Source organism: Suncus etruscus, chromosome 9 (assembly GCF_024139225.1).
Source record: "Suncus etruscus isolate mSunEtr1 chromosome 9, mSunEtr1.pri.cur, whole genome shotgun sequence".
Lineage (NCBI taxonomy): Eukaryota > Metazoa > Chordata > Mammalia > Eulipotyphla > Soricidae > Suncus > Suncus etruscus.
Genome location: NC_064856.1, coordinates 85268531 through 85412709, shown reverse-complemented (window position 1 = coordinate 85412709; position 144179 = coordinate 85268531). Strand labels below are relative to the sequence as shown.

Genomic DNA, 144179 nt, shown 5'->3' with positions numbered 1-144179 from the left:
TTACCCCAGTTTATTACTTTTCTCCTCTTCAAACAAAACCACATAACTTGAACTACCTACTCCTGCCTCCCAATTAGAGGGGAAAATAAGGGAGGCATCAGGACCAAACAGGTGTAAGACTACGAAGTAATAGGACAGGTACAGAGGGGACCACATATTCTAGCAGCCCTGGGGGTGAGGGAAGAGGATATGGGAGGTAGGACAAAAACGGAGGAGTAGGGAAGACAAACCGGTGATGGGAATCCCCCCTGATTTTATGTAAATTTGTACCTAAAATATTATTGTCAACAATATGTAAGCCACTGTGATCAAAATAAAAATTATGTTAATATAAAAAATACAATAAAATAAAATAGTAATCCATCACTAAATTAAAAATATTTTATGGAGCCAGAGAGATGGCATAGAGGTGGGGTGTTTGCCTTGCATGCAGAAGGACGGTGGTTCAAATCTCGGCATCCCATATGGTCCCCCGAGCCTGCCAGGAGCAATTTCTGAGCATAGAGCCAGGAGGAACCCCTGAGCACTGCCGGGTGTGACCCAAAAGCAAAACAAAAAAAAAAAAAAAAAGAAAAGAAAAGAAAATATTTTATCTTTAAAATGCATGTACTAATTCTAACCTACAAGTACCTATATTCATTAAATGTACTCTGAACACTTACTTTAATCCAGAGTTGGATAAAATAATCTAACACAAACCTATTAGAAAATAAAGTGTTTAATGTCTAATTAATTTATTGAATGCTGTAATAAATAAAAAGTTATCTTTGGAGAATATGTTGCTTCTCCTCATGGTACAGTGGCTGATTGAGAGCCCCAACTATTCTATTATCTATAATTCCTTGTGGGTAACTACTGGAACCCCTAGAAATCCATCCCATGCTGTCTTTTAATTGAACACATTGATCCATTATTATTAGTGAGGAAGAAAAATAAGAGCATGTTAGGTAGGGAATTTGATTTAAAACCTGAAGTCCTCTTTACCCTAGCTGCCTTGCTATGGTCTTTGGGCAAATCTCGGGTGGTAGCTAGATAGGGCCCACTATGTCCAATCTCTTCTTTGAACAATAACACATTGAGCTCCTGAAACTCCATCAAACAACAGCAGCATGATGCTATGATGCAGTTATTTGACCTAGGAAGTTACAAGAAGTCCCAAGAAATACCTTAATCTGACCCAAAAAGTACTAGCTGCCCTTTGCTTTATGTACACTTTCACAATGTAGTATTGAAGAGTCATTAAGGGCATTCTCTGCGAAAAGATTAAACTAGTTGTGTAATTTTTATCAAAGGCATTGAAATCCTCTAGTCTAGACAGACTTTCTCCAGAGACAATGGCAAAAACAGGTAGGTTCTATATATCACAGAACCACAGATGACACAACAAAGTTTAGACACCATGAAGGATAGTTTCAGAAAGTGATCGTCCCACTGGTTACTTGTCTGCCCAGACAGAAAGTTATCTGATAGAGATGCCCACATATCTGACATACGCATCTCTGCGCAAGAATAGAATAATGTGGAGTCTTTACAAAAGTTAGATTCTTTTCATGATAGCTTTTACTTTTTTTTTTCAGCAGCACTCAGGGTTTACTCCTGGTTCTATGCTCAGAAATCACTCCTGGCAGGCTCATGGGACCATATGGGATGCCGGGATTCGAACCACCATCCTTCTGCATTCAAGGCAAATGCCTTACCTCCATGCTATCTCTCCAGCCCCTTCATGATAGTTTTTAAAGTCCAGTTAATTTATCCTCTTTCCCAGTGAGAAACTACATTTAATTCCATGCCAGGGCAAGAAAAAGGAGACACAGCATCAGTTTAAATTAAGATGATGACTGGGTTAGTGTTATTATTTTTTTAAAAGAGTATATATAAAAAATAGTATATCAACAGGTAAATGCTGTTTTCACTTTCAAATGTTAAAAAGCAGAAACTTTAGATGAATACATTTCAAAATGTACATAAAGCATTATTATGTATCCTTTGCTTAATGTCTGAATGAATATACACAGCTCTAAGATCAATTTTTTGTGTTATTTGAAATAATATGATATTAGTGATCCCCAAACTTGACCTAGTGTCTCCAGTTAAAGGGAAGGCATAAAACTGCAGTCATCAGAGTGATACTCTCTTGTTGAATGAACTGGATTTCCTGGAATACTTTAATGGCTTCTGTCATTTCTCTGATTTTTTCCAGGACTAGAATGAAATTCTGAATATAGAGAGAGGCCGTGAAATTTCCAAAGTTGATTTATCTGAATAAAACTTTTACTTAAAACCTAGTTTCATTGCTCTCTTTGCTTATACTCCTCTTTAAAAACTTTCCTTTCATCTTGATGAAGAGGACAAATCATTCCACTCTATAGGTTGAAAAGGAACCCAGGAATAAATGAGTAGAACCATGCCTTTTTGCAAATGAGGAAACTGACCTTAAATTCAGGTGAATTAGAAGTGTCAGTGGCAAACCAAGGTTAGATTCTTATTCTTCAATTTTCCTACTAATGAATAATTGGATTGTTTCTTTTCACACATGTGAATGGGTCTCTGATGCCTGTAATGAAGGGGAGTTGATGAGAGAACATGCATTAAGGTTTGGCACATGCTGAGTTTAATCACTGATAATTATTTTATTTCTTATTTTTATATATGTCCTCTTTCTCCTCCTTTTCCTCTATAAATTTTTCTCCTCCTTTCTTTTCCTCTTCCCTTTTCTTGGCGGGTCACACCCGGGGGTGCTCAGGAGTTACTTCCGGCTCAGAAATCGCTCCTGTCAGGCACTGAGGGAAGAGGGAAAACCTATGGGATGCCGGATTCGAACCATTGAACCACCTTTCTTTCTGGATCATCTGCATGCAAAGCAGAAGCCCTACTGCTGTGCTATCTCTCTTACCCTTTCTTCCCCCTTCTACTTCCTCATCTTCTCTTTCTTTTTCTCTTCTACTTCCTTCTCTCCCTCACTTCCCCTTCTTCCTCATTCTTCTTTCTTCTCCACATCCTTCACCCATTGTCATCATTGACATTATCATTCACAACTACACCGAAATAATATCTCCTCTTTTCCATTTTGACCTCTTCCAATCAAATCACATGAACAACAGCCAGTGACCTCAATCTTAACTGAATTCCCCAAATTCTGAGCTTTTTTTCTTTAGACAAATCGTGACCTCCCTTGACCCAGCCTGAGATAACCCCTCCTTTATTTCCAGACAACTCCTTGGACACCATGATATTCAAAATCCCATGGCACACTTACTGCCAAGAATGAAGCAGTGAGGGAAATCACTGGATTTCTTCAGGGAAGGGAAGTAAGTCTCAGCCTGGATAAAGAGACCTCTCCCTTATGTGAAAGACTGAGCTCACGCCTCCAGAAATGAAGTAATACTTTTCTTCTTTGGTAAAGTCCCCTAGGATGAATGTACTGGTAGAGAAAAATGTCATGAGAAATTTCAAATTTATGAAATGTACTCAACCAGTGAATCCTCTAAAACTTCTTAACTGGGTCTATTTACTTCTTAACTGGGTCTATTTCCCTTACAATTATCTTTTTCTTTTTTTTTAAATATAAATCTTTATTTAAGTACCATGATTACAAGCATATTCGTAGTTGGGTTTCAGTCATAAACAGAATACGACCCGCCCCTTCACCAGTGCTATCTTTTTCTGCCTATTTCTTTGTCCTCTTTCATAAATATTTGTTTTCCTCTTCAGCAATTTCAAGAATAAGGCTTGGTTTGGGGAACTCATTTATTTCATCATTAGAATCATTTCAAAGTGGAACCCTATGTTGTACTCAACAACTTTAGTCCACTTTTAGGAGTCTGTTATTTATTATTAATAGTAGCTCTTATTTTAGAAATGTCCTAGAACTAGAAACTGAGACAGGATCCAAGTTTATAAGATTTTTAAGAAAAATTAATTTTCAGAAAATCCCTTAAAGGATGAGAGGACAGAGGATGATGGGAGGCAGATGGGAGCAGCTAAGCAAGAAAATGCTATGATGAAAGGCAACCTTATTTTGAGGAGCCCCTTATTATCTATCAGATATTTATTAGAGGATCTCACATCTTCAGGGAACTACACTTTAGAGAATGTGATCAGATAAAAATAGTTAACAAGGCTAAGGGATATATGTACACCAAGCGGGAACAGAGATCTTGAAAGTATGAATAGAATCTACTAAAGCTTCTACTACACATGTGCTAATTATGTGTAGGCCTCTTGTAAATATTAGATTATTTAGTATTGTAACAACTCAATTCTATCACTACTATCCTATTTTACAGATAATAAAACAGATTCAGAGTGAATCACATGCACCTAAGAAGACTTGACATGGAGCTTTTTCTCATTTCACTGTTCTCACTGCATTGACTATTTTCCTAAATATCCCTGAGGATATTACTGTTTTATCAGTTTCTTAAGGTGTTTGCGCCACAGTGCTAAGTGTGATGCTCCGGGATGCCTAATTTTGGAGTCAATTTATACATGAGACTTGAAAGAACTGTAGATGACTATCATCCCATTAGATCCTACTTATTTATTTAGTTGTCTCCCAGAGCTATGAAATCTACCTTTGGTAAATGAGAAGATCTCAAAGAATTTCTAGATCCAGATCCAGATGTTTCTTGTCTCTAAAGCATGCATTGAGTTAATAGATCCGTGAGTGTCATCATGACAATTCTAATCAAATTGGAGTGAAGGAGATTCTCAAAAATTTTTTGTGTTCATCAAGAAAAACTTATAATTTTCAGTGATTGGACAAGAAGTGGAAGGGGGAGTGATTCATGTTGGTCTAAAATCAGTCAACCTTAATTGTGTCTGTCAGGATAAACTGTAGTGCTAAGAGCACCCAAATCAAAATGCTCAGCAAGACAAGTATATTAATGTTTCATACTGTAGTTCTACCAAATGTCTTGCTATGGAGTTATTCATGGTCCCAACATTATAAAAAAATTAGCCATCTTCAATAGTTTTGTTGTCCTAACAGAGGTAAAAGGAGGTCTAGAGGATCCAAAGGTAAATAACACCCCAGCTCACAAAAGGAACTAGCTACATGGTTCCACCTAGTTTCAAGGATGAATAAAATGCAAATCACACTACTTTCCTGTAGGAGGAAGCTACACAGTAGAAAAATCAGTTGTAGAAAACCCTCAAACCTTTAGAGAAGAGAAGGTTCAGATAGTAAACTAAAGGATTTTTAACACAGATTATCGGAATATAGATGCCACCCAGAGAACGGTCTGGGGTGAGAGCCCTGTATACAGTCTTCTATCTGTCACTTTACCCTGGAGTAAAACAACCTTTACAGATTAATCCTAAAACCTCCTCATTCCTCATATTCCTTTAGGAGATTGTAAACCCCCTTAGGTTTAGTTAGTATTGATTAAGAATCTGTTTATCTACCCTTCTTTTTATGATTGATTATTGCTGAACAATAAATATCCAATGGAGAGGACAGTAGAAGCAGTCTGTCCATGAAGCAGTCAGCACCCTGACACCAATGCTTTCTTTCTAATGTCTGTCTTGTTTTCTGAATCCTCACAGAAACCCTGCTTCAAGACCATTCACTCAGAGCTGGACTCAGACACTTTCCCAAAAAGGAGAGGATCCAGAAATATTTGTTGAACAGCAGCAATGAATTACTAGACTCCTTTTCTTGCCAACTAATGTTTAGTCTGTTTTCCAAATGCAAAATGCACTCATTTCCTTCTCAAGAAAGACCATTCCAAAGTCTTATTCAGCTCTCAAAGTTTTTAGAATCAGGGTGATAAGTGAAAGATCCAATATATGAGATAGAGAAGAGTTCCTCCTGCACTCCACCCCACAATATTTTCCAAAGGTAAGGTAGGGACAATTTAGTCACCATATATCTTTTCATATGGAAAGAGGGTAAGATGAATACTGACAAACATGGCATTTCAGCATTTCAGAAATCCTAGTGGTCCCTTTACATATAGAGAAGAGAAATTTTGGGCCCGGAGAGATAGCACAGCGGTGTTTACCTTGCAAGCAGCCGATCCAGGACCAAAGGTGGTTGGTTCGATTCCCGGTGTCCCATATGGTCCCTCATGCCTGCCAGGAGCTATTTCTGAGCAGACAGACAGGAGTAACCCCTGAGCACCGCTGGGTGTGGCGCAAAAACCAAAAAGAGAGAGAGAGAGAGAGAGAGAGAGAGAGAGAGAGAGAGAGAGAGAGAGAGAGAGAGAGAGAGAGAAAGAGAATTTTTTTATTAGATTTATACCTGGCTCCCTGTGAGAAACACCCTAGTCATCGGAACCCCACAATCCTTAATACTACAGAAAGCATTTCCTTTTTCAATATACTCATATAATGAGCATAGTTGGAAATCATCTCTTGTAGCAATGACCCCTGCTCTCTGCACATAGAAAGGTAGGTTTCAGGTTCATCAATTTTTTGGTTTGGGGCCATACTCAATGATAGTCTGGGTCTACTTTGTTTTTATTTGATTGTTTTTGTTTTGGGGTTGCACCCAGTAGTGCTCAGGGGTTACTCTCAGCTCTGCATTCCATTATTATTCCTGGCAGTGCTCCAGACCATATGCAGGACTTTATGGGAAGCTGGGAATTGAACCTGGGTTGCCTCACATAAGGAAAACACACTACCTCTGTAACCTTCAGCCCAGAGTTTATTTCTAATTTTGCATAAACCACAAGAAACCATATGGGATATTAGGGATCAAACCCAGGTCAACTATGTGCAAGACAACAGCCTTACCCATTATATTGTTTCTCTGGACCCCAGGATTTATTTTAAGTCTTGGTCCATGACAGAATTTCTAGATAATCATCATGGTCATTGTTTCTATGGCTTCAGAACTTTAAAAAAAATATATTTATTGAAGGATTTTTATTTACAGGCTATTAGTGGTAATTTCATGTGTACAACATATCAACAAATAGGGTACACCCACCAACCTAACAAATGCCCCTCCCAACAACTCCTTCCCCATAAACTAAGTTCTGTGGGCAAACTCTCCAAGTCTGTTACCTTTGACCATTTGTTTCTACTTTAAGGTGCCTTTAAGTCCTGAATATGAGAGAGATTATTTTATGTCTATCCCTTTCTTTCTGAATGAATTTTGTCATATGGAAACTATTACTATTCTTTGAAGAAATTTCCATATTGCTTTCTAAAGATGTTGAACCAGAGGCATTCACAATAGTAAATGATAGTTTCTTTCTCCTCACAATACCAACACTGTTTCTAGCTATGTTAATAGATGACATTCTTACTGGTATAAAAAGACATCTCATTGCTATTTTGATTTGCATTTTCCTAATCATTAGTAATGATGAGTAATTCTTTTTATATGCCTATTAGCCATCCACTTTCCTCAAGGGAAGTGTCTGTTCAGCTCTTTTCATTTTTAAATTTATTTAAATGTTGAATTTTTTGTTGGTAAGCTTTCAGCATCATCACTCTTAAAATATTTTTTGGCTTTAGCAACTTGACTCTAATCAACCTCATATGGTGATAGTCAAATTCATAGCCCTCTAGTCTCTTTCTCCTAAATTTGTGTCTTACTGACCTTGAGTTAATGAGACTTAATACAGGGGGAATCATCTGAACTTGCTTATTCCCTGAGCTACTTTTAATGCAATAATATAAGGTATGTCATATTAGTTTCTACAGAAGTTGGGGTCTTGGGGGTTAGCATTTCTGGGTGACACCAGGCAGTGAGTGCTCAGGGGTTAGTTACTCCTGGCTCTATGCTTAGAAATTATTCCTGGCAGGCTTGGGAGACCATATGGGATGCCTGGGATCAAACCTAAATCAGCAAATCCAAGGCTAATGCCCTACTTAGTGTTATCGCTCTTCCCCAACCATACAGAAGATTTGATTTTTAATGCACAAAGACTCGCTCTAGTTTAACTTCCATTGTTTGAAGTTGGGAAATCACTGCCTCTTCTAGATCTTTAAGTGCTCCTATATTAGAAAGTGTCTTTTTTCCTCTTTCAGGTAATAAAAGTATTTGCAATGCTGACTGTACCATTAGTCAGGGTTTCTGACTGGTTCAGATGACAGAAACTGTCTGGTACTATAATGGGTATACAGCATGAATGAGCAATAAGCCTTTGTTACCTGGGTCATAAAGAATTTGCAGTTGTTTGTACTATAATCAAGTTTCTGATATATTAGGCAAATTTATCTTCTGATCTAGGGTGTCAACTTAGACATTTCCTCTCTATTGCTATCTCCTTTGTAAACAAAATTAAGCACTTATGAGTCAGAAGTTAGGAAATAATGTCTGTGAAAATTATATAAATTTAATTCTAGTGAAAAATGGACTATTCAGTTGCTGAGGTTTATGAAGATGAGATGAAGAAAGAAGTTAAAGAGATAAGTCAGACTCAGCTAATGTACCTAGAGTTGTTTTCTAAGATAGACATTAGAAAGCTTCAGAATAACTTGCAAATTTTTTGACCATTTTTAAATTAGAAATATTAGAAATTAGAAATAGAAATATTTTAAAAGCATAATATAAAACTTTTGGGGCCAGAGTAGATAGTATGGAGGTAAGGTGTTTGCCTTTCATGCAGAAGGACAGTGGTTTGAATCCTGGCCTTTCATATGGTCCCCTGAGCCTGCCAGGAACGATTTCTGAGTGTAGAGCCAGGAGTAACCCCTGAGCACTGCGTGTAACCCCTGAGTAACCCCTGAGTGTGAACCAGAAACAAAAACAAAAAAACAAACAAGCAAAAAAAAAAACTAACTGGGAACTCCCACCTTTTACATAGAACCTTGGGACATGGGTTACTTTGTTTTAACTCATATTTCTTAATTTTTCCATAAAATTAAGAAGAAAAGAAAAAGAAAGAATGGGCCCAAGGACCAAGTAGTCTCAGGTAGAGAAAAAAAAGTATAGAACTAAATATCCAAGCCACACACAATAGAATCAAGAAACCTAAACTTTAACAATCTAAACTTAAATGGGCTTGTTATACTGGCAGGCCAGGGGGCAAAGGGTCCTGGTATAGGATGTACTCTGGGATCATTGGTGGAGGGAGGTCAACACTAGTGGTGGGAATGGCCCTGATTCATTGTATATCTGAAATTCAACTATAAAGGACTTTGTATATCACAATGTTTTCACTAAAATAAAATTGAGGAAAATCCAGTGGGGACCAGAGAAATAGTACAGGGGTGGGGTATGGTATGCTTGTCATGCAGCAGACCCTGGTTCAATCTGGCTCGAACCCCAGTCTCCCTTTTAGTCCCCAGAGCTGGTCAGGAGTGATTCCTAAGCATAAAGCAGAAATCATTCCTGAGTAGTGCCAGGTGAGACACCAAAACAAAACAAACACAAATACATCTGTATTATTGGGTGATTCTCAAGCACAGAGCCAGAAATCACCTCTTAGTAGTGCCACGTGTGACCCCAAAACAAACAAACAAAAATAAATTCTATGTCATTGGTTGCAAGAATGATGAATTGGTTTGGGAAGAAATGACTAAAAGCTAATACTAAAACTCTACTACTCACAATAGAATAGGTCTTGAGCTCTAAGGAGATGGCAGCTAAGAAACTGGTCTTTCCCCTTCCTCCAGCTGGATTATGGTCATGGGAAAATGTTTATGCTGTCTACAGACACTCAGACAGATAGTTCTATTGCCCAACACTTAATATTGAGTATGTGTGCTAGACAATGGTAAATACAGAACTTTTTCTGCATTCTTCCAGCAACTCTTGGAAGAAGTAACTGATTTTTAATAATACCTTTATTTAAACACCATGATTACAAACATGATTGTAGTTGGGTTTCCATCATAAAAAGAACATGCCCCTTCACCAAAGCAACCTTCCCATCATCAATGCCCCCAGCTTCCTCCTCCCCCACCACCCCTGCCTGTGTTAGAGGCAGGCTTTCTACATCCCTCACTCACTGACTTTATGATAGTTCTCAAAGTAGTTATTTCTCTAACTACATTCACCAATCTTTGTGGTGAGTTTCATATCTTGAGCCCATCCTTCCAGCCCTCATATCTGGGAATTATTTCAATGCCTTTTATTTTTCTTAAAAACCATTAGATGAGTGAGACTATTCTGTGTCTCTCTCTCCTGACTTACTTCACTCAGCATAATAGATTCAATGTACATCCATGTATAGGAAAATTTCATGACTTCATCTCTCCTGACAGCTGCATAATATTTCATTGTGTATATGTACCACAGTTTCCTTAGCCATTCATTTGCTGAAGGACATCCTGATTGTTTCCAGAGTCTGGCTATTATAAATAGCATTGCAATAAATATAGGTGTGAGAAAGGGATTTTTGTATTGCATTTTTGAGTTCCTAGGGTATATCCCTAGGAGTGATATAGCTGGATCAAATGGGAGCCCAATTTCCAGTTTTTTGAAGAATCTCCATATTGTTTTCCATAAGGGATGAACTAAATGGCATTTCCACCAGCAGTGAATGAGGGTTCCTTTCTCCCGACATTCCCACCAGCGCTGATTGTTCTTGTTCTTTGTGATATGTGCCAGTCTCATTGTAGTTTTGATTTGCATCTCCTTGATGTTAGTTATGTGGAACATTTTTTCATGTGCCTTTTGGCCATTTATATTTATTGATTATTATTTATATATATTGATTATATATATATTGATTATATTTATTGATTATTATTTATATATATTGATGTTAGTTATGTGGAACATTTTTTCATGTGCCTTTTGGCCATTTATATTTCTTCTTTGAGAAATTGTTCATTTCCAGAAGTGACTTATTAACCCCAGAAACTGAGGCCCACATTCTAAGAACTCCATGACTATAATGTCTACTTGGTAATTAATCATCTGGAGGAAAAGATGCCCTCTCCTCTGTTTTCCCCTTGAGTGTTTTTTAAGAGGATTGGATTCAGATTGTTTTGGTAAACCACAGACACTACAGTACAATTAGCAACTGTTTTTGAACACAGATACCAGAGCACTTGCAGTTGGAAAGATCATCACATCTCTCTGGATGAGATGTCACTTGCTCAATTTCAAAGTGCAGGTCAGGAGTCCTGTTTGCCAAGGTTGTGTAGTGCCAACTGAAGTTATACTTTGTGTTTATTACTCTTCACTGCTAGAGATTAGATGACAGTCACAGTTTGAAGGGCCCCCTTTTCAGAGAAGTTCCATTTACATATTTCACAGCAGTGCTTTCTACTCCAGAGAAATGAGAAATCTTCAATAGGTACTTTCAGAATGGAATACCCATTCTCAGGAACCGCTCTAATTTTCTCCAACTAACAACTTTACCTGCCTCCAATATGATCCTCACAATATATAACCAGTCTAGAAAATTCTTAAAATGTTATTGTTTTGCAAGCTGTCTGAATCCATTTTGGAATCTTGGTGACATTCTTCTAACTTTAGCAGTGGGGGTAAAATATCAATCCATACCCAGTGGAATTTTTGGTTATGACTTGGATTATAATATCCATTCACCCAACTGAAAACTTCCAAAACATAGCTCAGTTTTTTAAAAAAAAAAACAACAAAAACAATAGCACCCCACAGACACACAAAAACCACAGTGCTATACAAATTAGAGCTTGAAGGTCGCTAGGGACTTTTAGGTGCCTGAGAAGTTCTATAGTGCTGAGAGATCAAATGTAAGACCTTGCACGTGACATGTGCCTTACTATCAGCTATTTTCCAAGACTAATTTCTTCTGCTGTCACTGCTCTTTCATTGCTATTTCACTGGGGGATTTATCCAGCACATATAATCTAGTACCTATTCTGTGAAAGGACTTCATGAAATACAGAGGACATGCGGAATACCATAACATTGTGAAGGTTCTTAAAGTTAAATATCTATTATATAAAAGCCTTGTATAATTGTAAAAATGAGGGGTGAAAAAGAATAGGCATTGTGTACTTGATAGTATCCCTGAGCCATACAAGTTATTGGTGGTATGGTATATGTGTACATGCACATGTGTGTGTGTGTGTGTGTGTGTGTTTTGTTGGGCGGAACTACTAATCACTTCCTCCCATCAATTTACAGGCAATAAAACCATTCAATTGATTTCTAAAACCTGAGAATATAGCAATTCTTGGGCTCCATGTTTCCTAAGGCCATCCAAGGATGTTTGAGGGTCTCCAGAACCACATAAAATATTGTGATGTATGTTAGGTATGTGGTGCTGGAAAAACAGCCCCTGTTTTTTTATCTTATTTTTTGTTTGTTTGTTTGTTGGGCCACACACGTTTGACGCTCAGGGGTTACTCCTGGCTATGCTCTCAGAAATCGCCCCTGGCTTGGGGATACCATATGGGATGCCGGGGGATCAGACTGTGGTCCATCCTAGGCTAGCACTTGCAAGGCAGTCGCCTTACCTCGAGTGTCACCTCTCCGGCCCCTGTTTTTTGTTTTGTTTTATTTTGTTTTTTATCTTCTTGACACTTCCATATTTTATTTCAATTCTTCTCTCCGACTTTTCACCTCTCCACCATTAGCCACATCATCTCCAGCTGAAGAAGTCCATTCATTCACCCCTTTTTTCTCCTAATACCTACCAGTCTTCCTCACATACATAATCAAATCTCTGTCCATGTCAACTCTTTCTGCGTTCCTCAGCTTTCCCTGTTGAGTCCCAATTATTTTCCTCCTTCAAGTTACAATTGCTCTATAGATAACCATGGATCCTTTGACTTCTGGATTTCCCTGAGGTAAGCACTGTTGTGACTTGAGGTCTGAAGGGTGTGTAAAAAATTTGTTGACAGATTTGTACCAGAGATGTAGCTGGATTTTCTCTGATTACCTCAAATCAAACTTATCAACATTTTCTAGATTAATTTCTTCATAAATATCCTATCCTGATCTAAATAACAAACACCATTTTTCTATGCATCTTGACACTAGTAGATTGAGTTCCCTGAACTGACTTGGCTAAAAGAGGTCACCTACTCCCCTGCTTCTGTGATAATCTTTCTGTTATCTTCTGACAGTAATGATCTTGTCAAAATCACATTTCTCTACATCCTAGAGGCAGATTAAAAGTTCATTCAGTCACACTATTATTATTTGAAATGTTGTAACATCATTTGTGTCCATCGTTAATAAACTTAGAGGTGCTTTATAAAATAGAAAACACTTCAATTTCAAACTTCTGGAAATAAAAGACTTTCCAGAAAATAGATGTTTGTTGTCTGTTTCTCTTTCTAGAGAAATGGAATGAGTAAATCATTAATTTTGTAAATTTCCCTTCCCTTGGTTGTGTTGACTGGAAGTTGCACACATGCTTGGTTGTGGTTCTTGTGCACTCGACTATGGTGTTCACGTAGGGGTACATATATGCTTTCTATACTTGTATCCATATTCATTAGGAGCCACACTCAGTCACTGAGGTATTCGCACATACCTGACTATACTGGAAATATCACAGTCATTTGCCATATGGGGATTCCTGTACAGGAGAGCTGCATTCAGCACATATGGACTCACCAGAGACTGAACTTGAGGCCTCGTGATTGCAAGGTGATTTTTCTGCCACTGAATCAACTTTGGACCCTAATTTTGTACTTTTGGGGGGACTAAGTTTGGGACCCATATCTAACTGTGCTCATGGCTTACTTCTGAGCTCTGGGATCACTCTCAACAGGGATCAGGGGAAAATAAGTGATACCAGTGAGGTAATTTGGATCACTCACTTACAAAGCAAGTGAATCATACATTGTATTATCTCCTGGCCTCAAATTTTGTATATAAAAAGTAAAGCAGATTTATTCAGGAAATAAAGGGAGGACAGGATAGAAGTATATAAATATCAGTGATCAAGAGAGAACATCAGCTTTTTCAGAGTGGAATAAAGTCACTTCCCAAGCACAGATGTGTAAGGTCATTTTCTTGGAATGGGGAGATATTCCCTAAAGTAAGAAAGTTTACATTTAAGGCAGATCTGCATTAAAAGGGCAAAGGCAAAGATACAAACATACACATATAAGGAAGAAATTTGCACAAGTGCACCTAATTTTGCACTATTAATGTTAAATACCTTTTTAAAGAATGACGGAAGACAGGGGATAAATCTCTTCTTTGAGTAGCCTAGATTCTTTTAGTAAATTATTTTAGCCAAAAGAAAATCAAGAGCCAACATTTGGGACAGAATTGAAGCTTTCTCAAACTCTAAACAGTCAAGACATGTGTGCTACATTTAGAACTAATAGGCATGCACTGTTTTAGAATCCCAGATGACTGCGAAACTCATTTAATAGTCATCAATGCTGATGCCAACCCTCTCCAGGATCCATAATAGAAATAATTTTTGCTAAGAGGTTGGGTATGTCTAGGCAGAAGCTGTATGGCATAGTGTTGGGGGAAAAAAGGTCTTGACTCTGGTTTACTCATAGAGTCTGCCTAGCTCTGTCATTTACTGAGTGACTATATTCCCCAGGTATAAAATGGAAATAGTAAAGTGCTTTGTTATACCTGGGTGTTGTGTCTTCAGTTTTCTGACTTTAACTAGAATCAGGCACTGTTTTAAAATGTTCCAGATGTCAATTCGTTGACTTTTGATAATACTAGAAGCTATATTCTATTATCTATTTAATCACAGAGAGGTTAAATATTTTAACAAAATCAGGGGGCCAGAGAGATACCATGGAGGTAGGGTGTTTGCCTTGCATGCAGAAGGACGATGCTTGGAATCCCGGCATCCCATATGGTCCCCCGAGCCTGCCTGGAGCTATCTCTGAGCGTAGAGCCAGAAGTAACCCCTGAGCACTGCCGGGTATGACCCCCCCCCAAAAAAAACTCAGTACATACAGCATGCTGCAAACAGTGTCTCATAGAAAGTGAACACCTAATTGATGTCAGTCCTCACAGACAGACACCCTCCTGCAGGTCCCTCTTTCCCAGCAGGGGCTCTGCTGCAATTCTCTGAAGTTCTCAGACAAAAATGTGTGAACTGGTACAAAGAAAGGTGACAGTTACACAGAAGATACTCAGTGTTATAATTAAAAGGCAACAACTAATATCTTCTCCCTGTAAGTTTTGAATCCTTTTCAAAACACAGGATAATTGATTAAAAGAAAAATAGAAACCATCAACTGAAGTCTGGTCCTCTGTGTCACACAATACAAGAAGCCAGTTCTGCCCTTATCCCATACTAAGCCTTCTCTCCAACACACAAACCCTCACCCTCATCTTTCTAATTTAGTGAGAGGAATCCAGAGCTGGATAGGGTTATATGACTCAATTTCCATAAAGACTGGGGACATGGTCTAAAGTACCCACTAGGGGGCGCGTAATCAATAGGTCAGAAAAGGCATTAAGATGGTTGGAATGAAGGACGAATTTTCTAAGAGGTGGTGAACCTAGCTGAGAAAATTTCAGCATTGGCTTGCCAGATACACACATAGGCATTTTCATCAATTTGTCCTACCCTTTCTTAAAAACAATATAAACCGTTCTCAAAAACATCCCTAAGAATTGAACTTCCACTTCTTGACATGTTAGGGTTAATCACAGTCTAAATCTATAGAAAGAGTTCCCAGCCTGGTGCTGTCCAAAGACAGAGCCTTGTGTAGTCAGTGACTCAAGCTCACACCTTGAAGATGATGTTCCCCAGATGTTTAGTGAAAATAGCAGGAGAGGATAGAAAAGAGGTCAAGTGTGGTCGATTTACCCTGGCATGGGAGTGGGCCCTTATATCCTGCTGCTGATTATTATACGGAAGATGTCATTCTTATTGAGGCGCCAATCAAGGAACTACTTTTGAATTGCGATTTGCATATCAGTTATGCATCACTGTTCTTAAATAGATAGTTCTTATAAATGGCTTTATTTCCATTAGAACAATATTTCAAGATTGACCCTTCTTTGCAATCCTTAACATATTAATTTAATTTTTTTGGTTTTTGGGTCACACTCAGTGGTGCTCAGGGGTTACTGCTGGCTCTGCACTCAGAAATGGCTCCTGGCAGGATTGAGAAACCAAATATATGGGATACCGGGAATTGAACCACCATTGGTCTTGGGTCTGTCACGTGCAAGGCAAATGCCCTACCACTGTGCTATTATTGCTCCGGCCCCATAACATATTATTTTTAAAAAGTTACTTGTAAAGCTTTTGCTGCCATTTTTCTTTTCTCTCTCTTTTATTTTGTATTTCCTTTGTTTAATATTTTTATTTTATATTTTTTTAATTTTTATTTTGATCATAGTGGCTTACACATCTTTCACATTAGTATTTTAGGTACACATTGACATTGAATCAGGGGAATACCCACCACCAAATTTGTCCTCCCCCCTTCCCCGTTCCCTTTCTGCAATCCATAACCCCCACCATCACCCCCTGGGCTGCTAGAGTAGGTGGTCCCCTCTTTGTCTAGCTTACTATCAGTGATCATACATCTGTTTGGTCCTGGTGCCCTCCCTTGTTTCTCCCTCTATTTGAGAGGCTGAGCTAGATAAATTGAGTTATGTGGTTTTGTTTGAGGGAAAGAAAAACAATAGAATGGGGTAAAGATTAAGCAAAAAAATGTTTAAAAAAATAAAAATATCCTGAAAATATCCTTCTATTGGCTATCAGCCTCAGTTTGAGAGAGGACTTGAGAAAGGTAATTGAAACACCATAACAATACAAAAATAAATGTCAAATTAAATATCTAGTTAGCCCTACAGCAATAAAGAGAAGCACTACACAATAGTCTCGGTTCTGAATTCAAATCATGCCGGAGTGCAAAAAGAAAGAGAAAGATAAGATAAAATAATATAAAATAAAAAAAGGAGACATCAACTTCAATATCTACACCAAAATAAGGACGTCAAAAAAATCAATCTTTTCTCTCTTTTTTATATAAAATATTTTTTATATTTCCTCTTGGTTTGCAATTCTTTAGGATTCAGGAGTGCTGCTTCATGCCTTCTCTGTGCTTAAGCATCACTGTTCCAACATTGTATAGTGTTAGTGTTATTCCAGAAACAGAATGCTTCTCTTTCAATTTCTTCTACCTTTCTCCTTTCCTCTGCTAACACCATACTTTTCACAGACTAAAATTTCTCTTCTTTATTTTTCCAATGAAGAGAGGAGAAGGCAGAAAATAAGGCTCTTACTGAATGCCAGTGAGTAACCTTGCCTGAAGTTTGAATTGCCTTTAAGCTTTTAGTGCTGAGAACAAGTCCCTCCATTTTTGCAAGTGTGAGTTCCCAACATGTGGGTCTGGATGTCTGGAAGTAGGCCTCTGCAATTCCCATCTCTTCATTTCTTCTCTCTCTCTCTCTCTCTCTCTCTCTCTCTCTCTCTCTCTCTCTCTCTGTATGGAGTAGAGTTTTGATAATAATCCTGTATATTCTGCACTTCCAGGGAAAAATGGAGGGGCTTATTGGTGGTTATTTAGAAAAGTCAGGATAAAAGAATTAGAGGACCCCACTTCTTAAGAAGTGTTTGTCGGGAGCACATAAATTATTGGAATACCTCTGGCTCCCCTTCATAAAGGTTCATATTCTAAAACCTGCCATTATGGATTCATACAAGAAGGTTTATGGCTCAATGCTAAGTAGGTTTAATTCCTGGGGCAAAAAAGAATGGAGAGGGAAAGAGAAAAAAGGAAAAGAAAGAAAGAGAGGGGAAGGAAGGAGAAAAATGGAAAGAAGAAAGGAAGAACAAAGGATAGAATGAAGGAAGGATAGAAGGAAGGAAGATTATCAATAAGGAAGAAGGCAGGATGGAAGGATAGATGTAAGGAAGGAACATAAAATAGTGAAGAAAGGAGGAATGGAAAGAAGGCAGAGGGAAGGAAGGTAAAAGGAAGTGTAGAAGAAAGGAAGAAGAAAGGATAGAAGAAAAAGGAAAGATGGAATTACGGAAGAAGGAAGAAAGAATGAATGAGTGGTGGAAGGAAGGAAGGAAGAAAGGACGGAATGAAGGAAGAAAGAAAGAAAAAGAAGAAAAAAGAGAGATGAGAGAAGAGGAGGGAAAGGAAGAGGAGAGGAGGAAGAGACAGGAGAGAAGAACTGAAGAGAGGAGAGAAGGGGAAAAGGGGAGGGGAGAAGTGAGGAGCAAAAAGAGAAAAAAGAGGAGAGAGTGGAGCTGGAGAAATAGTACACAGAGCTTGGGGGTTGCCTTACTTGCTGCAGATGCCTGGCATCCCATATGATTTGAGCATGACCAGGAATAATTCCTGAGTACAGAGCCAGGAGTAATCCCTAAGCATTTTTGAGTTTGACATTAAACAAAACCCAAAACAAAATTTAAAACATTTAAAAAAGAGAAACAGGAGTAGAGAGGAAGAAGAGAAAAAAAAACAGGAAAAAAAGAGCAAAAAGAGAGAAAATAGAGAGGTAGAAGAGAGTAGGAAAGACGAAGGGGAATTATTTACATGGGGATTTACTCAATCCCCAAACATTTTTCTTTAGCAATTCCTATGCCAGAAATAAAGAACTTGAGGCATATTTTTATAATGACTTGGTAAGATCATACATGGACTAAGTAGCTGGAATGATTGGATCTGAACTCACAATTATTTTTAACGTTGGGGTGGTGTCTTCCGGACAATACTATGGGCATCCAAGGCCATGTGGCTGTTGGGACAAGGGTTAAACATATCCTGGGAATCACACATTTAGCATGTACTCTAGCCCTTTGAGGTCTCCCCTTATTTTAAAGAGTACCAACTTTTCACTAAGCTTGAACTGCCTTTCCTGAAGTCTTGATATTCCTCTTTGGGGCGCAGACTGAGGAAGTGGTTTGGATTAGACTTCTGGAAAACAGTAGTCATCACTAGATGAGGCAAGCTGTCTGGAAGCCGGAGGAGGCAGTAATGAGGAGGCAATTGGTGCTGAGTTCTAATGGACAACCCGTTGGCATGCAAGACCAATGTCAATGCTGACAAGGACTGGGGCCAAAATTGGGGTGCTGTGATTTTAAAAAAGTCTATATGGCTCAGCTGAACTTCCTGTTTCCCTGACCTATGCTCCTTCATCTTGGCAATAACCAAACAAACCTAGGAACTGAGGCTTGTGTTGGTTTCTTAAAGTAATCCCATCATCTTTACAACATAAATGGCAAATAAATGTTCATGTAATCACTCCCCAAATCTTCTGTGGTTGCAGGAGACTCCTTCTGTTCCACCAAGCCCAAAGAATACGGGCATGCTGATCTGGTTTGCAGCAGTTAGACATAGTTGCTTAACTTGAACAAATTTAAATTTATCAAGCATTTAACAACATTTTAAATAGAAGATTCTGGGACACATTGAAGTTTTATTCCTGGTCTTATAGCTTTCTACTAAGTAGAAAGTATAGCCTGGGGACCATTATGAACTTTTCTGTACCTCTAGGTGTGTTATCTATTATAAATGCAATACAAAATCTATTTTATGGCTGGAAAAATAGTACAGCGGGTAAAGTGCTTGCACTGGACACATCTGATCTGGGTTCAATCCCTGGCACTTCATCAAGAATAAACTTTGAGTAACGGAGTCAGGCGAAAGCCCTGAGCATTGCCAGGTATCACTCACACACACACACACACACACACACACACACACACACAAATTATTTTTTATAGATTGTAGAGAAGATTCAAAGAGAGTAGATCAACTCAGGCATCCCATAGTAATCAGTAGGTGGTAACCCTGGAGAGCTTCCTGAACTGGATCATATTATGAGCTAGATATATAAAGAGATAAATCCTACTCTAAAAAGTCTCACTGTGGAGTGAAAGAGAGACTCCATGGAACAAATACAGAAATGGCAGAGTAAGATTTATATGAGTGATATGAGGGCAAGCTGAGAGGGGAGGTTCATTGGTGGGCAGGAGCTCAGTCTGGGTAGAGGTATGGAAAGACATCTTGGAGGCTGTGACAAAAAGTCAGAAGAGGAATTTCAATTTTAGATAACCTTAAATGTAGCTTGAATGCTCAAGATTTCATAAGGGAACACCGGATAAACAGTTTCCTGCTCTTTAGCCTTACTTTGAAAGCACGGGACCTTTCAATAAAAATAAAAGCACTTATTTATAAGGAATCTTGGGTGCTGAAACAATATGGTTTAATAAAATTTCACATTAAAATTTGCTTAGACAAGATGCCCTGCAACAGATCAATGGCTAAAGAAACTGTGGTATATATATATATATATATATATATATATATATATATATATATATATATATATATATATATATACAATGGAATATTATGCAGGCATCAGGAGAGATGAAGTCATGAAATTTTCCTATACATGGATGTACATGGAATCTATTATGCTGAGTGAAATAAGTCAGAGGGAAAGAGGTAGACGCAGAATAGTCTCACTCATCTATGGGTTTTAAGAAAAATGAAAGACATTCTTGCAATAATTTTCAGAGACAAAAGAGAGAAGGACTGAAAATTCCAGCTTACTGCATGAAGCTCAACACAAAGAGTGATGAGAGCAGTTAGAGAAATAACTACATTGAGAACTATCATAACAATGTGAATGAGTGAGGGAAGTAGAAAACCTGTCTAGAGTACAGGCAAAGGTGGGGTGGGGAGGAGGGAGATTTGGGACACTGGTGATGGGAATGTTGCACTGGTGAAGGGGGGTTTTCTTTGTATGACTGAAACCCAATCACAATCATGTTTGTAATCAAGGGGTTTAAATAAAGATATTAATTAAAAATAAATTTTGGTTAGAGTGTGGGAAATGGGACAAGAAGATTAAATTAAATCATACTGTAATGGGTAGAGGAAAATAAATTAATATTTGAGTAGGAATCAATATTTTCAAGTTCCTAAAATATGCCAGACTTTAGCATGTATAATTATTTCATTTAATCCTACCATAGTGATCTAATGAAGGTTAGCATGTCCTTTTTATTACAGAAGAAAAATCTAAGCCTCAGAAGATATAAGTTGTATGAACAGATCTGTGTGACTAGTTGCAAAATCAGTCTAAGAAGCTAGACTCATCCAATTTCAAAGTTCATGCTGTCTTTCTACTCTGACTGGCATCTCCAACACATATATTTACATAGGCACCTGCTCCTTCCTTTTCCAAAAAAAAGCCTGGCATTTAAAAAGTGTTCTACATCCTTGCAATTGTACCAACATGGACAAACTGGTGCATGATGTGTCTGAAGCGTAAACATGAGAGGTGCCCTTGAACAGCAGAATCTTTCAACATCACTGTCATGGACCAATTGCATTAATGGTCCTGATCAATGGACAATAGCCTCTTTATAGCCATACCTTTTGCAATATGACTCTGAAGTTCCTCTTGTTACAAGATAGAATCTACTTCCCTCTTTCACAGTGGACCTGTACCTGTGACTGTGAAATGATGGAAGGCTAGTGTGGGACATCTGTAGTGTGAAAAACTGTCAAGCCTGGGCACATGTGAAAGGGACATCAGCCAGTCTGGCTTTCTTAGATAACGCTATTGCAGATTTTGGCTAACCTGATCATAAGCCATGGTCACTTACCTAAATCCAGTTTGTTTGTTTGTTTGTTTGTTTTGTTGTTGTTTTTGTTTTTGGGTCACACCCGGCAGCGCTCAGGGGTTACTCCTGGCTCTATACTCAGAAATCGCTCCTGGCAGGCTCGGGGGACCATATGGGTTGCCAGGATTCGAACCACCATCTTTCTGCTTTTAAGGCAAATTTCTTACCTCTGTGCTATCTCTCTGGCCCCTAAATCCAGTTATTATTACTTAGGTAAGTCCATTCAAACAATGGATGGACTCATGAGAAGGTGGGAAGTTTTATAGTTTTAAGCTGCTACAAGTTGGAATGACTTATAAGTCAGCAGTCATTTACTGATAGAACAAAAAAGCAAATTACTTTGTTATTAAAAGCCAGTGAAGCTGAGCGTTTTGTTATTTTATGTTAGTCAGTATTCAGTTTGGATTAATTTTTCCTGCGATCTAGTCACCATCTTGGGGTCTTCCTCTATTTTCATCTTAGGAATGCCCTCTGCTGTGTTTTCTGAACTTTATGACTTTCTTGATAAATGTCCTTGTTTTCTTTTTTTTTTTATTTCATTTGTTTGTTTTGGGTTTTTTTTTTTTTTGTAGCAGTGATATTACTTTAATGACTCATTAGTGAAAGTGCTTTTTACTTCATGACTAACATACGTAAGCCCCATTTGAAAATTTGTTTTTGCTTCTGTTCTTTAAATGTTTTTGTTTGTTTATTTTGGGGCCACACATGGTGGCACTCAGGGGTTACTCCTGGCTCTGTGCTCAGAAATCACTCCTGGTAGGCTCAGGGACCATATGAAATGCCTGGAATTGAACCTGGACCCATCCTGAATCAGCGTGTGCAAGGCAAATGCCTTACCGCCATGCTATCAATCCGGCCCCTGTTCTTTAAATTTTTTTAAATAACTTTATTTAATCACATTGTTTATAAAGTTATTCATATAGTTTTTCCACAGTAATAAGCTTCAGTCTTACAATGTACAAAACACTTTACCAGTACACATTTCCAACCACAAATGTCCCTAGTTTCCCTCCTGCCCTTCCCCTGACTGCATCTGTGGCAAACATTTTTCATCTCTCTCTCTCTTCTCTCACTCTCTCTTTCTCTCTCCATGTTTTTTTTTTCCTTTTAAACACTGTGGTTTGCAGTATTGGTATTGAAGGGTTATTATGCATATCATTTCCTTGTTTTGATTGGGAACATCTTTTAGGAGTTGCCTGAAAATGATTGACTAGATTTAGAGACAGCATGTACTTGGAATGTCATTATTCTACCTTACATTTAATTTTGGTTTAATTAGAGTTTTGACTTGGAAACATTTTCTCCAGAATTTGAAGGCCCTCTTTCATGGGCTTCTCTTCCTCTGTAGCTATTGATATATCTGATCCTATCTGAAGCTTGTTCCTGTATAAGATATCAGTTTTCCTTCTCTATATGCTTCTAGGTTTATCTTTTTTGCACCAATTGTAAAGGGTTTTTATATGATTTACTTTAATATAGATTTGTTTTTATCCACTATGCTAGACTCTCACTCAGTTCTTTTAACCAAGCTAAACTTCTTCACTTCAGAGAATTTTTCTTGATATTTTTTCTTGGGTGAATTTTTCCTTTTTATTATTTTCTTTAGCTCCACAACTTCAATTATTTGCATGCTTCATCTACTAATATTGTTCTCAACTTTTATTATTATAAGCTTCCATTAATTAAATTTGTGCATTTGTTTTTAAACTTGAAATAGTTTTTCTTCTTTTTTTTCAGGTGTTTTTGAATGCTTTTATTTTTAATATTGGCATGTTTTTCTTTCAAGATACATAATCTCTTATCACAAACTAGGTCCACAGGCTTTCTATTTTGTGAATTATCTGTTTTCCATGGTTAAGAGTCATAGGAAACTAAGAAGCCTGAATGCCAGGAGGGCTTGAGATTTGATCTTCACTGTAGAATATTTTTTTGGACACATCTTTGGGAGCAATAATTTTAGTATCTTTAGAATTTTCTCCTAGGTTTAGCAGAATCTCTAGGAAGACTGGGCCTATAAGCTATATTCTTAGCCTTCTGGAAGCTATGCTTGAGGAGAAGGCTAAGGATTTTCAACATTTCTCTTGTATAGTAGAAATTTTCAATATATTTCCAGTATCAAGGGTGAGCAGTCAAACTCTGTCTCTCCAAATAGTAAACTTCAACTCCTTTTTATTAAAATTGAGAAAGAATAGTTAATTAACAACATTGAAAAGGAAAGAGATTTGGAGTTCTAATGGCCTAATCTATAAACTTATCTTTCCATTTTAATCGCAACAAGGTCATCAATGCTCCAAATTTCTGAGTTTTTTAGAATTCTGCTACACAGACATCATTTATTCCCAACTCACTTCTGGTTTGGGTCTCAACTTTGCTCAATAGATTATCAATTAATTGTCTAGTTTCTGGTTTTTTGTAGCTGCTGACCCTTGCCATTGTCTTAGACCTTGTTGGTTTTTTTAATGTTTATTTTTAAAGAGATTTGTTTAGTCTCCTCTCTTTCACTGAAGGTCTGGACTAGTACTTTAAAAATCTCACTTTACAATACCACAGTTTGAAAACAGTGGACTACATAACTCCTGTGGAAAGTCTAAAAGACTCTGATGCAAAACATTAACCATCAGAAACCCCATGAACCAAATTAGAGACACAGGTTCATTTCCCTTAGCCTTTTAAAATTTTCCAATAACTGCTCTGAACTGGACAATAAAACTCATTCATGAATTTCTTATTATTACTTCAGTAACATGAAAAAGTCACTACATATACAAAAGTCAGAGGATATAATGTTAAAGTCAACATAGCAGTGGTCATTATACATGCATAAATGATGGATTATTATTGGAAAGCTCCAAATGTCATTTACAAAAGGCCAAAGCTCTGCACTTCGAGTGGTGCTCAGGGTTTAGTTACTCCTGGCTGTGCACTTAGGGATCATTCCTTGTGGGCTAGGGAGACCATATAGGACACCAGGGATTGAACCTGGATTGACTGCATGCAAAACAAGCACCTTACCTACTGTACTATTGCTAGGAACCCCGAACCATGATGTTCTTAAGTGTGTCTTACTTGTCTACAGAAGTTGAAGGTTTCCTTTCTATTACACCTGTTGTACCAATATTGAATGATTGGCTCTGAATTTTGTCCTTGAAACTATAATTTTAATATGTGATGACTCAGCTTTCAGTTTCACAGAAGAAAACAGAGTCATGGGAGAAAAATGCATTTTCGGCCAGGGATTGTTGAGCAGATTTTTGTATCTTACTGAATCAGCCAATCTTCTTTTCTGCTTCTTTTCTTTGCACTTTTATTAGCCAGAGTTTATCATAAATCACCAAAGGGTCAGTGTTGACAAATAATTAAGGGTACTTGTGCTACTTAACTCAATAAAGGTGAAAGAAAAAAATACGTGATTTTAAAGGTGTATTGACAACAATAATCTCAAGTAAAACTTTTTGAGATTTTTTTTGTGAGAAAATCTATTCTTTCAGAAAAAATTCTGTAAAATAGTGATAAGAGATGTCTTTTAGGGGGAGTGCTTTGCCCAGGGCCAACCTAGGTTCAATCCTCAGCATCCCCAATGGAATTCTGAGAAAACAAAATTTATCCTGAATATTAACTTCACTCGAAAAAAAGCAATTGGATCATTAAAGTATAAGCAAATAGAGCCATAAAATTATCTGATCGGGCTCTCTTTCCTACCCCCTCTCACCTCTGTCAACCTATGTGAATCAGTTGGTTATGACTTATGACCTCTTAAATTTTCCTTGACTTCCTTTATTAAAAGATGTTAATTAATAAGGGACTTGCAGATTGCTTCTGGGCATCACTGTTAAGGTGAGATTCTATGAAATGAAAACCCATAAATGGTAGATCAAGCAAACATAATAGAACTTTTCACAGATTTTGAAGGCAGAAAATAATGATTCAAAATATTAAAACAACAAAGCTTCTCCTTTCAAAATTTTGTTTCTATTACACCAAAGACTTTTGAATTTCAGAAATAAAGTAGTTCTGCCTGTTTTGCCTGATCATTGGTAAGATTTGGTTTAGTAGAGGTTTTGCAACCAGAGACTTTCTTTTCTTTTTTCTTTTTCTTTTTCTTTTTTATTTTGGGCCACAGTGGTGATGCTCAGGGGTCACTCCTGGCTATGTGCTCAGAAACCATTCCTGGCTTGGGGGATCATATGGGATGCCAGGGGATAGAACCATGTGTAGTCCATCCTGGGTCAGCCTCTTGCAAGACAAACACCCTACCGCTGCACCATCGTTCTGGCCCCCCAACCAGAGACTTTCAAGGATAAATATTCACACATCTTCCTGTTGATTTATCAGTCTGCAGCCATTGCTGATTAAGAAACTGAAGAATCACAGACAAAAAGGTTTATAATAGGAGAAATAAAAGTGTTTATTATGAAAGGGTTCAAATTCTTGTTTATCTGTGACAAGATAACAAGAAAAATCATAATGAACAAAATCTTTTATGGTTTTGTATTTCAAAAACACATAAATAGCTACATATAAATAAATTTATCCCCTGGGTATCTCCCAGAAGCAACTAAAAAAATTCTTGGTGGTCTTTAAAAGTGGATGTATAACCAGTACTTCCCAAATCCTAACCACTGGAAATCATGTCCAGCAATACAGATTTATTCAAACTTCTTCCCAGGGTCTAACTATTCTTAGTCCTGGGGAATGTCCTTAGCAAGTGGTTGATATCTGGAAGGTGAAATGGAGGTAAGGTTTGGAAGGAGAAAGGAGATATATCCACGTCTACAGTTAGAAGCCTTCCCACAGAACACTTCAGGGGGTGAGAAGCTTCTAAGTGGGAGCTGGAACAATTTTTGTCAATTATGAATTGGGCCTTCATTTCAGAAAGCAATGCCGTTTTTATAAAATGGACCTGCTTGCAAATATAAAAAACAAAGGGAATAGAAAATTTTATACTGAAAAAAGATTCCCCAAATAATCAGTAGTACATTGCATCTGTGAAGGTTCCAGCTCCCTGTGGTTATGTCTTTTTCATTTCTTTCTAAGGTAATGGTGAAGGCTACACCCCAATCTTGATATCCACATTCTGCAGGTTCCTTGTCTCATCAGCTGTCATAAACTGGTCTGGGGTCTCTGATGGTTCCTTGTTCACCAAGTGCACCATCTCCTGAGACTTGCTGGCTTCTCCATTGAGTCCACTTGGTTTTCTATCTTCCACTGCTCCATTACCATTGTTGATCACCAGCTTTTTCTTTTGCCCGCACCTGATAATTTAAAAAAAAAATCAAATAAGAAAGAAGCACAAGAATCCATCAATACTGGCTATCATCATCATTTTTCCTATGGTTTACGGTGGTCTTAGTTACATGTTATTGAATTTTAATAATGTGTCCTTCTCAGCATAAGGTTCTGGGACCATCAGTGAAAGCTACTACCTGTGATTGTTTATGAAATGAAAATTCTTAGCTTCTTCTTAACTATAATGAATTATTGAACTCTAGGAACAAGGGCCCAGGACCTATGCATTAATGAACCCCCAGGTTCATTAATTCATACTTGAATTTAATTATTGGTGTATCAAACTCTGGAAATTGAAATCAGTAGCATTATCCTTCACTATTTCAGATAAAGAAAACTTGTAACTCTGAAAATTTAATAAAATGCCCCAGATAATTTAGAAAAAAATGAAAGTTATATAACCAGGATCCCAAACTTTGATGTGCCTGAATCTCAAGTTCTAATTTTTCCTCCACATATTACCTAATGCAAAACATCTGCTTCCTTTAAACAGTCTGGGAATTTCTGCAGATTTGAATAAACCATCAACATGATGACTATAACTCTTTTTGATTTGTGTATTCAAGAATGTTCCATTACTTCCTCTCGCAGTCTATATTTTGTTGGTCCTAGCAAGATCATTAATATAGATACTGAGAATAATGAGACATTTTTCTAGAAGTGCAAAGCTATATTATTTTTGTTTTTGTTTTGTTTGTGTTTGTTTGTTTGTTTATGGGCACACACAGCTGTGCTCAGGGCTGACTACTGGCTCTGTGCTAAGGGATCATTTCTGGTAGACTCTGGTCAAGCATATGGAGTGCTGGGGATCAAATCTGGATGAGCCACATGCAAGGCAAGTATACTCCCAATGTATTATTTCTCTGGCACAAAGGATATATTGGCTTTATTTTCAACATTGGATAATTTCAATTTAATCCTGGATATAGAAAGTAGAATGAAGACAGATAATTCACTGCTTCTTTAAATTTTTTTTCAATAACTTAAGATTCAAATGTAAAAGGCTTAGAAGGGCCTTGCTGTTATCTAGTTCTTGGATCATAGCATTGTCATAACATTGTCTCCCTCCACCCAGCCTAATGCAATGCTCACTCAATTCTATAAAATGATCACTACTGATACACATCTAGAAGCTTAATTATTTTTATAGGAAGCCCAATTGCACAGACTTATACCTGCAAGCTCTTAGAGAAGAGAAAATATGGGCTAGCATTTATTCCTCAATGCTAGGCACTTTCCACACAATTTCACACAATTGCCACAATAACCCTGAAAAGCAGCTATTATTTCTTTTACACAGCAGTAGAAATTGAGATCCAGTGAGGTTTGAAAGCTTGCTTGAAGTTCTATAGCTAATAAGATGGTCAGAGCCAGTGTTCAAATCTGGGTCTTCATGACCAAAATCCTGATGTTGGCCCAACTCTATTAGTGTGGCAAGTCATCTGAGATTTGAAAACAGCTTGAAGTCAGAATTGTTCACTGTGCTGCTGGATATTTATACTTGTAGAGGCAAAACTTCGATTATTCCTGATCAAGGGCCATTTCCTCTATGTCTGCCAAAGCCATAAACTTTAGTCTCCTGTTTAGGGAGATAGAATTAATGCCATAGGTAGATGCTGCATCCTTTAATTTGATCTTTCCAAGAGTATGAGGACAGATGTTTAAATCATAGAACCAATCATTGACCTGAGAATATGGGTGCAATCCACATAGATTCTTACTATAATGTGAGCTGCAGCAATTCACTTAACCTCTCCTAGCTTAAGTTTCTCATTTGTAACAGTAGACTATTAAGAGTACCAATCACATAGGATTGTGAAAAGCTCTTAAAAGGGAACCTAGCACTGTTTTTTCAAGTTTGTTGTAATTTATTCCTCTTGCAATCAAAATCTGGAAAAGAGTAAATGCAACAGAAGTAGTGGTTATAACTATTCTAAAACCAGAGAAATGGGTTCTGTTTGTGTCTTCTGGCTGCCTCCTCTTACCATGTGCTACTTTTACAAAGATGACAATTTCAAAGGTAAGAGATGAAATGATATTGTATTATTTCAAATTTTCTAAATGATCCTTTAGATTTTCAAATTCTCTAGTGATGTTTTATTCTTTTTCAAAGAAATTTCTATTTTCCTAATAAAAGATTAGTTGAGAAATCAAAAGAAATATTAAAGAAGTGACTTACAACTTTAATAAAAGCACATGGGATGAGGTGGGGTTTTGTGTTGTCAATCTAAATGAATATGGTTTGTTTTTTGTTTTTTTTTTTTGTTTTGTTTTGTTTTTGGCTTTTGGGCCACACCCAGTGGCGCTCAAGGGTTACTCCTGGCTCTGCACTCAAAAATCACTCTTGGCAGGCTTGGGGGACCAGATGAGATGCTGGGAACCTAACTGGGGTCCACCCTGGGTTGGCCATATGTAAGGTAAATGCCCTACCACTGTGCTGTCACTCCAGTCCCAATGAAGCTGATTTTGAAAGTGAGTAGCATTCAACCTGAAGAATTTAGAAAAGTTCTGCTTGGGTTTTTGTCTTGTCCTATTCCCCTTTGTATCTTGTATCTACTTGCACTCTTACAGGAGAACAGGGTGATTCTCACAAATAATACAGTTTAACATTTGGTACTCTAGACATTTAATAAGGTATTTCAAAAGAGAAGTTCTAATTCTTTATGTTATCTAGAGGGATTTTAAAAAAGTATGAAAGAACTGAAAATGGATTTGAATTCAATTTTATCATTGTGTAACCTAAAGACTGACATGTTTTCCAAATCTATACCACTAGTTATTTTAACACCTACATTGTGTTTACATCTTTGATTTTCTACAGTCAAAAGTCAGAGTTCTCTACCTAACTATATCTTCTTTTCAATTATATTTCTTCTCTTAAATTCAAGGTATTAGCCATGCAGGGAGCACACCATGTGGGAGGGGCCAGACTTGCAACTCACTATGATAGAGTGGGCAAATTAGGTGAGATTTAGAAACCAGCTTTAACAATCTTAAGGATATATCCTAGGAACACAAAAATCCAATACAAAAATCCCTTCCTCACACCTATATTCATTGCAGCACTATTTACAATAGCCAGATTCTGGAAACAACCAAGATGCCCTTCAACAGATGAATGGCTAAAGAAACCGTGGTACATATACAAAATGAAATATTATGCAGCCGTCAGGAGAGGTGAAGTTATGAAATTTTCCCTATACATGGATGTACATGGAATCTATTATGCTGAGTGAAATTAGTCAGAGGGAGAAAGAGAGACACAGAATAGTCTCACTCATCTATGGGTTTTAAGAAAATTAAAAACATTGAAATAATTCTTAAAGATGAGGGCTGGAGGACAGACTCAAGTTATGAAGCTCACCACAGAGTGGTGAGAGCAGTTAAAGAAACAACTCCACTGAGAAGTATCATAATAATGTCAGTGAGTGAGGGATGTAGAAAGCCTGTCTCGAATACAGGTGGGGGGGGTGGGAAGATGAGGCATTGGTGATGGGAAGGTTGCACTGGTGAAAGGAGTGGTTCTTGTTAGGACTAAAACCCAATTACAATTAAGTTTGTAATCACGCTGTTTAAATAAATAAATTATTATAAAAAAAGAAAACAGGTTACACACATTTAGAGCATGGGGAAATTTATCTTGAAAAATTTATAGGCATAAGCTTAAAAACTGATTTATGTATCTCCTCCCATACATATTTAAAGATTGTTTTTTTTATTATGTCAAAACTGTCTTTTCAACATGGTAGTCACTACATACTTGAATTTTAACCTAATTTTAAAAATTGCATGAAATAAAGGTTAGATTTCGTTTTTTCTTTCTTTTTTTTTTTTTTTTTTGGCTTTTTAATTTGGGGAAGGGGCATAGTCAGTCCAAGATCTAAGTTCCAAAATCACACCTGGAAGGCTTGGGGGACTATATGGAATGCTGAAGATCAAACCCAGGTCAGCTACACGCAAGGCAAATAAATGCCCTACATGTTGTGCTATTACTCCAGCCCCCCAGTTTCATTTAAGTGAAGCAAACCAAGTACATTTTGAGTGCTTGGTCATCATATGTGGACAGTGATCACATATAAGGTTGTGTATGTGGAGGCATTTCCACTTGATGCCTGGATCTAGATGCAGAACAAAATTCACTAAGCACAAATTACTGCAATTTAGGGTGCAGCATATGAGAAGGAAGATATTTCTAAATCTTAGAGCTTACTGAAGAGGTGATATGGAGTAAAAAGTTTTGCATTGTCCAGTGGGGCTTTTGAAAAGTTCCACATGATAAATTCCATATATGTTCTTAAGAAGTGTGAACAAAAGTTCTATTTCCATTGGAAAGCTGCAAAACTCCAATTATATAAAAGGAATCAAGGAAAGGTGACGTGGGTTCTAACAGGAAAGAGAAAAGTTGAAGGGCTCCTGAATTCTCATCTTTAAGATGATTTGGCTTCCAGATCACTGTCAAGGGAAGAAAACTGAAAGCTAGCAAACCAATGCTGCCAGAAAACCCTGGGATACTTTTAGGAAAGAGGTGGTACCATTTTTTTTTTCTTTGTAATCTTTCAATTTCTTTCAAACCACATTTGCTGAATAAGTAACTGCCTTTTATAGGTTCCTACTTTCTTTTGTTTTTGTTTTTGTTTTTTGTTTTTGTTTTTTTAGGTCCCTACTTTCAACCAAGCTTTCTTTGATGAAAATAGGATTCTGAATGTTTCTAAAAAGTAATGCTCAAAACAGAAAGGACCTGGCCTCTTAAGAGGATTAGAAATGGGCTGGAGGCTTAGAAGACACAGTCCACAAGAAAGGACCTGTGCAGCCGGTAACCGCCCTTGAGCTGCATGGCAAATCTGTTTTCCATTATCAAATCAGGACAGAGTAATTTATGGCGTATAAGCAGCTACTTTCCCAGTGAGAGTCTGTTTGCCTGGTTGCTAGGGTGACCGATGGCTGTGGGAAGAGGAGGAGGGTGGCTGTGGGAAGAGGAGGAGGTTAGCAGTGAGGCCCCTTTTTGCTACTAATGTGATTAGGAATGACATGTGAGTCTAACCAGCCACACAGTATGGACTCCAGCTGCTCTGAGGGACAGACAGCTAAAACTTCCCCAAGATGTCCCTGCATCACCAATAGTATCTGGGTCAGCGTTTCTATAGTAACATATGCAGAGCTTATGGACTGTGTATATGAACAGAGGGGTGCATTCTAGGGCCTGACACAACAGTACTGATTTGAAACAATGGAATAATATTATTTAATTAAGCCAAGTAATCGAAGAGAAAAAGAAGGGCTAGAGAGCATTAAAAACTCTTTGTAGAAGTTTTCTGAAATGACATTGTTTAGATGAAAACAACTTTCTCCTCTTTCCCAAAACACTTCTCATTTCATCACTGTAGAGTCTTAGAAGGTTCTTCAAGGTTTTTTTCCCCTTAAATAATTTTCTATTGTGGCTCATCTTTTTTTCTTTCATATGCCATCAAAGATACAAATAATAGATAATATTACAGTATGCTCATTAATTTATAATGGTCTACACAGCATTTATTCATCTCTCAAACAGAGAAACTGTGCAGAGCAATACAATTAGATATATGTTGCTTTCCAAGAGCCAACAGGCAAGATTCTAGAAATGTCTCCGTGTCTCCTTTCAAATTTAGAGGCAATTTTTGGACTGTTAAAAGATCTGGTGATACAATAAAAGTAGCTCTGCTTGGAAATAAGATACCTGTGCATGTTAAGTAGGGGAAATTATAAAAAAAAATAATGCATGCTTACTGGGAATTTAACACTTATTCTTTTGGACTGTTCCTATTAAAGTTTTGTTGCTAAAATTACCAGTTTTTTTTTCACATTAAGTCACATTATTTCAGGAGCCTATCCATAGGTTTACCAGGTATATGTATCATATAAACAATTTCCCAAACAATTGACCTTAATTAAGAGAGGAGAGGGTTCTTTGGGGGAAAGAAAGAAATCAGTTCTAGGAAACTGACTATCTTTATTTAGACTTTAATCAGGGAAAGCTTTTTTATCATTGCTTGACTTCATCAGCAGTGTCAAAACACAAAACAAATAGCAAACATACAAACCCATAATAGCAAGATTTCTACAAGTTATAATCACAGACAAAACTAAGGGAGACAACTAATCCCTAATTCTTAATGGCATGTTTTTGCTCACGCATTATGAATGCACTTTAAAGAAATTTGTGCACAAATTTAAGCATTCAATAAATACACTTAATGAATATATATTTTATCCCTTCCTGATGAGATATATTTCTTAACTCTTATCATATTAATCTCTGTGAATTTAAACTGCCCTTCTCCCAAATTACAACCCACAAAAGGTTCAACCATTATTTAAATGAGATAGTCAAACCAATACTTAATAAAATAGTCCAAATAATCAGATTTTTTTTCTCCAAAGAGTATGTCAGAGTAGGGCTTCTTAAATACTACCATAGATATAAATCCCTGAGATCTTGTCTCAGAACCTACTTTGCAAGATATGGGGTGGAACTTGCAATTCTGCATTTCTATCAGGCTCCTACAGGTCTGTGTTCAGAGTACAAGTTATAAGAAGCTATACTATAAAGCTTATGTTCAAATCACATTTTTTCAAAGTCTTGGGCTCCAATAAAGCATACCCTTACCTTCTTCGACTGTTGACAGCAATGCAAACTGCGAGAATCAAAACCAGGCTCAAGAGTGATGTCAAGATTATCAGCCATTCTGGTATGAGTGAACCAAAAGACATATGTAAGATTGGGAAATGTTCTTTGCAAAAACAAAAATGCATTTATACATTGACCTAGACCAAACAAGAACTGGTCAGCACTATGTAAGGTTTCTACCAAAAGACTCTGACAAAAGGTAGTTGATATTGGAAGATTAATTTTAGGGATTTGCCCTACAGGCCTCATGTTTTAATCTCATGTTATCATCAGTCAGGATTTCCAAATCGTGCCAGGAGAAACATGTTTCATACAAGAAAAATATAATCTGTTAAATGTAATAGTTGTCTTTGGTTAAATATTAAATAGACTAAAGTAAATGATTTCTTTTTTTTAAAGAAGCATTCCTTTCTTTTCAATAGCATCCACTGTATGTTTTTATTAGAATACAAAGGTGGAGACCAGATCCTAATATGGGGAGGGGGACATTTCATTCTTGTGGAGGGTTAAATTTATGCACATTGGCAGGGAGAATCATTGGGCCAAACACACAAAAGTCTTCAAAAAGTACATACTTTTAATACAAAAATTATGCTTTCAGGAGGTTGTAGAATCTTAGAATTAGCTAAAAAAATATGTTTATTACTGACTTCTTTATAATGGTAAGACTTCTAAATTACCTAATGTGCAGCAGTCAAGAATTGCTCAACTAAATTATAGTGCATCCATTATTTAATGTAATGCAGTACGAGGGGAAAAACACTTCATAATATTAGAAAGTCTTAGGCGATCAGTTGAAAATAGTTGTTTATTAAACTGCATCTATGTTAATATTAAACTTTTGTTTATAGTTTTTATTTATAGGTTCATTAAAATTGGTAAGAAAGAATCAGGGGGATGTCTTATCAGGCTAAAGTATGTGATTTTCATGAGGATTTCCAAATTCTAGCACCACCAGGAGTTACCCCTGAATAAAACTATTCCTCTAATATCTCTGGATATGGATTGTCATAATAATTACAGGAAGGCCTATATAAAAATGATAATCAAATTATTTTTGGATGGGGAGATAAATTATATGATTTCTCCATCATTTTGTTTAGCTACATTTTCTAAAATATTCACTATAATTATTTATCACTTACAAACAAATAAAATATTATTTATAGCATTCAAAATCATAATTAAAAATACAAAAACTTGGGGAGAGGGAAAAAAGGGAAAAATACAAAAACTTGGGCCATAGACCTGGGAAATGAATTAAGAAAGATAAGAGGTCATTCCTTGTTTATTTTTCTTTGGGGAAGTCTTGGTTTTCCTTGAATTTTTGTTCAGTGATGTTTAGATTGACAAAGGGAACTACTTTGGCGCCAGCCCTAGTCATTAGCTCAGAGGTGCCCCATAGTCACACTTACTAGAACTGGAAAAATCCTACTGCCTGACTGGAAATTTATACTTCACTTTCCTTCCATTTCCTCCATGACAGCTCATTCCTCTGTGTGTGTGTTATACATTTAGTGGTATTCAGGCTCACATATGCTTCCTTTCCTCAATGGAGGCGAGTTTGGAACTAATCTTCTGAAGAGAGGCAAGTCAAAAGGATCATTTAAAACCTTAGAAAAACACTCTCTTGTTTTGTTTATTTAGCCATTTTGTAATCTCCCTTTTACAAGTGCTCAGTGTTGACCAGTCAAAATATAAGAATTTGCCTCAAGCCTATTCTTAGGTGAACCATTAAAGATGGCAACTGGAGTCATATTGGTTCTCCTGTATTTAAGTGAGCAAGCATTAGAAACTTACTAGAGACAACCTGACTCTCACTCCTCCTTGACCTTTGTCCTGTCTCCCACTCCAACAAAATATGCTGGCATTGTCTATTTAATGTCAACACAGGTTCAGTATGGACCGAATTGCAAATAGAAAAACTACCCTCTCCAGAAAACTTCCTGAATTTTTTTCCACATGATAATGTGAGACATTGGAGATGGTTTTTATGTGAGACCTTGCATGTTGTTTCTGAATCTTATCTCATACTTGTACCTGGTATCAGCACCCAGGAATTCATTCAACCTCTGACACCAGAGGACTCCCTTGTTCTTCTGATCCAATATCCCCATTTTTTCCTTCTAACATACTTTCCTGACTAGATCCAGCCCTAACCTGAGAGAACGATTCACCATTTTCTAAGATTGCTAGAATTTGATCAAATCTGATTTTTCCTTCAACATCAACCTTTATCACTGGAGCCCAGTATTTGAGTTTGGTCACATCTACACAGGATCATTATTAAATTTCTTTGACTATTTTAAATGAAAAATAATACTTTTACTCAAAATGCCTTAAATCTTGATGTCCAAAAAAAAAAAAAGCCAAACTCCCCAGTTTCTTTGTGGAACAATTCCTTTCCGAAATGTTTCTCCTGTCAGGATCAGTTAAGACCAGGAAAACATACTCACTCTACACAACACTGAAGGAAAGCTTTTGCATCTTTCTCCTTACTTGTTTGCAAAGTGAAATTGACTCATTTTACCCTACACCCAAAAAATAAAGGAGATCCATATAAGAAGAAAATGGGTATGATCTAATCTGGTATCTCCGTGGTGATCAATCATTTAGGAAGGTGTCTTTAGTAACCAAAATAGTATTTTGTTTGGTTGATTTTTTTCTTCTTTATAGCTGAACACTCACCTGGAAGTTGAGATTTCTTCTTAGGACGCAAGGTAGTGTTTAATCCACCTTCTTGACTTCCACTTACATGCCCTAAGAGAAAACATAATTTCCATAAATTAAAGTTTAGGACAAATAAGCATGTCTTCTTACAGCTTATACAGCTATCCTCTGTGTTTGCATCACTGAGAAATAAGATACATACACAAGTCACAGACATATATAGCAGATTATAATAGGAAAGGCATAACCACAGAAAAGCCCAGTTTGATTAAGGCTAAGATTTGGAAATACTGTGTTGAGAATTCTTAGCAGCCGTTTTGGTGCCATGTGGACAGCAGTGGACTCTAGCACCACCAGATATGGCCTAAAAACCAAATCTAATAAACCAAATAAACAAAAACTGAAAAAAAAAGAACCCTGAAAAAACTGTGTACTGTCCTACTTAATAAAGATGACTGGACTTTAATGAAAAGCCTACTCCCAGAGCTCTACTTTAGACTGCATGGATAACAGAAAAATTTTGGTAACTGAATATTTTGGACAGGTTATGTCATCTGATGTTTTAACTTAAACTGAAAATGGAGAGGCTGAAGAGATAGCGTATCGGTAAGGATGGACCGGGGTTTGATCCCCGGTGTCCCATATGGTCCACTAGCCAGGAGCGATTTCTGAAAGCATAGCATCACCGAGTGTAACCCAAAATCAAAAACAAACAAAACTGAAAATGGAGAAAAATAAGCAACTTTTTACCAGACATCAGGATGTTTCAACATACCTCCTTTTTTATTTTGACTGTGATCTTTTGCTTTGGAAAACTCAGAAGTCCAAGGGACTTTTCCCAATGGCTTCCTTGAGAGGTAGGTCTTTGGTGAATCTTTACCTACACACGTTTTGGCCTTGAAAACCATTTAAGAATCATAGCCACTCTCCTGGTTTTTCTCTGACTCATATAACTGCCTTTGATATATGAAAAGAAGGCAATTAATGAATCTCTTTATTTTGCTTTCCATAACAAGCACTCCTAGCAAGGAAAGATCTGGGTGTGTGCAGAGAAAGATGAAACCTCCCCCACTTGAACAATAGACACCTGCACCGGAGTCAAACAAAAGAGATCACTCACACCCATCTGATTCTCACTTTAGGCAAAAACCAAAGATGGACTAGAAGAGAAACAGCAGAGGTCCTGTCTTGCATCTTAAGAGTTCTGCAAATTCAGCCAGGACTGAGCTGAATTAGAACATTTCTCAAAGGTAGCTTGACACAGTAACTGGGAAGTGAGACCATCTGAGATGGTGCCCAGAGATCACTCAACTGGCTTCAACTGTTAAGAAAAAAACAGTCTAGGATTGTGGCTTCTCAAATTTTACTGACATTACCAATGGAAGGGAGAGTTCTGGTGAAAATACAGATATTTTTTTCGGTGTTTTTTCTCTTTTTTTTGGGGGGGGGGGGTGCACAGCCAGTAGTGCTCAGGTCTTATTCCTGTCTCTGGGGTCAGGGATCTCTCCTGCAGGGTGTCAGAGGACCATTTGTGGTGCTGGGGATTAAACCCAGTCAGCTGGGTAAAATAAGCATATTATTACGCCTGTATTATTATCATCCTAGCATATTACTTATGCTTGTAAGTATTATCGCCCTGGTTATAAAATACAGATCTTGATTTAGCATATTTGTGATGCCTTAGGAGTCTACATTCCTCTCCATTCCTAAGCGATAAATGAGCCTACCACTGCTCCAAAGATTACTGCAGTAACCTGATCTCTTGATCTTAGAGAACATGCATTTCTAACAATCCACTTTCATTTCCAAATGTTTAATATTTATAACACTTGTTCTTCCCAAATGTGTAATGTCTGTAATACTTTTGTTCTTCCCAAGAATTCTAAGTGGTAAAATGTATTTTTATTTATTTTCACTAAGAGGTAAAGAGAGCCTAGAATTTGTGTCTTTATTTTAGATGCATTTTTGTGTGTGTTTGTTTCTAGTCCATATCTGGCAGTGCTTGAGGCTTATTCCTGGCAGGAGTAAGCTTGGGATCACTGTGCTCAGGGATCACTTCTGGGATTGAACCTGGGTTGTCTGTGTGCAAGACAAGTGCCTTACCTACTGTTCTGGTCCTTCAAATACATTTTATCTCAGTGCTCTTATGGAAAGGGTTATCAATGAAGAAATAATTTAAAACTCCATCTTTGGATCTGGAGTGACAACCCAGTGGACTGAGCATATGCTTTGTATACAGGAGGAATGGGTTCAGTACCTGGCACTGCAGATCCCCTAAGTATTATTCATTGTAATCTATAAGCATTGACCCCTTCTCTTGAACACTGCCAGGTGTGCCCGATGTTAGCCTTTAAGCCTAGAGGTAGTACTAATCCTGATGTAAACAAGGAGTTGAGTGCTAAATTGTTCATGTGCAGAACCTGGGTTACTAGGAGTCACCTGGTTTGGAGTCATTTGGGAGAGAGCATTAACAGAACCTTTCCACAATATCAATGTTAATGGTCACAGGTAAACCTACGTCACATCAGACTTTTACTTTTTTAGAGTAATAGTTCTCTACATTGTTATTTAAAACTCAGTGAAGTGAACGTCAGACCAAGCAACAGTTAATATCATTGCAGAATAATTTGTCTAAATGGTGCTTAAAAGAAGCAGTATGAGACTTTGGGTTCAAAATTTGGTTCCACCATCTAACCCATTAGTTAAGTCAATTCAGCCAAGTAATTTACCCTATCTAAGTCTTAGTTTCATTACTTACATCAAAGGAATAATAATAGCACTTAGAAAAATCACAGGGCTTCCAAGATGATTAAATAAATTAATAATGTGCATTTGATATGAAGTCATTGATTTTTGATGGCCCATAAAAATAAATTTCATGTAGCTCAACATAATATTAACACATAGTGTTAGGACAGTGTTACTGGGTTCATTACACTTTCACAAAAAATGCTACCTACTAAGCCATGTATATTATTATTATTATTATTATTCATTCTTTAAAACATGTCCAGCAATGATTATTATTTTAATTTTAGTGGTTAAGAAATTGAATTTCAAATCTTTGAAGCAATTTCTCAGTTATTGTGTGGGAGAACTGGGATTAAATCCAGTCCATTCCTATGTCCTAAATCTCATGTTCTTAATCAGTCTGGTGGTGTACTGCAATGTTAAATTCACACCCTGCTTGAATTATTCCTGATTCTTTCAGGTGGAAGGACTTTCTTCACACAAGTAGATCTCAACATGCTCTCCCTGTTCCTGCAACATCAGCATCATTGGGAAATTTGCTTGAATACAAATGCTCGGGGTTTTTTTTATACCTGCAATAAATCAGAAATCTGAATGACCCTGTAATGGATTTAATAAATTCTCCCTGTAACTGAGATGCATGCTCAGAAAGTATGATATGGATGCATGCCTAGAAAGCATGACACAAAATCTTCATTATAAGCTTCAGGTTTGATGTTGATAGTAGTAAATAACTAAAGCAGTTCATACTCACCAGCTGCCTTAGAATCATGGGTGGTATAGGACTTGCCAGGGGAGTCAGAAAAGAAGTCTGGGTTGTGGAAATGTCCTGTAAGAAATAACAAGGGAAGGTTTAGTGTCATCTTACCTGCCTTCTACATTTCTTGTCTTTTCGTATGAATCATCACAAAATTTTGTCTTTCAAAGGTAAGTGAACAGTGATGGTAGAAAAACCTTAAATATATGCCACAGTATTGATGATTACTTACTGCTTACTCCACAAAGTAGGGCTGGAGCATTAATCAAAATTAAGAAAATTAAGATACCACATGTCATCCAAGATGACCAGGGAAAATTGGGAAAAAATACAATAATTGTAATTCTATAATAAAAATATTATGATTGCTCCATATATCTAAGTCGGCATTCAATACTCGGTCTTTGGAATAACAATTTGTATGCGTTAAATTGTGACAGTGATCAATTGACACAGGTGTACTCTGTGGTTTAGAGAATATTTAAAATATTTCTCTAAGTCAAAAAATACATAGAAAATGTCTTTGTTAGTAAAATAAAATATATTGGGTTGAGTTATAAAAATTTAAATTAAAAAAATAAAAAGAAAAAAATTAAAATTAATTAATTAAAAATCGGGACCAGAGAGATAGCATGGAGGTAAGGCATTTGCCTTGCCTGCAGAGGTCATTGTTTCAAATCCCGGCATCCCATATGGTCCCCCGAGCCTGCCAGGAGTGATTTCTGAGCATGGAGCCAGAAGTAACCCCTGAGCGCTGCCGGGTGTGACCCAAGGAAAAACAAACAAACAAAATTAATTAAAAATAATAATTAATTGCTTCGAGAAAAAAAAGATATTCTATTTTTAAATAATACAAGTAACATTTTATCAAAAAATTGAATCATAATTTTCAACACCAAAAGTGATTACAATCCCACCGTATGGCCTCAGATTGAGGCTGGTTCTTAAATTGCTAAATCTGGATCTACATGTAAAATCTTTGACTCAGCATGTGGAAGCTCCCACTCTTTTCCCACATATTTTCCAAAACTATACTGTAATCTTAAAAGAAAATAAAGGCTGGGCTAGAGAGATTGCTCAAAATGATGAACAAACAATTTTCAGGCAGATCTTGATTGCCTTCCCAGCATTGCATGGTCCACAAACCTTGGGTAGTGACCCCAAGTGTAGAGCTGGGGATAGCTCCTGTGTACTGGCAGGTGAGGGTTACCACCCTGAAATCAGAGGACAATGTTTTATAGAATACACCCACTTTTTATATTCACTCACAGTGAAGTTAATTATAAAGGACATATAGTAATAGGCTTGTCACAGTTTCCTCAATTAAAAAAAATAGAGATGTAATCTCATGTAATTGTTTAGAGGAAATAGACTTCTTTGTTCATTGATTATTTAGAATAGCTGAAAATTGTACTCTCTAAGATTCCAATGCTAACACCACCACCACCACTACCACCATTACCACCACCACTGCAAACACTTTAGCGAAATAAATGTGATTTGAGAGTTTTAGAGGAAAGAAAAGGAAGAACGTAAGATGATTTATCAATCATTTAATTCACAGAGGACTATGGAAAAACTGTACCATAGTAGAATGTAGAAGGGATCACTATATATAAATGTCAAAAATTAAAATAACCATTTTATTTATTAACAATTAAGCAACATAATACTTCGAGATTACGGAAACTACTAAAATTCCTGTTAAAATTTATTAGATTACATAACAGCTCTAGTTTTAATCACTGTAAGTATGGAGGGGATGGGCACCAGGGATATCAAACCCAGGTCTCATTTATGCAAGGCAAGGCATGCATTTAAGTATTGAATTACACCCTCAACCCAGAAAGCTCTAATTTTGCCAAAGAAGCTACACAGTATTCTAAGACCCATCTCTCTAGAATGAAATAAACAGGCTACTTGGAGTTTTTAGTATCTGAGAATAGACCAATAACTGGTCTATTCTCAGATAAAGGACCAAAAAATAAAGGACCAAATAAAGGGTAAAGGATCAAAGAATAAAGGACCAAAGAATGTAAGAAGCTTTGTATTACTAAAATTGCTAATGTTAGTATGGTTTCAAACTATTTTTGCTTGAATAGACTAAATATATGATGCCTAGATTTTCTACCCCATACCAGTGAGAATTTTACAATTGTCTTCTACTTTATTTATTGGCTGAAGAGTTCTCTTTTGGGGGAGAAGATGGGGTAGGAGGTTAAAAAAAAAAGGAAGGCTAGGGGAGCTCACATGTAAACATGTAAAATTTAGCTTAAATATGCATTTTTATTTCATGTGCTTTAGTGATTGGAAAAGAAATGACTGAATCATAGCACTAGAAGGAGAAATAATATTTTATTTCATTCACCAGTGTTTTCCAATTACCTTATCTTCATTATTAATTTCTAGTGCAAAGGACGAAGCCAAGAAAAGGAGAATAAGAGAAATCTGCTTATTTGAAAATTATCATTTTATGTCCATGTTGAACTTGGTTGACTATTTCATCTTCACTCATTCTTTGGATGTTACATTAATAGAGAAAGTCCCTGTTCATGGATATATTAAAGCATAGTTTAAAGGGTGCACAACTAGAAAAGATTTATCTACAAGCCCATCACCAAAAGTAAAATTCACCAATCCATCACCAGTAAAATATAATAATTTTAGATTAAAGCATTTTTCAATAGGTAGAAAATATTCATAAAAGCCTTACTGCTAAGAACAATATTTTGAACTACATAAAACATTGATCTTAATATGTTCAACATAATATATCTTAGGTCCAGGAAAAACACAAAGAGAGAAATGTAATCATACCAACCAAGTCACAAAAATAAATGATCTACAGAACTCAGCTTTCTATGGCAGGGAAATGGGAGTGCACAGAGGAAGTTTTGGAAAAGAACAAGTCAGAGTAAAGTGATCACTCTGATAGAGGCTATCAGATTGGAATGCCATATATAAGGAATCCTATCATTAATAGTTTGTAAATCAAGGTGACTAAAGTACAATATAACACATGAATAAATTGACATTATGTTGACAAATGAAAATACAAATCATCTGTAATTGTTTATTTACCATAGGACAAGTAAAATTCATTCCCCTGCTAATTACTCTAACCACAGCCTATACAGAAAATGCCTCTTGTAATAAATATAATGCCTCTTGTCATTTTTTTCCCTATACAGAGAAAGGAAACTAGATAACAAATGACCAAATTACCTGATAAAGAACCATCAACATTAGAGTTGGTATCTCCAACAATAGTAACTTCAGTAACTTCGGGGGCCACTGTCCCAGCAGTGGTCATTGGGACCAGGGTCCTGTGCTCCTCTGTGTCTGAGGACTGAGACGTGTGACCTTCTGTAGAAGTAGTTGAATCTTGAGGATGACTCTCACCTTTTTGTTTATCATTACCATGATTACTATCTGTGTAGAGTTGGAGTTAATGGTAAATGTGGATTTATAATACCTCCACCCAGGATATGCTTATCTTCAGTGTGCAATCACTGCAAATATTTTTCATGTGTTACTTGTGAAAATAGAGCAAAAGACTGTGATTTGCTATGCTGTGGAACAGAATAATATTTTGCCACTGACACCACCTAAACATCACTCAACAGAATAGATTTTAGTGATCCCAATATCTAAAAGAGGCATTTGTTCATCTGTTGCAACAACAGAATACATGATACAGAACACATAAATGAACTGACATTATGTTGACAAATGAAAGTATTTTTTATCTTCATTTGTTTGTTTATCATAGGACAAGTAAAATTAATACCCATGCTAATTACTCTAATCACAGCCTCTACAGAAAACACCCCTTTCAATATGAAGGTTTGTCCTTTTTATCCCTATACAGAGAAAGAAAAGCAGATGACAAATTACCAAATTACCTGATAAATAATCATCAAAAGTAGAGTTGGTATTTCCAACAACAGTAACTTCAGTAACTTCGGAGGCCATGGTCCCAGAAGGGGCCATTGGGACCAGGGTCCTGTGTTCCTCTGCGTCTGAGGACTGAGATGTGTGACCTTCCGTAGAAGTAGTTGAATCTTGAGGATGACTCTCACCTTCCTGTCTATCTTTACCATGATTACTATCTGTGTGAAGTTGGAATTAATGAGAAATGTCGGTCTATAATACCTCCACCCATTATATACTTATCTTCAGAATGTGTAATCACCGCAAACATTTTCCATGTGTTATTTGTGAAAATAGAGCAAAAGATAGTGTGATTTGTTTGCTATGCTATTGAACAGAATTAGTATTTTGCCACTGACACCATCTGGACATCACTCAACAGAATAGATTTTAGTGATCTCAATACCTAAAAGAGGTCTTTGCGTTATTTAAGTAAAGTTTATGCCATTACAACTATGATCTTACAGCCAATACTAAATAATTTTTAGTTCTTAATTGGTCCCAACTTTGATGAAGTGTAGGAAGCAACAGCACTAAATTAAAATGCAACATTATTTTGCCTATAATTGGTATTACAAATGCAAGATTTAAAAGACCTGAGGTTTTGATTACTTCCTTTGTCAGAGGATATTGTTTAGTCGCTACCACCACAATTTATATGGTCCAGAGGTTAAATGACAAAATAATATTATTAATGCAAGGGAAAAAGTGATATAATTAGAACTTTACACTAATTATAAATCACATAAACACATTTCAAAATGTTAAGCCAAGTCACCAAATTTAGAGTTTAAGAAAGTAAAGCTTAAATAGTTTAAGAAGAGTTTGTTTTAAAATATAATGAATTCTATGAGCTCTACAAAGGAGATAAAGGAGAGTACCAGCACCAGCTACACCTTCTGATCTAAAGTAATAGCAAAAAAGGAAAAGCAATAGATTCACCTTCACCAAAGACACCACAAAACACCCATAACATATTGATTTTTATTGATAGCTAAAGCCAGCACCAACTGAGTTTTATAATCCTTACTGCTAGATGTTGGAGCAGATGTCATTGGATGGTCTTCATCTTCCAAACCACTATGTGATGTAGAAAAGCTCTGAGCAGGATTCTGCTCTGTTTCAATAAGGAATAAATTCATTATTAATTTGGAATCATAAAATAAAACTTTGGTTATCTGTTACCATGGAAAATCTAACTAGAGAAGTGCCAAGATGATAGGTACATATCAAGAACCCATAACCATGGATCAAGAAATGTGATGAAGGAAAATAACACCATGATAACATACATGTAACCATGAAAAAGAAAGAAGCTCATCTCGACTCACAAGCTCAAATAACTCAGATCAAATTTATAGGAGGAAATAGGTCTCTTTCAAAGAACATTAAATTACTGTTTTACCCTTTTATTAGGGTTTTGATCATATCTGTGGTTTGAGGGTTCTACTTATTATACTAAAACGCCAAGAAAGGCTTGGGTAGGCAAATACGGACCTTTCATAGACATAAGTCAAACATTTGAGGCTGAACCATTGCCCATATCGGAAATCACATTAAATGTCTTGAGTTAATTTCTATTTTTGTTGTTCTAAGAAAGGTATTGATTCTGAGTTACAGATGCAAGCACTCCACAGAGCAAACCCATGTGCCGTGCCCACCACCAACCAATAGTGCTGGTCCACCACCAACCACACATCACAACCGGAAGAGGCCTGGTTAACAACTTGCAATCCCAACCTCAGAGCATAAGTCATTGAGAACACAGAATAGCCATAAAAGACTTTCTGTTTACAGGGAACTTTCTATGTTTATCTGAATCTTCTTTGATGTTAAATTTAACACTGTGGGCCCGGAGAGATAGCACAGCGGCTTTTGCCTTGCAAGCAGCCTATCCAGGACCAAAAGGTGGTTGGTTCGAATCCTGGTGTCCCATATAGTCCCCCATGCCTGCCAGGAGCTATTTCTGAGCAGACAGCCAGGAGTAACCCCTGAGCACCGCCGGGTGTGGCCCAAAAACCAAAAAAAAAAAACAAAACATTGTGATATTTCATTTTAATTACCTACACAAACTTGCTGTTTTTTCTTTTGGTCTTTAAGGGACCACTTGTGGATTCTGATCATTATGTATAACTGTAAATAAAATGAAGCCCTATTAATTTTGAATTTATTTTAAATTCTGTCAAGTAAATAGTATTCTGAGTTCTCTAGAATAGTATCTCTAGGATAACCCTATACAAAGAACATAAATTAACAGTTTTAGAAGCTTAGCATCACTTCTACATTATATTTAGTTAGACTAAGAGATGTTAGCAATAGTTTCTTTTACTTTTTAATGTTCTGGGTTTGATAAACTTTGTAAGTTGTCAATAACATGATTTGCATATCTTCTATGGGCTGACATGAAGTTCCTACTTTCTATGATAACTATAAAAAATGTTATTTTATAACTATTAAAGCATTATTTCTCTCCTCTGTCTTATTAGAGGAGAAAAGAAAATCAGAATAGATGATCATTTACAACAGAGAAACCACTGTCTTAGCCATGATTTTACTGATGTAATTACTTAAAAAGTAAAACAATCAAGTTGAATGGAATCTTACCTCCTAATTTTTTGTTTATTTATTTTAGGGCCACACACAGTGGAGCTCAGAAATCACTCTGTACTCTGTGCTCAGAAATCTGTGCTCTGTGCTCAGAAATCGCTCCTGGCAGGCTCAGGGGTCCATATGAAATTGAACCGAGGTCTATCACGGTTTGGCCACATGCAGGGCAAATGCCCTGCTACTGTGCTATCACTCTGGCCCTGTTACATCCTAATTTTTAAGCATACATCCATTGGCTCTATAAAGCAGCAAAAATGAAGTCAAAATAAGATTTTGTGAACTCCACCATGAAAATAAATAGAATAAAGACAGACTTTCAGCTCTGGGATAAGGTATATAGCACCAAAAACACCTTGCCACCACCAAGTTTTACACCAAGCCTAATATAAGCAATAGATAAAGAAGGAATACAAGTCAATAGAGTTGTTGAGAGTCATTATTCTTACGAGTTGTGAAAGAAAGGGTTTCTTTTCTGCCCAAGTCTTCCACTAAATCTACATTTGGATCTGCAGAAGGTTGAGGTGTAGTACTATGTCTGGAGTCTGAATCTGAGGGGATTAAATCAGTGTTAATTATTGATGTCCATAAACCATTTGAAGATGTTTATGGTTTATAGACAAATTATTCAACCCTGGAAAAGAAAGCAAGTACTAATTTATATCTTCAGAATTGGCATATATAAGCATTTCTTCAAAAGAAAGAAGTCATTGGCTTTCATTTAAGTGACTTCTGTTAACTTTTTCTAAATTTCAAAAAGCTCTAATTAAGCATGTGATAGTCTCCCAAACTTTGCAGAGACACAGATAAAAATCCATGTGCTTTCGTAGAGACACGTGATTTGACACATAGAGAAAAGATATGGGTTAGTTATCATTTTGTCACATTTTCCTTAATCAGCAAAAAAATCTTTGATTTTTTGAACACTTTTCCCTTAATTCATTCTATTTTGCTTCATAAAATGAATGTGCAAAAAGAACATGAAACTACACTAAAAAAAACTGCCTAGTTGGACACCACCAGAAAAATTAAAAAATTAAATTAATAAAAATAAGAAGCAGATGATTTCAGTGAATCGTTTCAAATAATCCTCAGGCAGCTTTTCATTTAGCATATAATGCTTTAATGGTACAGATATTTGATTGAAATATTTCAAAATGCTGCTTCTAGTAATTATCAGTTGGTTCTAAGACCTGCCTATTGATGGTTTCATGACACTCTCTTTCATCTTTATTTGAGAATTCCTTAAGAATTCTGTAACAATGTATTTTGGTTGAAACCAACCCTATTTTTTTATTATTCATATTTTTTAATTTTTGGTTTTTGGGCCACACCCGGTGATGCTCAGGGGTTACTCCTGGCTATGCAATCAGAAATAGCTCCTGGCTATTGGACTATATGGGGACGCTGGGGGATCAAACTGCGAACCATCCTAGGTCAGTGCATGCAAGGCAAATGCCCTACCACTTGCACCACCGCTCCGGCTCCCAACTCTATTTTTTATATGCTTATCAGTTTAGTGGAATCTCTTTTTATCAGAATGGAGGCCTTGCATTGACTCAGAAGTTGTTTACCAATTTAGTTTTACACCATGTTTATTATTAGAAAATCTAGCATAGCAGTCCTATGTGCAAACATACAATGACATATTAACCACTCAACCCAGTGGTCCCAATAGAGCTGTTCAAACTCATTTTTCTTTGTAACAACTGTGAAGTTTTGTCAAGTTCATTCCTTCACTGTTCTTCTTCCTTCTCCTTAACCTTCCTAGAAAAACTTAGTTGAACTTCCATTCTCTTTTACATGCCAGATCTATATTTTTTATATATTTTTATATATTTATATAAAATATATATAATATATATATTTATATATTATATATATTTTATATATATTTTATATATTTTTTATATATTCTCTAGGGATCCTCTGAATTTCTTTTGTCTTCGTTGTTAACATTCATTTTCTATCTATTATTTACTATTAACAAATTATTATATGTATTTTACTGATTTTCTTAGCTAACTTTTTTTAATTTTTATACACCATGAATTATGCATCATCGTATCTCCACATTGTCATTCACATTAGCAAACACTTAAATTGTAATTTCATGGATCATTAACATTTGTACAGAATATACTTGAAGTATTCAAAGAAATGAAGAATAAAAACTGATCATTTGTAGATAACTGTTTAACAGATTATGAAGATGTTACTATTGTGGATTAGAAGTCACTCCAAGAAGATTTATATTTTATATTTAATATTTTTATTTAATATATTTAATATATATATTTATATTTCAAATGCCTTGGTAGTTTAGATTCATATTCTATCTGTCTGTCTGTCTACCTATGGACCTATTTACTTACATATCTCTCTCCAATATTATATATACATTTTGATAAAGGAATAATTACTTTTTTTAAAAATTATTTATTTATTTTGCTTACAAACATGTTTGTAATTGGGTTTCAGCCATAAAAAGTAATTTCTTTAAGTATAAAGATCAGTCGCTAATAGTTTTTCATTCTTTTATTACAAAACTAATAGCATTCTCTTTCTCTTTCCACTTAATTCTAATTTTAAATTGCTTAGAGATAAATAATAATGATATTTAATAAAATAGATATTATACCCTGTGTAAATTTATTCATCAAATTCATAAGCTTTTAATGAGAGTAAAAAGTAGTCTAAATCCCACAAATGAGCAATCATTCTACATTCTTCTCTTTCTGACTCATTTCACTCAACATAATACTCTCCATATCCATCATGTATAAGAAAATTTCATGACTTCAGTTTTCCTAACAGCTTCATAATATTTCATTCCATGAGCCATAGTTTCTTTATCCACTCATTTCTTCTCAGGCACTTAGGTTGTTTCCAGATTCTAGCTATTGTAAATAGAGATACAAATTATATATGAGTACAGATGCCTTTTCTACATTGTGATTTTGGGTGTCTCACCATGATTTAATTTTAAAACTTATATGTAAGAGGTGGTGCAAGCCATAAGACTTCTGCCTTTCCCACGCTAGCCTAGGACGGACCACAGTTTGATCCCCTAGCATCCAATATGGTCCCCCAAGCCAAGAGCGATTTCTGAGCACATAGCCATGAGTAACCCCTGAGCATTACTGGGTGTGGCCCAAAAACAAACAAAAAATTATATGTAAGAAGAAAGAATGGTCTAAATCCTAAATTATGGACATCACATTTTTCCTTAGATGTTACAAAGTAAGTAAAATTTTTTGATCATTTAGTTACTTATTTACCATTAGAATACACTACATTTTGGCCTTTCCTATTTGTCTACCAAATTTTTTCTTTTCTATCTACAAAGGAAATGGTTGCTGAATCCATCAATATTCTTTTGAACTCATACATAAAAGTAAATGTAAACAAATGTACACACACATATACACACAGACTGCTCTTTTTATAGAAGAAATTACTTCCACTCATCATATGATAATGATGACAAGAAGTTTCTAGTCAAATGAATAGACATATTACTATCATTTAGAAGAAATTTCAAGTTCCTCAAGAAAGCAGTCTGGTCTAGAATGAGGGACATATTTCTAAGCCACATTGGGTGGCTATATTTCAAAAAAAATCATAATAGAACAAAAAATGCTCAAGGTTATTACCCATGCTATTTTCTGTTTGATGACCTTGTCCCATTGGATGTGAGATTGGGTCGAAGTACTCAGTCCAGGAACCATCCTCTGGGTTCTGTGTTGTCAATATTTGATTTGAATGGTTGTTCTGGTCTGAGGCTGTTGTGAACATGCCTTTCAAGCAATTGTCAAAGTGTTAGTTCACATTTGATAAGGAATATGCTGATTTACAGTTCTTAATGTCTAGACAATTTAACCATTTTTCTGTGGAGGGCCAGAAAGTTGCTTAAGTGCTGAATGCTTTAGCAGATATGAACATGCTCATCTTCTTATCAATCAGAACATAAACTGGAGTATACAAATGTATCAATGACTTCTCCAGTGGATAAAGGATGAATTTATAGACACTAAGTATAGATAAGAGAGAAGTAGCTCTTGACCCATGTCATGTTGCCATCATTCCCTAAAGCAGGAAGTGTAAAAGTCCAAGCATATAGTCATTCCAAGACAACCACATTCCAGTGAGATGCATTTTAGGTTGGTAATGATTTAGAGAATGAATATCAGATAACAACTTCCCAAGAGATAAGTAGAGAAGTAAAGACCATTCACCTCAAAAGCATAAATGGAATCTATTAGAAGCATTGCCTTCTAGGAGATTTATGAGATAGATATAAGAATGTTAAATATGTTTCTCACTTCATTCTGAGCTAATGGACAAGTATATGAAGTAAAGATTAGGATACACCACCTTAGCAGCATCTACATTAAAGAACCAATCACCGAAGCAATTGCTTTGCCAGAAATGTAACGCACTAGAAGGACATTATGCATCATATTCAATATTGTCAATTAAAAAATGAAAATATTTCTCTGATACCAAATCAGATCATAAATTTTTTTCTACTTCAATGCACAATGCACTAAAGTGCTTCTTTTAGGCAAACAAGAGAACATGCACAGAAGCTCGCAGAGAGTGAATTTATACATCATTACTTAGAGATAAAGACAAGAACTTGAGTCCAGTTTCCACAACCCCACAATTCAAGAATAAAGAAAGTACCATTTTGCAGTAAGAGTAAAGACACAGAATATTGTGTATTCCAGAAAAAAACACCAAACAGACATGACAAAAGGGTCAAATGACTTCATACAGGTATCATTTACTCAAAATGTCTGGCTCCATTTCTTCTAATGAAACATTTTCTAACAATCCCAGTATTTTATAGAAGTATACTGTAAAGCTTGGACCCACATCATAGAGTAGATTTCTTTATATTATAAAAGAGATTACTTTAGAAGATTAAAGTCATAATACAATACATGAGATGCCCCAACCTAAAACTGAAAATGACATTTTCAAAGGCAGAGTCCCTGGCCCTCATTTATGTGGTTTTGGTGATTTGACATGCATAGTGATTTGTCATTGCATCTATGTTGACTACATGTAAACTATGGAGGAAACATAATATTTCATAACAATTTTAAGTCTTTTTGTTCAGTGTCCTCAAAATTCAACATTTTGCTAAAGGGGAAGTTTCCACACAAGTTTACTTATAAAACCATTCATTACCAGTTATCCCTGCTGTCGAGTGAGAGTCTTCTGGCATTTGGGGATAGTCCCCAGGCCATCCATTCCCAAATTGCTCTTTGTATGTAGTTGTTTCTTCTGTTGCACTACTAGGGGTTTCCTGGGCTGTGAGAAGAATGTCAATTGTGAGCTACAATCATTCAACTTCTACATTAATAAGTTTTTCCATTTTAAGGGTATAAACACATAGAACAGAAGGCAATAAAGGAAAACAACAAGTTAACTGAAATTCTAAAAAAAGATATTAAAATCAAATGGTCAATCATTTTACCTTTAATATGGAAAACTGGCTCCTAAAGAATATTATTATTGGGTATGAGGAGGTACAATGGCGGTGTCCAGGGATTACTTCTGGCTCTGTGCTCAGGAATTACTCTTAGCAGTACTCTGGGGACTATATGGGATGACAGGGACCCAACCTGAGTCTGCCACATGCAAGACAAATGTCCTACACACTGTACTCTAGCTCCAGCCTCTCCCAAAGAAGCTCTGATTCTCTAAATTATTCCTCAGCTGGGATTAGAGCACAACCTATGAATTCTCAGTATTATTATATTTGTTTAGAGTTATAGGCCTGAGTATTCTGAGAGAACTGTTTGTCAAAACTCTGCATCAGTAATTTGGAGCAGATAAATACTTAACAATTGACTATAAGATGAAAGTCATAGACTTCCCAAATGTCTTATGTTCATGGTACGAAATGCAGTATCAGTGGATTTGCCCAGCAAAAGAGAGGTTGAACTTATTGAAATCCTACTCCACCAAGAGCAGTAATGCTACTCCATTAAAAACATATATTTTTGTGGTATTAAAAATGACAAAATCATTTTTTAAGAAACTAATGTCCGTGGAAAAAACTATTCCAATCAGTATTTGACACAATGTAAACAACTTCAGTGTGCGAGACCTAATATTCACACCATTTTAAAAGGACAACATGGAAGAAATATAAATTATCAGGATGACTTAGGAAAAGGGTCATAAAGGCACTAACATTTCCATCATTTCAACTAATAGAAAATGTTTAGTTTAACAAGTAAACAAACTTTTATCTTGACACTTTTTGCTACTTGTATATTGGCTATATTTTATTTTAGAAAATTGATATATACAATTGATAATAACAGGTATTTAAAAAAAAACAAATTTCTTATCTTAGTTTTTTGCTTACATTGACCAACAATACTTGCTATTCAGAGAAGAGGAGATGAAGCCAAAATCTTAAGCATTATTATACATTGGCTAAATTACTATTTCCTGACCAATAATGAAGGTACAAAACAGTCCCTACTGTTTTCAACATAAAGCATACAGTCTAAAGGAGTTTAGAATTTTCATGTGATATTTTAATATGGCTTCTTTTTTGTGAATTGTGACATTCTTTGGACAAAGTTCAGAAGTTACCAATCTGAACCTTCTTCTGTTTGGTAAATAATGATTATCAAATTACTGCCTCTGCTGCTACTTTTTCTCTGCTAAGTTTTATTATGTTCAGGTTTTCAACTACCCTCATTTCTTACACTCTCAGCCACCACTGGTGGTAGACTCAAAAATTATAGATCTCTTAAGTAGCTTTCTGCCTTTTATGTACAAACTATCATATAACTTTTTAAGATATACTCAAATATTTGAGTTAGGATTCAAAGAATATTAGTACAAAATCTTATTCTGAGGAGACTTATCTTTTTTTTTCATCTACCTAAAAGCTCTTTTTAACCCAATCCATAATTCTCATGTTATATTAAATCTATTGAGGAAATTGGGGCTGGAGTGGTGGTGCTAGAGGTAAGGCGTCAGCCTTGCAAGCACTAGCCTAGGATGGACTGCGGTTCGATTCCTCAATGTCCCATATGGTCCCTCAAGCCAGGGGCGATTTCTGAGCGCATAGTCAGGAGTAACCCCTGAGCATCACTAGGTGTGGCCCAAAACAAAACAAAACAAAACAAAATCTATTGGGGAAATAATGACATATAGGTTCACTGGATGTATTCAGTGCAAGGCTCAGGACTTAATAATTTATGTCCTAACTGATGCTGAGGCATTAATTTAGCCATGGGTTCTCAATCCCTATGATTTCTGTATGTTTCTTCTGTTTTTTTTCCTTCTGAAGTAATTATAGCTATAAGAATTATGACTGAGCCATAGTATTAAAAATGCCACAACAAGGAGTTGGGAGAAAATGCTACAATATGTTATCCTAAATTAAAAACTTCCTTTATTCCAAATGCAATGGTTTCTAAGAGACAGATAAAATAAGAATATATACATAATCCTCTCAGTTCAGTAAAAATAACTGTGACTGTTTTATAGAAAACCTGGGATACTGGCATGTAAGTAGGAATAATAGCATCAGTTTTCCCAAGTCATTCTGGATACAAAATATAAAAAGTTACATAATCCAAATACAGCCCATTATAGCTACTAACTTTAGTCCAAAGACTATAAGGGATGCCTTCTTGCAGTGTAGTTAAAAAAAAAGATAGATTTATCTTCATAAAAATAAAGATTCCAAAGATTATTGCATTTGTCAAGTTTTTTTTCAAGTTCTTGCTACTAAGCCCCAAAAAAATGCTCTTCATCATATATTTCCATAAACACACATTATTACTCAATGGAATGCCTGGAGATTATTGACAGAAAAATCTGAAGTAATCTTTTAAAACACTTTAACTTTTCAAAAGTACTTTAAAACCTTTAAAGCTTTTGACCTTTTGGGAAACTAGACAAATTAGTATTTTTCCTCAAATTTCTAAAAATTATGTACAATTTGACCATCATTTCATGCTTTGGAGATAAAGGAAATTATTATGTAAAAATAGATGTGATCATTGTCAAAAGTCTTTAGAATGTCTTCACTAACTCATCTATACAAGAACTTCTGATATCATCCTTCTTACTTGTGCTTGTGGAATAGTGGGTCTCCTCTTCATCATGAGGTTTATGGTGAATGAGTGGTGGATGTATTTCCTGTGTCTTGTTTTCTCCAGAAGTCTTGGTATCTGAACTTCTGCTCACATCTGTCATGATGATGATTTTTTAGACTGTGACTTTTATCAATCAATCTTTGATGGTTCTGTTCATCCATTAAAGTACATGATATTTAAGGTACTAAATTCCTAAATAGTACTTCTGAGCTTCAGCTGCAATGCTTTTTTAAAAATAATTTGTTTATTTAAACACCATTATTATGAAACATAAATGTTCATAGTTGGGTTTCAGTTACAGAATATACACTACCAATGTCAACCCCAATATTTCTGAATGACTTCACTAATCTGTCCTAAAAGAAAAACCATTATCAAGGAATTTCTTAACTATAACTTGTTATTCCAATATAATCACTTTTCAATAGCAACACCATAAACCATTTAAACATATTTGTTCTTATATTGATGCAAAATAACATATCTTATGTCAGGATTGTCTGATTGATAAATGAACTCCTGAGCCATAAAAGCCCACCAGGAGTTCTGATGAGATATTAGGTAAATTTCCTTCTTTGTTGTGATGACTGGCCTTTGCAGCAATAAAAATCTTTGAGGTAAAAACTTTTTCTATAGTCATAGTCTATTACCATTCATCCTTGTAGTTGTCTGAGGTAATTCTTCTGAATTTGAATGACTTGGGTTCCATTGTATCCAATCTGGGTTCTGATTTGGGTCGTTAAAAAGCATTGTTGTGGTTGAAACTGTGATAATGATGATTGAAGTAATTAGGAAAATGTTATTTCTTGAGCCTTCAACACCAGATTTTACATTTTGTCCTTAGTCTATATAGTGAATATCAGGTTTTATAGATGGATGAGAGGAAATGGAATGAAAGCAAAGTATCTTCACTTGCATCAGCTGTTATGTCTCAGAATATTTGGAGCCAAAACATAAAATCTTCTGGAGAAAGCAGTTGAAGTACTTGCAACAGTAAGAACAGCTTTGAAAACACCAGCCCTCCACCATTTATAACCAAAGATGTCAGAGTTCTGCCTCTTCATGCAGACTGTAAAGACCTACGCATTCAAAAGACCAATGTCCTTAGATCATTGATCAAAATGTGCTATATCTTCAGATGGAAGAGGAAGACACCCAAAAGTTACACCATATCATGACATATCACTTTATGTCATTAGTGGTTTTAGTGGAAAAGAAATAACTTGAGTTATCAGAGCTTTTTATTAAATTATAAGAAGAATACCTACAACAGCCATATTATTTAGCTTGACATTTCTAAGATTAAGAAAGTACCTATGTTATTTTTTACCCCATACAAAGCTTTATCACAAGCATTTGATCCATAGCCAATAAAAGAAAATTCCAATACATTTAGTAGAATAACAGCATAGATAACCAACCACCATTATTGAAGCTCATTGGAAATAAAAAGTGATACATCCACCAGTACACTAATGTTGTCAGTCGGTATAATAGGGATAGAACAGTAGATGCATCTGACAGAAAGATCAAGGCAAAACCAGAATCGACTTATTTTGCGAGAAGACTATAAGTTCATCCAAATTCACTCAATCTTGACTTTGATATCAAAATAATGCAAAATTCTTTTGAGAAATTTTTACTAGCAGCTTTATTTCACAAGTGAAGAAAATGAAGTCTAGAATCATGAACCATATTCTCATGGTAAGAAAGAAAAAAAAACAGTTATCAATGTCCTATAGAAGAAAATGAGTATCCAACTGAATTTCATACACAGTATCCAAGAATGAAAGTTGGAGAATATATCAGAGATGAAAAACATCAACATCAGTTTTCCCCCAGAATTTGGAGTTTGACCAATTCGGAATCGGATTATTTCCTGATTGATCAATTTAATTTGCCAGTCAAGAAAACTTAGGTTCTCAAATATTAAAAAAAAAAACTTTTTTTTAGATAGAGTGTGATAATGCAGATCTAATGATTTGAGATACTGGTTTTCTTAATGAAATTATTAAAGATAAATTCCATAATCTATACACTGATCTCTGAAAGGGGGTGTCCAGACTAACTAGTAGACTATTTAAAAATAAGAAAATTAAAGCATCTGGCTTATCTTTAGTGTTTGTTGTTTAATGCCAAAAACTCCTTCAAAGCCTAAACTACATTTTGTATCCCTTACTTTTCTAGGTCTGTCCATCTGGAGATGACTTAAGGTTCTAAAAGACCAAAAGGGCTTCAGTAGCCTGAAAGATCTTGTGTGGTAGCATAAAGACACATCTCCTTTACGGAAAAGTTGAACTTCAGTGAAGTTACTTTCAAGATTCTTTTCTAGGTTCAATGCAGATATACATCTGAAATTCAGACATCTGGCAAAATATTAGTTCGATCTTTGATTTAATTTTATGTCATACCTGGCAGTGCTCGGGGAATTACTCCTAGCTCAACAGTCAGGAATTACTCTTGGTGATGCTCCACTAAGGTCAGATATGGGCTGGAGATTGAATATGGGTCAGTCGTGTGCAAGACAAGAGTCTTACCCACTGTACCCACTGCTCCAGTCCTGTCTTTGTACTTTAAGGTATTTTACAAGTCAATTCCAATTTTTGTTCTTCTGAAACTTTTATAACTTTTCATAAAATCAGATGCTCTTTTACAGTGAACTCACTGTTTGCTTATAGTTGCTGACTCTCCTTTGTCCTGCTCTTCAATATCTTTCTGCTCTGTGGATGCCCTATTTGCCTATTAAAACTCTGGATTTGTTTCTTTAAATTCAAATAGCTATTATCTAACACAGTTCTTGAATTCTAGTTTCTGCCATATAACTTTTTGTAGGGCTTTTCTGAGCCTCTCTCAGCCTTCAATTTAGAATTTATACCTTTCATTAATATCCTTCTAATCATCTTTTTGAAAACATAGGCTACAATAAGCCATAATGTCCATGAAGGCAAGAACTCTTTTCTTTTTAATTTTATTTTATTTTAATGTTGTGTTTCCTAAAAATAACACAGTAGGAATGCAGTGAGTATTTTAAAACAATAATTTGGAATAATCACTGACAAGTTTTAAAAATTAACAGGGAATCCATAATTGAAGGGCATACAAAAAAGTAGAAAAGCAGGAACATGAGGAATTTTAAAGATATCTTTCTCATTTCTCCTCCAAATTATTTTGATTTACATTAAACAAATCTATTTTTCTTTAATAATCTCATCAAAATAATGCTGAAATATGATCATACATTCACACTCATTTTATATTACCTATCATTTAGCATAATTACTACTGGGTAGCAGATCAACTGATAAATTTTGTGTAAATGGTTCTCATGTAATTGATTATTATTCTTACTGGTACTGGTGACAAAATCTTCATCATCATCAATGCCTGATCCGGAATAACTGGGGTGTTTATCTTTTTCATCTTCATTTTCTTCAGTTGGGTCCCAGCCTGCTAGGGTAATATTTGAATTCACACCTGTTGCATTAGTGACTGAGTAGGATGCTATGCAACTCATTTAACAAAGGAAGAGAGTCGGGCACAGATTGTAGAATAGAATTCCCTAATTCATATGAAAGTGAAAAATTTGACTAAAAGTTAAATGCTACAAATTATTATATCCTGAAATCAGTATACAAACCTAAATATGTTCTATATATATATATTAGTAAATAGAGCTAAACACAATGAAGTTATAAAGAATAAACACAGACATAAGTTTATCAGAAGAGTAAAACAAGGCCAATGAACACTTCCAAGATTTCAGGTCCATTTGTTATTAACTTAACCATATGCCTCTAATGGAAGGATAATACTATAAGATTTTGCACGTGTCTATTTGCTCTGTCAGGACACCTTAAGAAATACCTTGAAACTAAACCACTGTCAGTATTGTCTGTAGTTCCAGAATTGCATTCACAATTTTCTAATTTGTTTTTTAATCCTCTTTAATATCAAATTGTATTAGTTCTGAGTGTAAATAAAAGCTACATGTTAGTTTTCAGCAATATTTAGCATATAGAAAAAAATATGAAGCAACCCTAAGTGCTAACTAAAATGTACTGTGGCCAAGACTTCCACTAAATTTTTTTTTTACTTTTTTTTTTACTTTTTACTTTTGAATGTTATAGGAGAGAGAAATGTCTTTTACTAGTTCTCAACAGTTATAGTAAAATATTCCTCTACTGCTAAATGTTTTCCTGCATTTTAATAAGATTCATGCTATTGTTTAAAATAGCCATTTGTCTTTTTCATTAGATATGACTAGTATCTTAGATATTAGATACTACTAGTATCCACCACAAATTGGTGGTGGGTAATGCTCATGGGAAAAGGATGGTGTACATTATAAGACTGAAACTCAGTCATGAAGAACTTTGTAATCACAGTATTTAAATAAAAAATATCAAAAAAATCTATTGGAAAACATTGTTTTTTCTGAATAAGAAAGCTTAAACAAGAAAGTTCTTAAACACTGCATATAAATTATTTTTGAATTTTGAAACACTAATAATATAAAAAGAGGGATTAAATTTTGAGCTGTGCTTGCAAAAGGTTTTGACCTCTGGTAAGAATTTCAGTGAGATGAATATTCTCCTAAATTGGATTTAAAAAGTAATCATTTCTACAATACAATAAGCTTCTTCATAAAGTATTATGTTCTCCACTATCAGAAAGATTACATAGTTAACAAAATTGTTTATGAGATAAAATGATTAAACTTGTTGATTGAGATCATTTAAAATCCTCTTCAAGTCTGAGATCTTACTCTAAAACTTAGCTCTTCGGAGTCCTAGCTCTTGATCTCTTAACAATTTATCTTGGCAATCCAATCTCATTATCTGAGAACTTAAGATATATTTCTTCCGGCAATCCCAAGCACAGGAAATAGTGAATATAAAGTAGAAGATTGAAAAGGTGTCATTCTGTTTTTCTCCATTTAGAATCCATATTCTCTAGAAACTTTGCCATGGTCACTTTTTATATCGATGATATATTTTTAAGGCAAAACAGAACATTTTTGTCTATTTTTTAAAATTAAAGAAAAATGGAAAGGAAACAATCCAAGGACCTTACTAATAAGACCAGAAGTGGACCGGAAAGATAGTTGAATGGGCTGGATACCATGTATTGCATGCGGGACTGTCAGATTCAATGTCTAGTACTGTTTGATCCCCAGAGCACTGCTGGAAGTGATACTCAAGAACAAGAAGTAGTCCTCAAGAACTATTGCACAGGACCCCAAAACCAAACCAAAAACCTGAAGACCAAACCAAAACCAAAAGGCCTGAAGCAAGAACCTTAACTTGAAGACTTTTAAAGAGTTCCATTTCTGCAACCATTACAGTTTTAATGGAAGAATATGAAAGCAGAAAAAATGAAAAAGGTTCAAGAAAAGATATCAGAAGCATCATTGAATTCTCAAATATATGTACATAATTTATTTTTCAGCTCTTCAGAAACCACTTCCTCCCCCCCCCAAAAGGATAAAGTAACGTCAAGTATTTTTTCTTAGAAGAAAAACTCTTCCTTCACAATAATGTTCAAATCTTGCAAAGATCTACAGGTAATATTTGTTTTATCCTTTACTTTTTTTTCACTCATTCACTCATTTACCGTCCAGTATTTCAGCATTATCTTAATCACTATAATAAGCAAACAGCTTTACAACAATCTTTGTCAAAATCACTCATTTAATATATTGTAATCTAAGCAAATAAAAATAACCATTTCTTACTCTTCTCCTCCAGAAAGATTCCAAATTATTTTTAAATTTGCTCATGTTTTTCTATGATTAAAAGTTTGTGAAATTATATATGTTTGCTATTTCCCATTGTTACAGTCTTTGAATCTTTACCCAACAAAACCTCTTAAATCAAAATACAAGGGTTGATAAAAAGAGTAAAAAAATTAGTAACTTTTAGGGGCATAGAATATGACATAAAACAGCAAGTCACATCCTCTGACCCTATACCACTGAGGTTTTAGATATTGAGTAAAATGGCCCATAGTTTTCATCTTAAATAAGTACTTCTTTCTACTATTATTTACTGTGACAATTACATTATCAGAAGTAGACTTTCTGGTATATCTAGTAGTATAACATGTTTCTATTATTTCTAGTAAACCTATTTCTAGAAGACACGTTATGAATAATTCTTTGAAAGATTAAAGTTCTAGCTAAAAAAAAAAAATCCTGATTCTATGTTCATGTTGCCAAAAGCAAAACAAGTGGGATTCCAAGGAGGTCTTCAGATCCACAGATCTTTCTAATAAGTAAAATGTTAGAACACCCTTGTCGTAACTAAAGTTGTTGAAGGAGCATTAGACCCAAAAATAAAACAAAACAAAAAAAAAAAGAAATTTTGGCGTGACAACAAATGCCCCTTTCCTTAATGCTCAAAGACTGAAAGACTCAAAAACTCAAATGCTTAAAGACCTGACATTCAGGACAACAGCATGTTGAAAATGTAGAAGTTTATCTGCTGTTGCTGTGTTGTCTGACCCTGAGTCTTAGACAGTAAATTAACAAACCAGGAAAACATTCCATTAATTTGTTCCTAAGATGCTGTATGAATGTTTGAGTGCACAGTTAAAGTAATGTCTAATTGTAAAAATATAATTTTGTTAAATGTTTCTATAAAATTTCCGGGGAAGACCCTACTGCTGCTCTGACATCGATTTACTCAAAAGAGTCTTCCCTTAACACTGAGAAGATTTAAACAACAACGACTTGCGTACTGGACAGGGCTTTCTGCATTGCTCATTAATTGTGAGATGAAATTAGACACCGCTCTGCACCATCCTGACTTCAATGTGGAATGTACAGATTCCAGGACCTTTAATGCAGAGGCATGAGATCAACAACAGAGACTGTGAAAAATATAACTGTATGGGCACTGCAGACAATGACCGGGATTGGACAAACTGGTTTGCCTGGAGCCTAGAAATGGTCTTCTGTCAGGAAAATTCAGGGGTAGGGTCTCCTTGTACTTAGGCCAAAGTTTTTCCTTTCCATGACCCCCATACTTTGGTGGGCCCATGCAAATGATAACTGCCACACTAACATTGTTTTTACAGTGCTCCTTTGACTCCAAACCTTAAAAAAGTTGATGGTCACTATCACTAACAGGTATAAATAGCACAAACCTGAGAACAATAATCCATGTTAATTTATAAGCATTGTGTCCTTGTGGTGTCTTATAAATAATGCACTGCATGCAGTACTGAATAGTTGCATCATGCTGATATATTTAATTTTGTGTGTATCCTGTAATTATGTTATAATGTTTACAGAGAACTTACTGTAAAGAACAAGATATACCTTTGATGTACTATGCTAAGCATTGAATGTGTTTGAGATTAGAATGGTAATACTTCCTTATTAAAAAAAGAAATAAATGTTTGTATAAAATTTTTACTCCAATATATATCAATTTCATCATAGAATGAAAACTAGAAGTGAAAAGGAGAGTTAGGTTTTATCTCTCTGATCTCCTAAACTCATAGGGAATAGAAATGCAAATGCATATGGATGTCAAATTAAAAGTTACTCACTCTTCCCATTGTACCCCTAAACACAGACTCAGAGTAAAACCCAGCAGCAACTTAACAACCTATGATGCAAAGTTATAAGAGTTTATATTTATTTGTTTGGGTGACCCAACTATGAACTATAAAAGTTCTCAAGATAGCATTTCATAATGTTGCTTCAACTAATTCATTTTTACAGTCATTTATCTCATATTTCTAATCTATCCCTTTACTAAAGCGGTTCGAAGTTCTCCTCACACACATTAACCATTTCACGCTTATGTTTGAGCAAGAACTTGCAAACCATGTGTTCAAGTGTTAAAATCAGAGGAAGTTTTCTCAAGTATCTATAAATCATTTTCAGACACTTTTAGTTCTAATTATGAATGTTCCAGAAAAACAAACTTCTCAATTTGGAGGAGTTCTGGATTCTATTCAAATTAGAGAAAGGATAACCAAGAATATTTTACAATCTAAACTGTCTCATTTGACTCAAATTGGAACTGTGCCCAGAATATTTCCCTGTAGAAGAATGAAAAAGATCATTAGGATTAACATCCGATTTTGGAAAAGAATTTTGAGTTACATATTTTTTGGAAATGACATAACATATGGCTTTTAGTCTAAAAATTTGTTATAAACCTGTGTGTTCTAAAATTTTTATATTAATTCAGGTGTGTCTTAAATTCCTTAAACAAGCTAAGTATACGTTCTTTCACTAAAGCAGCTAAATGCAATAACTCTAGGCTAAAAACATTGACTTTATATTATATATATAAATATATAAATATATATATTATATATATGCTCAGAAGAGAGTAGAGGATAGTGTCAATTTGGTCATCAATGACCTCAATAAAGTTGATCAAACCTCAAGAGCAAATCTAAAAAAGATCCCATTCTCAACTTTTAAATTTTGTTAAAGGTGAGAAGTACTATATTATTATATATAAAATATAACATTATCTATATTATAATCCATCCAGAAGAGACCAAAAGGGAGTCACTCTACAAGGAAAACATAGAAATGGGCATTATTTTTCTTCTTGAAAGGAATGAGATTTGGGGAAAATACCGATGCTACTAACTTGCCTGCAGAGTTTCCAACTTCCCCACCCAAGTAAGTCATGCCAGACAAAAAGAAATTATTTGTTTAACACCCAGATGACAAGGAAATAGAGTGTTCCTGGACAGTAATCTGCTTCCTGAATTAGTTTTGGTTTTTGGGTTCCAAAGAATTCCAGATCACCATTAAAAAGAGGCTGATGACACCCATCCTGAAACACTCTTCCAAAAATAATATTTTATATTAAAAATTCTGTTGCCGGTCAAAACCTACTCTGATGAACATTCTTAAAAGCTATTGCTACTGCCACCCACTATGGACTCTCAAGGGAAGAAAGGATGGGACAAGTCAAAGCCTTGTGTTCTCAAGTACACACCCAGCCCTCCTCTTGACCTTTGCCCTCCTGCTTGCTTTAGATTTGTTCTTTCCCACTAAATCTAAATTCTCAGTTCAACATTCCTGAGCCTTTGGGAGCCTCCTCACTGGGCTAAGAAATATCATTTATTCTAGAACTTTTTCTAGCATACTGTGCACTTCTTTCAAGTTTCCAACCGATTATTTTGATACCCTTCTTGCATGAATAAATCTTTCAAAGCCTACAGTACGTGAATGGTTTCATATTCTTGAACTGAAACTGGTAGACAAATGAGGTTCTCTCACTCTAACTTTTTAAAATAAAGCTAGTTTGGATCAGAAAATTCCAGGGAAATGCAATGTGTTTCTAAATCCTGTTCCTGAATCTCCTGTTCTTGATTTCTGAGCACTAAAGAGACAATAACTACAGCAACATTTGACACAGACATGATCTCAAATATAGGTTGAATGAATTTTTTTCTTTATCCTTACTTCTCTTCAATATTACTTTCTAATGGTACTCAACAGTGGGTCCTAAGCATTAGAACTGACCTTATACATAGTAATCCATCAATATATGTTTGTTGACTTAGGTTGAAATGTATTGACCTTAAAGATGATATATGATGACACAAAATACCCTGATTACTATTTATACATATATACAGACATATATAATATATGTAAAAATATCTTGAATAACTTAAAAGTAACTTGGTAACTTAAATGCTAACTTCAACTAATAATTCTTGCAGATATATTTTGTCAGTAATAAATAAATATAAAATAAATATATTTTCAACTTTGGTGGAAAATAGTTTTATATATATTGGATCTACTGCCTGCTGAGATCATACACTGTGCTTGTACACATGACAAATCACATTGAGTTTCTTGGGAATAAATGTTTTCTTTCAAAAGGCAGAAAAACTAAGAGAAAACGAATAAGTAGCAACATTACCTACTTGGACTATCCCTAAGACCACTAACAATTGAGGTCATACAAATCATCTGGGAAAGCAGAGAAGTTTGTTTAATTTTGGGCCCCACACCTGACTGTGCTCTGGGATCACTCCTGGTGGTGGTCAGAATGGGAGAATATATGCAATGCTGGTGAGTGAACCCAGGGCCAGTTGCATGCAAGGAAAGTAACCTTTCCTATCTCTCCACTCTTAGCAGAACCATTTGAAGATAGATTCTGTTTGAAATATTTTATGAACTGTGTAAGGAATGACTGGAACTTTAATCCTATCTGTCTCACACACTTAGCAAATTACTAAGGGAAATTTGAAATGTTATTGATCCCTAACTCCATTAAATTAATGTTCTGGAGACCTCCCTGGTTTCTGTGTGATGAGGGATAAAAAAGGACTAATTTTACACATTCAAAATTTAGTTACTCTCTGCCATACACTTTGGAAACCAGAGCCACAGCCAGAAAAAGAGAAAACTCAAACCATATAAGGAAATCCACTTAAGGAGTCACTGTGTTATTTGAGTGTGAATAATCCCCCATAGAAAGAATACATCAAGTCAGTAACCTGTCTTAAAACATACCACAGGTTAGTTACAAAGAGGAGAATTACACAAGAGAAAAAAGGGAGATGGAAATATTTTCGCATTAAAGTGCAATACCAGAGGGAAACCACCCATGAAATCTAATGCAGTGTTTACATATTTACAGTTTTTTTTTATCAGTCATGAATTTCCCACATATATTGACAAGTATTAAAAGTCTTCCCTACAGGCTAAAATATAAAACTCCTAAGAAGATTTAATTTGATCAAATAACTCTTTCAGCTATATGTCCTTAGAATAAAAACAATGAGCTGTTTTAGTAAACAATGGTTGATGATGACTACTGAGTGTAACAGAGTCAATAATGTGTATATAATTCAAATTAAAACATAAAAACACAAAGCTAAGCATAAAGGGGGCAGGTGGAACTGTACATATCTATTAGGTCTCCAGCTTTAAGAAAACAGTGTCATTTATTGGTAGATAAGGCAAGAAGAAAATTGTAAAGATGAAAATAATTTCTCTTTCAGATTTGGATTATCACCTTATCCCTGGGAAAAGGGAACAAGGAGACAACTTTCAATATCGCATTTCTTATCTAAAAGTAAAAAATTGTAGAAATAAATGCATATCAAGTACTACAATAGCCCACCTCCCTAGGTGATATTACCATTTTCTAAAGATATGACCATCAACATCAACGTCGGAAAGATCACAGATGTCTTTGCCAAAGAACAGCTATTGGGAGGTACGGTGTTCCATTCTCCTTACCATGAGTAGGGGTGTTCTTTGGGCTGTTAGACACCCAGGACTTGTCTTCATCTTGAGTTGGGTGGATAGTTGGCAGGTTGGTGTGCAGTATGTAATCTCCTGAAGTGCTTCTTTCACTGGAGGAGCCACTGCTTATGTCCTCATCAGGAGCATTGCTAGGGTTGATGTCATTAGGGTTAGTTCTGTATTCTCCTTTCTGTACATAGCGAGTGCCATCACGATTCACAATAGCTGGGGGAGAAAGAAGGAACTTTCAGAACTAGATAGTTGACATTTTCTGCATATAGAAAAGACTAGATTATCATACAAGACTGTTGTCTCCTGAACTTGCCAGGAGTTATTTCTGACTGTGGAACCAGGAACAACCCCTGAATATTGCTGAGTGTGTTCCCCACCCCAACCCCACCCCAACCCAAAAGTAAAACAACACTTAACTATCGGTCTAATAGTAAATAGTTAAGAAAGTTGGGGCCGGAGAGATAGCATGGAGGTAAGGCATTTGCCTTTCATGCAGAAGATCATTGGTTTGAATCCCAGCATCCCATATGGACCCCCGAGCTTGCCAGGAGCGATTTCTGAGCGTGGGGCCAGGAGTAACCCCTGAGTGCTGCCGAGTGTGACACAAAAATCAAAAAAGAGAAAGAAAGAGAGAAAGAAAGAAAGAGAGAAAGAAAGAAAGAAAGAAAGAAAGAAAGAAAGAAAGAAAGAAAGAAAGAAAGAAAGAAAGAAAGAAAGAAAGAAAGAAAGAAAGAAAGAAAGAAAGAAAGAAAGAAAGAAAGAAAGAAGAAAGAAAGAAAGAAAGAAAGAAAGAAAGAAAGAAAGAAAGAAAGAAAGAAAGAAAGAAAGAAAGAAAGAAAGAAAGAAAGAAAGAAAGAAAGAAAGAAAGAAAGAAAGAAAGAAAGAAAGAAAGAAAGAAAGAAAGAAAGAAAGAAAGAAAGAAAGAAAAGAAAACTGAGGCTCATAAAGAATAAGACATTCCTCTAAGATCACTCTGGTATGAAGATTCTAGGAGTTAAAACCTAGCTGAGTGAAACAGTACAGCTCACACTGCTGGCCTCTTTTTTTAGGTAAGACACAAGCCAAGGATGAATCTGTACATATGTAAAAATAGTAGTGGTGGTGACGTTGTTGGATTTGTGTGGTCCAAGAATAATCTCATATTTCTGCCAACCACCATTCCTCAGCACATTGAGGAATGTGGATGGCAAGAGACAAAATCAGGCCTCCTCAATATTCTGATATTTCTCAAAGAAATGAAGCTCAGATATAACAGTTAATACATATTAGCAAATAATTATCAACAAATAAAACTTTAGTAGATTAGCATATTTTAAAATTGGAGTTATTCCGTTTCATAGAGTATTGGGTGCCTGCTTTTGATGACAAACAAGGTAATTTTAGATACAAATTCCATAATGATACTAAACATAGGAGGTTTATGCTCTTCAATACCTCAGTTAAATCTAACAGAAAGTTAGAGGGATGCTGGAAAGTTGGAGAGTCTATAGTATATTAGCTCTTATTTGTGTTTAATTATAAGAAAAAAAAAACATAACAGACTTAGACCTTTCAATAGCAAGAATTTAAATTAAAATTTGAAAATTAAGTAAGTGGTATTATTGTATATAGATATAGATATGCCAAAAATAAAGAAGGGGTGTGATTTTCATATAATTTAAGTTTGAGGAAAACTGCATTGAGTAAACCAGAGTGCAATTTCAAGCTATCACCGGAAAAGGGAAAGATACACTGACTCATAGTTGATAGCTGCTTCTAGCTATAAGGAGGTGAATATGCAGTCATAAAACATAGAAAATGCTACTGTTCTCTTTATACAAAATAGGGAAACTCAGAGTTAAAAAGGATACATACTTATGGAAACGTTTCCTTCAAAGGCATTGGCCATGCTTGTGATTAATGAGCAGTCTTCACCGGCCGGAGCTATGGGCAGAAAAGAGGGGGAAAAGGCATGAGAAGTTTAAAAAAATATGATCGACTTCTTTTCCTATTTCTATGACTTAGAATGAAGTTGTATTAATAATTGTCCTACAAGCAGTATCAAGTAAACCACTAAAAGCATTATTAACAGATACATTGCTTCATGTAGTCATTTTAAGTATATATTCAACCTATATACCGCATTACATATTATGAAAGGAAAAATGGACAAACGTGTTCCTATCTCTGTTTTTAAGGAATTCACACCATTTTCTCCAGTTTAAAAAATTTCTAGATTACCTCATTTGAAAAACCAAGGTATCCTATCTATATTTTCTATTTTGGAATGCCACAAAAAGTTGGCCTGACCTGTGAGATATTTCTGTTGTTCCTATGTTACAAGGGTCCAGAAGCAGGCCATGGGGTAGAGTGTCTGACTGTTAGGAATGAAAAAACACAGGCAACAGTAGTGCACTTTTCAGGTGTTAGATTATAATAGAATGGGACACTATGTGAAAACACTGCTTTGCTTTGCTTTGCTTTGCTTTGCTTTGCTTTTGGTTTTTGGGTCACACCCAGCAGCACTCAGGGTTACTCCTGGCTCTCTACACTCAGAAATCACTCCTGGCAGGCTCAGGGGACCATCTGGGATCCTGGGATTTGAACCACTGTCCTTTTGCATGCAAGGCAAACAACTTCCTACCTCCATGCTATCTCTCGGCCTCATGCTTTTCTTTGTTAAATTATCAGCACATTTTTTTTCAAATGGACCCTTTCATGCTCTAATTCATCTTAACTTGTATAAAAACATCAATTCTAGCACGCCTACTAAGACAGAGGATGACCCAAATGTGCAATAAATATGCTCATGTCCCCTTGCCTGATGACACAACTCATTAGATAGCTTTCTATTCCATTTAATGAGCATTACATTTCTGGAAGAAACAAACTTTTGAGGTTTTCTGAATCCTGGGATTTGTTAGAAAGATTCTAAGAGACTCTTTATTCTCAAAAATCCTGGCCATTCTGCACCCAATAGGTGCAATTTCAGATTGGCACATTACTGTTGCCATAGAGAAGTATTCCTTAATTCATTTAGGTTATCCAATAAATAATTGGTGAAAAAAAGAATAAAATATATTTTTCCTTAAATTTTGCCTTCTAAAGAAAATGAGAAAATGAGACTTGTCATTGAAAGTAAAATTTTTGTTTGATTTTTTTTTTTTTAATTTGGAGGCTACATCTGGTGATGCTCAGGGCTTACTTTTGGCTTTGCGCAGGGGATCCTATATGGTGCCAGAAATTGAACCTGGGTCAATATCTACTCATTTGTAAGCAAAGTGCCCTACCCATTGTACTATTACTTCAGCCTCTGAAAGTAAATTTAAAAATTGGTAAATTAAAGTCAATTCTCTTTTATTCACACGGAGTTAGTAAACTAGGCCTTATTAAGAAATTAAAATCACAAAGCCTTTCAGGGTCTATCCTATTTTCATATATAAACACAGGCTATATATTTTATAAAATTTCTGCTGAAATGATAAACATGAAGAACATATCTGGTAAAATTGAAATAATTATGTTCTCCACAGGCAATTTAATCTGGGGGGGGGTGTTCTGATTAAGTATCAACCACTTGCTTCTAGTTTTTAGACTAGGTTGGATTCAAAGATATTTCTTGAGAGACATTTTCCATGGAACAGAAGCTTATTGAGGTTTATAATTGTTTCAACACTTCTATTACCTAACTTGAAACCAGAACATTTAGAATGTATGGTTCCTTGGACAATTATTCTACTCCAGTTCCTTTATCCATTTATTAAGTAAATAATTTTAGTCTCATTGTTCCGGTAAGCTTTACTACCAAGACAAGAAATATGTCTTTAACCCTATCTCACATTACTAAGCTCATATATCTAATTATTAAGTATTCTTTTTAAAATTTAAATAAAAACAAACAGAACATAAAAACTTAACAAAGCTGATAACCTACATTGAGTAAATTTGGAAAAGAGAAAAGGAAACTCATTACTTCTAATTTTACTACTTTAGTTCTTTTGGCAAGCAACATTCCCCCCGCCCCAGATCTACTAACAATTTTCAGCTGAGAGGCCATAATAATAGTACAGGGGATAGTCACTTGTCTTGCAAGTGGCAAATCCAGATTCAATCACCAGCACCCCATATGGTTCCTGAGACCTTTAGAAGTGATCCCTGAGCAGAGTCAATATAAGTCTTGAGCTTGCTGGGTATGATTCATAAACAATAACAAACTTTTATTGAAGCTAATCTCCTAAAGGAGAAGAAATTCTTAAATTACCACTACCATTTTTGACTCCTCCAAGGACAGACCCAAACTCATGGACAAAGATGAAGAGAAAACTCTCAGTAGCAACTAGACAAAAAGTGACTTCACTACCAGGCAATAAAAATAGAGTGAGCTTTGCCAGTTTCTTTCAGCTAAGTGATAGTAACTTTTAAAATAAGTAAGATAATGTGGATATGCAATGATATAATACATTACATCTATTCACTTAATATAAAAAAATAGAGACACTATAGGCAGTACTCAGTGACTCTCCAGGGCATATAATCTTGCTCTTACTCTTTCCTTCGGGACTAACACTCTTGTCAGAAGGACAAATTCTTCCCAAAGTCTTATGACTCCTGACATAAAGACAAACTAAAGAAAACTCAATTGTTCTCTCTATTATTTATAAGCCATTGCATTCTAATATTATTAGAATGGGCATGGGAACTGGTTGTATTGCTTTGGCTTTCACTGAATAAACACCCTTCCTTTTGATCAAACTCTATTTATTTTCTTTACCTATATGCCACAGAGAATCATGACTCCTCCTTGATTCCATAAGTTTAGTGACTTACATGTACTGAACCCCACTCACTGGCTTCCCAGGTTCAGTTTCAACTAACCAGCTCAGATACTTTCTCTTTCTCCTAAATTCTAGTTTTCCCAGATGAATATCCACTCTGATCCCTAATGCTCATGTAACAACAGTGGGTGGTGTAGCCTAAAGCTATTGATGTAATCACACATGTCTTTGATGTCCCTCCTGTAGCTTAAAAATCCATGCAAATTCTATAGTCTGCTGCCATATATAATACCTGTGTTTGTCTCATAAAAAAAATTCTGCAACTCATCAGATAATAATAGATGTGCTTCTCTCATACAGATAATGTCTTAAGTTACTTTTCAACTAATTTAATCCCTTTTCCATCCTCGAGGAAACTGCCAAGAAGACATATTAAGTTTAATTTGTGGCTTGTCTTTCCCTTCACACAATCACAACCCTTTAGAAGGAATTAAAGGCTCAGTTTGAGAAATAAGACATTCGATTGTTGGCTTTACAGAATTTTGGCATGTATGAGTTGACACTCCTCAAAAGACTCTAAAAATTCCTGATACATGGAATTCTTTAACTTTACAGGGAGCTAAATAAGACTTGTAAGCAGGAATTTGGAGGCACTGAGATGAGAGAAGGCCTGTTTAGCAGTGAAGCCTTCACATTTTAACTTGGTTTTCTTATTTTTTAGTTGCTAGGCTCCCCATTGTATAAGACAGCTAAGGAAATCAAAGATCTGTCTATCTTTCCAGATAGACATATAATCCCAACATATAATCCATGCCTATAAACAATAGCACTCCAATATTATTATTAGATTCAAGGACAACAACCCATTCAAAATCTGGCAAGGACTTCCCATCAATATAAGAATAAAATCCAAACTCTCTATCATTGCCTCTAAGACCCTGACTGAATATTCTCTTCTAACCTTTCAGTTTTATTCCTTTAGCATTTGTGGCTTCCTTGCTGTTCTCCCAAAAGTCACATTACACTGGGACATGCCTGAATTGACCCTGACTACCCAATTTTCTCCCAGTCTCTCATTCACATGACATATAGAATTCTCCTTCATGTACCTTTTTTTTTTTTTTGGTTTTTGGGCCACACCCGGCAGTGCTCAGGGGTCGTTCCTGGGTCTCTGCTCAGAAATAGCTCCTGGCAGGCACGGGGACCATATGGGACATCGGGATTCAAACTAACCACCTTTGGTCCTGGATCTGCTGCTTGCAAGGCAAACGCCACTGTGCTATCTCTCCGGGCCCCCTTCATGTACCTTCTTAAAGACACTTTCTTGATTGCCTTTCAGAAAAAAACTTATCTAGCATTCTGTAGCCTCTTGCTCTGTGCTTTTTTACTAAAATATAGTATTAATCATATGCATATATCATCCTTAATATTAGTTTGTTTATGGTTGGCCTCCCCAGGATAGAGAGAGGAAACTTCTTTCTGCTTTAGAGCTAGTCAATAAGGTGACTGGAAGTGACATGAATCCCCACTAAGTCAAGATTGAACAGTTGTCAGAGGCCACCCCAAATGCAGACAGTTTATGTAGAACCAACCTGAAGCATTGAAGCAATATGTGTCATACTGGGAGGTGTTGGATGTGAGGATGTACACCCCTGTGTGGTTGGCAGCACAGATGAACTTGGGTTTGATACGGGGGATCACCACGTGCCCTTGAATGAACCCATACCTGCAAAAACAAAAAGCAGAGGTCAACTAATAGCCAGATAGTGACAGGATGTCACAACAATCCATCAGATGGCATTACTCTCCATCCAAAATGTCCTAAGAATGTAGGAGGTTTCACTAACTGAGTAAAATAAAACTGAAAATGGCAAAATAGAAAAAAGAACCCACATGACTGATAGAGACAAAAAGATTTCCCCTTAAACTACAATCATAAGAGAAAAAGTTAAAATGTGTGAACAGCACTGTAAAATTGATTAGAATAAGCAAAGAAATGGTTGGATCACCAAGGAAAGAAGGGTCACCACCTTACAGCATGAGCTACTCTCAGTACACATTCAGTTGGCTCCATAGATTCCAGAAACAACAAAATGACCAATTTCCATGAAAGAGAACAAGGTGACTATATCTATTCACCAGTGTTAAAAGGGCTGTCGTTCCCAACTCCTACTCTGTAGTCACAACTAACTTTTGTTTTGTTTTGTTTTGTTTTAGACTATAATTTGTGGAACTAAGGAGTTACTTCTGGCTCTGAACTCAAGAATCATTCCTAATTGTTCTTAGGAGACCATATGGGATGCCAAAGATCAAACCCAGGTATGCTTCACGCAAGGCAAATGCCCTACCAGCTCTGCTAGCTCCACAGCAGCTTCTCTAGTCACAATTTTGTTTGAAATTCTCACTCTGGACTGCACAGGGTTAAGGATTAAGTAGGGTATCTTACTGGCATATGTGAGAATCTGGGTTCAATATTTGACACCACAAACATACACGCACAAATCATCACAGAGAGGGGGTGTAGTTCAGCAGAAGAGCATGGTATGCATAGGTAAGATTCTGTACTCAATCTCTGGCATAGCTAAAAAGAGGAAAAGAGAGTGAGAGAGAACAAAAATTCATAAAAATCATGCAGCCTTGTTGCTGTATACATAGTAAATTTTGCTTCATGAGCATCCTAGGCATATAGCTTCATTATCCCAGAAATTGAGCATCATTAAAACGGGAGGGATAGTGACCAAGTCAGTAGATTGCTTGGTTCAGGAATTTTCCAGAAGCCAAACAGTCAGAGAAGTGTTAGAACTTATTCTTCTTTCCCCTTCAAGGTGCTTCGGAAGGCAGGTTAGAACTAGACACTCTTTCAGATACAGCTGACCCTGCCTCTTTCTTTAATAACACACTAACTACATATTGCTCCTAAATGCAGAAAAACTCAAAAACAAACAAGCAAATAAAAGCAAGTAAAAGACTGAGAAAATACCATTTTCACTGAAGGAGGTAGTGGCAAGTGGGTAGAGGTAGAGAGAAAAGCTCAATTCAATGGGTTTCTAAAACTGCAGCCTGGCTCAAGGGCTCAGTAGATCCTGTTAATCTTTTCTGCCAAAGGTATCAGTACATAGTGCATCATCCTGCAGGATCCAAGGAAATGGCTGGGAGTTTAACATTTCTAAGCACACAGAACTCATTATGTCTATGCTGCAAATCTAACGCATGACTAATTTTTCATCTGAATGGACAAACTGGTTTCTCCAAAGAATCCTTTAGTTTTCTGGGAGGTGGGTCAGGGTTGCAATTAAATGTTAATAAGTTTTTATATATCTGAGTATTGTCACTAATAGGGGCTGGGAAGATGGGAGAAAATAGCTGCTAAGATTTTATCCTCATTTATACACCGCCATCTGTTCCATGACAAGTCTTGAGTGAAATACATTCTGTAACAGAACAAACAAATGAACAAAACCCCAAAGGTAGTGTGTGTTTGTTTTGATGAAAAAAGAGAAATGAGAAAGGGAACCTGGTTACCTCATGTCATTGCATTGCAAAAGCTCAGGCTGCAGTGGAAACTTTGTTAGCCCAGAGCTCTTCAGTGAAAACAAACCAAACTTTTTACACCACAGCACTTACCAATACTCACTTTCAATGTTAACCTTTTTTACCACTTGCTACAGAGTTGTTGGATATTTAAAACAAAACAGAACAAACGAACAAAAATCCATTGCCTGTTGTGATTAATCTGGAGCAGAAAAAATCATGGAGCACAGCAAACCTTGGCAGATGTCTTTTGTGGGTTTGTCCATCTGCTTCTTCAGCCTTGTCAAAATATAACTTTTATGACCCTTTATTTACCTTTGCAAACCAAGGCAACATAGAGAGGGGAGTTTAAACCAAAAAAAAAAAAAAAAGAAAGAAAAAGAAAAAACAGAAAAAGGAGTTTGCAATGTTTTCCCTAAGCCAAGCCCGCAGACCTGAGATTCTACCAGGTACTGTTTGGTTTAGTCTTGTGGTTCTGATGATATTGCTCACTCCTTCAAAGCTTAACAAAGCAAGCTGGGGAAGCACTTTTGGGGAGAGGATTCCAGTCCATGACCCTAAGTCCGTGATTTCTTAAGACATTTTCAATTTCAGCCCATCCCACCCACAGGTCTTCTCTGTGGAGCCTCTCTCAAACCAGAATCTACTGCCCCAAATACTTCTCACCCAGACAATTTCTTACCTGCAGGTTTCAAATCCGGCTTCCCGGGCTATCTCCATCTGCTCTAAAGTGGGCAGAGTGCTGTTGAAAGCCTTGCAGAGATCAGCAGCCTCTGTCGGTGAGATGCTGTAACGCCCATTCTTCTCCACGTGGAATACGCCTGTGTATCTGCAGGTGACATTCAGTTCTGTGGAATGAAACAGAGACCTTAGATTCTTTCTGCATAAGTCATTTGGAAGAAATAAAAAACTGTGCTTTGGACACACTCAAAAGGCAAACAGACTTTTTTTGCTAGGCCAGAACCATTCACACCAACCACTCAAAAGTTGTGTGAATTTGAGGTGTCAATGAAAAGTAACATTACTTTCTTCTCTTCTTAGCATCTATTAAACTACACAGAGTTTTTCTTTTCTTTTCTGTATTTTTTTTATATTTTTTCTTTATTTAAGCACCATGATTACATATATCATTGTAGTTTCAGTCATAAAAAACCACCCCCCCTTCACCAGTGCACCTTCCCAATGCCCCTCATCTCCCTCCTTCCCCACCCCCTACCTGTATTTGAGAGTCATTCATTCTACTTCTCTCACTCCTTAATATTGTCATCATAGTTAGTGTCGTCATTTCGCTAACTAAACTCACCACTCTATGTGGTGAGTGTCACATTAAGAGCCAGTCCTGTTTTTTTAGCAGCTTGTGGACAACTGACAACAATTGAGCAGTTAATGAAGGAAAAGCAAGCCTACTTATAAGAGAAATATAGCAATAGGTCTGAAACTTTCTCTACCTCTTCTTTCAGAGCATGTTTTCTGAGTGTGCGTGTGTGTAGGTTGGTGGGTGTGTGATTGAGATACATAGGTAAATACCTTTGCATAGTTAAAATGGTTTAAATACACAGTTTAAATGTGGAGTCTTTTCTCACAATCACATGGCTCACTTGCTTATAATCTCCAAAGATATCTAGGTGCATCCAGAATGAGTTTTCTTACCACAGCTGATAAGACCTAACAGATCTGACTCCTATCTCCCTCCCCAAACTTAAAGTCATTCACTAACACTGCTGCAGGCACAAAACTATCACTGTTTTTTTCAGATATTCTGATCTCTTTCCCACTTTTTAACATTTGTAACTGTAATGCCCTCAAATCATTGTCTTTTGACTCCAACCTCACTTCACCTCAACAATCTTATCCACCCACCAGTCTCCATAAGTTCCTCCAACTCTTTGAGTCCAAAGGTAATTGTTGATTTATCTGTGTATTTTATCATTTTTCCCTGTATCTGACTCAGTTCTAAGAAAGTTAGTCCTGAGAAAGGAGAGAAAAAGAAAAAGAAAAAGAAGAAAGAAAGAAAGAAAGAAAGAAAGAAAGAAAGAAAGAAAGAAAGAAAGAAAGGAAGGAAGGAAGGAAGGAAGGAAGGAAGGAAGGAAGGAAGGAAGGAGAAGGAAGGAAGGAAGGAAGGAAGGAAGGAAGGAAGGAAAAGGAAGGACAAGGAAGGAAGAAGAAGAAAGAAAGGAAAGAAAGAAAGAAAGAAAGAAAGAAAGAAAGAAAGAAAGAAAGAAAGAAAGAAAGAAAGAAAGAAAGAAAGAAAGAAAGAAAGAAAGAAAGAAAGAAAGAAAGAAAGAAAAGAAAGAAAAGAAAGAAAGAAGAAAGAAAGAAAGAAAGAAAGAAAGAAAGAAAGAAAGAAAGAAAGAAAGAAAGAAAGAAAGAAAGAAAGAGAAAGATCTCTTTACTTGTTTATCGTTGTTCCTCTAACAGTGACTAGCAGAACTAGATGTTTGATGAATTAATAAGAGGTTATTGAAATTCCCTATAAAACATAGTTTTATCATCAAAGCAGACCCTAAAGCTGTTGTTTGCTCCCAAGAGCTCTTGGCACTCAAAATGGAGCTTAACTGTGATCAACTGGTTAAAGAATAATTCCAAGAACTTTTGCAGACACTAACGGAAATCTTAATAAGGAGCTAAAAGTTCTCTTCTTCTACCTGATCTTGTGTAACAATTCTAAAAGACTTCAAAACCCTTAGCTGAAAACTCATTAATCTTCTAGGGCTGCTTCTTAGGTTTGCACTTGAGTAAATTCGAGCACATAAAGTCATTGATGCATACTATCTTGGAGACATGGCAGAGTCCTCATTGGAGCTTCTTTGAGCCTCAAAGGAAGACTACAGTCTTTTTAAGGGACATAGTGAGACTAACTGGGCTAGCAGGGGTATGCAGTAACCAGTATGCTGCCAGGAGAGGCATCACTCATTGAGAAGTCAGAACTAGATTCAAATAGAACAGGTTTCAGCCCATATCATATCTCTCCCTTGTGCAAGTCTGGAGGTAGCTGGAAAATTCTGCTTCTTCTCTATAGAAAATTAACGCAAGGAGAGGTGAATTGTCAGATAACTGGAAATTTCTGTCCAGAGTTTGTTGTTTCCTTCTAGAATCCAGAGTGTTTTATTCTGTCTTTCTGTGCTGACACCAGTAGGGGAGGGAAAATTAATACTGTAGCATTCCTGGGATCCCAGATCCTCTGAGGTTCATTTCTGTGTTGTTTTCCATAAGCCCTGAGAGATGAGTTTGAAATTTGCACTTGTGTTTATTTATTTATTTATTTATTTATTTATTTATTTATTTGGTTTTTGGTTTTTCGGGCCACACCTGTTTGATGCTCACGGGTTACTCCTGGCTAAGCGCTCAGAAATTGCCCCTGGCTTAGGGGGACCATATGGGATACTGGGGGATCGAACCATGGTCCTTCCTTGGCTAGCGCTTGCAAGACAGATACCTTACCTCTAGCACCACCACGCCGGCCCCATCACTTGTTTTTAGATTGTGGGTGGGGAGACTTTTTTTCTGCCAACAGCTACTTGAATATTTACAGTACCATTTTAAGCCATTCAATATAGGCAGATGGGCCACAGGTGGCTGATAAGAAGAAGCATTCATGTCTATTCCATCAGATACCAAAGCCAGGACACATGATTTCACAGGCTTTACGTCATTCAAAGATAGGGTGTTCCTCAACCGTGTTCTAGATAAAAATATTGAAACTCAAAAAATTTAAATCACTTCCCAAAATCACCCTGCTATTAAGTCGCAGAACAGAAGTTTTATTTCATTCTGTCTCACTTATCCCCTACTCCAAATCATGGTTCCCCTGTGCTCAGAGACCATTTTATTGTACCAGAGCAAGTCTTCCTTCTAAACAGTTGTGGAATAATGGCAAAGATAGGGGCAGTATTATCAAACTTTGTGCAACACGCAAAAAAAGTTTCTCAATATGAAGTAGATTTTGCCCATTAGAAAAATGTCTGACAAATGAAAAACAAGATAGTAAGAGAATTGTTCAAACTTAGTGTGACTTTTGACTCAGAAAATAGTAAAAGAACATGAAATGGAGATTTGAGGAGACATAAGCCAATATGGAAATTTTTCTTTGTGTATGTTTGTATCATTAACATGTAGATGTTTTTTTCTGATTTTGTTTCTGTTTTTTACAAAAGCATAAAAAGTAAATGAAATGAAAAATTAATTTGTTTTGGGGTGTGATGGTGCTCCTATTAAACCACTACCATAACAGTTGATAAGGCCAAGACCAAGGAAAGAGATTCACAAGACCCTTTTGAAAAATTGTATTTGGGTCTTTTGTTTTGTTTTAAGAAACAATAAGAAACAATAGAAAAAATAGGAAATATTTCAAACAGTGCTCAAGAGACCCAGGAACCACTCCCAGCAACTCTTGGGTAGCTCAGCGCTAGGGCCAAAAGTTATGGTCTTGCTTGGGTTCTGTGTGTGGTAGTAAGGATTATCTGGGCCACTCTGGTGGTGTTTGGGGTCTCCAGGGCCACACAAGTGGTGTTTAGGTGCCACCAGGGTGATTCTTTACAAATGCTTAGGGGATCATTTATTTCCATAGATTAAATTGGGATGTAACTGATATAAGGTATGCACTTAGCCCCTGTACTATCACTCATGTTCCTAAAAAAAAATTATTTTTACTATGGTTTTCAGTTTTTACCTTGGATGGGTAACTTTTTTTTGGTTTTGTTTTGCCATCACACCTGGTGATGCTTTGGAGTTAGTCCTGACTCTTCATTCAGAAATCGCTTCTGGCAGGTTCAGGGGACCATATGGGATGCAAGAGATTGAACCCAGGTTTGTCCTGGGTCATCTGCGTGCAAGACAAATGCCCTACCATTGTGCTATCACTCCAGCACCAGATAGGCAACTTTTGCAAAGACTGCCTAACTATGGATGATGGCCTGCTGAGGACTCTCTTGCCAAGCATGCAAAGGAAGCACAGAGATTCCTATTGAATTTTCCAGAGGTAAGGCTGAGTTTGGAGACTTAGGCAGATGCCAGGAAAGATGAGCTAATTGTCAGTGCCCAACCAGGTGGTTACTGTCACTCCCAGGTTAAAAATAAACTGAGGCATGGGCTGTGGTTTGAAGCAGAATGGCAGTTTCTATGTTATTAAAATTAATTCTTCATGGCCACCTGGCATACATAATATGCAAATACAAATGGGAACCAATTCAGGCCAACTTTCATGTGCAGCAGCAAAATGACTTAGAAGACAATAAACGTGAGATTTGGGTGAAGTGTCTATACATATCTACATAAGATTCTCTCCCACAATGGTGCATGCTGTGATCAGGCTGAGGTGGGCTAAAACAGATAAACTCGACCTTAATTCTTCCTACATCAAGAAGCTTAACCATGGCCTGAAATGAAGCAAATTTAGCAAAGACCTCTCAAATGAAAGAAATACTATCCAATATGAAAATTTATCTTAATTTCAGGAAAAAAAGTTTTAACTCCTCATCTAACTACTATTTAGTCAAATAGAAATTGTAAGACTGGTATCAAAACATTTTTGCAATACTCAGAGAAAAAGAAAAGAGATCTGGAAGGTCCAGCTCATGACATGAAGCTCACCACAAAGAGTGATGAGTTTAGTTAGAGAAATAACTACACTGAGATCTATTATAACAATGTGAACGAATGAGGGAAGTAGAAAGCCTATCTAGAGCATAGGTGGGAGTGGGATGGAGAGGAGGGAGACTTGGGACATTGGTGATGGGAATGCTGCACTGGTGAAGGGGAGTGTTCTTTACATGACTGAAACCCAACTACAATCATATTTGTAATCAAGGTGTTTATATAAAGATATAAAAACCCCAAAACAAACAAAAAAAAACCAAAATATAATATCACAAAAAATAGTAATTTATTGTTCTGACTCCTGACATAAAAATTGAGACCCTAGAGAAAGGAAGTAATACACTCAGGCTCACAGAACGGTAAATTCAAATCCAGTCAAATCTTGGCACCAAGTGTCCACAGCTCAACTAGTAGGCTGCTAATCCTAACCTTGATTTAAATAGCATTGGGGACCTTATAACCTCTCTCATTTGTTGCTGAGAATATACCCAATGTGCTAGCAAAGTTAGCATTAAGCTAAGGCCTGAGTAATTATGAAGAACAGATCACTAACTAGGATTTCAATGTCTAGATGGCCCTTCCCATACTAGGAGCTCCTATAGAGAGGCAGGACTTTCCATCCTCACCCCCATTCAGATATTTGTGTTTGTCATCTAAAACACAGACTTCTGTGATTAGGATCAGCTGAGACACAAGAGACTATTATTCAGTGGCCAATTGCATCTTTCAAGAAAGCCTTTCCAAGTAGAAATAAATCAAAAACGTTTTCTGTTGAGCCTTCTGGTCTCCAATAAATTTTTTTGTATCATGTAATAAATAAACGTACAAGTCCCTCCCTCTGGTCACATTAACTGTTTGAGGCCACTTTGAGATTCAGAAAGGAAACTGCCTGGAAGGAGAAATGCCACACAGACTGGAAGATTGAAAGTCACTTTGGAATTGCCAGATAGATAGATAGATAGATAGATAGATAGATAGATAGATAGATAGATAGATAGATAGATAGATAGATAGATAGATAGATAGAGGCGCCTTGGGCCCAAATCATGGTACTTTTGCCCATCCAGCTGAAAATAGGTCTACCAGGAACCTGCCATGGAAAACAAAAAAGTGCTTTAAGAGAATGTCCTTATTGTTTAGCCTACTCTCTGGCAACAAACTCACATGAACGTTAACAACTCAGTTTAATTCAGACCCGTCAAAAGGCAGGTTCAAATATCAATTCTGCCACTTGCTCCAGGTCGCACAACTGGTAGATCCTTAACCTCACTGACATTCAACTTCCACTTGCATTGGATAACTAACTATATTAATCTTTTGTAGTTTGTGGGATCAGCAAATGAGATAAGCAAATACTTAGAATCGTGCTTAACTCAAATTAGGGCCAATTAATAATGCAAGTTCATTAGGTGGCTTCTAGACTTCACCTAATTTCATTCTCACAAAAATGCTCAATTGCAAGTGCTGTCACCAATTTAAGTGCCTACTTTAAAGTCAAGGAAAGCAAAGCACAAGTTAAATACTCTGTCCAGTGTCACTAAGGGAGAGAGCCTATTCGAGGCTGACAATGATACAGGGTCCTAGATAGATTCAGTCTTACTAAAATAAACCATAGCTCATCCAGTAGTCTCACTCACCACTAATCCCTAGATCATGCAAAATATTTCTCTTTAGTAAAATCACCCCTAAGATTTTCAAAACTCTGCCCAGATTAGAGGACCTGGTGAACATCTCTTTGTTTTCTCAAGTCATTCCTCAAGTGGAAGAAATCACAATAACCTGCAGAGGAAGAGCACTGTGAAATGTTCACCCAACTTTCTATTCTCTCTGTAGTCACATGCTTTCCTAAAATACGAGTGGGAGTGGATGTTGATAGGAGTTTCACAGCTGGTTAGCAATAAAACTTGGTGACACATTTTCTCTCTGAAACCCACAAGTTGATCATCATGGGAAACATAAAGCTGAGAAATTTTATAAAATTTTGTATGTGTAGGGAGTGTGTTTTCATAGAGACAGGATCCCTGAGTTTCATTCATTCATAAGAGATGTATGTTATATAAACATAAGTTGATATTACTATCACCATGATCCTTCAATAATCAGAAGCTCCAGGATTCAGGAATCTTGGAAATTTTCCCTGGATTTTTATATAAGCATAAATCACCTCTCTTTTATTTTATATCTTTCTCTCTCACCCTCATAAACCCAACGTTCATAAAAGTTCAACACAGAACAGGTACATGCTGAATAAATGAAGTAATGAGTGAGTGACCAAATAGTCTCTTTTTCCTTAACACGACCAGTGTGCAGGATGGATGTGAAAATTTTTGTCTTGTCCATTTTCCACACTATGTCTAATGAATGGCCAGCTGGACTTTGTTGAAAAGTCCCTATGGAATGCTTAAAGTTCCAAGCATTTGTTTCTGAGAATCGTTGCTGTTTTCCCTGAAATCAAATGTTTCAAAGAACAGCTTTTAGTTCTTTGTCTTTCAAAACACTAAAGTTGTCATCTCAGTCATAGGCATTCCTGTAGGGCCATTTCTGGGAGCAAGTCTGCTAGAGAAACCAGAAGACAGACACTATGAGTCCCAGAGGAAAACCACTATAAAATAATCAACTATCATACTGTGCCCAGAGACTTTCATTTCTCCAAACCAAAGTTTTCCAGATGTTTTATAATGAATGAACTTTCTGACATAGCCATCCAGATGTGACATTTGCTTAAGCCATTTGCTTAAGGAGAAATGAAGCAGACTTTTATTTTTCTGTTGATTTAGTGCCAGAATATGCTATTTGAATAAGTTGCTTTTTTATTGCACAGGTGAATAAGGTCAGTTTCTGCTTGTGTAATGGCCATAAAGGACTGTGAGCAATCAGAATGGGCTGAACAAACTTTCATTTATGCCTAAGAATTCTCTTATAACAATTCTGTGATTGATAACTTAATCATCCCATTTTTATGAAGGAGTTGCTGATGTATTGAAAGCATAGGTTAGTAATCAATAGACCAGATTTTAGACTGGCATCTGACTAGGCACATTGTGCCCAGGACATATGCTAATCATAGTAAAATCATTTAGCCTTCAAATGTTAACATTTTTTTTCAGAGGTTAGAATGAATAAAGAAAAACAACTTCTAAAGAGAGAGAAATTTAAGACAGTTGAATATTATCTCAAGTAAATATCATAAGGAATTGAGACAATGCCTTTTGGATCAGGGTCTATTCCCCCAAGAGATTGATTGAGAAAATATCACTCTTGGGAATTCCACATTCACTTTAAAGGAAAAATAACTGGGAATACATGCTCACTAACTTTTCCCAAAAGTAGGCTGACCTCCTTTTTCTGACTCTACCTCAAGAACTTTTCAAAGAACTCCTCAGAACTGAAGCATCTTTTTTGTCTTTTCAGTTTGCAGATAGAGAAATTGATGTAGAGAGGGGTACTTCACCAGCCCTAGTTGTCAACTAAGACCTAGACCTCGCTGCCAATAACAACCTGAGTGTACTATCTGTTCTCAGGTAGAGTGAATGAAAAGAGACCCCCAGATTGGTCTAGGGTTGGGATGTTAGTCTCTAAGCTTCTTTGTGATATTTTGGTATCATTGATACTTAATATGGAAAATTCAACAGACTAAAAAAAGTGCCACAGGCACCTAATTTGGATATGGCTCTATAGCCTAGGAGGCAGTCAAATGTAAATATCTTAGTAGTGACAATCTAAAGCATTGATGAATTATGAGTGCTCAATGTTTTTGCATATACATAGTTTTATTTTATTTGTATATAGTTTTTATTTATAGAAAAAGCCAGCATTTTATTTCTTTCTTTTGATTTTGCTAAGTATATGTCTGAAAAAGTTTATGCGACTCATAAATCCCCACCAAAATTGTTCTAATTAGAAATAGAAACAGGAAAGTTCACTTTATTTTTGTTTTTTAAATATTCTTGTTGGGCCCGGAGAGATAGCACAGCGGCGTTTGCCTTGCAAGCAGCCGATCCAAGACCACAGGTGGTTGGTTCGAATCCCGGTGTCCCATATAATCCCCCGTACCTGCTAGGAGCTATTTCTGAGCAGACAGCCAGGAGTAACCCCTGAGCACTGCCGGGTGTGGCCCAAAAACAAACAAACAAAAAAAAAATTCTTGTTATTGAATCATCTATGTTTCATATCAAGAAAGACAACAGACAGCTTCTAACACACTTTTTCTGCAGCACAAGTAAAAAAAAAATCCAGAATCACCAAAGAAGACTCCCCAGAAGTTTTGTGGGAAACAGCATCTTAGAGGTCCATTATTGCTATATACTTGACTCAATCCAGTTCCCTTGCCATTTAGAGGTGACCAGAAATTGTCATTTCCCATGAAAGATCTATTCCAGTAGTCTAACAAGACACGAAGAAACCATTCTATTCTTCATTTGATTGTTTGATGTCTTCAAAACCCAGAAATTTCCATCTGGGAGTCTTCCTATTATAGTCCCTGCTGCCACCCAGAAGACTGGCAGCCTTCCTGCTGCCTCCCCCCTCACTGCCTCCATCCCCTGACACCCATGTGATGAATGCCTGGTGAAAGGGTCTATTGTTCAGCATCCACTTCTGAATGAGGCCAAGATCATAGTCGGTGGCCCAATCGCCTTTGGCTACTCAGTGCAGACCATGAGTCTTGTGTGACTCAGTCTCTCCTGGAATTACCCCAGAGGTGGGTGAGAGTTAATGAGCAGAGAAAACAGCCATACACTATCATATCCAGAGAATTTCCTCCCAAATGTGTTCTGTGTGGATTTCAACTGAACTATTCATCATTGGCACTTAGAATGGTAATGCACCCTCACACTTCTTGGCCTTGACTTCTCAGCCTGTTGGCCACAAAACATGGAGACTGTCATAGCATCCAATATTGAACCAACAGGGACCATCATCACATTTATTCTATCAGAGAATCTGAAGCATTCTCTGCTGAGCATTCTCTTTGCTGAAATGCTAGTCCTTTAGTTGTTATTGGCAAATGAAGTTCTTGCATTATTTTCACTTTCTTGTAGAGATGAAAATCCTGCTCCTAATAAGTATATGAGACTAGAACCTGTTCTCTATTCTGGGTCTCCAAAAAGTCTTTCTAGCAAAAATAAGTAAATAAATAAATAAACAAAAAAAGTGTATGTGTCCCAGAACTGTCACATCAGCACGCAATCTCTAAGGTCAGTGGTCTTCCGTGAGTGAGTTCCAGGAAGAGAAACCACAGTATGTACCCCTACATGTTGTCATGGAGATCAATAAGGAAATGCTCTACATGATCATTACAATCTTTGCTTTCTTCTTCTTTGGGTTATACCAGTTTAAGAGATTGACTAACACAAACCCAGGATGTGGTTACTGAAATGAAGAAAAAAGCATCTCTGGGGCCCATGTGGGGTTTTTCTTTTTGCAAGTAGAAAGAAAGGGAAGGGGCTTCAAATTTGTTTAGAAGTAGATAGAAGAAAGTAATTATACATATGGTGATATCTAATTTGTGTTCAGCTTTTGCTGAAGTCTGTTACCAGCACTTTGAGGAACTGGCTGAGGCTAATTTGAAGCGGGTACTTTGTGAGAATCTAGGTAGACTGAGCTTTCAGTCAGGGAATGTTAGCATTTTGGATGGTTAAGCAGGTAATTGAAACACCGATGAACTAGAGGCTTCCATCTGTAAGTTAAACAAAGTAGTTGTGGCCTATGTCTATTAATTGTAAGGTGTGTAAGCTGATAATTCAATTATTTTCCCTGTTTCTCACTGTACCTTCCTACCACTCCAGACACAATAAGGAGTGAGAAACTGCTAGGAATTTATGAAATAAGAGGATGGTGTGTCTGTGTGTGTCCTTGTGTGTGTGGTATATGAATGGGTGAATGATAGCACTCCAAAGACAATACCAAAATCTCAGAAAGTTTCTACAAAGTCTATTATTTGAATAACGCAAAATTGAGCTCTATATTCCAAGAATAGATGGATCAAAGAACAGTTGTACTCAGTAACCTGTCCATTGTAGGAAGTTTTCTTGTCTATTTATGCTTTTCTTCCAAGTACCAAAGCAGCTTTGGAAGGCCCACTGGAAGGCCCCTTGGAATTCTCATAAAGAAGAAAGAACAAAGTAATCTTATAGAACCTGAATAAAAGTCAGATCACCACTCGGGTTTTTTAGGGCCTCTTTTCCTTTACCCATGATGCAGAGGAGGGGTTACTGCCTTCTCTATTTAAATTGTCAACAGAAAAAAATTGCAGCACTCAGAGGGAATGATAGTCTTTAGATTTGTCATCCTTCTCCCTTTGTCCCCACTGCATAACATATTAGGAAGAGCCACAATATTTAAGGCAGGCAAAAGCAGAGGTGCTCCAGTGGGTATTGGAGGATGAAGGGACTGGACCCAAAATGATCAATCCACGAATTGTTCACTTTTGCCCACCCCCCACCCCACCTTGGTAGGCTTCACTATGTTCAAAGATACTCTGTGGAAATCATTGCAGTCTGACCAATCATAGCAATGACAGTCACCATTTAGCCAGGCCTTCGATGTGCCAGGGGCTACAAAGCATTTGCAACCCTAAGAGGGTTAGCCACCCATGTGACTGCCTGGAAACAGAGGCTCAGGCAGTAATTAGCACAGAGTTCCACAATAAAAAATATCTACAGCAGAATAATGAAACACATACTGTAAAAATACTTTGCAAGGGTTAAAGGTGCAGCTTTCTTATTTTTGTGTCTTCCTTCTCAGTCTCAAGCAAATGAATACTTCACAATATAATGATCTCCATGAACATTATCCCTTGTCCAATCTAGAGATGGACAAGAGATGTAGAAAGATGATAGTGAAGTCTGGCAGGGACTGGGGCTGAGCAAGGTGGGTTGCAAATGATACACTAGAGAAAAGGAGTTATTCTTCAAAAGCCATGCCATTCAGATGAAAGGGCATAGAGCAACCCAATAAATCCTTCTGAAAATCTAACCTCACACTAAAATGTATCTCCAACTTTGCTTTACTTTCCTTTTGTTTGTCTCTGTTAGCTGCTTCCAGGTGTGATAGAAAAAAAGATGCTTGGTTTAGCATCATTCATGTGTTGGGTTTGAGGTGTTGGATCCTTCAAGAGGTCTTAAATGCTCAATTTTATGCTACAGACAGAACACAATTCACCTGACAGTGTACTGTGAGTCAGGAAAGAAAAGAGACCTGCCTGATCTCTCAAATAAGTAGGCCAGCCTCAGTTTAGCAAAGCCACACCCAGCTGATTGAGATCTGTAGAATATTGCATGAGGAATTTGAAAGACAAGTGCACTGGGGGTGGGTGGGTGAAGGGTGTGGATGGGATCCTCGAACTCTTGCATATTTGATTGCTGAGGGACTCCTAGTAATGTCTACAGTCATCCAGCATCTAAAAGGTGCTGAGATCTGAGCTACATGCTTTACATCAATTGTTTTATTTAATCTCCATGATAATCTCAAGAGACAAATGTTAATATGAGCAGCAAACCTTTTTATAGATTAAAAAAAAACAAAACAAAAAAAAAAAAACAAAGGCATAGAGATGCTTAGAAACCAAAGTTTCATTGTTAGTGGATCGGGCAGCCTGCCTAGTCTTAACCACCACTAATAAGTGCATCTCTCATTGCTTAACCTCAGAGGATTCTAGGTAAGATGACATATAATAACGACATATAATACCACTTGATGGATAGTTCCACTGGTTTAACTGCAACTGTCCTGCAAATAAAGGCTGATTGACAGAAGTTGGTTACTGTTCTCTCCTCAAAGAGAATAGTTAACTGATCAAATGAGATGAAGAAAAAATCATTTCTATGCTGGGACCTAAAAGGTATGTGCTCTAAACAAGGCTGATTATCTCAAGAATGGGACTGAAGGAAAAGTTTTAAGAATGAACTGTATAGGCAGGAAGGGGAAGGATATTAGTGAGATATTAGTGGTGGGAAATGTGCATTGGTGAAGGGTAAAGTACGTTGTAAGACTGAAACCCAGTCATGAACAACTTTATAACTGTGTTGCTTAAATAAAATGAGAAAGGAAAAACAATGAACTGTATATCTGCCCTGTTATAATCATAGACAGCTCACTACTACTGTTTTCCCCATAATCCAGGTTACCTGGTTAGGCCACTTGTTAAAGTTATGGCTTCTCTCTTATTTCTTTTTTTTTTTTTTTTTGGTTTTTGGGCCACACCCGTTTGACGCTCAGGGGTTACTCCTGGCTATGCGCTCAGAAATGGCCCTTGGCTTGGGGGGACCATACGGGATGCCGGGGGGATGGAACCGCTGTCCGTCCTATGCTAGCGCTTGCAAGGCAGACACCTTACTTCTAGTGCCACCTTCCCGGCCCCTTCTCTCTTATTTCTTATACTCTAGTGCACTCCAGTTCATAAAAGAATGATAGGCTGGGGCCGGGAAGGTGGCGCTAGAGGTAAGGTGTCTGCCTTGCAAGCGCTAGCATAGGACTGACAGCGGTTCAATCCCCCGGCGTCCCATATGGTCCCCCCAAGCCAGGGGCAATTTCTGAGCGCATAGCCAGGAGTAACCCCTGAGCGTCACCGGGTGTGGCCCAAAAACCAAAAAAAAAAAAAAAAAGAATGATAGGCTAGTAACATTCCACAGGGCACCATGTGCTCTGAGATCTCTGTTGGTCTCTGCCTTTTCCTATCACTCAAAAAAATATGATCAGAATGCACTGTACAAGCCTTTCTCATAATAAAACTTAAGCAGTTTCCAAGAATTAAGAGTCATTCATAAACCTGACACTTGATTCCTAGTAGATCTGTTTTTATAATTTATGCATAGGAGGGTTTGAGACAAAATAAGGGCCATGCCTTTACGTAACTCTTTTCTTCTAATACATCAGCAATAGAGTGATGTACCTGCAAAAGTACTTTTTACAAAAAAAATGACCTGTAAGTAAGCAATGTTCTAGATTACTACTGATTCTGAATTTAGAAACCATTGGTTACATTTTAACAGTCCAATTGCTCAGATTTTAGTATCAGTGAAATAGTACAGGAGGTAGGACACTTCTTTGCATGTGGTCAACCTGGCTTCCATCCCTGAGACCCATATAGTGCTCGCCCTGTGCCCTCCAGGAGTGTACCCCTGAGCACAAAGCCAGGGATAAGCCCTAACCACTGCCAGATGTGGTCTAAAACTAAAAACTAAACACACTAACAAAACCAATTTCTCATTCTCTTGCAGTTCCTAAAGAGTTCTTTCTTTCACTCTTTTTCTCTCTCCCTTCATCCCTCCCTCCCACACCTTTGTGTGTGAAAGGTTTTCCCCTTTCCCAATACAAAAACCCTACCTCTATTTATCTTACAGATGTATCACAGACATTTCAAAAAAAGGTCCCACTGAGAGAGAAGCTGGGTTGTGGGGATACTTTAAAAAAAAAGAAGCGGGGCCAGAAGATTTTGAAAATCAGGACTTGACTATTCCAATTGCCCTGGGAGCTAAAGGCTTATAATTCACATCTCTTCCTGAAATTCTATTACAACATATGCCATCTCAAGCACCAGGCACTGAAGAATATATTTTTATAAGTTCTTTTTATATTTTTATTTTTGGTTTTTGGGTCATACCCGGCAGCACTCAGGGGTTACTCCTGGCTCGATGCTCAGAAATCGCCCTTGGCAGGCACAGGGGACCATATAGGCTGCCAGGACACAGTTCTTCTACATGAAAGGCAAACACCTTACCTCCAGGCTATCTCTCTGGCCCCTCTTTTTATTTTTAAACTTTATTGATTAATTGATTGTTTGGTTGGTGGGCCACACCCAGCAGTGCTCAGGGATTACTCCTGGCTCTGCACTCAGAAATTGCCTCTGGCAGGTTGGGGGACCATGAGGTCCCTTCCCAGGTCAACTGCATGCAAGGCAAATGACCTACTGCTGTGTTATCTCTCTGGCCCCTGATAAGTTATTAAATACATCTCAGGCTACTGAATTTAAACCAAAATCTTTACCATTTCATGTTTAACCAGTGTAGATAGGCCAAATGTAACTTCTTCCTTTTACATAATATAGACTGCATAAAGATTCAGAAAACTGGTCTTTCAAGAATGTTACAAATGGGTGCTTAAATAAAAAAATTATTTAATAAATTTTAAAAATACACAAAATTAAAAAAGAAAGAAACAAATGATCTTTCTGTGAAATTGTCAAAGAACACAAAAGGTCTGAATTTTTCTTTATATAAATGATGATCATGTGGCAAGAGTCAGATCTGGTGAAGCCTCAATTACTTTCCTGTGGATGTTGGAGAGAGGCACTATATTCATCAGAGTGAGGACAGCTGGGCCTCTCCCAACAAAATTTATGCTTACCAAGTCACTATCATTTTTCTTCAAATATTTCAAAGTTGGGCCCGGAGAGATAGCACAGCGGCATTTGCCTTGCAAGCAGCCGATCCAGGACCAAAGGTGGTTGGTTCGAATCCCAGTGCCCCATATGGTCCCCCGTGCCTGCCAGGAGCTATTTCTGAGCAGACAGTCAGGAGTAACCCCTGAGCACCGCCGGGTGTGGCCCAAAAACCAAAAAAAAAAAAAAAAAAAAAAAAATTAAATATTTCAAAGTTAAACACAAAGCAAAGTACAATAGACTTTTTAAGGTTTAGTGGTAAAGCATCAGGGTAAGAATCTGTATATTTAGAACTAGATTTCTCATGAATAAGTTGTCATGCCTAGAGAGACATACACAGATTTATCTGCTTAGTGTGGGGCTGTATACAGGAAAATGATAACTATTAGATCATTTCAAGTTCTAACAAACAACAGTGTTCTGCAGGAAACAAAAGAAGATGCTACTGCAGAGAAAGGCAGGTATTGTTAGATAATTTTCTAAAAAATTAATGGCATATTTTACTTATTTACTCATTCAATTTGTGGTGATATCAGATATTTGGCCAAAGGAAGTACACTGAACTTGCTCCTCCGTAAGCATACTCCAAACCCAAACACAGGCACAGAAATGAAATTAGATTTGGACTTTATCTTTACCCTTAAAGATCTATAGGAAATATGCCTAGAGTTGGGCATAGTAAGGTAAAAGAGAGACTGGAAGACAGTAGCAAATGAATAATCCTGCGTTGGAGTTGAGTTCAATTTATGCCATAAACTGATTATCCAGTTGGTGGCAATGGACGGCTTCTACTCCTTCTGATCTTGGCCTGAACATCAATGAGCAAATCAAAGTGAGTGACAGAACAGTATATTGTTGAGGAGAGTGAATTTTAGTCATACCCCTTTAAAGATTTACAAGCTGCTCCTGGTCACAGCATCTATAACTGCATGTCTGTCTATCTTATAATTTACTGGTATCTGTGATTGAAGCAATTTAGATAGGTAGTAAGACAAGATGGAATAGCGGACATGCTCATTCATTATATCAAACATTGTTGGTCTAAATCTTTGCCTGGGATCTTGTAGAATGCCAGGCATGTCATGTTTTCTTAACTTGCAAGTCTATTTCTTCATTAGCAATGTGAAGGTACTTAGTAACTAGCTTAAAGGGTGACTCTAAGAACTGAAGGAGAAGATACTCCTGAAATAGTTAACAAATACATGACACTTAGCAAGCTACCTGGTATCTTGAATATTGCCATTAGTCAATCAACTCAAAGATTAGAGTGTATTTAAGGCAGCTTAAATATAAAGTGCCTCTTACTCTAACTTAATTCTTCATTAACTGCTCAACCACCCACAGCAATTTTACTAATAGTCACTCAATACCTCAAACAATTAGGATCTAATCATTCAGTAAGTCATATTCTCTATGACATATTTTCTAGATAGAGGAATATGTAACTGATAATTCATATATTTATAAAACATTGTTGAAATGTTTTATCTACCTCAAATAATACTAGCCTATTATATTCCACTTGGATTATGTGCTATTATTCTTTCTAGCTATCTCTAAGATCTGGTATATAGTACAGTGCCCCATGTGTTTCTTTGGTTTGGACAGAAAGCATTAGGCTAAGAGTCTAGTACTCTGGAAACAGATTTCTTGCTAATAAATTAGCTGTCAAACTTGGAGCAGCACTTTATCTATCTCTTTAAGCCTCTGTATTTTTATCAATGTAGTACAAATTGAGTTTGAAGGTTTCTAGATACCGATTCAACACAGCCCTTTGCCTCTCAAAATCATTGCTATTTTCTAACTTCCTCTTGACATCACTTGCTCTCTGCTTCAAAAACCTGAGTATCTCCCTCCTGAGTTCGGGGCTTTGGCAATTTACTCAGAAATAAATGCTTTGGTGTGTGATGAATTTATTAGGTCACCAAGAAGGAACAATAGACAAAACAAGGAAGAGAATGTTACCAGCATCCTACTCTCAAATTACACCAATAAATGCCATTCAATACAGAGCTTAACCTGCCTCATTGAAGCTGGGTGGAATGAATAAAAAGTTTCTCTGTTAATTAAGAGAAACAGAACAATTGCTGATTTCCTTAGAGAAACTCCTCTTAAATTACTGCAAACAGCCCCCATGCACCCTACAGTGAGTTTCAACATCATCGGCCAATTCGAACAATTCCTCAGTCATGAGACAATCCTCACAAGAGATGGCCGTGCACACATATTGCCACACTGCATCATGGTGACCAGAGACTCCACTCACAACTGCCTCCTTGGCCTTTGATGATCTTGCAAGTTCTGTTGCCCTTGCAAAAAACTGGAAGAGGAAATTTCTCACCATCTCCTTTCCTAAAAATATCTCCCACTAATCGGAAATTGTCCCAAGTCTCTTACTTTTCAAGAAGTTAGAGAAATCCAGATAGTCAAATGTAGAAAATGCCTCAGAGGGCCCGGAGAGAGCACAGCGGCGTTTGCCTTGCAAGCAGCTGATCCAGGACCAAAGGTGATTGGTTCGAATCCCAGTGTCCCATATGGTTCCCTGTGCCTGCCAGGAGCTATTTCTGAGCAGACAGCAGGAGTAACCCCTGAGCACTGCCAGGTGCCCCCCCCCCCAAAAAAAAAGAAAATGCCTCAGATTTTCTGTTCTGGAAGAGCAGGATTAACCAGTTGAATGGGAACTCATGGAATAATGTAACAAGAAAGAAGAGAGCTCTGAATTGAGTTTCAGCTCCACCACAAAAGAGCTGAACCATCTTAGGCCAGTCATTTCATCTTTATGAGCCTCAACTTCTCAGCCTATAAAATGACTCTGATGAAATTCAGATTCACTTATTCAGTCAGTATTTCTACAAACCTTAAAGAGAAGTATGTTTAAATTAGGTATCTACCTAAAGCTCCAGCTTGCAGTCTGGTTCAAAACAGTGACTTAGTAAAAATTTAGAACAAGGCTAGAGTGATAGCACAGCAGTAGGGTATTTGCCTTGCATACAGTCAACCCGGGACAGACCCAGGTTCAATCCCCAGCATTCCTTGTGCCTGCCAGGAAAGATTTCTGAGCCCAGAGCCAGGAATAACCCCTGAGTGTTGCCTGATGTGACCCAAAAATCAAACAAAAAAATTGAGGATATAAGAGAAATGAACACCTCAGTGACTAATGGGCAGGCACTCTATCTATTCAAAAGCTGATCTTCATCCATAGCCAGGAAATTCTAAACTTAGAATTAAGAGAAAGAAAATATCTGGGAAATTTTAAATTATCCAAAGGCATAGTAGGCTACCAGATTGGATGCCCCAAAGGAATCTTCTGTACTTTAAGGCTGGGGGACAACAGTAGGATGTAATACTTCTACTAAGAGAAAGTAAATGGCCCTCTCCTCTTCTGGCCCCAACACTAACCACTACCAGGACTAAAAGGCAGGAAGAGGCTGGCCCTGCTGAAACAAGCAGCCTAAGAAATTCACAGTCATTTAACAAGTAAAGACAGGATCTAGAGCGCATTTCTCCATTTGCTTTCACCTACTACTCCATACAGTCACCATATTTCCTGGAATATCCCTTACTGTTTTATTTGCTCAGCAGCAATTGTTTCAGTAGGCACACTTGGGTGTCAGCACTCTGGTGCTTCCTCCCTGCCAAATGTGATTTCATTGCCTGATGTTTTGCCCTAAAATGAAATAAAAATCTTCCATAAGCAACTTGGATACAAGTGCAACGGGAACAAAGTTAGGGCCAAAGAGTGAAGGGAAAGTCCCTTCATGATCTCAATGATTACACTGCTTACTTCCTCCATGGAAGTATCAAGAGTTTGGTGCATATAACATAATCATGTTAGACCTTACAAAATATATAGGGAGATATTGCTATCTAGTTTAAAGTTGAGAAAATTGGAATTGAGATATTAAATTATTTACTTGCAACCACATAATTGATGAGTGGCAGGCTGGGACCCATATCGAACTCTCAGACTCACTTTACTCTCTGAATATCAAGAAAACCAGACTCATATCCCTTTTTGTGAACCCCTGACAGTTTGTGCTCAGTTCAGAGACTGAATTATGTGGAATATATTTATAAGAACATTCTCAGATCTTTCCTGTGGAAGGAAGTCTGATTTTGGAGAGAAGCTATTCCCCATAAGTGTACTTAATGTGAGGGGACTTTCTGAATGTCTTTCGAGAGGTGCTGGGAAGCTCGTTAGGAACAAAACAAAATGAGTTTTCCAAAGTTTGCAATTATGAAAACAATGCAGAATACATGTGTGGCTGTTGACTTTGTCTCCCAAAAAATATAAAGAGCAGGAAGCTCAAACAGATAATAGAGTACTGCTTCCAAGCCCTGAGAAACAGTGCTTAGAGAAGCCTTGGGATTATCTAGTGATGTCTGTTTGAAAAGAAAGGGAGCTGCCCCATACAGTTCCCAGAAGAGTTTCTCAAAGAGCTCCACCCTCTGCCCCCAGCAAGAGGACTCTACAATAGCTAGGCTAGCTTTCCTAACTCTTCAGCCATCTTTCCTTGCCTTCAGGGATAGACATACACTGACTCAGCTTCCTTTTGATACCCTAGCAGAAAGTTGTAGAAACTGTTTCTTAGATGATACCAGTAAAGGAAGAAAATGTGGGAACTAGAATGATGCACAGCCATAAAAAAGCAAAGAGAAAAAGAGAGAAGATGCAGTTTCTGTTGACCCCTTTTAAGCATTTGTCTCATATATGCATATATATCATATATGTATATGTATACATACATACTCATATATAGGGGGAGAGTTTTCCTTAAAACTACATTTGAAGTTCATAACCTAAATCCACTATGGTAAGCCATAATTCTATCAAAACTATCCCAATGTTGGAAGTAGATACAAGTCTTTAGGAAAGATACCCCCAGTTCCATTATCTCGGCAAAGTCTCATTTCCTCTACTTCCTGCATAAGAAGAAACATTGGGATCAGGGTGGTGAACAAGGGAGGCAAGGTCACTGTCCAAGTGAAGGCTAGAGCCCAGAAGAGAAGAACAACATTCAACAAACAATTTAACAAAACGGTAGAATAAATATTGTGACAGAAGTTAAACTAAAAGAATGCCTTTTCTTTCTGAGGTGTTTGTTGATCCCATGGATGTGTTTCTTAAAACTAATGCCATTTCAGCTGAGAAGTGAAGGATGGACTGGGAACTAGCAGTCTGATCCTCAGCCAATCTCAATGTCTAGAAGTTCGAACTCAAAACAAACTATGAGTTGTTTTTGGCTCAAGTTACTCCATTTTTTCCTGACTGATTCCTAGAGTGCAAAAAGAACCAGCCCTCTTTCTGTATGAGAAATCTTCACATACCTAAAGTCCACTTTAATCATCTTTTAAGCTTTACTTTCCCACAAATGCAGTCATCATAACTCTTTTCATGATTTTTTGGTGAACTTAGAGTCAGGGTACTCGCCCCAAAAATCTGACTGTTCACCTTTGATCTTATTAACATGCCAAGATATTGGGTTCTTGAGCATAGGTAGGACTCAGACTATTAGGAAGGAGTTTTTCTGCCTGTGAAAGAATAATTATTGTCGATGAAAAATTAAAGTCAATTCCAGAGTTCTTTAAAGTCAGATCCTTTGGTGGCCAGCATGAAGTGGCGACAGGACTATCCTCTCTGGGAGTAGAAAATCAGCTTAAATGAATATGAACCAATTATCTGTTGGACTTTGAAAGAGTCTTCAATTTTTCTGTTATTGGGTCACACCCGGCTTTTGCTCAGGGGTTACTATGCTCAGAAATTGCTCCTGGCAGGCTCAGGGGAACATATGGGATGCTGGGATTTGAACTACCAACCTTCTGCCTTACCTCCATGCTATTTCTTCGGCCCCTAATTTTTCTTCTAATAAAGAGGGTTAAAAACACTAACCACAAAGTTCATGCTAAGGCTGGATCAGATAATGAAGCTAAAAACACGTCATACACATTAAATACTCTAGGAGTATAGTTATAGAAAAGAGATATTTCCATTAGGGGAGTGGGTCATCATCTTATAATTTACAGGAAGAGATGATAATTTCATTTTAATAGATCACTACAGAGTAGCAGTGTTTATGTGTTGTGTGTCTCCAGCAGTGCTAAGATAGGTTTAAGTAATGAGTTTCTAATAATAAAGAGTTTAAAGTGTGTGAAAAAAAATGAGATGATTTCTTGTAAATTATAATAGTTTCCAAATTATTCCCTGATTTGCTTTTATCCTGAGGAGACAAAAAGATGAAGTGATAGCTATTATGATTGTATTTAAACCACAAACCGCTTAAATCTCAAACTAGCCCTTTGTCCCACATGTGAACTCTATCCAGAAAAAGCATCTTCTCATGTAAAGGTTGAAGGTGTGGCATAGGAATACAAAAATAGTATTCTCTTTTTCTTTAGTTTGTATTTATAGAGTCTCAAGCCACAATTCCAGCAGATGGCTTGATACCTTTTAGGGCTTTATTCACTATAACTGTCAGTGTTACCAATGCAACAGATATTTCAAATATATTCTCTCTTTTCCTCCCTCAAAATCCCAAACTTGTGTTTTAAGAAGGGGAACGCCCACATCCCCAGTCCCAATAAGTGATAGTGATTGTTATAATCCAAGTGCCATGGTCAAATATCTTCTTGTCACTAAAAAATCCTATATGGACATATATGACCCCATTCTTCTAATGACAGTTTAGGGAAGCCAATTAAAGACCACTGGAAGGTCATTCTTCCATTTCAGGGTGGTATGGCTGTGACCATCATTCCTCCGTTAGAGAATCTTGTAAAAAAATCTTTTGTGAATATGTATTGTATTTATTTTCATAGTCTGTCTAAAACTATGGGAAACCATAAAAGAAGTTACAATTTAGGAAGAAACTAAAACAGGCAGAGTGGAAATTTTGGAGGATAAAAGAATATCTGATTACATTACTGAGACCCTAGAAATTTCTATACTTCTTGTGAGAAGGGATATTTTGAGTGTTGAAGGTTCTGTTACTTACAGAGATATATAACGGACATACTTTCATAAGATTTACCAAGAAACATGTAACAAATAACAATCACATCTGGGATGTCATGATATAAATTGGTAAATCATGGCATAAATTGATGCATCTCTATCGCTATCTTTGATATCCTAGAAGTTTTGTATGAGAAAAAGTGAGAAGGAAGTTATGCTCATCATTGGAGAGATTGATGTGGTTCTTATTTACACATCACTGTTGTTTATACTTTACTTGGAGACTCACCTGGTAGTATTCAGGTGTTACTCCCTACTTGGTGCTCAAAGGTTGCTCCCAGAAGTACTTGGGGTTATGTAGTGCAGGAGATTGAATCCAGGCCTCCCATAAAGCATTTACTCAAGTTCAATGAACTATCTTTATATAGGAGCATTTGGATTCACTGGTACCTATACTCTACCAATTGGTATTGCTTTTATTACCTGTGTTTATCATCTAAAAATCCTAACTGGAAGATGGAGAGGTAGCACAGTGGTATGGTGTTTGCTTAACCTGCAGCCTACCCAGGACTGACCCTGGTTCAATCTCCCACATTTCATGTGATTCTCCTGAGCCCAAAGGCTCAAAAGGAGCGATTTCTGAGTGCAGAACAAGCAGTAACCCCTGAGCACTGCTGGATGTGGCCTCCAAACCAAATACAAATAAATAAATAAATAAATAAAAATCCTAACTGATCTTTCTGATTCTCCCTTACATCTGCTTCTTTCTCTGGGTTCCTCTCTAATCATCTCCAAGAAGTTGCCAGCAACAAAGGAGATAAATGAGAAGCTATGATGGCCAAATGGTTAAATATACCTATTCCAGGCATTACACCTGGCAATTCTCAGGGACTGCTCTGGGCTCTGGGCTCAGAAGTGGTCCTTAAAAGTATGGAAGGGACTTGAATCCTGAGTACTAGGGATTTGAATGAGGACTGTGACTGAGGCAACCACATGTAAGGCAAGTCCTTCACCTGCTGTATTTTCTCTTCAACCCAATATTCCAGAGTTATTGCCTCCTCCAACATGTGTCAGAGGCCTTTCTCCACATAAACCAAGTGGACTCTAGGACAAAGATGCAGCCACCAAACATGGTCTAAAAAAGACCAAGCAAGATACCTAAGCAGGGGCCGGAGTGGTGGTGCAGTGGTAGAGCGTTTGACTTGCACGCGGCTGACCCAGGATGGACTGTTGTTCAATCCCCCAGCTTACCATATGGACCCCCAACCCAGGAGTGATTTCTGAGAGCTGAGCCAGGAATAACCCCTGAGCGTGTGGTCCAAAAATAAAAAAAAATAAAAAAATAAAAAGATACCTAAGTAAATTATATTATTTCTCCTGTACTTTAAAAGACCTCTAACATTGCCTGACACTTTTCTGTCTTTGTCTTTGTTTCCCCAATATGTATTTCTGCAAATCAAGGCTTCCATGGTTCTATTTCCATCTTACTTGGGGGGTGGGGCATGGGAGAGAGGTCAGTGGTCACTCCTGGGTCTGTGCTCAGAAGTCACTCCTGGAAGACACGGGGGACCATATAGGATGCTGGGATTCGAACCACCATCTGTTCGAATCTGCTGTATGCAAGGCAAACGCCCTACCGCTGTGCTATCTTTCCAGCCTTTCCATCTCTGTCTTTATAAAACAAGACAGACAAAATAAATAGAATTTTGAGAAGTTGAAATTTTAATTCTTGCTGTATTACTGCTCTATGGCCCAAGCAGAAGGCAGCCTGAAAAGGAAACTTCTTTAACTCCATATTGTACTGGTCCCAAAAGCTGAAGGATTGAGAAGTCCAACAAATAAAGTCCCAAAGGAACTATGGAGTTCCTGCAAGCATAGTTAATGTTATGCAACCAGATTAAGAACCCTTCTCTCTGATGATCAACATTGATCATATCTTCCTGTTACAAATTCTTAAAGATCTTTTGCTTCTCTTTTATAACACAGTACAAATTTCATTAGATAAGAGCATAATTATTTCCTACTATCTGTTATCCTAGATATACTCTAACTGCCCTAAGAGTAGAAACAGTGCCTTTTTATTTAGCACTGAGATTACAAATGCTTGGCCCAGACTGGTATTTAATCAATGTGCTGAGTGAATCAATGTGTTGGGTAAATAAAGATATCATTTAGAAACCATTCCTGGTTGTATCAACTCACAGACTTGCTTAGAAAAGCTGATCAAATGCCAAACCAAATTGGGAAGCTGGACCTTCTGATTTCCAAATGCTCATGATATCAAAAGGGATCCAAAAGACCAAATATGGATGTGTAAGATACTGTACAGGAATCTGAATACAATGGTCTAAATACAATGAAAGTTCCTGCAGAGCATAAATTTCTGCACTACTTACTACTGTGTCATTTAAAAGGACACTGTTCCCCTTTACCTTTCTTTCTTTGCCCCTCTAAGTCTGTCTTGCCTGGTTGGCCCATGTCCTTTCCTCTATCGTCTCAAAAGTTTAGATGGAAAGGGTACTAGCCTTGAAATCAGCAACCCAGAATTTGACTCTAACTAGTGCCCACAGCCTCCAGCAAGGAGATATCTTAGTCTTTTACTGTGCAGTTAAACTAGTGGACTTCCAATCTCCAGTATCTGTTCCCATTCTCATTTGTCATCCTTAGGATTTTTATCACCAGCCCACAATCATTTTTCACTGAGTTATTTTCTCCCTTCTCTTCCTCCTCTTTAAGAAACAAACAAACAGGGGCCGGAGAGATAGCATGGAGGTAAGGCGTTTGCCTTTCATGCAGAAGGTCATCGGTTAGAATCCCGGCATCCCATATGGTCCCCTGTGCCTGCCAGGAGTGATTTCTGAGCATAGAGCCAGGAGTCACCCCTGAGCACTGCCGGGTGTGACCCAAAAACCAAAAAAAAAAAAGAAAAGAAAAGAAAAGAAACAAACAAATAATCAAAACCCAGAAACCCTCTCATCTCTGTCTCTAGCAGTTGTATTGAGTTATCCCAACAATGGCTTTGTAGTTACTTTGAAAGGGCACTTCAGCCCTCTGCCAGTTTGAATTCATTTGCCTGCATGCAGATGTCACAATTAAGAAGACTGAGGACACACCAGGTCCTACTAGATAAGTACTGTCCAGAAAGAGAGGGTGCTCCAAGGAGAGAGGACTTGAGGGAGCTTTCTGAAGAATATAATTTCAATGAGGGATCAACTAGCAAGAGGGGATGAGATAAAGGTGGAAGTTACCTTAGGTAATAATAGGACCTTGAAGGTCTTTATCACATGCTTCTGCCTACCCACACAAAACACTTTCACACCAGCAGGCAGAGGTGGAGAGGTCTAGAAAAGCAGAAGGACTATTATTCTCAGCTGGTTCACACAGTGCAATGAAGCATTATACAGATAAAGTCAATAGCCCAAGGTCACACAATTAGGCTTTGACAGGGTGGGAATTAGAGCAGAGTGTCCTAATCTTACCTGGAGGCTATTTCTAGTAGACTCTTGATGGAGCCTTTTGTTTATACTTTGGTTCTATCTTATCTCACCCGCACAGGTAGTGAGTTTGCTTTTTCCCTTGGGGATGAGTAAGTGAGGAAACCTGAGCAGCCCAGGGTGGGCTGGCCAGCCAGAGTTGAGAATCCAGCCTTCTTGGACTTGGGTTCTAGGAGCAAGACCAGTGGGGACAACCTGTGGAATGCAGATCCTGTTTGTATTTGGGAAGCACAGTAGAGCCTGGAGTGGCAGCTGAGAATGCAGAGGCTCCAGGGCTGATAAAAGTTGTAATTACCATGTACATACTACCCTTTCATCTTCAAAGGCTTTACTTACATTAGCTAGTTATTCCTCCTATCACCCCCATAGGTGAGGCATCATTTTTGTCTTCTCAGTTTGCAGATGGAGAAGTTGATGTAGAGAAAGGCCCTTTGCCAGGAAGTCTGGCCCTTGTTCAAACACAGGAAATTCTTGGCTCCCAGCATCTAGCCTCACTTAGGTTGATGGGGAAACAGAGAAAGAAAAGTCTAAAACAGGGCCCGGAGAGATAGTACAGCGGCGTTTGCCTTGCAAGCAGCCGATCCAGGACCAAAGGTGGTTGGTTCGAATCCCGGTGTCCCATATGGTCCCCCGTGCCTGCTAGGAGCTATTTCTGAGCAGACAGCCAGGAGTAACCCCTGAGCACCGCCGGGTGTGGCCCAAAAACCAAGAAAAAAAAAAAAAGAAAAGAAAAAGAAAAGTCTAAAACAATTAATCTCCTCTCAGTAAGAGACCACATATATAATGTACTAGAAGGAGCTGGCACCTACACATATGTTTTTAGGTTTATTTTTGTTGTTGTTGTTGTTATTTTGGTTTTTGGGCCACACCTGGCAGTGCTCAGAGGTTACTCCTGGCTCTACGCTCAGAAATTGCTCCTGGCAGGTTCGGGGACCATATGGGATGCCGGGCTTCGAACCACTGTCCTGCATGCAAGGCAAACACTCTTACCTCCGTGCTACCTCTCCGGTCATACACATATGTTTAAGTACATAAAGATATAATTACCTATATGTAGTTATATATAATAACATATTATATATGATATATTATGTATGTTGTATACATAAATAACATAATTAGCTGGCATCTACATGTATGTTTAAGTACATACAAATATAATTAGCTAATTGGCTAGATTGCCAGAGTAACATACAATGTTCAGGTAAAGTAGAAAAGCTTGCTCAACTGTGGTGATCTATAGGGATAAAATCCTTCATCTTGTGCTGAGGCAGATAAGGAGACATATCCAATAGATCACAGCCTGTTCTGTAACTAAGCCAAGATCTGACTTCTTAGCAGAGGTTTCAAAGCAGTTTCTAGTAATCAATGGGAAATTGTACATGAATTGAAATACATTTGCTCCTACTTTTTAGGGCTTGTGAAGAATTCTCTTAAATTATCACCCACCAACACAGGCAAAGTTGTCTAAGTCCCATCTCAGTCAATATGGTAGCTGAATTTATTCTGAGTTTTGGTTTTATAAGTTCTTTCTCTTCTTTTCTTCCTTCTTAGAATAAGGTTCTCTGGCTTCATGAAAAATTATCAAGCATCCTTATAGGTATATGGAAATTTTCAATAGAAGCAGCAACTCAACATCTAAAAGTCCTGACTTGTTCAGTGCCTTCATATTTATGTCTTCCATATGTCCATCCATCCACCCATCCATTCATATATACATACATATATACATCTTATTATTAATATTTTTTAAATAAAATCCAGGCCAGAGAGATAGCACAGCAGTAGGGTGATTGCCATGCATGAAGCTGATTCAGGACGAATGGTGGTTCAAATCCTGGCATCCCATATGGTCCTCCGAGCCTGCCAGGAGTGATTTCTGAGCACAAAGCCAGGAGTAACCCTTGAGCGCTGCTGGGTATTATCCAAAAATGAAAATAAAATCTAGGAGCAACCTAATTATTTTCCAGTTCACCATCTAAGGTATGTTTGAATAAATATTTTTTTGCACTTGTATGTTGCACAGTTCTCATAAAGGAAGCACAGACATTTAGTGTGTTCACATATTTGAGAGAACATAACACAAGTCTTTCTTTGGATATTGACTTTCTGGCCAATTAAATGTTTTTTGAATTCATATAATCATAGGACAAACTTATAGCTACTCTAACTAAGCTTGCTACTATCTTCTTCAATTTACTCACATTGGCCCATCCCAGTGGCTAAGAGGACTTCAAATTCTCTAGCCAGAGCACACTGTTTCTAGGAGTCACTCTTATTCTTTGGATTTTAGTATCATTAGGTTTATATGCCTGTTTCTGGCATGAATGATTTCTATCTAGCATGTAAAGCAATGTAAACATCCTTTTCTAGGGGTACTACATTGAGTCATGTTACTCTTTCTTTTAAGTTTTATGAGACAGGTGTTCATGGAACCACAGAGCAGTGGATTTATAGAACAATGGGTCTGGAAAGAATTTTACCAGCCAACTAGAATTTAGTGCTCTCATTTTACATATGGAAGACCTAACCGGGGTGGGATATTTTTCTCAGACTCACATAATTAATCGATAATAGAAAGAATTAAAGTTCAATTTAAGAAGCATTTGAAGCAGATTTGAAAATGATTATTTAAAGATAATTTAAAAAATAGGTTCCTATAAATCAAAAGCAAAAAAAAGGTTGAAATTAACCAGACTCATAAAAATTATGAAACAAAAATGTGAAGATCATTTTTTGGAGGATTCAGTTATGATCCAAGATTCAAAGGAAAACTTCCCACCACCCCTGACATCCCAAGCAATGATTTCTTGCTCCATCAAATAGAAGTCAGGCCATCTGGTTTGGACTGGGTATGGGAAGAAAGTCTTCAGAGGACTTCTAGCTTTTTGTTAATGCCTTGTGCCCTGCTTAAGCAAAGGCCAACTCCTGGCAACCTCCTTTCATGATTCCCTTCCTTTCATCTATTCTGATTGGTCCAGAAAAGATCCTGGTATCAAGGACCTCAATGCTAAGGGGTCTAACTACTTGCTGTTATTTAATTGGTTCATTTCTTATATTTGTTCAATCCTGCTTCAAAGTCCTTACGGTAGTAGAAAATTCAATCACAAATGTCCTCATTTTTTTAAGTCACAAGTAATGAAGTAATAATGAATAAATAGTTCAACTCATCACCAGTTTTAGTACTAACTTCTCCTCACTATCCCATCATATAAATAAGAATAAAGTTTCTCAACAGGGATGTAAATGAATGAGCCATTCAGAATGTAATGAAAAGAAGTTCTTCTATCTCCTTCATATTTGTAGTATCAGTCCCTTCCTCTAATATCATCAGAGAAAGAAAGAGCAGATCCAGCTCTGTGCTTGTTCTGACCCTTTGCATATCTGCAAGCGGGGTTTATGCAAACAGGAGTACAACTAAGTATCAGTGTTTAGGATTCTAAAGTTGCCCTGCTGTAATAATAACTTAAGAGAAGTATAGTAATGCAAAGACTTAGAGCATGAAGCTAGCAGCTAGACCACCTAGGTTTGAAGCCCAACCCTATCAATTACCAGCTTTTGGGAAAGTTAACTAAATTCTCTAGGCTTCAGTGTTCTCATTTGAGAGGAAAATTAAAAGCATCCAGGGTTGGTGAATGGAGTAAACAAATCAGTACAGGAAACAAATAAGAATGGTGTCACAGGGTCAGGTAGATAGCACAGCAGATAGAGCAGTGGCCTTGATATGGTCAAACTATTCTGAGAACCCCCAAAAGTCTCCACAGCCCTACCAGGAGTGATTCCTGAGCACAGCTAGGTGTGACCCCAAAACAAACAAACAAAAAAAAAACAACAAAAAACAAGCAAAATTATATCACCTTTGGTTAGAACTTTATAAAGGTTTGTTTTGCGATTTTTACTCTTAGGGGTGAACATGTCTTGAACTACTAATGCAAGAAAACAAACTCAAAAGGTACAAAAATGCTAATTCTTCAAGGGAGATTGTGGGGTAAATGAACTTTTGGGCATGACCCAAGGAGATTTGCCATAACACCTTAGCAAATGCTCAAAATTACTGTCTAGGCAAATCATCTCTCTCCCCTAGAGCTTTGCAATTAACCTTTACTGTCAAAAGGTGAAGATTCAGGGAAGATTGGGGGCCCAGAATTTTGTAAATCATCTCCTTGATGAGTCAGCATCTTACATCTCCACCCACTGAGGGCTTGTCTGCCCACACTTGCACTGAGGAAACACTTGCAGCAAGAGGACACACCCAGGTTGCCAGTGTACCTCAGGCTCAAGGAGACAGGCTTTGTGAAGGGTGGGGCTCCCCAATCCCTAGACCCTTATTATATGTTTGATTCCCTGGCCCTGAGATTCACTTAGGACAGACAGGACCTGCCTCCCCATTTGTGGGCAGATTCAGACTTGGTGAGCTCTGGAGAGAGGAGAGAGGCTTTATTATTGCTACATAACTCCCCTTCAATGGCCTCTTTCACATCTGAAGAAGGAGACCCACAAAGAGAGAAAGACCCTTCTACAAATGGCCATCACGCTTTTCCAAGTTCTCTTCATCTTCCAGGATACAGGGAGATGGAAGGGGTGGCGATCTCTCCCCTAAGGGTTCAACCACACTCTCACCTAAGGGTCTAACCACAGAAGGCATTACCAAAATAATCAGACCTCCAAGTGGGCTGCTACAACCAGTGTTTTATTTTTAGGCTGAAATTTGAAGGTTTGCGTCTTTGTCCTGCCTGTCTCTCTCTCCCTTGTTGGCCCATAACTCCAGTAATCCTGTCTTTAAACAAACATTCCGAGCCGCAGCCAGCAAGTATCCACCAAAGCCACAGCAATAGGTCATTTCCCAGTTTGGCAAACCAAACATGAGCCCTGAGGATGGGATGGGGGTGGGGGCAGAGCTGGCTCACAAAGCATTCTTTTCAGTCCCCTCCTGAGCAAGACAGCTATCACCACAGTTAGATAGTTAGACACACACACAAACTTATTTGCTTCTCAGACACACTGTTCAGCATACTTCTATAGAGAGGGACCAAGTCATTTCTATACCTGAGACAGTCATTTTAGTTTGACAGTTACTAGTAACAGCCACCACTGGTATTCAGGACCACAGAAATGAATGAAACAGTTATGATACCTGATGTTGCCGGGTGAGGGTGGAGGGGATTCTTCTAAAGCTGCAACAGGCAGATAAAAGAAGACACCTTGGATTTGGGGTTTTCCCCCTTTGAGGAGTGTGAAAGTAATTAACCCCTCTTGGCCTCAACAAATAAAAAGCTCTCCTGCAGGATTTCTGTGAGAACCCAAGTCTTCCTCATGAATACCACACTGCCATAGTGAGACTCCAGGGAGGGCCACTGTCATCTATCTGCTATCTAAGGGTGTACAACTTGTGGTCATTTCAGTTCCCTCTTATTTGGAGCACATGTTGAGTGGTCACAATTAGAAATATATGCTTTCCAAATCTAGGAGGTAGAAGCCAGAAATACATAGACATCCACTGTGCAGGAAACACTATAAAAGATCTTGGGTGACGCCTGTCTGGTAGCTGATTATTTCACTGAGTAGGTCATGCCTAACAGCTATTGACTTTGTTGTCTAGTTAATAAACGTATTTGAGAATGGTCAATTAATAACAAGATAACAGTTACACACCTTTTTCTCATTTCCTCTTCATATTTTCAAATCCTGTAGTTCCCTCATTACCACCTCCTCCCCTTTATTGATTCCTCTACTTTGCTGGGCCTCAGATTGACAATGCTTTAGCCTAAAACCTAAATTGGCCAAATACTACAAAAACTGCAGCATGTTAGGCCAAAAAAAAATATATATATATATATCCGTGGGGGCCAGAGAGATAGCACAGCGGTAGGGCATTTGTCTTGCATGCGGCCGACCCAGGAGTAACCCAGTTCAATTCCCATCACCCATATGGTCCCCCAGCCTGCCAGGGGAGATTTCTGAGTGCAGAGCCAGGAGTGACCCCCTCAGCACTGCTGGGTGTGGTCCAACAACCAATCAATTAATTAATCAATAAATAAAGTTAAAAAAATAATTCTTGAATATAAGATCCATATGCTGTGCCTCTAATTCTCCCATAAACCCCAACACAGATATTCAGAGAAAACACTTTAGAAATGCTTAATGATTACTCAATGATATCCACATTATATAGAGATTTATAAGTGCAGAAACACATGTCCATGTAGGCACATGTCCAGTGCTAACAAACAAGAGCATAGTGAAGGCTTCTCCTGACATTTCACATATTGAAGTTTCAAACATCGGCAGGAATAAGAATATTAAATATGTTTACCAAAATAAAAAGTATGTTGACAAGTTATTAATTTATGCAAAATGTTATTTATGAGGAAATGAGGCCTCATCCAGTAGTGGTCAGGCACTGCTCTTGGCTTTATGCTCAGGGTCACTCCCAGTTTTCTCTAAGGGCTGATATGAGATTCTAGGGATCAAACCTAGGTCAGTAGTATGCAAGGCAAGCACCTTACTCCATATGTACTATCTCTATTCAATATCTATTTAATCAACCTCAAGAAGAGTCAAGTGTTACAAAGGTGTGAATTAATTCCTGCAAAACAGCTTTGCAACGTTTTGCACTTCAAATCACACACAAATTTACAGAAAAATACATAAAGATTTAAACAAAGTAAATGCTATGCAGAAGTTAGCACTGTATATACACATTCAAAAATCTGACTCTCTTGGAAAGTTTGGACAGCACACACCTTGTCACCATGCCAAACCAAATTCTGCAATACAAATTTTAGAAAGCACCCTTTCCTTACCCTCAAAAATTATACTTGACTTCTAAAACCTTTGTTGGATAGTTTGAGAGAAAGGACACACTTTAAGAAAAATTTTGAGGGCTGGAGAAATAGCATGGAGGTAGGGCGTTTGCCTTGCATGCAGAAGGATGATGGTTCGAATCCCGGCATCCCATATGGTCCCCCAAGCCTGCCAGGAGCGATTTCTGAGCGTAGAGTCAGGAGTAACCCCTGAGCGCTGCCGGTTATGACCCAAAACAAAACAAAACAAAAACAAAACAAAAAAAAAGAAAAATTTTGATTTGCTAAATGAGTGAAAAGTCAGGTTTAAAATTTGAAGTAGGAGGCACTAGTCTTACTTGGTTCTTCTTAAAACACTTGTTATGTACTTCCCATTCAAGCAGGAGCACAAAGGAAACTGACTCATCAACTTCTCACCACGCAACCCACAGAATTTCTTTCCATGGCTGAAAGATCCCCTTAGAGATGGAAACTTTGCCTGAAACATCTGCCACCTGCTTTGGCATGTTTTTTGACAAGGGGCACTTCCCTTTTAGACTCACTGAGGGGTCAGCTAACATGGAGGTGCTGGTGAAACCATCACTTATATCTCAGCCCCACTAAACTCCAATGTAGAACTGGTGGGGAGTCTGAGTTTATCCCCTCCTACCTCTACTCAAGCAAGGAAACCCAGTCTGGTACTGTCTAACACCACTGGCTGATCTGAAACATCACTGAGGCAGGTCACAGGTCACCTTGAGTTCCATACTGACTTTGAATTCCAGATCTTTGACTTTCTTTTGTATTTTTTTTTTCTTCTACCTGTGTTTGGGTTCCTTTGCTGCTGGTTTTCCAGATACTTAAGGTGTCCCTTTAAGCTGTTGATTTTGTCATTTTCCTCTTACCTAAGGTAGGCCTGTACTACTATGAGTTTCCCCCCTAATTATTGCTTTTGCTGTGTTCCATAGATTTTGGCAGTTGTTTTCTTCATTGTCATTCATCTCAAGGAATCTTTTCATTTCTTCCTTGCTTTCCTCTCTGATCCAGCTGTTGCTAAGCAGCATGTTGTTTAGTCTCCAGATGTTAGATTTTCTCCACATTATCATTTTACAGTAAATCTTGACATTGTGGTTTGATAGGGAGCTTGGTATAATTCTTTTTTTTTTTTTTTTTTTTTTTGGTTTTTGGGCCACACCCGGTGACGCTCAGGGGTTACTCCTGGCTATGTGCTCAGAAGTTGCTCCTGGCGTGGGGGACCATATGGGACGCCAGGGGATCGAACCGCGGTCCGTCCTAGGCTAGCGCAGGTAAGGCAGGCACCTTACCTTTAGCGCCACCGCCCGGCCCCTTGGTATAATTCTTATACTTGTGATTTTATGTAACTTAGATTTGTATCCTAAGGCCTGGTCTATCCTAGAACAGGTTCCATGTGCACTTGAGAAGAATGTGTATTCCATTTCCTGAGGGTGGAAGGCCTGTATAAATCCATTAGTCCTAATTTTTCTAGTTTCTCACTTAGGGCTCTCATGTCTTTGCTAGTGTCTGTCTAGTGGATATGTCTAGTGGTTATAATGGTGTGTTGAAATCTCCCACTACTATCACACTTATGACCATATGTTTCTCCAGGTTTGAGAGCAAACGCCTTACATATTTTTCTGACTTTACACTTGATGCATAAATGGTGATGGTGTTAGTACTTCTTTGTCTAATGTTCCCCTGATCAATAAGTAGTGTTCATCTTTGTCTCTGGATACTTTTTTGAAGCTAAATGCAAATTTGTCTTATACGAGTATGGCTGTCCCAGCTTTTCTTGGTTTTCCCGTGGCATGTATAATTAATTTTCTATCCTTTTACTCTCAGCCTGTGTCTATCCTGAGCTATTAAGTGTGTTTCCTGCAGGCAGCAGATATCTGGGTTTTGTTTCCTGATCCAACCCTCTACTCTGTGTCTTTTAATGGTTGACTTTAGTCCATTGACATTTAAGGAAATTATTGACAGGGAGAGTTGTTGTGCAATTATATTGTGTAGGATTGTTGTTATTACAATTGGGGATTTTGTTTGTGTAATTAATCTCTGAGTAGTTCATTTAGAGGCAGTTTGGTTAGAGCAAATATTGAGACTTCTTTTTTGTCTGAGAATGTTTTTAACCCCTCCCCCATGTAAATGAGAATTTTGCTGGCTAGTAGACTCTAGGTTAGAAGTTTCTTTCGTTTAGTAGTTTAAATATGTCATTCCACTGTCTTCTTACCTGAATTATTTCAAATGGCAGATCTGGTTTGTTTCTTATGTTCCCCCCTTTGTACTTAAGTATTTTTTCTCCCTTATTGCTTTGAAAAATTCAACTTTCTCTTTGTTTGTTTGTTTTTTGCCATTTGTATTACTATATGTCTTGATGTTAATCTGTTAGGGTCTATTTTGTTTGGTACTCTTTTTGCCTCTTGGATTTATACAGCCATCTCTTTCCAGAGAGTAGGAAAATTCTCTGCTATTATTTACCTCACTACTTGTTCTTCCCATTTGCCTTTTCCTCTTTTCTGGTATTCCTTTTAGTCATAGATGACTTATTTTGTCTTTGTTCATTAAGTACCTTACATTTTCTTCCAATGTTTTGTCTCTCATTTCTTTATTGACTTTTTTGTTGTTGGCTTGTATTTTGTCTTCAAGTTCATCCATGCAGTTCTCTATGTGTGCAATTCTGCTATTATGGTTTGCTAACACGTTTTATAGCACTCTTAGTTCTATTTGTATGGATTCTCTCATCTTCTGATAACGTTCTTTGAGTTGGCAGAATTGTTTGTCTATGGATTTCTTCATTTCTTTGGGTAGTGGTTCTTTGAATTCCATTGATAAGACATTAAATGCTGATTTTTAGGTCCTCATCTATGGGGTTTGTGTGCTTTGAAGGACTTGGAAATTTGTTAGGATTTCGCTCCATGTCCCCAGCTGCTGGTGTCTTCCTTAGTTTCCCCATTGTTCTTTGCATTGGGTGGGTTGGAGTGCTGGAATTTTAGGGTGTTTTTAAAAAGTGGTCTGTTTAATTGTGTATGAGGTGGTTGGAGGTATATCTGTTTGGGGTTTATCTAGTCTAGGAAAGCGAGGTTGCCCAAGTATGAAAGAAGTGTTGTACACTAGTTTGATGGGTTGTTATTCTGGTTTGGGGACTGTATATTTTCTGTGTAAAATTGGGGCTTTTGTGATGGCAGCTGGGAGGTTCGGAGGTAGAAAGGTGGGGAAGGGACTGTTTTGCCATGCCAAATTTATGGGGTTACCCGGGGGTCCTTATACACCACCCTTACTGAGCTAGAGTCCACGAAGATAAGGTTTTTTGGGGGGGTGCTGTTCTCACTCACCTGAGCAGGCTTGGGGCTTTTGTGATGAGGGTGGGAGGTCCAGAGGCAGAAGGGTCAGACCTTTGACTTTTCTAATGAATCATGTTCATTCACTGTGTGGGACCCTCATGTTCTTCCCTGGTACAATCTGCTAAGTACTCAGGGCATAAAGTGAGCCCCAAATGTAGGAGTTAAATCAGTGCCTTTTGTAGGCTTGCAGGTCAGCCTCTGAGCCTGGGCAAGCAGTGGGCATTGCCTTAACTTGTCTATGCTGCGAAACAGCCTCTCCCTTTTTTGTCCAAGCCTACAAATGAGAGCATGTCTAGAAGGGCAGCTGGACTCTGATAAGGGAAATGACTTATTTTAGTAACAAATAACTAGGTTGGCTGCTCTTGATAGCTGTGGCCAAGTCTGGGAGAGACAGGCCAGGACAGGGCAGATTAGGGTAGCTTAGAGTCCACAGTCTGCCAGGGGTCAAGAGGAGTCCTTCAGTCCAGGCTTTGTGGTTGCTAACCACACAAAATTTTCTGAGTTCTACAGAGGCAAAGGTACAAATGAGCACTAACTTTGGAGTCTAATGTGAGGGAATGTTCAACAGTGGGCCACCCACCCTAACTTTTATTATTGCATAGATGTTGAAATTAAATCTCTCTAGTTTCCACTTCTTTGCAGAAACAGGGAAATAAGCAGGAGCTGAATGTCTACAGGCAGTTGGGAGGTTTCTATAAACTAACCTGGAATAACCTCTATCAGTATCTAAGATATTTAAGGCAATATAGTTTGGCTCCATTCAGGTGGGCATAGATCTCACTCTGCAGAGCATATGGAATCCTGAATGCAAGACTCTTCTCAGCCCCATTGTAGTTTTCAGTTGTTTGTCTTCTTGTTTTGTTTTTGTTTTCTGGGGGCCACACCTAGCTATTCCTGTCTCAGTGATCTGTGTGTGATGTCAGAGATTGAACCTACGTTGGTAGCAGGCAAGGTTCTACCTACTCTTCTACTGCTCTCCCCTGCCCCTCTGTAGTTTTTTGATATTATGAGGCAAATATTGTGTCCCAGATAGAACCATACCATGACCATCCAGTATCCAGGGTAGAGGTGGATGCATTGCTGGCCTGGTATTCACTGTAGCAGTATCCCAGTTCAACATTCTGAGAGAAGGAGAGTTGCCTTCCCTTTATTTCAGGGTCTGTTTTTTGGGAGGAAGGATCAGGGAGGGTAGCAAGAAGCTTGTTTAAACAGTGTCCATCTCTGAATTTAAAATAATGATTCAAGTAGTGAATAAATGGAGGGGAAATCTATCTTAAATGAAGAATATCTACTGCCCAATTTTGCTTAGGCTATGGGGCATTTGGGAAAGAAAATGAATTCATTTCCTTCTGGCTGCCATCCTCAAATACATCTCTTTGGCCCTGAGCATTGGAAAGAAGGGAATGGATGCCCAATGTATATCTGGAGAGATAATGAATGAACTGATCTAGCCTCAGAAACAGTGAGGACTTTGCTTCTTACTTCTTACTTCTTCACTGGGGAAATCAGCCAAGGCTCAAACTCCCAGAAGAAGCAGGTCAATCACCCCAAGCCGCAGAACTCTCAGAACTTTCGGAACACCAGGAACCCAATTTTCTAGCAAAGGACTCTCGATGAACCATGAAGATGTGTGTGCTCTGAGGACCAATTCTACCCGCTTTCCAGCCCACTCCCCAATAACTCATTAACACCTAACTCAAAGTGTTTCTTTTACACAGCAAGGATAGTATGGGGTCTAAGTTCCTTTGTCCATTTTGTTTGGCCAAACATTTCTTTGTCCGTCTCTCTATTTTTGCTTTCATTTACCTGCATGAGACTTTCTGTTCTTGCATTCAAATCCTGTCTCCTTTCCAAAGCTTCCCCTATTACCTGCTGGATCCCACCATTATACAGCAAGGCACAACAAAGCAACAAAGGCCTTTTCCTCTCTGTTCCCTCTTTCTTCTTCCCTACTCATCACACCATGCCCAAGCCCCTGTTAAGTCATGTCTGCTTTCCAAGTCTCAATTCCTTACAAACAACTTTACAAGCACATGAAAGCCACCCAGGCTTTGATTGCTACGGACATTTTTCTTGCTTCCTCCTCAGGAACTTGGGAAACTCACGGAGGGAACATGTCCATCAGTCCTGAGGAGAACCTGAAGGTCAGGACCTGCCAAGACCTTGGGGGGTGGGGGTGGGCCATAGTAATCCCAAAAACAGTTTGGGAGGAGATGGAGATTGGAGACAAAGCAGAAGGAATGCAGACTTCCCTGTATACCACAAGACAAATCCATTTCTCTGGGAAAGCCCTCCTGATCCTCCTTTCCTCTTCTCTCCCACCCTAAGCACTTCTCCTTTTCAAAGCCAGTCAGTCCCTTGCAGTCCTCTGACCTGCTTCACCTCCTCTTCCCCAGAAATTCCTTCCCACATGGACCCTGTCTTCCAAAGAGACTGACTCATTTATTCTGATAAAGCTCAGGTTCTTGGGAGGAAGAGAAGACATTCAGAGCCAACCGTTTTCATGGAAGAAACATGGAAACATGAGACCTCTCTGAGCCTCAGTTTCCTTCCTGTAAAACAGGTTCCTAAGAGTACCTATTCTCAGCGGGCCATCAGGAGGTCCAAATAAGAACATGTGTAAAGGACCTGGCACATAGACCAGAATGGGGAAAAGGGGGTTGTGCCATTATTTTGACTTCAGAACCTAAATCCTAAATGTCCCTCTCCCCCATCTTTAGTCTAAGATTGTTCTGTTACAGTGACTTTCTCAGGACCCCAGGAGCCAAGTTTCCTAAATATTTGTGGAATCGGATTAGCCATTGGTTGAGCTGTTTTAATGACCCAGTTGGCACTTCTTGAAAGAAAACTGAATTTTGCCAGCGATAAGCAAATTGGCCATGTAATTATCTGTACCTATAGAGACAAAGGAAAGGAAGGAAGGCTTGGAGCTCAGCTTAGCCAGAACACCTCACACACATCCACTCCCCTCCGTGGCCTCACACTTGGATTTGGACAGGATATTGGCAGCCTAGGCTCCAAGATCCCTCATGCCACCCTGGTGTTGAGGTTCCCCTGTGTGCCCCCCCCCCCATCCCTCCGCCCCCACGTGCACACTGAGGCTTGCCAGGCCGGGAATGTGAGCCACCTGGCTGTTTGGATTTCCCCTAACTGATTGGCAGAAGCAGGAGGTTTTAAAGAGGAGCCACTGCCCGGCAATTGCCTTTCCAACTCTCTGTCCCTGCCAGAGCTGGAGCTGGCACCTCGTGGTCTCCCAGAATATGGCTCAAGTTCCAGAGGCGCAAAGATAGTCTGTAAGTGGGGCCAACTCTAAAGAAGAATTCTTGAACCGGGACTGCTGCGGGGAGACACAGGAACCCAGAACCTCATTCTTGTTCTGGAAACCTCATTGCTATCAGCGCCCACTGCACTGGGCACCTGTAGCTCCAACCCTGCCCACAGCATCGCCTTGCCACAACCCAGCATTGCTCCAGGGTCCTCCAGACACTAAGTCTGAGCGCACCAGGGACCAGGGAATCCAGTTAGTTTCTGTCTGGCACTGGATTCTGGCCACTTCGCCCCAAACTGCCTGCCTTACCAACTTTCTTCTTTCTTTCTCTTTTCTTTCCAACCCAAGGCAGCTTCCCACCAGCGAACTCTCCCAACAAGTTTAGCGCAAATCCCATTCCCGTTCTCCTTGAACAAACCCAAGCTGCTGCTGCTGCTGCTGCAGCTGCTGGCTTCTAGACTCATTCCCCGGGGCCAAGTCTCCCTGATCTCGGCCAGCCGCGCTAGGCTGGTTCTGCCTGCGGCCACTCCAATTACCAATCCCGCTGCCCAGGCGGCGGGCACTCACCGATCTGTGCCAGGCTCAGAGGCACGAGGCAGAGTCCCCAAGCCGCCGCGCGCCACCACAACTTGTCCATGGTGCAGAGTAGGAGGGGAATCGAACCGGGAGAGCGAGCAAGTGGAACTGGAGAGTTGGGTCCAGAGGGTCGGGTGCGCTGGGTAGGGGAAGCTAGTAGAGGGTCCAGCGAGGAGCGATTGTCAGAGGGTGGGGTCCGGCCGGCAATGAGAGCGCGTCGGAAGTTGGCCGCAGTTTTTATTCTAGTTCTGAAAGAGTGACCTAAGAGAGAAGAGAGAGGGAGGGCAGAGGGGAGGAGAGGAGCAAGGAGGGAGGGAGCAGAGCGAGGAAAAGACACACCCAAGCAAAGGGGGCTGTGACTAAGCAGAGGCTGAGGTTTAAAGACGAAGTACCAGCCCTCCCAGGCTCTGCCCCCCTCCTCCAGACACCGCCCCATGAGATGGTAAATCCTGGCTGCTGAGGAGTGGGTTGTGTGTGTGTGTGTGTGTGTGTGTGTGTGTGTGTGTGTGTGTGTGTGTGTGTGTGTGTGTGTGTGTGTGTGTAGGATGGGCAAGGGTAGCTGCAGCGACCTTAGGGGAGAATGACAGAGTCCTAAAAATCTCCTCACTTGGGTTCAGCCTCTGTAATCTCCCCCTCAGCCTGGGTTAATTCTCTTGGTTTCACAGGCAATTGGATCTTCCAGAGAGAAACTGAGACCAGGGCTGGCCCCTGGCAAGCACCTTCTTAGGTGCTGCTTCTCTGGACTGGGTGGGGAGGAAGAGAGAAGCATTGTGACACACATCTCCAACTTCCCCTTAGGGCAGCAAAAAAAAAAAAAAGCTCATTCTTCCCCTGAAAGAGGGGGCAGGATTCTATGGGAGGCATAAGCAAATGGAAGGCTTATGCTTCTTGTCAGCACTGTCAGAGCAAGCTAATGATATGAAATAAAAGCCAGCCGTGGGGCTAGTATTTGACTCCACCAATCCCATATGCCATCACCCAGTTCTTCCTTCCAAATCATCTACACCTTCCCCGTCCTTCCAAAAACACACCCATCCACTCAATCACGGATCCTTTTAGGACTCACAGATCTGTTTCTGTCCATTCATAAAGCATTCATTCTTGTCCATTCTCGTAACCATAACCATGCATTGATTCAACCACATCCTTTCATCTGTTCCTCTATCCAAGTTGTATGGGTACCATACAACTTGTCTTTCATCTTCCATATATTCTTTTTTCATGAATTATTATAAATTTACATCTATCTCATCAGTAGCTTCTCCATCTGCCCACCCACCTATCTGTACAACAATATATAGATGCATCCATGATCATTATACTATGCTTTTTTCATTCATCCAGTACCAGTCCAGTCTGCTGACCAATCCTCTCACCCACTCATATACCTCTCCACTTATTTCTGCTCCCATTTATGCACTCATCTATGTAAAAATCAATCCATTTACCCAGTTGTCCTACCCAAGCCAATCTAAACAATAAAAGGAGATAGTAATTTTTTCATGAGAAGCATTTTGTATTTTTAAAAAATCAGTATTTTGGATTCCAGAACAATAGTACAGTAGGTAGGGCATTTGTCTTGCATGCAGCAGAATTGGGTTTGCTCCCCAGTATCCCACATGGTCCTTCTGAACATCACCAAGAATAATTCTTAAGTGCAGAGCCAAGAATAACTCCTGAGCAAATGGGGCTCAAAAATGAAACAAAAAAAATAATTGTCATCCTAATTTTATATTTATAATATCCTATGATTTAATATATGAAAATAAAAATGTTTTTTAATGTGGAAGTAAATCAGAATGGAATTGTTACCTATACATAGAAAACGGTGGTTGCAACTAGTAACTATAGCAAGATACTGAGTTTATTCCAGAGATTCTGAGGGAAGGTAAAATTTTGTTATTAGTTGGGAAATTAAGAGAAATACAACTGCATAGTGGGTATCCAAGGTTATTGACAAGACCTATCAAGTCTTTTTGGGATTTGCCCTTAGTAAAGAATCACTTACAAACAGATTATAACCATATAATTTGAAAAGATGTTGCAAAATATGTGAGTGTAAGGTACTATGATCCTAAAAGAGAGTCACACCCTTCTTGGAAATATTTGTGGGGTCTCACAATGGAGATAATATTTGAGCCAAGTCTTTTTGTTTTGTTTTGTTTGGGGGGCAAACTTAATAGTTACTCCTGGCTCTGAGCTCAGATATTACTCTTGGCAGACTCAGAGGACCATATGGGGTGTCTGAGATCAAACTTGGATCATCTGAGTGCAAGGTAAATGCCCTGCATGCTGTGCTAACATTCTGCCACTTGAGCCAGAGCAATGGGAAAAGAGCAATTCATCAGAAGATGATACAGGAAATCTTATGATTAGTAGCAAAGATTGGTGAGCAAGAATACCAGGATTCAAACCTTGCCTCATCATACTTTACTAGTTGCTTGACTCTGAATAATTCCATTATGTGCTTAGATTTTCTCAAAAATGGGGTCTACATCATAGAGTTGATGAAGTCCAAAAGACTCAACAGTTTTGCACATATATGTACATAGATGCAGGTGCATGTTGTTTGTTATTATTAATAAAATCTTTGAGAATGGAAAAGCAAAAGTACTTGGCTTTTTGAGGTAATGAAGAAAAGTTTAGAATGACTTGAAAATGGGATCAGATTAAGTGTTTGAGACATGTTGTAAGGAGCAAATTGTAGTCAGGGGCAAGGTCATAAACTACCACAGAAAGCTTATTACTTGAGGAGGCATTTAGGATCACATCTAAGGGCTACCTCCAGTATTATGTTCAAGAGTCTCTCCTGGTGGTGCTCAAGGGACTTTATGGTTAGAACTAGACTTCCCACATGTGAAGTATATGCTCAACTCATTGAACTATCTTTCAGACCCTCTCCTAGGATATCTTCGATGTGGGGGATGTGGGGGTCAATTCACAACTAGTAGTGTTCAGGGCTTACTTCTGACTCTGCACTCAGGGATCACTTTTGGCAGGCTCAAGAATCCATATGGATGCTAGGGGATCAAACCAGGATCAAGTTGGTGCAAAGCAAATGCCCTACCCATTGAATTATCAGTACAGCCCTTTCCCAGGAGGTTTAATACTTAGGAAATAGGGTACTATAACAAGTCGATACAAGTTACTGTTATATCATTGTGTTAAATACACTTAACATTATATACACCATTTTAACCATTCTGTAGAATTTTGTACATTCACAAACTTGTCCAACCATCCCCATTGTCTTAGTTTGGGTTTAGTTTGAACTATACAAGAATGCCTCATAGATGCTTTAAACTAAAATTTATTTTTCATGATTGAGGCTGAGAAGTGAACATCTGTGTGGGAATCTAATGAGGCATTCTTTCATTTACAGAAGATGGACACCCACTATGCAGTTGATAGATGACTATATGGCTAGTTGTATTTCTCTTAAAAATTATGAGGGTGGTATTATGAGGGTGGTGAAGGCAAGCCTATATCTTTCTTATTAAAATACTAATCTTATTTATAAGAGCTCCACCCTCATAATTTAGTTAACTCCTGGAGGGCTCAACTAATAATATCTTTACACTAGGGTTAGGATTCCAAGCTACAAATTAGAGGATGGGCAAAGTTTAAAATAATGTAGTAACAATTTAAAAAAATGTTCTATTGGGGCCAGAGAGATAGCATGGAGGTAAGGTGCTTGCCTTGCATGCAGAAGAACAGTGGTTCGAATCCCGGCATCCCATATGGTCCCCTGAGCCTGCCAGGAGCGATTTCTGAGCATAGAGTCAGGAGTAACCCCTGAGTGCTGCCGGGTGTGACCCAAAAACCAAAAAAAAAATGTTTATTGATTGAGATTCTTTGGTTTACAATACTATTAATAATGGTTTCTCATGCACATAATTCTAATACCATACCTTTCACTTTTCTTTCCTAACAACTCCAACACCTCTCAACCAGCTTAGTACTATGTATAAATTCTTCCATTATGTAGCTGTTGTCCACTTGTTACTACTTTGTTGAGTATATTTCTTTAAGTATCTTCAAGTATCTCTAAGTCCCACAGAGATCATTCCGTATCTTTCCCTTTCCTTTTTTGTTTTTGTTTTTGTTTTTGTTTTTTGTTTTTGGGTCACATCTGGTGGCGCTCAGGTGGCTATGAGCTCAGAAATAGCTCCTAAAAAGGGGACCATATGGGATACTGAAATTCAAACCACTTTCTGTCCTGGGTCGGCTGCATGCAAGGCAAACACCCTACCACTTGCTATCTCTCTGGCCCTTTCCCTCTCCTTTTAGCAGGCTTCACTCAGCATAATATCTTTTAGTTCCACCCATGTTACTGCAAACTGCATGATTTTTTCAGAGTAATCACTGTTGAATTTAATGAAATTTTGGAGGGCTTGCTTGAATATAGACTGGTACCCTTACATTTTCAGAAAAAAAATGTTTAGGGCTGAAATAATCACAGGACTTTTTCTTAACCATTGAGTGGCAATTACTGTTTTGAGTCTAGGAGTTTCCTGACTAAAATGACGACAGTACCTTCAAACCCTTAACTGGATAGCAGGTCCCTTGAAAAATATTGCTGTAGAAGCTGAACAACTTTGGTAGGGGGAGATTGAAAATTGACTTCCAGGTAGATCTTCAGGCCCTAATAACCTAAGAAAGCAGTAGGTAGAAGAACTCTGGATTAAAAAGTGGCTATGAACTCCTCCTGTTACCTGCAGGGCCTCCACTTTCCTAATCCACTGGAGGAGAATGAGGCCTAGGAATGATCATGCCTGTCTTTCTGCACTTCATGGAACTTGGAAGTTCCTTGGATATGCCTCAGATATAGACCGGAAGCAAGGATTGAAGAGTGGTCTGTCCTCTGCTGCCACATCATCACTTTATCTATTAGGTTGCAGTGTGAATTCATGTTTCATTTTGACCAAAGATTTAACTTTAAAGATATATATATATATATATATATATATATATATATATATATAATATATATGATTGTATGTGTCACTGGACAATCTGGGAAAGTATCTCTGTGGTGGAAAGCAGGACTATAATTAAGATTCTTCTAAAGGGTAATATTTTACTTTTTAAAAATATTTTACTTTCTCCTAATAGTTTAGGGGGATACTTAGGTTGTTTTTCCCCATATCACATCTGACTGATTTCTCATAGCCAACCTGATGACACTGAGTCAGAGCTAGCTATTGGTGGTTCCTGGATCACCCCTGCACTCTTTTCATCTGTGCTCCTCTCCTGAAATCCCAGACCATATCACATCACTGGCTTCATGGAATCTTTTCGTTGTTGTTGTTGTTGTTGTTGTTGTTGTTGTTGTTGTTGTTCTTCTTCTTCTTCTTCTTCTTCTTCTTCTTCTTCTTCTTCTTTTTGGGGGGTTACACCTGGCAGCTCTCAGGGGACTACTCCTGGCTCTACACTCAGAAATTGCCCCCAGCAGGCTTGGGGGACTATATGGGATACCGGAATTCAAACCACCGTCCTTCTGCATGCAAGGCAAATGCCTTACCTCCATGCTATCTCTCCAGCCCCCAATGTTCTTCTTTGAACCTCCATTACAAATTTTAGATGCTTGATATCTGTTGTGTGTTATACCAGACAACTGAGTCAAATCATGAGATATAGAAAATGAAAAAGGAGAACTTAAATTGATCTGGGTTGACATGAGATTATACTGTTTGCAATGAATGCAAAAAGTCAGTAGCTTTGGACTGAGAAAACATTGAGACTAAGCCTTGACTGTACCTTCATCAGTCAAGTCATGTTCCTCATGTCACCCAACTTCTGGGAGTTTCCATAGTAAGAGGTTATGACTTTTTGCATACATATTTTCATTTTTTCTTTTGGGGTGGGTTGGGCCACACCCAGTGGTGCTCAGGGGTTACTCCTGGTTCTGCATTCAGAAATTGCTCCTGGAAGGCTCGGGGGACCATATGGGATGCCAGGATTTGAACCACCATCTGTCCTGGGTTGGCTCTGTGCAAGGCAAAAGCCCTACCGCTATGCTATCTCCCCGGCCCCAGCATACATAGTTTCTTATGAGGAGTTACTGGAAGAAGGTATAAAGGATACCTGATGGGTGTCTACTTCATGTAAGACTCAATAACCACTAAAAGACAGGATCATAAGTGTTTTATGTATAAATATATATTCAGCTCTCAGAATATGACAATTTCCTGTCCCTGGCATCTGTATTAAGCTCATTGAATTGGTATAATATGATTGCATGAATGACAACTTGAATTTTTTTTCTCCACTGTGCCATACAGGATGACTTCAGGAATCACATAAGCTGATACATAGGAGCATGAAGCAACTTGACAGATAGTAGATAAATGCCAGTGGAAAAGCCATAGATAAGTGACCACTTTCAGAAGATCTAAAAGAGTTAGATCATGGTTCACTCTGACAGACTGGATTTGTTTATTTTATGACTTTAAATCATGGAGCTCTCTGGCTTCTAACTTCATAAATCTTATTTTACTCTGGGGCCGGAGAGATATCATGGAGGTAAGGCATTTGCCTCGCATGCAGGGGATCTGTGGTTCGAGTCCCAGAGTCCCATATGGTTCCCTGTGCCTGGCGGGAGCAATTTCTGAGCATAGAGCCAGGAGTGGCCCCTAAGCGCTGCTGGGTGTGACAAAAAAAAAAAAAAAAAAAAAAAAAACAACTTATTTTACTCAAGCAATGAAAAGTCCCAATCTAAACCAAATGTGAGTATAGTGTGTAGAACAAGACTGAGAGATCTGGATCCAAGTCATGGAATTTAAGGATTATAAATACAGCAGCCACTAGGACTGTTAGAAAAGAGTTAACATTCAGTTCCTGTGTAGAGCTACTACCCAGAGAAGGTGGTATCTGGCAAGGTCAAGAAAAAGTTCCAGTTCAGTTTAACTCCAAGAAATTGTATTTCTAGTTTACTCTCACTATCTGAATAATGCACATGCAAAGAAGTAGTAAAATGATTATCAGTAAAGCTTAAGTAGACCAGTACTTTGGAAAACAATCTTTATGACAAATAAATGACATTGAAGAACTAATTATTCACAAGTTAAACAAGTGTCATTACAACTACGTTTTGAACTATCCTAATAATGAGAATGTACGAGGGAAATAGAAAGCATGTCTAGAGTACAGGCGGGGGTTGGGTGGGGAGGAGGGAGATTTGGGACATTGGTGATGGGAACGTTGCACTGGTGATGGGTGGTGTTCTTTACATGACTGAAACCCAAACACAACCATGTATGTAATAAAGTTGTTTAAATAAAAAATTTTTAAAAATCAAAGCTCATGTTTTAGTTTTCAAATTCTGGCAAGTGGTGTGACTGCTGCCCCTAAAAATGCTGTTACTTTAAGATCCTAAATACATTGATATTACTAAAAACAAGTTGTACACAGACCATTGAAATTAAAGAAGTATGCCAAAAGGACAAAATCTGACTATTATATGATAATTTATAAGCATGTGTTTTAAGACATGGACTTTTTGTTTTTGGATCACACCAGGCTGTGCTCAGGGGTTACTCCTGGCTCTACCCTCAGAAATAGCTCCTGGTAGTTGCGGAGGACATATGGGATGCTGGGGTTCGAACCACCATCCTTCTGCATGGAGGCAAATGCCCTACATCCATGCTATCTCTCCATCCCCTAAGACATGGATTTTTTTATGTATACTGTTTGACTTTCTGTTATACAACAATTGGGAGAAAGACAAATGATATATTGTATATATGTTTTTAAAATAAAGTTTTGTTTTGTTTGTTTTGGGGCCATCTGTGGCTCTACTCAAGGCTTACTTCTGACTCTGTGCTCAGAGATCACTCCTGGCAGACTAAAGGAACAATATGGGGTTCCAGAAAACAAACTCAGTCTGCCATGTGCAAAGCAAATGCCCTATCTGCTGTACTATATCTCTGTCCCCTAAAATAAATTTAAAATTATTTTTAAAAATTGTTTTTCAAGGTTGGAGAGATAGCACAGCGGTAGGGCATTTGCCTTGCAAGCAGCCAATCTAGGACCAACGGTGGTTCAAATCCCAGCATCCCATACGGTCCCCCCACCCCCGTGCCTGCCAGGAGTGATTTCTGAGGCCAGGAGTAACCCCTGAGCACAGCTGAGTGTGGCCCAACCCCCCCCCCAAACAAACCAAACTTTTTCTTTTAAGTACACGGTAAAACAAAATTTGTTCTTTATTCAACTTCTTTCCAGAGCTATAGCACAAGCTGTAAGGCTTCTACCTTGCACACGCTAGCCAAGGGCGGACCACCGTTGGATCCCTGGTGTCCCATATGGTCCCCCAAGCCAGGAGCGATTTCTGAGCGCATAGCCAGGAGTGGCCCCTGAGCATCACCGGGTGTGGATGAAAAACAAAAACAAACAAACTTATTTCCAGTTTTTATAAGTTGTTAATTGTACATGTCTTGGGAGATTTAAAGGTAACTGCATCAATGAATAGTTCAGCATGATTTGCTTGATCAACCCATAGTGGGTATATAATGATAGCTAATATACTTGAAGTAGTATGGAAATTGATTTTTTCCATATTCATTTACTCTGTGACCAACATATACTGGAAAAAAATAGAGCTTTTCTGTTTTGTCATAATTATTACTACAACCACCATCATCATCCTCACCATTACAAACATTGCCATAATCCTGTTCATCATTACTACAATCACAACCACCACAATCATCACTATTATTCCATCATCACTGCTTCTTTTAACTACCACTACCATCTCCCTACCATCTGCCATCTTCCATACTATTGCCATCACCACATGCTCTACCATTACTAAGAGCACCAATTTTGTCTCCATTGTAACAAGTCACAGTTATCGGGTTCACATCAAAACTAATAACATAATCTAATTGCCATAGCCCTATGAAATTTTTTTTTGATTTTACAAATAAGGAAACAAAGACTGAGGAAGATTAGATGACTTTCAAAGTCACATCCTTATTTTACTTAAAGGAAATATTTCATACAAGTAAGAGATGTAAAGGTAGAAGAGGTTTGTCCCTGATTTATATTTCTGGTGCCAGGAATTCAATGCAAGTTTCATAGATGCAAAATATGCCTGTTTACACTGAGCCTCAAATTCAGTCAACTTTCCTAATTCTTGAATTAGCAAAAAGGCAAGTCGACTGAGTCATAATAAATTGTTTTCACTGAATTTTATTTCAGTTTCTTTTAAGAATCATACCATTTGGAAACTTTTTTTTATTGTTAGCTGAGAAAAATTTACAGAGTAAATTAAGATAAATTACAGAAGCACTTATATTTAATACCAAAACTTATTATAAAGTTATTTTCCCAACTCGACATTCATAATATCCTCAACTTTTATCAGAAACTTTAATCAGAGTTGGGGAAAAGAGGTTACTGAGGTAAAGAGTGAAGAATGTTTGTTTTCATATATCTCTGAAAGACTAGAGTCCTAAAGTCAACAACTGTATGTAAGTAGTCTCATATCTGTAATAATACAAGAAAATTATAAATTTTTATAGAAACTGTACCTTCATTTTATATATTTCTGTTAAGGTAGTTGTGGTCTGCCTAGAATAACACTATCTGTATTGATAATATATGTAAGTTTATTCAGTTTTTAGACCCATAACATGATATATTTTGAAATGTCAGTTAGCTAATCATAGTTTTCTTTGTACTCAGAGTACTCAGAGAGTCAAAGATACTCACTATTAACCATAGTTTTTATATTGACCCCTTATCTGCTCATGATTTATTAGAGCCAATGCAAGACTCCTCGGGCAAGTCAAATATATCAAATTTTGTTCTAGAAATCTGTATTTGGTATGTGTCTTGGAAACTGAAGGTAGCTATATACTACATGGGTGGAGAAGTAGGAATAATAAAAATAAAGAGAAAAACTCAACGAAATGCAAAAGAAAGTTGATTCTGACAATGTTTGGGTTCTCTGTTTTAGTCCTTTCTTGAAATGTAACTGCATTGCTGTCCATGACTTCTGTGAGGCTCTCTGGTGTCCTTATAATAAATTGTTTTTCACTTTCTTTGTATTCACTGGAACCAGTTTCTGTTACAATTGAAAAGACTTAATCAATAGAAAAAGGTTATTGTACAAAAAAGTAGAAAATGGCTTAAAATAGTGTCTACTATTGGATCTTAAATTAATGCCTTCTGACTTTATCTCTCAAGTCTTCTGATTCTAAGATCCATGCTCTTTTCAGTAGCCAATTTCACATTCAGTCTTTCCCCCATATCTTAGGATTATTAAGTCTTCTGATTCTCAGAACCATGCTTTTACCAGTAGCCAATTTCACCTTCAGTTTTTCCCCCATATCTTATAATTTTGCCACCTAAAATGTAATTATTTCCCCAGTACTTCTAGAAACACTAGAACTCCCTGAAAATTTGCAGTTTCATGACAATTCAAATGAGTGACAGGTCTTCTACATCCTGTCTTTCCAGGCCTTCTCCAGAAAGCCCCTTTCTGTCTGAACATGCCTTCTAGTCTGTTTCAAAGGCAAAACCTTTCAACTGGCAAATGGTAACAGTTGCTTCTCTTCAAAACACCCAAAGGGTAAAATTTCCAGGCTCCAAAGTACAGGCAAAAGCTCTAGCCAAGTCCAGAGATGGGGCTCAACATCAACTCCTGGGGAAAAAAAGGATACGTGCTGAAGTTGGATTGGAGGACAGGTCCAAACCCATTATATTGCTGCTGTGGGCTCTGCAACAGAAGACTGCTGCTTTAGAAGGCATTGCGTGGGTGAGAAAGACAAGAAGAACTGTTTCGTTGGGAGAGGATCTTGTGACAGAGGAAAGATGAAAGAAAGTAAAAAGGCAACCTGTGTGAGCATATGAGATGATAAAGGGATCAGAGGTAAGGCACTTGGCTTGTAATGTAACAGACCCTGGTTTTATCATTCATAGAGTCACTCCTATGTACAAAGTCAGGAATAGTTCAGGAGCACTGCTGGTACCTCCACACATACAAAAAAAGGAAAAATATTTTAGAAGGGCAAAAGGCATAGACATAAATCTACTGTGACATAAATGAAAGTGAAAGTCATGTAAGTTCAATCAAGAGTTCAATAGACCTTTATGCATTCACTTTATGGACTAAGCGCTGAACTGGGTCTGCCTTCTCTTCTCTAAAAGGATCTAGATCAGGGTTGGCACATATGAGTCTTCCATGAGTCCAATGAATGTTTGGTGAGCACCTCTGTGTGCTGCTATTACTCTTATAGCAAGGAATTCAAAGGTCCAAAGCCTGGTAGGGTTTTGTGGTCACTGAAGCGGTGGGTAGAGGGAATAAAGGCACACAGAGGTCTGGTTAAAGAGTTGACACTTGAGCCAACTTTGCAAAAAATTGGAGAAAAGCTTCTATTTACTTCTTTGCTTCTATAAAAATAATATTGGTTACAAGAGTATAGCTGCTTTATACTTGGAGGTACAATGTTTCCCTCAAAATGCATTGAGAACTTTCAGTTATCTTCCCTTGGCCACCTTAGTAACCTAAGATGGTTAGTCTTCTGTGGTTAGTCTGTGGTATCAGTCTTTTTTTTTTTTTTTTTTCGTTTGGTTTTTGGTCACACCTGGCTGCACTCAGGAGTTACTCCTGGCTCTATGCTCAGAAATCGCTCCTGGCAGGCTCAGGGGTGAAGGTGGGGGGTGGGGACCATGTGGGATGCCGGAATTCTAACCACCATCCTTCTGCATGCAAGGCAAATGCCCGACCTCCATGCTATCCCTCCAGCCCAGTCTTATTCTTTTACATAGGACACTGTCTTTTTCTTGCTTTTTTTTTTTCTTTTCTTTTCTTTGATTTTGGGCTACACCTTGTGACATTCAGGGCTCCTGGCTATACTCTCAGAAATTGCTCCTGGCTTAAAGGACCATATGGGATGCCAGGGATAGAACAGAGGTCTGTCCTGGGTTAGACCTCTTGCAAGGCAAACACCCTACTGCTGTGTTATCTCTCTGGCCCCACTTTGTTTCTTTTTATACCATCTATATATGAAATCACTCCATATTTGTCTTGTTCTTTCTATATTACTTTGTTTAGCATGGTCTCCTCTAGTTTCATCCATGTTGTAGCTAATGGCAAAATTTTATCTTTTTTTTTAATGATAGTTTTTGGTTTGGGGGTCAAATTCAGCAGTTCTCATAGGTAACTACTAGTTCTACACTCAGGGATTATTCCTGGACATACACAGGGGACCATATGGGATGCCATGGATCAAACACTGTTTGGCCACCTGCAAGGCAAAAGCTCTACCCACTGAGCTATTGCTCCAGCTGCAAGATGTCATCTTTTTGTTTAACTGAGTAGTATTTCACACACCATTGGATCATTGTTTGTTGGTTTTGTTTATTGTTTATTTTTGTGTATTTTGTGAATTGCTCACTTTTTACTATTTTGTTTATTGTTTTATTTGTTTGTCATTTTTGACTATTTACTTGTTTGTAAATAAAAATATTGTTTTTATTTGTTCGCTTTAATCTGTTTTTGGACCACATCTAGTGATACTCAGGACTTATTCCTGACTCTGTACTCTGGACTGGCAGTGCTTCGGTGACCTTGAGATGTCCAAGTTTGAACCTAAGCCAGCCATGTATGAGGCAAGCATCATACCCAAGTACTATTTCTCCACTCCCCTACACCATATTTTCTTTACTGACTCATTTGTCATAGGTCGCTTAGATTGTTTCCAGATCTTGCCTATTGTAGTGCTGTAATGAACATAGGTGAGCTTCTTTTCTTAAATTAATGTTTCTTGTGAATTAGAAGTAATTATACAGTAAGTAGGGCTTTTGCCTTACAAGTGGTACACCCTAGTTTGATCCCCAGCATCCAAAATGGACCTTTGTGTCCTTCTGGAGTGATCCCTAATCTCCGAGCCAAGTGTAAGCCCTAAGTGCTCCTTAGATTTCCCAACCTCTGCAAAATAGTGTTTTTGTGTTCATTTAGATAGTTTCTTAGAAGCAGAATTGTTGGATCACAGTATAGTATTTTTTCTTCTTAAGAAATGAAGAAAAAATTAAAAAATAAAAGGATAGAAAATGTAAAAGTTTAGAATTAGAATATTTTTGATATGTTTGAGGAATTGAAAAAGCCAGTGTGGTGAGAATAGAAGAATAAAAATTGAATAATGAGAAATAAAATTCTAGAGAAGGGTAAAATCCAGTTTTAGTGTGATCTTGCAGGCATAAAAGTTTTGATTTTATGCTAATTACAGTATGGTGGACAAGTTGGGTCTTCTTTCATTTGCCAGTTCTGTCTGCTCAGGACAAGGTGCTAACAAATTTTGAGGCCTTAAAACTAAATAGGTAAGAGTTAGTGATAGGGATATATATCACACATCTCTAATTATAATGGAATATTATATTTTATATCTATATAAAATTATATATAGGGGCCGGAGCAGTGGCGCAAGTGGTAGGGTGTTTGCTTTGCATGTGCTGACCTAGGATGGACCACAGTTAGATCCCTGGCGTCCCATATGGTCCCCCAACCCAAGAGCAATTTCTGAGCGCATAGCCAGAAGTAATCCCTTAGTGTTACCAGGTTTGGTCCCCCCTAAAAAACAAAAAAATAAACTTATATAATCATATAAATTATAAATTTATGATAATTATTAACAATATGTTATTGATAGTCATATTCAATTACACAATTATTTATAATAAATATCATGTATGTTGTATTTATAATAAATAATAAAATTCTATATATGAATTTCTGTTCATAAATGTCACCAATATTTTAATGATTTAACACAATTAGTCAAATGTCTTCCTACATTTTCAATTGACAAATAAGAAGGCTCTGGCATAATTTTTCAAGCCTGACTTCTATTAATAGCTCAGTGATTGGGGAACTTTTGATTTTATAGGATTTTTCTCAGGCATGTGGGGTGATGCTGGGATCCAACTTATAACCTGACACTTGTAAGACAGGTACTCTACTGATGCATTATCTATCTTTAGATCCAAAAGGTCATTTTTATTTTCTGGGTTAACTTGGATAATTTATTAAACCTCTTTAAGTTTCTCATGCAATGCTTTATATGGTTAGTATTATATGCAATGTCATAATGTTCTTATTTAGCTTAACATTTAGTATTTAGTATTAACATTTTAGTATTTAATATTTAGTATTTAGACTATACTAGGTTCAAAATATTGTAGGCAATTTTATTGTGAAGTCACTCCTTTAATGTATTTATCCCCTTAATATTACATTATTCTTGTTTATCTTTCTACCTGCCTTTCAAATTAATTTTTCTTTCTATATTTTGTAGTCTAATTTTAGTTATTAATAATTGAATGATACATAATGGTTGAAACAAAGACACACATTTGGAGAGCACATAACATGCCTAAGTGTTTCTGGGTAGACAGGAAGTTTGGGAAAGAAATAGGACCAAGGTTAAAGTTTTGAACACAGGCTGCCCAAATTTGAAATTATTTCCATTCGATTGGTGAAAGGAAGAAGCATTAAGAAGCAATGTTTATGAAGTTTCATGAGTTAGGTCTGATTTGAGACTAAATATTTACATTCCAAACTCTATGATTCTCTGGTAGAATTCAGTAGTATATCCACATCTAATCACAAGGAAAAACTGGGAAATGTGTTTCAGTTCTAAATTCAGGGTAGGAGAGGAGAATGTGGAGTTTAAGTCATTGTCTTTGCCACATTTCTTTCTCTATCCCTGGCTCCTCCCTGATCCTTCTCTTCGATTCAAAGTCCTGATGAAAGATTCTTTAAGTAAATGTCACCAACTGTATTTCTTCACTTTTTCTCTAGGCTTACTCCATCTAACCATGATACAAACAATGATGAAAAGTTCAACATTAACTTGCCCTATTATCCATGTCTATACCTTCCAAAAGTTCCTATTGACTTTATTCATCCTCCACCAGGACACAGCACAAGCCTAACTACAGGCATCAAGAGAAAGTTTGAGTGAGAGACAGAGAGAATGTAGTGCCGTTATGGGTTTGACTCCAATATCAACCATGTAGAACTTGGAACACAATTTATAGACAAAGAAATTATCCATATAATCCTGAACTAAAATTCTGCCCTTTTCTCTGACACTGGGATCTTCTGAGATTGTCTGTGAAATAAAATAGTTTTTGTTAAGTGTGCATATTAATGTAAGGAAAAATATGCTGGGAAAGCAGGGAAAAGAGAGAGGAAAGGAGAGGAGAGGAGAGGAGAGGAGGCAAGGAAAGACAACAGGACAGGAATATAGAAGTGAAAATGGAAGACAAGAGAAGGGAGTAGGGAGAGGAAGCGAAGTTGGTTGGGGAGGAGAGATAAGAAGAGGAGGCAAGAGAAGGAAGGATACAGAAAAGAGGAGAATGTAGGAGAGGACAGGAGAAGAGAGGAATAGAAAGGAGGAGACTAGGAGAGGAGAGGAGACATGGGGGGAAGAAAAGAGGGAAAGGGGAAAGAAGACAAGAGAACAGTATAAATGAAGAGAGAAAAGGGGGAAAGAGAGAAAAGGGAAGGAGAGGAGAAGAGTGAGGAGCATAAAGGAAGGAAGAGATGAAGAAAAGAAAGAAGGGAAGAGACTAGTTTTTTTGTTTTTGTTTTTGTTTTTGTTTTTTGTTTTTTTTGGTTTTTCGGTCCACACCCGTTTGATGCTCAGGGGTTACTCCTGGCTAAGTACTCAGAAATTACCACTGGCTTGGGGGGACCATATGGGACTCCAGGGGATTGAACCACGGTCCTTCCTTGGCTAGTGCTTGCAAGGCAGATACCTTACCTCTAGCGCCACCTCGCTGGCCCCGAGAGACTAGTTTTAATGATATTTATGAAAAGTTTAAAATCATTCCCCAAACTACCAATTCTAAGAGATGTTAATATAAATGTTTTCCTTTTTTAATGATATTTATGAAAAGTTTAAAATCATTCCCCAAACTACCAATTCTAAGAGATGTTAATATAAATGTTTTCCTTGCTTAAAAGATGTGTATAGAAAAATATGTTTGGGAAACATGAGATTAGGTAAACTATCAATCACTTATTTGAACCAGGCAAAAAGGTTCTGTGGATCATGATGGATCATTCATGAACAGGCCCAGGGTTCAGTTCTCTGGCAGTACAGAATCTGTGTTGATATATGTTGTCATTTCCTAGGAAACCATGGTATCCAACTTTTCACAAACTTATGTGACTATTGAGGTCACATTTTTGAGAGAAATTTCTCAATAAATTAGTGCAATTATAAAACTCCTTAAATTAGTGTATAACCTATTAATATTGAATAAGTTATTTTTCAAGACAGTGCTCCAAATTACAATATGTAATATCATTACTCTCTATGCATATCTAAGGATAGAAAGAGGACTGAAAAAAGACCTTCTGTTGGATTACTGGTAAAGAGAGAGTGAGAAAGAGAAAGTGAGAAAAAAGTGAGACAGTGAGAAAGTGAAAGTGAGACAAGAGTAGAAAATTATAGTGATTTTTTCCACATATTCACCACCCAGTTTTAATGACCAATTTACCAAGTTCTGGTCCTTTTAATCTATTAATATCATCTATTTTTTCCCATACCAAAAGTTTATTGTAAAAATAATCCCAGATTTGAATCTGTAAGTATTTCAAATGGTACTTCTAAAATATTAGGGTTCTTTAAAAGCACATAATTATAGCAATATTGTGTTACTGGTGATTTAAAATGTTCTCAAATAGTCATTTATATGTTTGTTATTAACATATATAATTCTAAAACTACTTTTCTACCAAACATAAATTTTATTTTAAAATTGAGTGCACACATTCGCTGAATAGCTCTGATATCATCTCTAGGGACATGTCCTGATCCTGAGGGCAATACTGTCTCATGCTGACCAGAGCCTTTCTGTTTGCTCTAAAACTTAAAAGGATGTCCCATCCACCATTCTCACCCAGCTTTATGGGTGATGGGATGAATAAGGATCTGACTTAAAAATGCCTTGAGTGGCCCAGTCAGGTAACTTCTGCAACATGATGCAAGGAGCGTGACAATTTGGGCAGCATGAGGTAAGGTCATATAGAACCCTCAGAAGACATATGTCATTGTAATACATTTTTCTTTACTGCCATTCAATGATGCTCCAATATGCACCATCTAACCTATAGCTTTTAGCCTACAGACAAGGCAATTCAATGATTCCTCTTCAACAAGTTCGGTACAGATCTGGTAGATGTGGGTTAGGGCCTGAGAATTCTGAATACTTGGGATAAAACAGTGAGAAACTCTGAAAAAGAGAATGTACCCAAGATAGACTTGGATCTTATTCCAATTGTATTTACTCTGAATTTCTCAGTAGTAACCATGTCTTCTCTCCCATTGAGTTGGGGCTATGCCAGTTTCAACAACAGCTGAAACTGTTCAAATCATTGGTTGCCCTTGTTTAAGGCTGAACAACTCTCTTTGTTCTGGCATAGCATTGAGGGAGAGGGGGAAACTTCTAGAACAGAAGGTCACATATCTCCACAGCCAAATCAACTATCCATAGCATTGCCATGGTTCTATCTCAAGGAAAATAGTTCATTGAGTCAGTGCCTGCCCCAGCAACCTTGTATATTCATAATGTGTCGTTGCTGGGCAAGGACGGATGTCTAAGGCTGAGGAAGGAGATGGGAATTCTATCAATTACTCAGATGTTATTCATCTTTCATAATTTTTCCCAGTTTTTTTTCTGTCATGTTTAAACTTCCACTCTTTCTGACAGAACTTCCTTACTCTTCTCCCCTACTTCTTTCTCACTGCCATAGTTTCTTCCCTATTTCTTTCATTCCTGTACCTACTGTTTTCCCTTCACACCAGCCACTTGTATACTTCATTCTCTCCTCCCACCTTCATCTGTCTGCCACCTCCACAGCCTGGGTTTGTCCCTTTCTCTTTCCCCGCCCACAGAATTGTCAACCCTTCCTGATTCAGCTTCTCAAGTCTTTCCATTCCCATCACACGCAATCTGGAAACTCACCTTCAGACCTGAAGGAAGAGTTACATGGGCCAGCCCCACCTCTAACCGCTCCTTTGCCTTAGGATAGCGGGACGAACTTCACAGGTCTCTTGCTGGGGAGAAATCATGATGATGAATTGTCCCATGAGTGCACAGAGAGGACACAGGAAATGCTTTACTGTCTTGGGAGTTGCAGGGGAAAAAAAAAAACAAACCCTTACCCTTCACACAGGGAGAGAAAGAATGGATACAGAAAGCACCTACTGTATTACTGTCGGGACTGGGAAAAGAGCTGCCTCTGGATATGTTGCTTAATTTTGTGTTTTAGAGCATGAAGCTCAGAGAGGCGAAGGGACATGCCCAGAGTCTCTCTCTCTCTCTCTCTCTCTCTCTCTCTCTCTCTCTCTCTCTCTCTCTCTCTCTCTCTCTCTCTCTCTCTCTCTCTCGCTCTCTCTCTCTCTCTCGCTCTCTCTCTCTCTCTCACACACACACACATTCTAGAAGCAGTAAAGTTAGTGATGGAATCTGGTTTTAGGTCAAAGACTTCTTTTTATTCATTTCATGGTCATGAGGGCTTTGGGGGGCTGAAATCACACAACCAAAAACCTGATTATGTGTGACTGAGAACGATAAACTTTACTTCCTTCTTTCCTGCCCTTTTTCTTGTTTGCATCTCATTTCCTCTAGAAACAGTTGAAAGTGTATCTGTCTTCACCTCCTCCTTGGCCCTGCCTGATGCACTGCTGCACCCACGGCTCAGTGATGTCACCAGCCCCTTGAGCAAGTTGCAGAAAACTTTCACAGTCCTGTAGCTTCATAATTCAGATTCCCTCCACCAATCCGGAAGCCTTAGAGAGGAACCTGTACTTCTGACTTCAGAGGCTATTTCCAGTTCAGAGAAGATCTGGGTTCGGGGGAGAGCAAAATCTAAGGGCAGCTTGCATCTGTCAAGTGAGTGAAGGGTAGCTGGGCATACTTCTATAAAAATCAGTAGGCACCCCTGAATATGCCCAGTGACTGACTTGTTGTGACTGTTTGTTGTGACCAAGTTAAATATGCCCAGTGACCAAGTTGCTGTGACCAAATTGCTGTGACCAAGTTGTTTCCAGTGCCCTTGTTGTTGCACGAATGATAGTTCTGCCTCTAGTGCCCCCTGCAGATTTGGACTGCTCATACTGACACCACCATACCCATATAGTGCTAAAAGAACTTTTGGTTTAATAAAGAAAAAAAAAGAAAGAAAGAAAAAATTCACCTTTTTCCCCCTTATTATTAAAAGTTGATACTGATTTTGCATGTTTTTCTTCAGTTTTGACCACATGTTATCAGACTCTTTTTATGAGGTTGCCATCAATATGCTCATACCACATTCTTTTCTGCTCTGTTTCCTTAGCTTATAGTCCCCAGTCTTCATTTCCCTATCTTAAAAAAATTTACTTATTTATTTATTTGGGGAATCCACCACTGGTGGTATTCAGAGCTTATTCTTGAGAGGGCTTAAAAGATCATATGTGATACTGGGGATGGAACCCTAGCTTTATTTTTATAGTCATTTAGGGAACATGGCTACAATTGTGTTAATGTTTGTTTGTGGTTGTGACATATAAAGGTACTTTACCTTCACCACCATTGAAGACCAAGACTCTTCACCATTGTCTTTGTGCTACTTGTAGTCTACCCCTTCCCTGCCCACTCCACACTGCTGGATAATCTGTTTTGTCATCAGTCTAAGGGATTGGCATTACTCTACCATCTATTCTCTTGTATGTCTTGTTGGGAGGGATCCCAAATAGTGCTTAGGGGGTCTAAGTGCCACTTCCGGCAATATTATGTCTAGAGTCCGAGTAATTCAGTGCTATTCAGGCCTTGTGATCCCAGAAAATATTAGTGATCATAATCACTGTTGCATTTGCAGAGATATGCCCTTGAAGCTTGGAAGTCCCTATATTACTGGAGATAGGACATGGGACCTATCTCTCTAGCCCTATTCCCTTGTTTAGTTTCTCTGTATATTATAGATTAGTGATACCTTCTGTATTTGTTCTCCTGACTTATTTCACTTAACATGGTATCCTTCAATTCCATTCAAGTTACACCAAGCTGCAAGGTTTTATCTTTTATTATATTGTGGTATTCTATTATGCTTATACACAACTTCTACCCATTTATCCATCATTAGATGTTTAAGTTGTTCTCTTAACCTAGATTTTGTACTTAATGTTGCAATGAACAAAGGTGATTTGAATAAATCTTTTTGAGTTTATGTTTTTGTATTTTGGGAATTGATAGCAAGAAGTAGAATTACTTGGCTATATGGAAGTTCTATTTTTTTTGCTTTTATTTATATTTTTTAGAAGTCTCCATACAATTTTCACAGAGGCTAAACCAGATGACATTTTCACCACTGGTAAATTGAAGGTTCTATTTTCTTTACATCCCTGCAGCATTGGTTTTTCACTATCCTTCCAATATACGCCATTCTCACTGATATGAGATATCTCATGATGTTTTGATTTTCATTTCTTTAGCAATAAGTAAGTGATGAACATTTTTTCATATGCTTTCTGGCCCTTTTTGGGAAGTATTTATTTATCTTCTCTCCATTTTTTTGAGGGGGTTATTGTGCTTTTGTTGTTGTTCAGTCTTGTAATACTTTATCCATCTTGAGTACTAATTCTTTATCTGATGTGCAAATATTTTCTCCTATTCGATATGACTTCTTTTTACTTCTGTGTGAGTTTCTTTAATCAAACAAAATATTTGGTTTGATATAATACAGTTGTTTATTTTTTATTCCTTTTTTAATGGACCCTAATAACTTAAAACACCTCTGATCATATGTTTTCCCCAATGCATTTCATAAATTCTGACTTAATATTGAGGTCTTTATACATGTACATTTTTGTTTTCATTGAATGACCCAAGTTCGGTGCTTGCTAGCTATGTGATCTTGAATCAACCACTGAATTTAAGGACAATTTTATGGAATATAAATAAAATTAATATAATACTAAATTTACTTGGATATTACATGTAAATGAAAGCATATCTACCAGGAATTAATTCAATGACTGAATTAAGGAAATTAACATAATATTAACAAGAAATTAGCATTTCTTGCTTCTTTTGACTAAACTGACTCATTACCCTGTGATTGAAAACCAAAACATTTTTGAGGGGATAATGGCAGACAAGTTACAGTAATCCAGCATATCTTGTAATTTTAGAATTTCTCGCTCCACTCTTACCTCATCACTACTATGCTATCTGCTCTCACCAAAATTCTATCACAATTTTAATTTCATCTTTTTGGAGACTCTATTTTTTTGTTTTTGTTTTTGGGCCACACCCGGTGATGCTCAGGATTTACTTTTGGCTATGCGCTGAGAAATCGCTCCTGGCTTGGGGGACCATATGGGACACTGAGGAGGATCAAACCACGGTCCGTCCTAGATAGTGCATGCAATGCAAATGCCCTACAGCTTGAGCCACTGCTCCTGCTCTACTCTTTTTTTTTTTTTTTTTTTTTTTTTTTTTTTGTGGTTTTTGGGTCACACCCGGCAGTGCTCAGGGGTTACTCCTGGCTCCATGCTCAGAAATTGCTCCTGGCAGGCACAGGGGACCATATGGGATGCTGGGATTCGAACCGATGACCTCTTGCATGAAAGGCAAACGCTTTACCTCCATGCTATCTCTCCAGCCCCTCCTGCTCTACTCTTTAAGACTTTTATAAAGACTCCGTGTAGCTCTGACCTTAATCTTTAGAACCAAACAATTTTTCTTTATTCTATCGTCATGCATATTAAAAAGCTTTCCTCTATTCCAACCTACAGGAAAAGAATTATATAGGTGTAATAATATAGAGGAACACTAGTATGGTAGAAATATAGAGTTTCTGAATAAAATAATATTCATTTTGACTTTGTAATTTGGATTAAGGATTAAAGATTCAATAAACAATACCTGCCTTATCTTCCTCCTTGAAGAAAGAGCCAAGTAAGAAACATGTACATGGGATGGAGCAATAGTGAATAGTGTAATGGGCAGCGAACTTGCCTTACCTGCAGTCAATCCAGGTTGAATCCCTTGCATTCTATATGGTCACCAAATCTGCCAGGAGTGGTCTCTGAGTGTAAAGTCAGAGACAAACCCTGTGTGTTCCAAAAACCAAAACCAAAACAATAAAACATGTATATATTTATAAATCAGATAAATGGAGATCAGGATATCAAATTTTTATACTTGGAAAAGAAAAGCCTGAGGAAAATAATCTGGCTAAATATATATTCACATGGAGTGTTCTATTCTTGCCCTTCTGCAATGAATTTGAAGCATCCCTTAAAATAAATTCTAGGATTCCCCCAAACACCAGAGTGGAAGATCCAAAACAGACCCCTACAGTAAGTGGGCATATCTGAAGAAAGAGGAGTTAAGTGAGGAACGTTCAGTTTTTCTCCAAACTCAGTCAGAAAAGCAGAGGCAGAAAAATTACCCAGATTCTTTATTAAATTCCAAAAGAAAATGATGGCCTATGAATCTTCCCAGATAGTCTGGTCCAGGTTAATTCTCACAATGGGTGGGTGCAGGTTCCCCTTTCTGTCTGAAGCCACAGCCATAGGCACACCCTGAAGTCTACTGTCACACCCTAAACCCTCAGACAAAAATAGCCCAGCTCCATAACTTAACTTTATCAAACTAATAAGCCCCCAAATTTGTTTAAGATCTATAGATCGTAGATCTTGTGACTGTGTGACACCTCAGAATTTCATAATACAGTAAGCCTGCTAATAACGCAAGAAATTTGATGGGAAAGTTACATAGGAATTGACCAAGCTCAGTGAGCCTAAACAGTTACACAGTACACTCTACTAATACCAACCACAGACCAGTAAATGTTTAGTCACTGACTCTTATTACACCATGGAGAGATATAACCATTATTTCAAATTTACTCTTATTGATCTAAGTTTTATTCATTTCATATGCCTTTGTATTGTAATAAACAATATGAAGTAATTTTATTTGTATCTGCAAGTGGGGCAAGCTAGAGTAGTGGTGGGAAATTGGAGACACTTGTGAAGTCACACTGCTGGTTGGACAAGTGTTTGCCTGAAACTACTGTATTATAAACAATTTGGCAAATCATGTGTTATAATAAAACTTTTAATTTAAAAAACAAGGAGGAAGAGGGTGATTAGAAAAGCTAGCTATGTGTTTTGTTTAGTGATTTTTCCTGATGCAAAACTATCAGACCTGGTAATGATAGATTTCTTTCTGGACCCAGTATTTTATCCTGTACTGAGCTGCTAGAAATGATCAAAACAGATTTATACTTACCATTTGGACCATTATTCTGTCTCATAGCCACCATGAAACCCACCAGCTCTATTTCTCTCCTCCCTCTCCCCATTCCCCAGAACAGGAACAGGTAGTATTAGAGTTGGTGTTCCTAGTAATGAATGTACTCCTGACATTGGTAGCCCTTGAATCCTATGTCACACTACTTTCTTATCAATTTCTATTTCATCCATCATTTAATAAGATCAAGTCAATAGCAAGCAAATATATAAACAAAAGTTCCAATATAAATTAACCCAAGCAATAATAAAATGTATTATTTTCATATGTAGCTTATCAAAGGCTCTAATAGTAAGCCAGGTATTTTCTATCTTCCTATCTATCCACTATCCCTTAGTTTCAATCTAGTATGGGATAAATCAAAGATGTGATTTGATGTGATCACAAAAATGAGATCAGATCCCCAGATGTGATACCAGCAAGTAGTAGTGCCATTCAAGAGCAGAAATGGGTCCATGATGTCTCTGTTTTATTTTTTATTTAAGATAAGGAAATTGCCCCCCAAAAGGGGTGGGGCAAAGAGATAGCACAGCGGTACCGTGTTTGCCTTGTATGAGTCCAACCCAGGATGGATCCAGGTTCAATTCCCAGTATCCCATATGTTCCCCTGAGCCTGCCAGGAGCGATTTCTGAACACAGAGCCAGGAGGAACCCCTGAGCACAGCCAGGTGTGACCAAAAAACCACCAACAACAGCAAAATGATAAGAAAATTTTTCCTAAAAATCCCACTTACTTTGTATTGGCTTCTCCCACACTTTGAATAGACAAGAGGATGGAATCACTGTTTTGGTCTAGACTTACCTAGGTTACAAAAATATAGGTGATAATGCTAACAATGGAACTCTGACTATATTAATCATAGAGAATGGATGTTGGAGGGCATCCACATGGCTTTGTGCATTAGTTGGTATTTGCTTCTGTGGTTATAATTTAAAAATAAAAACCTAGTTTCCTTTGATCTCATGTTCTCAACTCTGAACCTCAATTTCCTCATCTAACTTCTGTGCCTTGCAAGTCTCCACCGAAGATCAAGGCAGGTAACTTATGAAATAACAAAGTATTGTAAAAGCCTTTTATCTGAGGAACATGGTATCAAAACATGACTTTATTACCATCTCACTTTAGATAAGAGATAGTTTGCAAAGTGGAATAATCCTGGTGAAACTGGCAAATATAAACATCTTATTGTTGATGTAAAATTTCTTCTTTGACCTCCAGGTATATTGAAAGCCTATAAATATAAAAATTAAGCATATAAAACTAAAACACAATACACTAATCACTGGAGCATGTAAATCAAAGCAACAGTGAAATAGCCCTTTACAATCAGTGGGATAACTACTATAACAAGTGCTGTCGAGAAGGTGGAGAAAGTGAAACTCTCATGCACTGTTAATGGAAAAGCAAAATGTTGCAACCCTTATGGAAAGACATAATGATGGCTCTTAAATTTTTTTAGAATAGAATTACCATATAAAACAGCATTCCACTTCTGGGTGGTTACATAGTAATGTGTATAGACTTAGAGTTACTGAACTGAACACTTAAAAGTAACTAGGTTTAGGGCTAAAAGGAGAATACAGTAGGTAGGACACTTGCCTTGGGCTCAGCCTACCCAGATTTGATCTTTATGGTCCCTCGAGCACTGACAGGAGTGATTCCTGAGTATAGAGCCAGTAGTAACCCCTGAACATCATCAGGTGTGGCCCCAAAACAAAACAAATAGCAAGGGTAAATTTTGTAATTTTTGTTGCTTGCAACAATAAAATTCTTGATTAAAGAAGGCTAAAAATTAAAATTTGATAATACACAGGGCAACATTAAGATGAAAGGTAGGGCCCAGAGAGATAGCACAGCGCGTTTGCCTTACAAGCAGCCGATCCAGGACCAAAGGTGGTTGGTTTGAATCCCCGGTGTCCCATATGGTTCCCCGTGCCTGCCAGGAGCTATTTCTGAGCAGACAGCCAGGAGTAATCCCTGAGCAACGCTGGGTGTGGCCCAAAAACAAAAACAAAACAAAACAAAACAAAAAGATGAAAGGTAAATTAGAAAGAAAGTGGGCCTTACTGAGAGACAGTTTATGAGAACTAAAAGAAGGACCACATAACAAGATCATATAAAAATCCAAGGATAGAAGAGCAATCAGTAGCTAGCTTCCCAATTTCTATCAATAAATACTATTTGTAATCAACAAAGGATATTAAACAATTGAACTTTAGATGGATACTGCATATCTGTTAAACATGTTAGAATATGCCAACTACCTAAACTCTGAGTTTATTGTTTTTTGTTTTTGTTTTTTTTTTTTTTGATGGTTTTGGGACTATACTTGGCAATGCTCACTTGGCAGAGCACTCAGGAATTATTCTTCAATGTCTCTGGGATTATATGGGATACCAGGGGTAAAACTGGGTCAATATCATGCAAAACAAGTGCCCTACCCACTGTACTATTATGACAACCCCTAAGCTCTGAGGTTTTCTAAACCCTGTTTACTATTCTTATTAAGCTTGTTAGACTAACTAGCAAACAACCTTAGTACATAAATAACATAGATAATATAAATCTCTTTGTGTTATGTGTGTTTGTGGAAGGGCTTGGGACACACCTGGCAATACTCAGGGCTTATTCCTGACTGTGTTCAGAAATCATTCCTGTTGGTGCTTGAGGAACCACATGAGTGCTAAATATTAAGCTAGGTATTGAGCTCAGGTCAGCTGTGGACAGTCAAGTGCTCAACTCACTATACCCTCTCCAGGCCCCTCCATTTCTTTCTGTACAGTATTCAGTGAATATGTTTTTGATTGAGTAACATTCTGGAAAGCTCTCCTCCAAGATGTGACTTGAAGATTCAGATGTCAGTCACTTACTAACTTTTCCATGTCTATGACTTCTTGGGATGGCTGTTGAAGCCTCTTAATTCAGCCAGAAAGCAAGCCAAGAGAGTATGGGGGTAAATTTTATCTTAGAGATCAGGCTGAAAAGAAGCTTATATCAATACTATATTCATTCTGCTAACAGTAGCTAGTCAACACTTGAATATGACAATATTTGTATGCAAGAGATCTGAGAAACATATTCATGTGATCATGAAAAAATGACAGCATTAGTGAAAACATATCAAGTGTTTGTTATATTATATTATGCAAATTACACCCTTTATAATAACCTAGAACATTAAACTTTCTTGAAGCTGAGAATTACTATCCTTACCCCATCCTTGGCTTGTTCTCATTAGCCCATTCTTGTCTGGAATATTTTAAGATGCTCCTGCACTGTTACCAGCTGTCAATCTGTATTATTAATTTTATAATCACAGAAAAATAAAGATGGCATTTCAACTTGAACAAAATCTGTTCCCTCCACTACCATAATTTAATTACATTTATTAATTGGGGAGATAAGATTTCTCCAAAAGTTATAATTAGCTTGTCAAACATGTTGCAGTGGCTAAAAGAATTGGGAAATATAGCCCTTATCCTTCTTGGGTCTCTCCATAGACAAATTTTCCTAAGAGTCATTTAGCTGAATTCTATTTCTCTACATCTCAAGACTAAGAATCCATTCCTCAATATTTTAACCTACAGAAAAATGATTATTTTTGTTACTATCATTTGAGACTTGGTTATCATTGGTCTTGAATTTCATATATCAATGCAATATATATCCACTATGCATAGTTTAGTTCAGACTACAGAATTAAAATATGACCTAAGGGAAGAATCTCCATGAAAATTGCCATTTGGTGGTGAAAGAAAATGAGCTTAATATGGAGTCGAATGTTTTGGTGTAATCAGAAGGAACTAAGAGAGTCTTTCAGAATGGCAGGGTTATTGAATCTACACTGTGACAAGAGCAAAAAAAAAAAAAAAACCTTAATGAATAGAGTCTGAAGAACAAGAATGAGCAAAAGAACCAAGGAATATTTGAGAAATTTCAGACCAGTCAAGTTACACTCTGTGGCTGAAAATAAAGATAGAACCAGTGGGTGTATCTGTTAGGAATTTTTGAAATCTAAGGAAAGAATGTTTCAAACAGACCTAGACAGCAAGAAAATGTATGTGACACATGAGTGGATCAGAGGCAGGGGAACTCTCTGAGGAGAAAGATAGACTTCATGTGTCTGTTCTTCTTTTGGTTCTCTGTTTTATAAGGATACAGTTTTCAGGGTGGCCATGTTTATAGTCACAAGATTGCTGCCAGCTATATTCAGAGTATACAAAAGCTTTACATATACAAGGGAGAAAGAACAAATACTTTCTCTTTCCCAGAAGCCCTGAGCAAACTTTCAGTCCAAAATAACTTAGTACTGCCCATTGCAGCTCCAATGAATAAAGACAAATTGCCACGATGAGTATGGGTCCAACTATGGAAAGTCTTAAAAAATTGAGCCTTAAGAATTTATGTGTAAAATAAAAGGCATCGAGAACCATGGATTTTTTTTTCAGCAAGGGATTGGACAAAATTAAGTTCAAGGTGTAATTATTTGGAGGTTTTGATTGGAAATAACCAAGCAGAGGATGTTATGAAATTCACAGAAAGAGGTAGAGACAAAACTGAGGAATGAGGAAAAAGCCCAGCAAGCAGTTTTGCCAAGAGACTGAGTACCTAAGGTTCAGGTTACAACTCTATATGATTGTTCCCTGGGACTGGGGAGTGGTGCATACCTGCAGGCAAGGGCAGCATTACACTTGATAGGGTGACATATACTTGATAAAATAAGGACCTGAGTCAAGCTTCCCCTGATACTGGTAAAGAGAAAAAAATCTGGAACAGGAACTAAAAAAAGGAACAGGCACTAGACTTTCCCTTCACAAGGAGAGTGGATATAGAAGAACCATGCAACAGTCCACTGCTATGCTACTTCTCCTGGTCACATCAAAAATGGCTTCCACAAAAAGGAGCTTCTATACTCATTCACATCAGGTATAAATGACTAAAAGGTAGAATGAAAAAGATAGTTTACTGAAAGAAACATCCCAGGTAGGATTGACAGGATGATTTTGTGCTGAGAAAAAAAAATTGTCAGGATCTAGAAGTTGTGCATTTAGATGACTTCATCATTTCATACCAAGAATAGAATTACGGTCATCCATGAGAGTCAGAGAGGTTTTTTAAAATCTATAAACCAGAGTCTGACTAATAATCATGACACAGATAATCAAAGTATGCTAATAAAAAAAGAAAACTATGAGTTAATAACAATTTAGCACTTAGGAAGCAAACAAAAGTAAAAAACAAAACAAAAGAAAACAAAACAAAAACAATGATTCAGACCAGAAAGACATACAGGAGATCTGGGTTTGATCCCTGAGCATTACTAGAGCTACCCCAGATCACGGGGCTAGGAATAGCTCTTGAATCCTGCTGGAACCTAAAAGCCCCAACTTCTTATCCCCAACAAAGAAAAAGGATGCAATATCACATAGATGCCAAGAGGAAAAGTGAACCGCACTTTGGTCTCTGACTCAGAACTCTATTATTATTTTGTTCATTATAAGCAGTTGATAAACATCTATTGTGTGACTACTTGATATACATTCTCTTTAATCCTTTAGTCAGTATTATGGATCATTTATAGACTAAGAATAAGAGACACAAGAAAGGAATGAAACCAGCTTAGAGCCACACTGCATAAAAGTGGCCAAAATTCAGTCAGCATAGCTCACAAACATGCCCTTTCTTCACACCTTGAAAATGAGAAATAAAGGGGCCAGGCAGTGGCGCTAAAGGTAAGGTGCCTGCCTTGCCTGCGCTAGCCTTGAACGGACCGCGGTTCGATTCCCCGGTGTCCTATATGGTCCCCCAAGCCAGGAGCAACTTCTGAGCACATAGCCAGGCGTAACCCCTGAGCGTTACCGGGTGTGGCCCAAAAACAAAAAAAAAAAAAAAGAAAGAAAGAAAGAAAAAGAAAATGAGAAATACATCCTTGAAACCCCAGACAAATACCCCCTGTCTCCAATAAATTTTAAAGTTTTATCTTCAGAACTATGTATATAGGTATATGCTTGGTGCATGCAAGACCTGGCACATTGATGCATGCAACCAATAGAACTGGAAAGTCACTGGAAACACTTGCTTACAAGAAAAAGTTAAAGTTAAGGTGGGAGGATCCTGAGCTGCACCAATCAAGGCAGGCAGCTTCAAGGAGATGGCAGGGTGGGGTGGCTAAGAAAACAAGTTTAGGATCAGATAGTTCTGGGATTAATTGCAGCCCGACAATTCATCAACTTTGACGCCTTGAGCAAATGACTTCACTTCTGAACGTCAATGTCCTTATTCGTAAAATGGGGATAATAGCGGAACCACATTCTGAGTGGACTTTTAATGAGGACTGAATATAATGAATCAAGTGCACCATTTGGCTTACTGCCTAGAACAGAACAAACACTTATTCCATAGCTGTAACTGCTGCTACTATTATTTCTTCAAGAGAATGTGGAAGGACAGCAGTTCAAGCCCTCAGGAGAGTGTTTCAGATGTGTCCGTTTCTATCATGCCACTTTAAAGTCCCACACAATGGCTGCCTTGGCCTCCAACTTTCACTGGTAGGTCTATTCATTTTAAATTATAAGAGCCAAGTGTTAGGAGAAAATGAGAAAGAAGAAACTAGCTGTAGGTTGGAAAAGGTTGCCTACCCTAGACATCTCCTCCTTACCTG

At 37.7% G+C, this 144179-nt stretch overlaps 1 protein-coding gene across 1 annotated transcript; it reads right to left on the bottom strand.

Annotated features, from left to right (window-relative positions):
* Window positions 1–25823: 25823 nt before the first annotated feature.
* Window positions 25824–114492, bottom strand: CD44 (CD44 molecule (Indian blood group)). The gene is made up of 17 exons (XM_049779639.1): window positions 114187–114492; window positions 74474–74639; window positions 71853–71986; window positions 67361–67429; window positions 65489–65719; window positions 57598–57723; window positions 54900–55013; window positions 54223–54342; window positions 51308–51430; window positions 49765–49893; window positions 46558–46659; window positions 44535–44621; window positions 42797–43003; window positions 39569–39643; window positions 36082–36153; window positions 33373–33451; window positions 25824–26695 (listed from the first exon to the last, which is right to left on the bottom strand). Exons 1-17 carry the CDS (start codon window positions 114254–114256, stop codon window positions 26491–26493), a joined length of 2109 nt encoding a protein of 702 aa, XP_049635596.1. The 5' UTR covers window positions 114257–114492; the 3' UTR covers window positions 25824–26490.
* Between the last annotated feature and the right edge of the window lie 29687 nt (window positions 114493–144179).

Coding starts and splice junctions, on each gene's coding strand:
- CD44 (XM_049779639.1), bottom strand. CDS start 114,256: ATGGACAAGTTGTGGTGGCGCGCGGCGGCTTGGGGACTCTGCCTCGTG. Junction 67,430..71,852: donor ATATTGCTTCAATGCTTCAG/GTTGGTTCTACA, acceptor TTCTGCCCATAG/CTCCGGCCGGTGAAGACTGC. Junction 51,431..54,222: donor CCACTATTCCACAAGCACAA/GTAAGAAGGATG, acceptor TTCTTCTCACAG/CCCAGGAAACCCCTAGTAGT.